At 32.8% G+C, this 143,605-nt stretch overlaps 15 protein-coding genes, 1 non-coding gene and 2 pseudogenes across 21 annotated transcripts; 7 read left to right on the top strand and 11 right to left on the bottom strand.

Moving 5' to 3' along the window:
* Positions 1-34,731: 34,731 nt before the first annotated feature.
* On the top strand, positions 34,732-36,357 carry LOC107432469 (UDP-glycosyltransferase 79B6). Its single transcript, XM_016043618.3, has one exon. The coding sequence runs from the start codon at positions 34,896-34,898 to the stop codon at positions 36,285-36,287; it is 1,392 nt and encodes a 463-aa protein (XP_015899104.2). The 5' UTR covers positions 34,732-34,895; the 3' UTR covers positions 36,288-36,357.
* A 486-nt stretch (positions 36,358-36,843) lies between these two features.
* Positions 36,844-38,820, bottom strand: LOC107432519 (uncharacterized). The gene is made up of 2 exons (XM_016043669.4): positions 37,878-38,820; positions 36,844-37,599 (listed from the first exon to the last, which is right to left on the bottom strand). The coding sequence occupies exons 1-2, from the start codon at positions 38,466-38,468 to the stop codon at positions 37,192-37,194; spliced, it is 999 nt and encodes a 332-aa protein (XP_015899155.2). The 5' UTR covers positions 38,469-38,820; the 3' UTR covers positions 36,844-37,191.
* A 1,837-nt stretch (positions 38,821-40,657) lies between these two features.
* LOC107432546 (uncharacterized) lies at positions 40,658-49,084 on the bottom strand. 2 transcript variants are annotated; one of them, XM_025079674.3, is made up of 7 exons: positions 48,825-49,084; positions 47,185-48,624; positions 46,434-46,574; positions 44,532-46,293; positions 43,832-44,139; positions 42,164-43,023; positions 40,658-42,082 (listed from the first exon to the last, which is right to left on the bottom strand). In XM_025079674.3, the coding sequence occupies exons 2-7, from the start codon at positions 48,601-48,603 to the stop codon at positions 40,912-40,914; spliced, it is 5,661 nt and encodes a 1,886-aa protein (XP_024935442.2). In that variant the 5' UTR covers positions 48,604-48,624; positions 48,825-49,084; the 3' UTR covers positions 40,658-40,911. The 2 variants fall into 2 exon arrangements, with proteins under 2 accessions (XP_024935442.2, XP_015899189.2); XM_016043703.4 differs by having other exon boundaries at positions 47,185-48,614.
* A 1,922-nt stretch (positions 49,085-51,006) lies between these two features.
* On the bottom strand, positions 51,007-54,528 carry LOC107432523 (uncharacterized exonuclease domain-containing protein At3g15140). Its single transcript, XM_016043674.4, has 6 exons — positions 54,137-54,528; positions 53,602-53,804; positions 53,204-53,284; positions 52,225-52,350; positions 51,810-51,933; positions 51,007-51,317 (listed from the first exon to the last, which is right to left on the bottom strand). The coding sequence occupies exons 1-6, from the start codon at positions 54,389-54,391 to the stop codon at positions 51,117-51,119; spliced, it is 990 nt and encodes a 329-aa protein (XP_015899160.2). The 5' UTR covers positions 54,392-54,528; the 3' UTR covers positions 51,007-51,116.
* A 338-nt stretch (positions 54,529-54,866) lies between these two features.
* LOC107432517 (E3 SUMO-protein ligase MMS21) lies at positions 54,867-58,954 on the bottom strand. The gene is made up of 7 exons (XM_016043668.4): positions 58,722-58,954; positions 58,424-58,495; positions 57,624-57,734; positions 57,369-57,479; positions 56,021-56,160; positions 55,346-55,431; positions 54,867-55,261 (listed from the first exon to the last, which is right to left on the bottom strand). The coding sequence occupies exons 1-7, from the start codon at positions 58,815-58,817 to the stop codon at positions 55,113-55,115; spliced, it is 765 nt and encodes a 254-aa protein (XP_015899154.2). The 5' UTR covers positions 58,818-58,954; the 3' UTR covers positions 54,867-55,112.
* Positions 58,955-62,955: 4,001 nt separating this feature from the next.
* On the bottom strand, positions 62,956-63,870 carry LOC107432531 (homeobox-leucine zipper protein ATHB-52). The gene has a single exon (XM_016043681.4). The coding sequence runs from the start codon at positions 63,732-63,734 to the stop codon at positions 63,186-63,188; it is 549 nt and encodes a 182-aa protein (XP_015899167.2). The 5' UTR covers positions 63,735-63,870; the 3' UTR covers positions 62,956-63,185.
* Positions 63,871-72,688: 8,818 nt separating this feature from the next.
* Positions 72,689-73,228, top strand: LOC107409440 (uncharacterized). The gene has a single exon (XM_016016874.3). It carries the CDS (start codon positions 72,689-72,691, stop codon positions 73,226-73,228), a length of 540 nt encoding a protein of 179 aa, XP_015872360.1.
* A 753-nt stretch (positions 73,229-73,981) lies between these two features.
* On the bottom strand, positions 73,982-77,314 carry LOC125419400 (uncharacterized protein At4g28440). Its single transcript, XM_048465206.2, has 2 exons — positions 76,950-77,314; positions 73,982-74,486 (listed from the first exon to the last, which is right to left on the bottom strand). The coding sequence occupies exons 1-2, from the start codon at positions 77,209-77,211 to the stop codon at positions 74,296-74,298; spliced, it is 453 nt and encodes a 150-aa protein (XP_048321163.2). The 5' UTR covers positions 77,212-77,314; the 3' UTR covers positions 73,982-74,295.
* A 4,408-nt stretch (positions 77,315-81,722) lies between these two features.
* LOC125419516 (D-amino-acid transaminase, chloroplastic-like) lies at positions 81,723-82,566 on the bottom strand (annotated as a pseudogene).
* A 217-nt stretch (positions 82,567-82,783) lies between these two features.
* Positions 82,784-86,391, bottom strand: LOC107432468 (D-amino-acid transaminase, chloroplastic-like; annotated as a pseudogene).
* Positions 86,392-86,729: 338 nt separating this feature from the next.
* LOC107432513 (D-amino-acid transaminase, chloroplastic) lies at positions 86,730-89,241 on the bottom strand. The gene is made up of 5 exons (XM_016043663.4): positions 88,913-89,241; positions 88,753-88,814; positions 87,961-88,136; positions 87,157-87,830; positions 86,730-87,057 (listed from the first exon to the last, which is right to left on the bottom strand). Exons 2-5 carry the CDS (start codon positions 88,807-88,809, stop codon positions 86,957-86,959), a joined length of 1,008 nt encoding a protein of 335 aa, XP_015899149.3. The 5' UTR covers positions 88,810-88,814; positions 88,913-89,241; the 3' UTR covers positions 86,730-86,956.
* A 2,168-nt stretch (positions 89,242-91,409) lies between these two features.
* On the bottom strand, positions 91,410-100,177 carry LOC107432580 (probable aminotransferase TAT2). 3 transcript variants are annotated; one of them, XM_016043757.4, is made up of 8 exons: positions 100,018-100,177; positions 96,156-96,582; positions 94,531-94,870; positions 94,191-94,409; positions 93,746-93,805; positions 92,925-93,080; positions 92,738-92,831; positions 91,410-91,721 (listed from the first exon to the last, which is right to left on the bottom strand). In XM_016043757.4, the coding sequence occupies exons 2-8, from the start codon at positions 96,410-96,412 to the stop codon at positions 91,657-91,659; spliced, it is 1,191 nt and encodes a 396-aa protein (XP_015899243.3). In that variant the 5' UTR covers positions 96,413-96,582; positions 100,018-100,177; the 3' UTR covers positions 91,410-91,656. The 3 variants fall into 3 exon arrangements, with proteins under 3 accessions (XP_015899243.3, XP_015899240.3, XP_015899242.3); XM_016043754.4 differs by having other exon boundaries at positions 91,410-91,705; XM_016043756.4 differs by lacking the exon at positions 100,018-100,177 and adding an exon at positions 99,744-99,826 and having other exon boundaries at positions 91,410-91,705.
* A 1,422-nt stretch (positions 100,178-101,599) lies between these two features.
* LOC112489027 (U6atac minor spliceosomal RNA) lies at positions 101,600-101,724 on the top strand. The gene has a single exon (XR_003053353.3). It is a non-coding gene; the product is annotated as a U6atac minor spliceosomal RNA (small nuclear RNA).
* A 5,947-nt stretch (positions 101,725-107,671) lies between these two features.
* Positions 107,672-110,598, top strand: LOC107432467 (protein CUP-SHAPED COTYLEDON 2). Its single transcript, XM_025066466.3, has 3 exons — positions 107,672-108,561; positions 108,686-108,969; positions 109,574-110,598. Exons 1-3 carry the CDS (start codon positions 108,384-108,386, stop codon positions 110,231-110,233), a joined length of 1,122 nt encoding a protein of 373 aa, XP_024922234.3. The 5' UTR covers positions 107,672-108,383; the 3' UTR covers positions 110,234-110,598.
* Positions 110,599-113,399: 2,801 nt separating this feature from the next.
* Positions 113,400-122,956, top strand: LOC107432576 (uncharacterized). Of its 3 annotated transcripts, none has more exons than XM_016043751.4 (17): positions 113,400-113,557; positions 113,703-113,766; positions 114,606-114,714; positions 115,535-115,597; positions 116,471-116,574; positions 117,244-117,310; positions 117,408-117,479; positions 117,580-117,741; positions 118,481-118,554; positions 118,649-118,740; positions 119,397-119,504; positions 120,068-120,165; positions 120,552-120,689; positions 121,025-121,072; positions 121,525-121,639; positions 122,238-122,338; positions 122,618-122,956. In XM_016043751.4, the coding sequence occupies exons 1-17, from the start codon at positions 113,488-113,490 to the stop codon at positions 122,702-122,704; spliced, it is 1,572 nt and encodes a 523-aa protein (XP_015899237.3). In that variant the 5' UTR covers positions 113,400-113,487; the 3' UTR covers positions 122,705-122,956. The 3 variants fall into 3 exon arrangements, with proteins under 3 accessions (XP_015899237.3, XP_015899236.3, XP_048321143.2); XM_016043750.4 differs by having other exon boundaries at positions 118,646-118,740; XM_048465186.2 differs by having other exon boundaries at positions 118,646-118,740; positions 121,525-121,659.
* Positions 122,957-129,517: 6,561 nt separating this feature from the next.
* On the top strand, positions 129,518-132,580 carry LOC107432579 (small ribosomal subunit protein bS20c). The gene is made up of 3 exons (XM_016043753.4): positions 129,518-129,761; positions 129,997-130,160; positions 132,147-132,580. The coding sequence occupies exons 1-3, from the start codon at positions 129,587-129,589 to the stop codon at positions 132,375-132,377; spliced, it is 570 nt and encodes a 189-aa protein (XP_015899239.3). The 5' UTR covers positions 129,518-129,586; the 3' UTR covers positions 132,378-132,580.
* A 552-nt stretch (positions 132,581-133,132) lies between these two features.
* LOC107432578 (putative pentatricopeptide repeat-containing protein At3g15200) lies at positions 133,133-135,071 on the bottom strand. Its single transcript, XM_016043752.4, has one exon. It carries the CDS (start codon positions 134,930-134,932, stop codon positions 133,400-133,402), a length of 1,533 nt encoding a protein of 510 aa, XP_015899238.3. The 5' UTR covers positions 134,933-135,071; the 3' UTR covers positions 133,133-133,399.
* Positions 135,072-138,895: 3,824 nt separating this feature from the next.
* Positions 138,896-140,065, top strand: LOC107432572 (ethylene-responsive transcription factor 4). The gene has a single exon (XM_016043745.4). It carries the CDS (start codon positions 139,024-139,026, stop codon positions 139,669-139,671), a length of 648 nt encoding a protein of 215 aa, XP_015899231.3. The 5' UTR covers positions 138,896-139,023; the 3' UTR covers positions 139,672-140,065.
* Positions 140,066-143,605: the final 3,540 nt, after the last annotated feature.

Genomic DNA, 143,605 nt, shown 5'->3' with positions numbered 1-143,605 from the left:
AAACTTTTATAACAATTACTAAAAGATTAAAACAATATCATAAACAAATAAAGAAAAATTATCAATGAAACTCATATTAAGACAATTCAAGAAATAATTAAATAATTATAATAAATTAATTAATTGAATAATTAAGTAAATGAATAATTAAATCAAATTAAAACACCCACTTAAAATAAATGGTAAGAATAAAATAAAATGAAAAAAAACATAATATATTAGAATGGATTTCAAAATACCAAAACAATTTGAATAATAAATTCGTAAAAATATTTTCATAAAAATTTGTAAACTTTTAAATTTAAATAAATAAATAATAAAACACCGTTAAATAAATTTTATTAAAAATAAAATTTTAAAATATTTTATATTTGAAAACCATGTCGTGAAAACCATTTGGTGCACCCACTATATAGCGGTGACACCAACGGGACCCAATGTCTCAAGCACCACAAGAGAAACGAGCATACGGTCTCGTGGCGTCCCACCGTGCCGCTGCAAACAGGCGTCCTGGCCATGGAAGGGGGTGGCTACGGCCGATATCAACTTGCCGACCCTTGGTCCGATAGCAACCACAAGACAAACCCATAAATCACCTGCGCGCTACTTACACCCACCTGTGCACTAATCATATTCATGTGTATACTAATCATATCCACATATACAGAACACCAGTACGTGTGTGGTACATCTAAAAACTCGTAAATCATAAAATCAATATTTGTATAAAATACCATCGGTTTTATTTTATCCATTTAAACCCATAAATTTTTCACATTCCTTTTTAAAATCATCATCATAAATCCATCGCATAAATTCCATCAATTTCACCATAAATAACTAAGTCCCATAATATTCCACTTGTAAATATTTTCTTCAACAAAATTTTAAAACAATAATTTCATCCTCAAGGTCCAAGATAAATGGAATTCCGATAAATCACATAACCATTCAAATTTTTATAAATTCATATAAATGCACTTTTATTAATCAGAATAAAATTACAATTAAATTCCACAATAAATCAAATAATATTAAATTTACAATTCCTTTAAATATCACATTTCATCATCTCTAGATATCCATAATTTGTCAAAAATCATATATTTCAACTAATTCAAATATTGGCATCAAAATCTAATTCACAATTTATCAAATAATTAACATAAAATATAACATTCAAATATTAAAATATAACGAAATATAATTAATTGGCCACCTGAAATTACTTTTGAAGGTGGATCACTCACCTCGAGCATGCGTATCAATCAAGATCCTCTACAGGATCAGTCTCACGATCCATATGTGTTCCTAAAATATCAACATTACCAACAATTAAATATATTAATATTTTATTCGGGTAATTGATACACAGTACATAGGGAAGCGAACACAAACGATAACTAAAATTCGCAAATAATATACCGAAACGAAATTTAGGGAACAGAGATCACGGATTGGGTCTTATCTCCCGGAGATCGGAGCCAAAGTGGTCGGAATCTCGTCAGAAAGGTCTCAGATTTTGGATCCTCGATTCTCACAAACCGCTGCGAGTTGGAGAAAACCGACCTCAGATCTAGGTTTAGGGGGTCAGAATTAGTGGAAGAAGATGGACGGTGTGACTAGGAACTCACCCAAAATCGTCACTTCCGGTGGCCATTGGCCGTGATTTTTGGAGGAAAGGTAGATCGAAAGACAGGTGAACGGATGGGACCGGTAGTGAGGCAAAATAAAAGCCACCCATGGGTGATACTATTCACTCACGAGATTGGTTGAAAACACGACACATGGCACATAATGTTCACTCAAGTCAAAATATATTAAAATATTACAGTATTCGAAAAACTTTGCAGATTCGTAACTTTCAAGCCATATGTCCAAATCGGGCATGCAGCTAGTTTATGAACTCGTATCGACAAGTACTTCACAACCATGCATGTGTCAAAGCTTAACTTTGCACGAACAAAAAGTCAACTCCGGCACCCCTTGGACAGTTTGGACCTCAACTTGTCTTGCCCGTAACTTTCAAACGGTAGCTCCGTTTTTTAATATGCTACTAGTCTACGAAGTCGGGTCATGTGTACTCCACAATGGTGCCTCAGCCAATGCAAAATTCTATCCGGAAAAAAAATTCAAAATTTTGACCCACTCGGTCAACGGTCAACTTCTTTCAACGTGTAAAAATTCCGATGTACTTTGGGACGAGATGTTACAAAAGCCTTAATATGAGATTAATTTAAAAAATTCTATTAACTTTCCATAAGCTTTTGAAGTCCTCATAAAAGCTCATTATAGAAAAACTTTCTCTGTACATGCTTTTGTTTAATTAACTTAAAATAATTACCTGCCATGCCTTATTATTAAACTATAGATAAAAAACCTAACGGGGAAAAAGTTTAGTTACACATTTTGAGGTATTCTCACAAATTGCATTGGAAAAACTTAAGGATACATTTGGTATCTTGTCTTAAAAACGATAGGATAGGATAGTGTAAGAAGCCTAATTCAATATTTGATTGGGATTAATGCACTTATCGAGGTGCATAAAATGGTGTGGACCTCACCATTTAATATAGATTATTGATGGATTATTCTATTTCATTCTATCAGGCTTGATTCATTTTTTTCCTTCAATGTTTGCATAACTGCATTTTATAATTAAAAAATTCTTTTTTTTTTCCCCCGCATAAATAGTTATTATTATTATTATTGCTGCTGCTACTGTTGCAATGCCTCCACTTTTTTATTTTTATTTTTTTTATTTTTATTTTAATAATACAAAAACTACACCTTTCTTTAACACCAACACTTCTTTCTTTTTCTTAATAGTATTCCATAAGTAATTAATTTAGCAAAAGCTCGTAAAGATAAAAACTTTTATCTTTTTTCTCTCTCTTTCTTTCTTTCTCTCTTTTCGAATGCTTGTACTTTGTTATTTAAAAAAAAACATCATTCTTCCTAGGAAAATTTTTTTTTTTAATTTTTTGGGGTAAATTAGACGGTGTACTTATTTATGTTAACTTTTTTTATGTGTTTTTTTGGGGAAAAAAATGTTATCTTTTTCTTAATTTTTTTTAATTTTATATAACTGGGGCAATACTAATTTTGATATCAATTATGTGATAGTTTATTAATGATTGTTAAATTGATATATTCATAGTGTTGGGTTGAGAAGGTTATTACCAAGAGCAAGCTAGCTTGAAGTGTTAGCAACAAGTAAGCTTTTGGTGATGCTCTTGGAAATGGCTGTGTGTGAGTTGTGTTTTTAGGTTTTGGTTATGGTGTTTTCTGGTTGTTAGGGTTCTTAGAGTGTTCTAAGATGTTGAAGAAGAGATTGGAAGAAGGGGACCACGTTGGTTTTTGAAAATGAGGCTTGAATGTATAACCATCTCATTAATTCAACAATATAAGCATGGAATTACAACTAGCTGACACATGCCAAGCATGTGAGCTTACAAAATGAGTAAAGTATTTGAAATTTAAAAATAAAATAGTCAACACCTAACTTTTCATACACAAAAGAGGTAAAAAAACCAGCTGCAACATGTCTATTCCAAATATAGCAAAAAGTGGCACATGGTTTGAACTAAGTTCCTATTGCTTAACTAGTTTGGGTAAACAACCAAACTACCTTCACCTACTTAGTTCCCCTTTGTATATGCTTATAAAACTTGGTTTGAAGCATCCTTGGTCATCAATAAATATTGCTTCAAGAGCTAGGAAGGTTCTGGAATTGGATCCTGGGCCAAACAGCTCCAAAACTAACCCATACTCTGCATACTGGGCCCATCAAATACAGTAATCTGTTTGGAATAGAAAATGGACTTCCCCATGTCATTTTGATCTGAAATTTTAACCATAGTCATCTTTATATGTTTGTAGACATCCCTCAAAGTTTCAACCCAAAAATCCATTTTCCGCCTGAGATATAAGATAGACAGTGGACCTATATTGCTGGAAATTATGAATCCAACACCATAGGCATTTCAAGCATAATGTTCCTACTCTTTTGTGCATAGTTTTGTCTATGCTTTTGCATACAAAACTTAGGCACAAAACATTATCAAAATATACTTTGCATCAATTAAAAACATACAAATAAATATATAAACTCATAAAAGGAAAGGAGGTGATACCAAGGTGTGCATGCTAGCCCGTGCATGCACCATCAAGTGGCAAAATTGCCACACTTCAACACTCCTCCTTGCCAATTTTGTATGAGACATTGAGAAGTCGTCTCAATATCTCAAATATCTTCTTTTTCGATGGCTTGGTGAAGATATCCACCAAGTTTTCCTCGAAAGTCACATACTCCAACTTCACTTCACCACTTGCTTCAAATTCCCTTAAGGAATTATACTTGACCGGTATGTGCTTGGTCCTCCCATGTTGGACTGGATTTTGTGCAATTGCTATTGCTGAGGTATTGTCACACAATATCACCATGGCTTCCTCTTGCTTCAAGCTCAAGTCCTCCAACAATTTCCTAAGCCAAACACCTTGATTAGCACAACTTGAGCAAGCAATATACTCGACTTCCGCGGTGCTTTATGCAACCGTTTGTTGCTTATTGGAATTCCATAAGAAAGGACCATTTCCAAGAGTATAGATGTAGCCCAATGTGCTCTTGATATCATCCAAAGAACCAGCCCAATCACTATCACTATAACCAAGCAAAGCTTCATTCATGCCATCCTTGTACCACACACCAAAATCATTTGTACCTTTTAAATACCTTAAGATTCTTTTTGCACAAGAAAGATGATTTTGTGATAGATTATGCATAAATCTTGACAAAATAGCCACACTAAACATAATATCCAATCTAGTAGAGCATACATATAAAAGGCTACCAATTAAACTTCTATAAATGGAAGGATTTACCTTTGGAGAAGTATCATCCTTCACCAACTTAATGCCTTCATTCATAGGTTTGGCAATACTATTACAATCCTCCATGTCAAACTTTTTGAGCAACTCCTTCACATAGCTTTCTTGAGATATGAAGATGCCCTTGGATGATTGGACAACTTCAATTCCAAGAAAGTATTTCATCTCTCCAAGGCTAGACATCTCAAAGTTCAATTCTTGCTCACTTTTGAAATTGCTCACTTTTTTCTCTTTATCACCGATCACTAGGAGATCATCAACATAAAGAGACACCAATACTATGCAACCATGAGTCATAATATACAATATAGGCTCATTAGGACTCCTCCTAAATCCATGTTTTGTCAAAAAGCCATCTATCTTGGCATACCATGCCCTAGGAGCTTGTTTAAGGTCATACAACGCCTTGTGTAGCTTGTGTACTTTCTCTTCACTTCTTTTCTTCACAAAACCTTCGGGTTGCATAACATAGTCCTCCTCCTTCAATACACCATTCAAAAAGGCCGACTTCACATCAAGGTGATATACTTTCCAAGACTTTTATGCTAAAATTACAAGGAGAAGTCTTACGGTTTCCATCCTTGCAACTGGTGCAAAAGTCTCTCCATAATCCACACCGGCTTGTTGTGCATATCCTTTGACAACAAGCCTTACCTTGTGCTTGTTTATGGACCCATCTAGATTGTACTTGGTCCTAAAGTTCCACTTCACCCCAATAGCATTCTTTCCCTCCAATTTTGTTACCAATCTCCAAGTGTCATTCTTGTTTATTACATCGATTTCATCTTGCATGGCTTGTCTCCACTCTTTTCTTGCTATAGCCTCTTAGACATTGATTGGATCACTCAATGTCACATTAAACCTTTCATAAATCTCATTAAGAGGTCTTGTGCCTCTCAAACCATCATCAATCTCAAAATCAGCCCCTATGGAGATTTCTATCTCATTCTCATCATATTCATCATCATGGCCAGCACCTTTATCATTTCCTTGTTCCTCATCTTTATCATGAGCTTCAAGCCGATTGTCTTCATCCATACTAGCCAACTCCTCATTACTATAAACCCATTTAGCTTCCTCATCAACTTTCACATATCTACTTATCACAAGTTTCTTGGTTTCCAAGTTGTACACCCTATAATGCATCCAAATACCCTTAGATGGTCAACAGAAGGCTTATATCCAAACCAAAGCTCAAATGTGGTTTTACTCCTCAAAGACTTGGAGTAAAGCCTATTTTGGATGTAGATGGATGTATTAACTCCTTCTGCCCAAAACTTCTTTGGCAAGCCACTTCCAAACAATAAACATCTAGCAATCTCCATGATGGTACGGATCTTCCTTTCACATACACCATTGTGTTGTGGTGTGTATGGTGTAGTGAATTGATGAACTATACCATGATCCTTACAAAATTTTTTGAAATCTTCACTTGTGTATTCCCCACCATTGTCCATCGTTAACACCTTTATAGTGCAACTGGATTTATTTTGCACTAACTTCATAAATTCTACAAACTTCTCCAAAGCTTGTGACTTTCTTTCAAGGAAATACACCCAACACATTCTTGAGTAATCATCAATGAAAGTTATGAAATACTTTTTACCATTTGAGGATGGAACACTCATAGGACCACAAATATCCGAATGTATAAGTCCTAGCTTCTCCTTTGGTCTCCAAGAACAAGATTGAAATGCTAGCCTAGTATGCTTTCCTTTTTGACACACTTCACACACATGTTTTTGCTTCTCCACCAATGGCATGTCTCTAACAAGTTCATGTGTGCCTACGAATGACTTAAAGGTAGCATGGCCTAGTCTTTTATGCCAAATTTGAGAGGTGTTCTCAACTATGGTGTTCAATGCAACCGATGCACCATTTTCATCCATATTCAACCTCAAATTCTTATTCTTCATTCCAACACATATCAATTCATTTCCATGAGGATCAACTATAGTGCATGTCATGTTTGAGAAGTGTAATGCATATTTGTTCTCAAGCATTTGACCTACACTAAGCAAGTTCTCACATAAAGAAGGTACATAGAGAACATCATGGATATTTTTGATACCTTTGGTGGTGTGTATTGCCACATCTCCTTTGCCTTTCACTTCCATCAAGGCTCCATTTCCAATTTTAACTTTGTTGTGGTTGCTCCTATCCAAGTTTGTGAACCACTCATGCTTGTGAGACATATGGTGTGTTGCTCCACTATCAATGATCCATCCTTCATCATTCTTGATGCTACTAAAACAAGTAGCAACAAACAACTCTTCGGATTCACTATCACTTACATTATCCTTAGCAACATTTGCTTGTTGCTTATCTTTCTTGTTAGCCTTGTATACTCTCTCCACATGACCATTTTTTGGTATTTATGGCAAAATGCATCCAGCCTCCACCACCGCCTTCTTGGATAATGACATTTCTTCTTGCAATGGTGACAAAGTTCATAGGACTTCCTCTCGGGTTTGCTAGTTTCACCTTTCTCCTTTATGACCTTAAGCTTGTTCTTCTTTTGATTTTGTGTCTTTTGATGTTGTTTAGACACAAATGCAGCCTCCATTGATTCTTCATGTCTAATCCTCCTCCTTTGCTCCATAGCTTGCAAGGCATTCACCAACTCGGTCAAGAAAATTTCATTTAGGTTCTTTGACTCTTCCAATGAAGATATCTTAGCTTCAAACCTCTCGGGCAAGAAAACCAACACCTTCTCCATAATCCTTTGGTCACTTAATCTTTCACCTAGCACCCCAATTTGATTCACCACATTAAGAAGCCTTGTGGTGAACTCCTTAACCGTTTCTTTGTCTTTCATCTTGATAGTCTCGAACTCCCTCCTTAGGTTAAGGATTTGCATTTGCCTTGTCCTTACACTCCCTTGGAACTCATCCTGAAGTTTGTCCCAAGCTTCTTTGGTACTCCCACATGCCATTATCCTTGTGAAAATGGTATCACCAATACAAGAATGAATGGGGATGAGAGCCTTGAAACCTTTAGCCAATTCCTCCTCATGGTGCTTGATTTGGTTAACCGTTGCTCCTTGTCTCAAAGGCTCGGGTTCTTGCGCATTTATAATGACCTCCCAAAGACCATAAGCCTTCAAGTAGGCTTGCATCTTGATACTCCAAATGTTTTAGTTCTCTCCATTGAAGATAGGAGGAGAAGGAGTTGAAAAACTTGAAGAAGCCATGTGAATGTTGCTTTCGGATATGAAGAAATATGAAAATATATTTGTGCTTTCAAGTATCTCTTCACTTTCAAGGAATGAACCAGCCCAAAAACCTCACAAATCTCACAAAAATATACCTTTTTCTGATACCACTTTGTTGGGGTGAGAAGGTTATGACCAAGAGCAAGCTAGCTTGAAGTGTTAGCAACAAGCAAGCTTTTGGTAATGCTTTTGGGAATGGTTGTGTGTGAATTGTATTTTTAGGTTTTGGTTATAGTGTTTTCTGGTTTTTAGGATTCCTAGAGTGTTCTAAGACGTTGAAGAAGAGATGAGAAGAAGGAGACCATGTTGTTTTTTGAAAATGAGGCTTGGATGTATAGCCATCTCATTAATTCAACAATATAAGCATGAAATTACAATTAGTTGACACATGCCAATCATGTAAACTTACAAAATGAGTAAAGTATTTGAAATTTAAAAATAAAATGGTCAACTCATAACTTTTCATACACAAAAGAGGTAAAAATCAGTTGCAACATGTCTATTCCAAATATAGTAAAAAGTGGCACATTGTTTGAACTAAGTTCCTATTGCTTAACTAGTTTGGGTAAACAACCAAACTAGCTTTACCTACTTAGTTTCCCTTTGTATCTGCTTATAAAACTTGGTTTGAGGCATCCTTGGTCATCAATAAATATTGCTTCAAGAGCTAGGAATATTTTGGAACCGGATCATGGGCCAAACAGCTCCAAAACTAACCCCTACTCTGCATACTGGGCCCATCAGATGCAGCAATCTGTTTGGAAAATAAAATGGACTTCCCCATGTCATTTTGACCTGAAATTTTAACCATAGTCTTGTTTATATGTATGTAGACATCCCTAAATATTTCAGCCCAAAAATCCATTTTTCACCTGAGATATAAGATAGACAGTGGACCTATGTTACTGGAAATTATGAATCTAGCACCATAGGCATTTCAAGCATAACGTTCCTACTCTTTTGTGCATAGTTTTGCCTATATTTTTGCATACATAAATTAGGAACAAAACATTATCAAAATATACCTTGCATCAATTAAAAACATACAAAAAAATATAAACTCATAAAAGGAAAGGAGGTGATACCAAGGTGTGCATGCTAGCCCTGCATGCACCATTAAGTGGCAAAATTGCCACACTTCAACACATAGAAGGAAAAAATGGAAGGGCAATTCATATTTATCTCCATCTAGGTCCTTATCAAATGTCAACAACAACGTAGGATCAACAATATTTCCCTTTGTTTCAATTAAAAAAAAATCTCTCTTTTTGGCAGATTGTATATGAAAATTAATTAATAAATATTGCATTGATCATGCTAATTATAGCTTAATAAATCTCCTAATCTTGTAACATGTGAAAAATAGTTTGCTCAGTATTCAAGGTGCATTTGATTAACCACATGGAACCGATTAGTTACAATGGGTATACATTTAATTCTATTACGTACATACCATCCACTATTGATTAGGTTAGGTTAGGCTTTTTTTTTCTTTTTTTTTTATAAGAGGAAATATATTGCAAATATACTGCCAAAAGGATCAAGAAAACCTCTAAAAGAGGCTTAACACAAGCCTAAACAGGAACTAAACAAATCAAAAAATAAAATAACTGAGAACTCCCTAGGAAGAGACTCACAGCAAGAGCTCTCCAAAACTATATAGATATATATTTATTGTGTAAACTTTCTCAGTCAATTAATTGACTAGTGTTAATTTACTAGATTCCAAAGCTTTATGTTTATATATAGTGAAACCAATAGCGCAACAATATAGCGAAGAAAAAAACCACCACTCCCAAAGTGGGAAAAAAAATGGCGAAATTGCATATTGCAATGTACCCCTGGTATTCTTTCGGCCATATGATTCCTTATGTTCACCTTGCCAACGAGCTCGCAGCGAGAGGACACAAAATCTTCATCTTTGTTTCGAAAAAGGCTCATTCCAAGCTCCAATCTCATAATCCCCATCCCCACCTCAAAACCTTCATCACCATCACTATTCCAAACATCGATGGCCTCCCTGAAGGTACAGAGACAAGCCATGATGTTTCGATGGAGTTGAACCATCTGTTATGCGATGCAATGCTTCTCACGTGTCAATAGGTCGAAGAAATCCTAACGACCGACAAACCCAATTTCATTTTCCACGATTTATCATTTTGGATACCGCAAGTTACAAAGAAACTCAAGATTAAATCCGTTTGTTTCCTTGTCATGTCTGCAACATCCATGGCTTCGGGTATTAAACATTTTTGAGAAGTTACAGACGACAAGCCATTGACAAAGGAAAAGCTTATGACACCACCACCTGGTTATCCATCGGAAACCATCGTGCTTACTCTCGACAAAATTATGTCGTTTCTCGATGCTTTGGATTTCATTAGCACGACCAAATTGCATGAGGGGTTTTTTACCACCTCCATGAGCGACTGTGATGTGCTTGCTATAAGAACCTGTACAGAACTCGAATGTAAATTCTACGACTACATACAAGCACATTACAAAAAACCATTGCTTTTGACAAGGCACGCTCTACCGGAAGAATCCGAATCAAAATTAGAACAAAGGACCAATATGTACTGAATTGCGCATTTGGAAGCCAATATGTACTGGAAAAGGACCAATTTCAGGAACTCGTGTTGGGATTCGACCTGATCGGGTTGTCGTTTTTCATTGCCTTAAAACCTCCGATTGGTTGCACAAATGTCGAGGAGGCATTGCCAAAGGGGTTCGAAGAGAGAGTGAAAGCGACAAGGGTGGTTCATGGTGGTTGGGTTTGTAACGTTTGCAACATTTTTTTTATTTTGAATGATTTTCCATAATGGTCTTTAATGGGCCTTTATGAGCATTAGGTGTGGCCTTTTAACTTTCCTAACATAGGTTTTGACATTTGGATGGATTTTTAGAAAAAACAAGTTTTGAAAACATAATTCCCTACCGTGAGCATCAATTGGAAAAAGGAAAAAGAAAAAATTATAGTTTTTTTTCTTTTGGCATATTTTGCATTGTGAGTGTGGTCAAGTTCAGGTGCACTGAAAGTTTGAAGAGAAAGTTTCGGAGGTACTGTGTCCAAGAGTTTTCGAATTCATTGTATCTTGAGAGACAACCGTTGGGAAACCATCTGCACCGGTGGGATGGAAATTGTCTTAAGGACATTGTGGTACTACATAGGCCTCATACCATTTTTCAACAAGCAGATCAAAGCTAAAGACACACAGGTTCTCAATTTATTTTCTTATTTATCTGTATTATTATTTGTAATTTTATTCCACATATATTCATATATTATTCCCATAATATTTTCAACAAACTTAAGACAAAACCCGTTTAATATATGTTTAAATATGTGGAAATGTGATGAGATGTATTTTTTTTTGTATGGATTGATCTGTTTCATTTGAAAATATATATATATATATATATTAATTGGTGTAAGTTGTTATGTTTTTAGTGTTTCGGGTGGAAAGAAAAAAAAATTTTAATTTCTTGTTCACGTATGTGTACTATTTAGCAATGGGCTTTAGTTTATTTTGTGTGTCATTTTGTATATAAAAAATATATATATAGATATATTTATATTTATATTTCATAAATTTTACATGCCCAGGTTTGGATCTAAATTTTTTTTTGTATCGAGTTTGGATAAAATTTGTTTCCCATGGGTTTGAAAATTTTTGGGCAATTCTTGAATATTGTTTAAAATTAAAATTTTTTTTTCAAAATTGAATTACCCCATGAATTTTTAAGCTTTTTGGTGATTTTCCAACAATTTTTCGGTGTCGGAATAGTGTACAAATGAAGAAAAATGGTGAACTGGGTCGAAAAAACCCGAATGGAGCTTGAAGACGAGTCAGAAAACGGGTTAACGGGTTGGAAAAATAGTTTGGATAGGTTTCTGGATCAGTGGGCCTGGATTTTAAATTCTGATGGACCTGGCCCAGTTCCAAAGTTCAGCCTGTGGTTAAAACAGGTTACTGTTCAGCCCAAGCCTAAGCCTAGTCCAGACCCAGGCCCAATGAAATTCAGCCCGGTTGGACATGCCACGTGTCACTGCAAGAGAGTGCCACATGGCAACACAAAACGACGACACATGGCGCATAGTGGCGAGGCCACATGTCGTACAGTAGTGAAGCCACATGTCGGTCATCTGCATCTCCACGTGTCAGACTTTGCTAGTGCCACATGTCGACCTGTTATAGGTGACACGTGTCACGTCAAGCAAGCCACATGTCGACCTATAGCAGGTGACACGTGGCTGTCGAAGAGGGTGACACATGTCAGTCCCAGGTGACATATGGCAGTCTCACAGGTGACACATGGCACATGAACAGTATGTGTGAATAGTAATTTATGGGTGTATACAGTAATTTTTTAGGTGTATACAGAAATCCTAAAAATCACATTTTTGTGTATTTTCCTTTTGGAAATTGGTTTGAATTAGTTTGTTGTGATAGAAAATAACAACTAATTGATTTCTATTTTTTGTGATTATACAGAAATGGCTAGTGGAGATGTGCCTGCTGCACAAGTGCCTTCACAAACTCCTATTTTTCAAGTGCCTCCACCTGCAAGTCATGCAAAGAGACCGGAGAAGTTCGATGGGGTTAATTTTAAGAGGTGGCAGCAGAAAATGCTGTTCTACTTGACTACTCTAGGCCTTGCGAGATTCCTAACTGAGGATGCACCACCAAGTGATGATAAAAGTAATAAGGAGACTCTAATGATGGTGGATGCGTGGAAGAATTCCGATTACTTATGTCAGAATTATGTCTTGAATGGCCTATCCGATGCCTTGTACGGAGTGTACTGTGGCACGAATTCAGCAAAAAAGCTTTGGAAAACTTTGGACTGAAAGTACAAGACTGAAAATGCTAGGTCCGGAAAGTTTGTTGTAGGCCGTTTCTTGGACTACATGATGGTAGATACCAAGCCCTTGATGACTCAAGTACATGAGCTATAAGTGCTCATTTAAGAACTTCTTGCTGAAAGGATGGACATTAATGAAGCCTTTCAAGTTGCTGCAATGATTAAGAAGCTGCCTCCTAGTTGGGGAGACTTCAGAAATTATCTTAAGCACAAGAGAAAGGAAATGGACATGGAGGCTTTTATTGGAAAGCTTCGTATTGAAGATGACAATAGGAGGTCTGATAAAAGATCCATGAAGACCGGAATGAAGGCAAATGTTGTGGAGCATGGAAATATCTCCAAGAACAAGAAGAAACCTGGAAAGAGTTCTAAGGTGGGGCCTAAAGGAGGCATCTCCAAGAAGGCCAAGTTCCAAGGAAAATGTTTCAATTGTGACAAGATGGGTCACAGAGCAGCGGATTGTAGACTGCCAAAGAGAAAGAGAAACATAAAGACAATAATGATGGAGCACATCACAAGAGAAGTTGGTGAGATTGACCTAAGTGCTGTTGTCTCTTAGGTGAAACAAATGGGTTCTAACCCAAGAGAGTGGTGGATAGATACAGGTGCAACCCACCACATGTGTGCAAATAGAAGCATGTTCACCTCCTTTGAACCAAAGGCAAATGGGGAGAAGTTGTTCATGGGAAACTCTGCATATTTAGAAATCCAAGGGGATGGTAAGATTGTCTTGAAGATAACCTCTAGGAAGGATCTAACTCTGAATAATATATTGTATGTTCCATATATTCGTAAGAATTTGGTGTCTGGATCGTTTCTAAGCAAACATGGTTTTTGCTTAATGTTTGCGTCATACAACATTATCTTGTCCAAATATGGGATGTTTGTGTGAAAGGACTATGTAGTCAATGGTATGTTCAAATTCAATGTAATGACTGTAATGCCAAAGAATATTAATAATAAAGCTAGTACTTCTTCCGTTTACTTGCTTGAGTCTTCCATTTTGTGGCATGGTAGACTGGGTCATGTTAATTATAAATCTCTACGGAGGTTAATTAACTTGAATCATATTCCCACGCTTGATATTGATACCAGACATAAGTGTAAAACTTGTGTAGAGGCAAAATTAACGAGATTATCATATCAAACAATTGAAAGAAATAATGAACCTTTGGATTTAATACATAGTGATGTATGTGATTTAAAGTTTGCACCGACTAGAGGTGGTAATAAGTACTTTCTCACCTTTATTGATGATAGCATGAAATATTACTATGTGTACTTACTTAAGAGTAAGGATGAGGCTATAGAAAAATTTATTCTCTATAAAACAAAAGTTGAAAATCAACTCACCCAAAAAATTAAAATGATCAGAAGTGATTATGGTGGGGAATATGTGACTCATTTGGAGAGTATTGTTCAGAACATGGCATGATATATGAAGTAACTCTACCATATTCACCACAATCAAATGGTGTGGCTGAACGAAAAAATAGAACTTTGAAAGAACTGATGAATGCAATGCTGATAAGTTCTGGAGACCTCAGAACTTATGGGGGGAAGCCATTTTGTTGGCAAATAACCTTTTAAATAAGGTGCGCCAAAAGGACCAAGTAAAGACACCCTATGAACTATGGAAAGGAAGACAACCTTCCTATAATTACTTATGAGTGTGGGGGTGTCTAGCCAAAGTTATGGTACCAACTCCAAAGAGAGTAAAGATAGGTTCTAAAACTGTTGATTACATCTTCATAGGATATGCATAAAATAGTAGTGCATATCGATTTCTCGTGTATAGGTCAGAAATTCCTGAGATACACAAGAATACAGTAATGGAATCGAGAAATACAACATTTTTTGAACATATTTTTCCATATAAAGTGGAAGAAAGACTGAGTTCATCTAAACGAATTTATGATACTATCAATGAAGATAATCATGATAGTGATCAAGAACAAGAAAATGATGCTAAGACCGAGATTGAGCTTAGACGCAGCAAGAGAGTAAGAACAAAAAAATCCTACGGTCTGGATTTTCTTACGTATATGTTAGAAAGTGAACCTCAAAGCTTCCAAAAGGCTATAAATTATCCTGAAGGGAATTTATGGAAAGAAGCAGTAACAAGTGAGATAGACTCTATCTTGCAAAATCACACTTGGGAGTTAGTAGATTTTTCTCCAGGTTGTAAACCTTTAGGTTACAAATGGATTTTTAAAAGGAAGATGAAAACAGATGGAACCATTGATAAATACAAGGCAAGACTTGTAATTAAAGGATACAAGCAAAAAGAAGGTCTTGATTATTTTGACACTTATTCTCCGGTGACAAGAATAAATTCCATAAGGATTGTACTGGCAATCGCTGCATTGCGGGATCTTGAGGTACATTAAATGGACGTGAAAATAGCATTTCTTAATGAAGATCTAGATGACGAGATCTACATGGAGCAACCCGAGGATTTCTCCGCTTCAAGACAAGAAAAGAAAGTCTGTAGATTGGTAAAGTCCTTATATGGACTAAAACAAGCTCCAAAGCAATGGCATCAAAAATTTGATAGTGCCATGCTTAGTGATGGATTTAAAATAAATGAGTATGACAGATGTATCTACGTAAAAGATATAGAGAATGGATATGTCATTCTTTGTTTGTATGTAGATGACGTACTCATAGTAGATAGTGATGATAATATGATCCGAACTATGAAAGCAATGTTGAAATCCAGATTTGAAATGAAGGATATGGGGCTTGCTGATGTGCTTTTAGGCATAAAAATCACAAGGACTTTGAATGGAATCATTCTTAGTCAAACGCATTATGTAGATAAAATATTGGCTAATTTTAGTAAAGATGATATTAATATAGCAGAACACCCATAGATGTGAGTTTACACTTATCCAAGAATAAAAGAGAGAGTGTATCTCAAGTAGAATACGTAAGGGTGATTGGAAGTATGATGTACCTAATGAATTGTACAAGACCAAGCTTAGCTTATGCTATAAGTAGACTAAGTAGATACACGAGTAATCTAAATTATGATCATTGGAAAGGAATCGTTAGAGTATTAAGATACTTACGATATACTCGTGAATACGGACAGCATTATATGAGATATCCAGCTGTATTAGAAGGATACAATGATGCTAACTAGATATCGGATATCAAGGATTCAAAATCCACTAGTGGCTATGTTTTTACATTAGCGAGTGCAGCTGTGATGTGGAAGTCCTCAAAACAAATAGTAACAACTTGATCCATGATGGAATCTGAGTTCATCGCATTAGATAAATGTGGTGAAGAGGCCGAATGGCTACTCTAATTTTTGGAGGACATTCTGAAGTGGCCTAAGCCTGTGCCAGCAGTAAGTATACATTGCAATAATCAATCTGCGATTGGCAGGGCACAAAATGTGATGTATAATGGAAAGTCTAGACATGTTCATCGTAGACAGAATTCTATTAGACAACTAATCTCAACTGGAGTTATCTCGATAGACTATGTAAAGTCGAAAGATAACATTGTAGATCTGCTAACCAAAGGGTTAAATAGAGAATTAGTTGAGAAATCATCGAGGGGAATGGGATTAAAGCCCGTGAGTAAAGTCGATATAATGGAAACCCAACCTAGTTGACTGGAGATCCCAAGATCTAGGTTTAATGGGACAACGCAATTGTAAAGACCGGTATGGTTCACTGTGGGGATTAATCCTCTGCCCATTCCTATGATGAAACAGTGATAAAAAGAGATTAAGCATAAAATGTGCTTTTAATGATTCCTACAAGTATGAGTATAGTAATCTTTGCATAGTGATGCTGATTATATTGGAAAAAGGAATCACCTATGTGAGAGAGAAAAGTGGCCGCTTCAAAGGAGAATTGTTAAAGGCGCAATTCTCTAGAAACTCTCGTAGAACCAGGCAGTTGTTCAAGGCCAAAATGAACACAATAGTGAGAACTGAAGTGTACCAAGAAGGAATCTGTGTGAACTATGTTATCATTTACATAAACGATGAAATGGTTCAAAGATATCGCATCTATCATTAGTCACTAAAGAAGACATAGTTTGACAAGAAAATGTTCAAAGAGTAAAATCTACCTATCCTATGCAGGTTTCAACTACAGAGCTTTACCACCAGAGTCTTACATAGTCCCTAGTAGTCAAATCATTCATGTGGGGGATTGTAACATTTGCAACATTTTTTTTATTTTGAATGATTTTCCATAATGGTCTTTAATGGGCCTTTATGAGCATTAGGTGTGGCATTTTAACATTTCTAACGTGGGTTTTAACATTCAGATGGATTTTTAGAAAAAATAAGTTTTGAAAACATAATTCCCTACCATGAGTATCAATTGGAAAAAGGAAAAAGAAAAAATATAGTTTTTTTTTTGCATATTTTGCATTGTGAGTGTGGTAAAGTTCAGGTGCACCGAAAGTTCGAAGGGAAAGTTTCGGAGGTGTTGTGTCCGAGAGTTTTCAAATCCGTTGTATCCTGGGAGACAACCATCGGAAAACCATCTGCACCGGTGGGATGGAAATTATCTTAAGGACGCTGTGGTACCACACAGGCCTTGGACCATTTTTCAACAAGCATATCAAAGCTAAAGACATACAGGTTCTCAATTTATTTTGTTATTTATCTGTATTATTATTTGTAATTTTATTGCACATATATTCATATATTATTCCCATAATATTTTCAACAGGGTTCAGCAGACACTATTTTTGAGCCACCCATCGGTCGGGTGCTTTGTGAGCCATTGTGGGTTTGGATCCATGTGGGAGTCCTTGTTGAGTGACAAGCATATTGTGCTGGTTCTGCACTTGGGTGATCAGATCTTGAACACCAGGTTGCTTTCTACAGATCTGAAAGTTGCAGTGGAAGTGAAAAGGGAAAAAAATTGGTGGTTCTCTAAGGAGAGATTGAACGAAGCCAGAAAATCTGTGATGGATAAAGATAGTGAGGTTGCCATCACTACTAGAATCGAGCTGCTACACGACGCAAGTACTGCATCACACTAAATAAACAGCGACGCATTCGATGGAGTCGCCAAATATACTGTCGCTAAATACCTAAGACAACGAGCGACATATCATAATAGTCGCTTATTCACACTTTTTAGCGACGCAAAGTTTAATTTTTAGCGACACATATAACAATGAACTTATAGCGATGCATAACATAGCGACACTTTAATAAATTGTCACTAAAAATGTTTTAGCGACTTGTTCATAAAAAGTCGCTAAATATTTATGTCGCTAAACATTAATTTAGAATAGCGACTCATGTATTTTTAGCGACGCATGATATTTTAGCGACCCATATTTGTAGCGACTCTTTTTTAGTGTCTCCCAATTAGCGACGCATCCATGGTTTTGCGACAAATTATAAGAGTTGCATATTTATGTGGTTTTAGCGACACATTTTCTCATTTAGCGACTCATTCAACAATTAACTTAAAGCGACTCATTCATTTAGCAACACTTTATGAAAAAGTCGTTAAGATTTATTAGCGATGTTTTCGTTAAGTGTCGTTAGATATTTATGGCGCTAAAATGGGAAAAAAATTCTTTTAGCGACATTTTATGTAGAGTCGCGAAATTTATGAGGCACTAAAAATATCTTATTATATGTCGTTATATATTTTAGGCGACTTTTTAGTATTTTAATGCGGCGCCATTTCTATTCTTTTTTTTTTTAATTTAGTTTTTTTTTAATTTTTAAAAATTTATTAAAATATCTAAAATATAAAAGTAATTAAAATACAAAAAAACCCAAACTAGCTTCGTTCAAAATAATTAGAATACAAAAATTTAAAATAAATACTTATTCATAACAAAACAATTATCAATATAATTAAATATTATCTCATTAACATATTTTTACATAAGCATACTCATTGAGATGGAAGTTGGCGTCCTTATATTAACGATATTACATACTGCATATGGAAAAATAAAAAAATTTATTAACACATGCAAAATAAATTAATAAAAACTTAATCATTAATAAATTTGTAATTTGGTAAATGAAAATTTAATAAATATTACCTTCTTAAGATTTGGTGTGGCACATTTCTCCTAATTAAAAGTGGAAAACACATAAGAAAAAAATAATTAATGAATAAATAAATATAACTTAAAATATAAGTTAATAAATATACGTACAAATTTATTTAGAAGATATTGTTTATCCATATCCCCTCACAGTCATTACGAACATAGCCACTCTCACATTCATCCTCATGATCATTTTCATCAACACTTGGCAATTGTATGGAAAATGGATTATGAGCCATCGTAGTATCACCAAGAACATCTTTTTCAACCAATTCTTCTTCAACAAAAGTACAATGTCGTGATGGAATTAAAACAACAGACCATTTCAAATCAAGTTGCTCTTCAACATAAAATATTTGTTGAACTTGTGAAGCCATGATGAATGGGTCAGATTTATATCCAATTTTACTAAAGTTAACACATGTAAAACCTATCTCATCAACTTTCACACCACCGCTGTCAACCCAATCACACTTGAACACTGGAATTTGAAACATAGTGTAATCGACGACCCAATCTCTCTTATGATCCCATAGTATGCTATCTCAGTTAAAATTGGGTTATTATCCTTCGCAGTAGCAAAATGCTCACTTTTGGCAATAACTTTGACACCACTATTCTGGGTGACCTTCTTATTATCCATATTTATAGTGTTGAATCTAACCCCTCTAATGACATATCCTTCATGTTTCGTTACCACCCATTGCAGACCATGGGATGACCATCTTAATGTTTCAAAAAACTGTGTGATTAGGTTGACTTCGCTCCTATGCAATCTAGTCAATTGAAAAAAAATGAAAAATTGAAGCTAAAACAATGATATTATATATTGAATATTTAACTTTCCCATACCTTATCATGTAACCAGTACATAAATGTACGTTTGTGTTAGTCTTGAAACCATTTTGTTTTTTTTCCTCGATTTTTTTTTTTTGCTTGACTTCAAGACTTCAAAATGAATACTAAAACAAATAAAAGTTGTTGTAATTAATAAAAATATCCAACATATCAACTTATTGATGCATATTAATATATTCAAAATATCAACTAATTTATACATTAACATGTATATACGCACCTGACATATGGTTCCACTTCTGGTGTATTCGAAAGTATGCATCTATGGACTTGCTCCTAAAGTTGTTAATCAATTGATTGATTTTTTCACCTTTAATGGGGGCACCAACATCATCCTTATCATTTAACTTTTGATATCTACCAATTGGGTTTCCAACTGCATCTAATCCTCTCTGAAATTCACTACAAAACTCAATCACTTCTTCACATATGTAACCCTCGGCAATACAACCTTCTGGCCGATTTTTATTTCGAACATAACTTTTCAATACTTTTATGTACCTCTCAAATGGGTACATCCATATGAAATGTATTGGTCCACGCAATCTTACCTCTTGAACCAAATGTACAGTTAGATGAACCATTATATCAAAACATGATGGTGGAAAGAATTTCTCTAGAAGGCATAAAGTTTTAACAAGATCATTTTGAATTTTGTCCAATTCAACAACAATGATAGACTTCTTGCAAATTGCATTGAAGAAAAAATAAAGTCTTGCAATTGTATGTCTCACATGTTTAGGAAGGATTGCATGAATTGCAAGAGGCAAGAGTTGTTGCATTAATGTATGACAATCATGAGATTTCAATCCTACCATCTTTAAGTCCTCCATTGAAACAAGATTCCTAAAGTTTGAAGAATAACCATCTGGAACCTTTAAGTCCACTAAACACTTACAAAACAATTTCTTCTCATGCTTTGATAATGTATAGCATGCCGGTGGTAGGAAAGTTCAATTTTCTTGCGGCTTAGGGGCCAAGTCTTTCCGCAAACCTATTTCTTATAAATCTAACCGAGCATTAACTTCGTCCTTCGTCTTACCAGGAATACTGAGCAATGTACCATATATGCTCTCACAAACATTTTTCTTAATATGCATGACATCTAAAGTATATCGCACATGGAGAAATTTCCAATATTCCAATTCAAAAAAAATGGACTTCCTCTTCCAACATTCTTCAAAATCAACAGTCCTTTTTCCTTTTGTTTGAGTTTCAAAACTCGTTGCATTAAGCTTATCTAAGATTTCTTCTCCAGTCAATGGTTTTTGAAGCATTCCAAATTCTTGAAATCCATTGAAAGCCTTCTTTTGCCTTCTATAGTGATGATTTGGAGGAAGAAATCTTCTATGCCCAGTAAAACTTTTTTTTTTCCTATGCTTTAGCCTTGTAGCAAAAGTATTTTCACTACAAATTGGACAAGCATAATATCCTTTCACCGCATGACCAGACAAGTTACCATAAGCTGGAAAATTATTTATTGTCCATACCAACATTCCCTTCAAAGTGAATTTCTCTTGACGGTAAGCATCAAAGACCGTAACACCCTCATTCCACAACCGCTGCAGGTCTTCAACTAACGGCTCTATGTATACATCAATTTGATTTCCGGGTTGCTTTGGTCCAAAAATTAGAAGACTTAACATCATAAATTTCTGCTTCATACACAACCAAGGAGGAAGATTATACACAATCGTCATCACAGGCCAACAACTATACCTACTACTCAACATATTTTGTGGATTAACTCCGTCGACCGTGGTCCCAAGTCTCAAATTCCTATATTCGGATGCAAAGTTTGGCGATAAACGATCAACCAACTTCCAAGATGGAGAATCCGCAAGATGTTACATTTCGCCTGTCTTAACCTTTCTCCCATTGGCATGCCATGTCAAATTCTTAGCCGTTTCAACACTACGAAACATTCATTTAAAACGAGGAATAATAGGAATGTACCATAAAACTTTATTTGGAATATTGCTAACAACTCCATTCTTATCAATTTTCCATCTAGCAGATCCACATTTAGGGCATTCATTAAGGTCCACATATTCCTTCCTAAACAAAATACAACTTTTAGGACATGCATGAATCTTGATGTACTCCATTCCCAAAGCACTCAAAGTCTTATTAGCATTGTACATGGATGTTGGCAACACATTATCATTTGGCAACATCTCAGATAACAATTACAACAGTACATCAAAGCTCCTAGTAGAATATCCATATCTTACCTTTAAGTTGTACAATTTAACCAAGGCCGACAACTTGGTAAATTTGGTACAACCTACGTATAAAGGTTTCTCCGCATCCTCTAATAAGGTAGCAAGTTCATTAAGATCATTATCAAAAGTTTCTAATGCAGCACGGGTCATTTCTAAGCTATTGAAAGCCATGTCTTCCTTACTACCACTATCATTTTCATTATATTCTACATTAATATTCCCAAAATGAGAAGATGGTCCAATACCATTAGCACATGACTCACCATGCCAAATCCATCGCCGATAGTTGACATCAAATCCATTCCAGTATATATGGCCTTTAATATCCTTAATAGTATGGATTTTCATATTCCCACATTGCATGCAAGGACACCGTATGGTATTACAATCATTGGCATTTTCGATGCAAAATTTCAAAAATTCATTCACCCCCTCAGCAAAATCGCTTAAGGTTCTATCCTTTGTTATCCAATATTTATCCATTCCCTACCAATCTAAGCAGAACAATGTCAAACAATATCACAAAAAAACCCAGCAAACCTCGACAAAAGCAAGATTAAGAAAACCTAACAAACCTAACCTTCGGTTATAATGAAAAAATAAATAAATAAAAATAACCCAATCCACCAAATGTCACCGTCAATCATAAAGACAAAAGAAACTCACCGAAACCATGGAGACAAAGAAAGAAAAAGCCAAGCTAACCACGAGGGCAACACAGAGAAAACCAACTTCCAGATAGCAACGTAGGCAAATGGAAACTTAAACATGAAATATCCCACTCTTCAAGTCTCTTTTAGATTGCTTCCAATTCTAACACCTATTATGAAGTGTACTAACACATATTTTGTGAAAAGAAATGGTATTCAAAATCCTGCGTAAAATTTTAAAACACGCCAAAATTTTAAGAAAATGACAAACAGGCGACGTATTGAAATAAACTGTGTCGCTAAAGGATAAACAGTTTCATAGACGCCCTTTTTTTATTTCTTTTAAAAAAAAAAGTTTCTCCAAGTACTGTTTATTTCCTTCTTAAACTTTTAGCAATAACTCTAAAATTGTAATTTTTTGTTTAAAAAACTAGATGAACTAGCGACTCATTGAAATAAACAGGCAACGTAGTTACATATAAAAGGGTCGCCTTATCTAATAGTATTTAAAATTTATTTTTTAATTTTAGTTATTTTTTTTTAAATTACATCTACAAATATTTTCACGTAGCATTCCAATGAACATCAATTCAATTTATCTAAAAATAGAAAACAATTTTATCAATGCTCTTTTCAATTATTCACATATATGTGTTTACACAAACATAGAAACACATCTCACGACATAATTTGAGATAGGATATAATAATTGTAAATTGATCTAAAGCAAGGACCCATAGTCCAATTGCTTGACGTAAGTATGTTCAACGAGTTGAACTTTCATGTTTTTGGCTATCAATGATAGTTTATTTGAACTCAAATAAAATAATAGATTACATTTGTTTCTTCTTTTGAAATAACAAACGATGCATTAAATGATACATGGGTTGCCAGATAATTTAAGGTGACCCTTTCGAAAGGACAAGAGGCGATGTATAATAATATTTCCACGTCGCCTGTTAGCAAATATTTTTTTTTCAGTTTTTTTTTTCAATCAATCTGATTTTCTTTCAACATCAAATATCCAGTGAAAATATTTAAGCAACTTATTAATTGAATATTTTTTTTTTAAATCATGGTAATAGGCGACGCATAATCATAGTTATGCGTCGCTTGTTAGCAAATCTTTCTTTTTTTGCTGTGTGCTCTTTCTGTTTAATCAATCTGATTTTCTTTCAGCATCAAATCACCAGTAAAAATATTTAAACAACATAAATGAGTGTTTTTTTTTAAAAAAAATTATCGGTAATAGGTGACGTATAATAATGTTTCCGCGTCGCCTGTTAGCAAATATATATATATATATATATATATATTTTTTTTTCAATCAATCTGATTTTCTTTACAACATCAAATATCCTATGAAAATATTTAAGCAACTTATTTACTAAACATTTTTTTTTTTTTTACAAAAGCATGGTAACAAACGACGCATAACCATAGTTATGCGTCGCTTGTTAGCAATTTATTTTGTTTTTTCCTTGGTGCTCTTTTTAATTAATCAATCTGATTTTCTTTCAGAATCAAATCACCAATGAAAATATTTAAACAACAAAAAGTATTTTTTTTTTTGACATATTTTTAATAGGTGACACATAATCATATTTCAGCGTCGCTTGTTGGCAATTTTCTTTTTTTTTTGTTTTTTTTTTTTCAATCAATCTAATTTTCTTTTAACATCAAATATCTAGTGAAAATATTTAAGTAACTTATTAACTGAATATTTTTGGTGCTCTTTTTGTTTAATCAATCTGATTTTCTTTCAGCATCAAATCACCAGTGGAAATATTTAAACAACATAAATGAGTGTTTTTTTTTTTTCATAAAGTTATTGGTAATAGGCGACGCATAATAATATTTCCGCGTCGTCTGTTAGAAAATATATTTTTTTTGTTTTTTTTTAAATCAATTTGATTTTATTTTCAACATCAAATATCCAATGAAAATATTTAAGCAATATTAACTTAACTTTTTTTTCTTTTTTTTTTGTACAAAAGCATGGTTACAGGCGACGCATAACCATAGTTATACGTCGCTTGATAGCATTTTTTTTTTTTTGCATGCTCTTTTTGATTAATCAATCTAATTTTCTTTCAACACCAAATCACTAGTGAAAATATTTAAACAATAAAAATTATTTTTTTTGTTTTTACATATTTTAATAGGCAACGCATAATCATATTTCCGCGTCACCTATTAGCAAATTTTTATTTTTGTTTTTTTTTTTTCCAATCAATCTAATTTCTTTCAGCATCAAATCACCAGTAAAAATATTTAAATAACATAAATGAGTTTTTTATTTTTTATTTTTTTAATCAATCTGATTTTCTTTCAAGTATACTTTATTTTCTATTTAAACTTTCAAAACACTTAAAATTTATATGCTTTTTTATTTTTGATAGGCGATGTAGTTTCTTCTTTATGAGTCGCCCGTTTTAATTTCTTTTTTTTTCTTTTGTATTTCGATTTTTTCTTTTGTTTGTGTCTTTAAATATTTTTATTTGCCCCTAAAATGTTCTTAATAACCATTTTTTATTCCCCAATATTTAGGAAATATTAAAAATAAAATGGCAAGCTTTTCGATGGGCTTTCTTTTCAACAATTAACTCCAAGTACAGATACTTGAGTGTTGGAAGCAATCTAGGAAGTATGAGAAGATTTTGAAGGATCACTCTCTCATTAGGCATTCGTGTTTCTTTTAAGGGTTTGAAGGATTTTGTGGGTTTCTTTCCTAAATTTCAAAGTTCCTTCTTCCTCTACTTCTTCTTCTTACCGGTGGTTGGGTTGGAAGCACTTCACCCTTTTGCCGTGGCCATCGCCATCGTCGGGTTGGGTGGGTCGTGTACTTCGCCGTCGCGGGGTTGGGTGGCTAGGATTTTTGCCGTCTCGTCGCCGGGATTGGGTTGCTGGGTTTCTGCCGTGCCATCGCCGTCGCCTGCTGTGGTGGCTTGAAGTTCCTCTTGATTGCTAGATTGTAAAGGTGTGCTGTTTTTCATCCGTTTTGGGGTTCGGTGGTATATGTGTTGCTTAAAAAAAATATTTTGTTTGCTGTTTTTTTTTTTATTTTTTTTCATTACTGTTATTTTGGTGGGGCTTTATGTTGTCAAAATCATGTCTTGTCGTCGACAATGGGTTAGCTAAATTTTTTTTGAAAAATAGCTATATTTATTGAGTGGGGTTCGATTGTATGTAAAGCAAAATGATATGCTAATATGTGTATTATGTGTTTATATGTTTAAATTCAAGATATAGCCGTTATAAATTGCATGGGAAATATCAATGGTATCACAGATAGTTCTCTGTTGTGGGTCTTAAAACGACGTCGTTTGTACGGCTCAAAATCCATTAGTGATTTGGTTGCCTTTTGTGTTTGAAAATGTGAATGACTGTTAAAGGGGATAGATGTTAAGAGAAGATACTATTACTGCATCATTTGGTAAATAAATTACATGAATTTATTGTTTATTATTGTTATTAATGGTTTATTAATTATACTACACCCTATATTCATATTGTTAGTAATATTAATTTGTGTTTATGTTTTTTGTATGTAGAATTATGGATCCTTTTAATGAACATGTCCTCTTGGATGGGGATGGCGCTGCATCACCATCCAGTGATATGGAAAGACCGAATACGTCATCCCTAAGGTGTAGAAAACAAGAGACTACAACAATGAAAGGCCTTAGGAAGTATTTTGCAGGAAACAAAAGCTTGGAACCTCAATATAATGAGGTTGGAGTTGCTATTAACTCTGAGGCCGTTCGACTGAACAATTTGGGGGGCTCGTTGGCTAAGAGCACAATACCAATTAATATATCTAATTGAAGAGATGTGTCAGATAGGTTAAAAGATAACCTATGGGCATCAATAAAGGTACGGAGTGCATTATTGTTAAATATTGTTTATTATGAATCATATTTAATTGATGAAGATTTTGTAATTCCTTTTTTGCATTTGTAGCTTCTATGCATTTTACTTGCATTTCTAACTTATCGCATTTACTTGTCAATTAATGTTACTAAATATATATATTTTAATTTTGCAGCAATATACGGGTAAAGATGATAGTTTTAGGAAAGTAACTTTAAAAGATTGTTGTGACAAATGGAGAAAATTTAAGAATTACTTATATAGATATTTTGTTCGACCATATATTGACACACCCGAAAATTTGAAGCATCGACCCTCAATGTATGAATTCATAAGCCAAGAGGTGTGGGATGATTTTGTACAACAAAGGTTGTTGGATAAATTCCAGGTATAGTTTTATTTAATGCACGTTAATGTTGTATTAAATTGCGCTCTCATTATTTATATAAAAATTAAAATTTGTTATGGTTACTTAAATTATTTAGGTTTTCTAATATGTATGTTTATAACTTTTGTAGGCATCAAGTCCAAAATATTCGAAAAAATGGCAATTAAACAAGTATCGGCATAGGATGGGTGCAATGGGCTACGCGAGATTAGAAAGAGCCATTGTATGCAATTTATTTTTATTTACATTTAACCATATTAATTTTTTAATTGTTACTCACTTGCATTATTAAAATTAAGTTATTTGTAACTTTTGAAGCAACTTGAAAGAGGCATTGAAGATTATGTAGATCAAGATGACCTATGGATACGGGCATGTATGGGGAAGGATGGCAAATATGCAAATGAAGAAACTAAACATGTAGCGAAAAAAATTATGAGTATTGTATTTTTTATGACTATTTGTTGCATATATTATTATTTAGTTTATTATTATATAAACTGATATATTTAATCATTTAAAAAATATATTGTAGAATGACTTAAAGAAGAAGGCAACAAAAGGAGAAATTCAACCTTCACCTCCGGTGGATATCCTCACACAAGCTTTGGGAAAAGAGGAGTATGGATGTAGGCTTAGGGGTTGAGGCAAAGGATACATGGTAACTAACTTTTTCCATACTCCTAAGCCGAGTTCACAAAAAAAGACTAAGTCAGAGGGAAGTGGAAACAATGCAGTCTATGAGATGCTGCTCAAAGGTCTGGTGGCGATAGTCAAAAATTCAAGCAGCAGAAGCGCTGCCCAAGTTGATGCGCTCATATCGGCATGTGGTATTGACATTCCGTCACTCACTCATCCAGCCGATGATGTTGCTACTCCTGGAACCCAAGTCGATGATGTTGCTGCTCAAGTGACCCCCCCAGCCGATGATGTTGATGCTCCTAGGACCCAAGTCGATGATGTTGCTGCTCATGGGACCCATTCTACATCTAGGGTTGATGCTCATCCTATCTATCCTGAGGTAATTATTTCATTGTATATATATATATATATGTTTAAGTGGATTATTATTATCTATATAGCTCCCATGGTTGAAGAGCCCTACCTACCGCCATGAGGTCATGGGATCGAGTCTTTAAGTTGAAGGAATATTGTCATGTGAACATATATTAATTTTTTTATTTTTTTTTTACTTTGCAGGGTGTAAAATGCAATCTTGCACAAGGCAATGTTGGCCATATAGTAGCATGTGGCACTTTGGTACCTTCGCTGCCAACGAATATGTGCCATGGTGTGAAGCTAGGTGCAGCAAATTATAAGGTCACTATTGATGACGTTATTGATGGATTTGCACCTTTTCCTATTCCGTCATTTGACATCATATGTGTTGGTGATGCTGAAGGTGCATTTGTTGTATGGCCAAGAGATCTTGTTATCTTGCCATCTAAGGAGGTATTGTTCGATGCAGCTATATATAATAATGAAGTTTAAAATAATTTCGTTTTTGTATATAATAATGAAGTTTAAAATAATTTCATTTTTGTTCTACTTTAAATGTTGTTTGTTGATATTTGTAGGGAAGCTCGAACAGGTCAAATGTTAAGAATGATCAAGATGATAATGTTGATCCTTTAGTCGTTACCCCAACGATCCGAGAGTTGCTACGTCGGATTAAGGACATCGATAGCGATCATTTATGGTTTTTTAATATGAAAAAAGAAATCTTTAGGGAAGAACAACAGTTGGGCATAGCGAGGAGTGATATAAACGATTTTTGTTACATGCAAGAATTATCTTCCGAATGCATCTTGTTCTACATAATGTAACCTAAATTTGGATGTGTCCATAACTAATTCTTCAATTTAATTAATTATAAACACTATAATTACTTGTAATCGGATTATGTAGGCATTTATGTGAGGGTTTGACGAGGTCCTTCAAAGGAAATTATTGTTTTGTTCATCTAGATATTATTGCTTCGGTTGGTCATCCAAACCCTCATGAACGGATGATAAATAAATTGAGTAGATGGCAAGATGCAAGAAATAATCAACTATGGTCCTTTCCCTACTGTGCAAGGTAATATTGTGTTAGTTTTAATTGAATTATGCTGTGAAAATATTAATTTCAAAAAATATCATATTAACTAAAATATTTATTAATGTTTTTAGGAATCATTGGATACTTTGTGTTGTTGATTTATACAAAGCAGTAGCATGGTTTTTTGATTCTTTGAAGACTCATAAGAATATAATTGATAAGGATCTAAAAACTTTGATCGACGAGTAAGTTAATAACTCTAATTTTTTTAATTAATTGTTCTTATATTGGATTTGTACTTTTGAAGCTACAATATAATCTTATACAATATTTATATTTCTATATAGTTCCTTCGTTGCATGGAACCAAGGAAAGACATCTGAAAAGAAACTTTGGTGGCAAAATACTAAGGTAATTATTATATATATAAACTTAGCATTATTAGTTGTTAGTTAATTTAAATACTTGTATATATTCGTATCTAATATTACACATAATTTACTGTTTGCAAGTTTAGACACCTATGCAACCCGGGAGTAGGGAATGCGGTTATTATATTATGATGATAATGCGAGATATCATTAGGAGCAAAGTTCCTCCCTGTGACTTAAGAGGAATGGTAAATTATTATTAATTTAATGATTTCATCATATTTCTATTATGTAATAATTAATATTTATGATTATTTGTATATGTATTAACATAAGTTTCTCATGTTCAGTATGAAGGTGTCACTTGGTTACAAGCTGAAAATGTCAACGAATTTAGAGATGAATGGGCAACAGCGATGATCACAAGTATCTCAAACCAATGAATATCTATGCATGATAGTGAAATAGCTAGCTTTTGTTAATAGCTTTTATTCGTACATATAAAATATCATAGACCAATTTGTAAAAATCGCTCATAAGGTAATATTTGTTTTGCATGAACTTTGGTCTTAAACATACCAATTTTACAAAAATTCAAACAATATTAAAAATAATTAAAAGAGTTGAAACACAAAATGGACAAGATGCTTGTGCGTCGCCTGATATTGCAAAACAAATTGAAAAAAAAAAACAAAACAAAACAAAAACGAGCACAGTTACGCTGCTTAAAAATTTTAAATGGTTATTTGAAGTAGAAAGTAAAATTGATTGATTAATATTTTTAGAAAACAAAAAAAATTAAAAATAAAATAAAAGGTGAACAGTCGACGCACAATATACTTGAGCGTTGCCTGATACAAATAATGCAAAAAAAACAAAGAAAAAAAAAACCATCACAGTTATGTGCTTAAATATTTTAACTGGTTATTTGAAGTTGAAAGTAAAACAAATTGATTAATATTTTCAGAAAACCAAAAAATAAAAAAATAAAAGGGTAACAGGTGACGCACAATACACTTATGCACCGCCTGATACAAATAATGCAAAGAAAACAAAAACCAGAATAGTTATGCTTCTTAAATATTTTAACTGATTATGTGAAGTTGAAAGTAAAACAGATTGATTAATATTTTTAGAAAACCAAATAAATTAATTAAATTAAATTAAATTGTAACAAGCGACGCACAATATGCCTTATACAAATAATGCAAATAAAACCCAAAAAAAAAAAAAAACAACACAGTTATTCTTCTTAAACATTTTTACTGGTTATTTTAAATTGAAAGTAAAACAGATTGATTAATATTTTAAAAAAACCAAAAAAAAAATACAATAAAATAAAAAGGTAACAGGCAACGCACAACGTGATTGTATGTCGCCTGATACAAATATTTTGTACCCAAAAAAAAAAAATCAAGCTCTCTGATGCTGCTTAAATATTTTCACTTGTTATTTAAAGTTGAAAAAAAATCAGATTGATTAATATTTTATGAAAAAGAAAAATAAATAAATTTATAGTGAACAGGTGACACACAATACGCATATACATCGCCTGATACAAATATTTTTTAAAAAAAAAACAAAAAGAACCTTTGTGAAGCTGCTTAAATATTTTCTCTTTTTATTTAAAGTTGAAAGAAAATCAATTGATTAATATTTACAAAATATGTATATATATATATATATATATATATATATATATATATATATATATATGTTAACAGGCGACGCATAGAGTTGTTTATGCGTCGCCTGATATCAATAATATGGGGACCAAAAATATAACAATCCAGCTCTATTATTTTTCTTAAATATTTTCACTAGTTTTTAAAGTTGAAAGAAAATCAGATTGATTATTATTTTATGAAAAAGGAAAATAAATAAATATAAGGGCATCAGGCAATGCACAATATAACTATGCGTCGCCTGATACAAATATTTTTTGGAAAAAAAAAAAAACTCTATGATGCTACTTAAATATTTTCACTTATTATTTAAAGTTTAAAAAAAAATCAACTGATTAATATTTACAAAAAAACCAAAAAAAAAATTAATAAGTTAACAGGCGACGCATAATGTTGATTATGCGTCACCTAATATCAATAATGTGTGTTCTAAAAAAATAAAAATCCAACACTGTTATTTTTCTTAAATATTTTCACTGATTTTTTAAGTTGAAAGAAAATCATATTGATTAATATTATATGAAAAAAGAAATAAATAAATATAAGGGCATTAGGCGACGCACAATATGCCTATGCGTCGCCTGATACTAATATTTTTGAAATAAAAAACTAAAACAAGCTCTGTGATGCTGATTAAATATTTTCACTTGTTATTTAAAGTTGAAAGAAAATCAACTAATTAATATTTACAAAAAACCAAAAAAAAAAAATTAATAAGTTAACACGTGATGCATAGTGTTGATTATGCGTCGCCGGATATCAATAATATGGGGACCAAAAAAATAAAAATCCAGCTCTGTTGTTTTTCTTAAATATTTTCACTAGTTTTTAAAGTTGAAAGAAAATCAGATTGATTAATATTTTATGAAAAATAAAATAAATAAATATAAGGGCATCAAGCAACCTACAATATTTCTGTGTCGCCTGATACTAATATTTTTGAAAAAAAAAAAAAGCTCTATGATGCTGCTTAAATATTTTCACTTGTTATTTAAATTTAAAAGAAAATCAACTTATTAATATTTATAAAAAAATAAAAAATAAAAAATTAATAAGTTAACAGGCGACACATAGAGTTTGTTATGTGTTGCCTGATATCAATAATGTGGTTCCAAAAAAATAAAAATCCAGCTCTATTATTTTTCTTAAATATTTTCATTGGTTTTTAAAGTTGAAAGAAAATCAGATTGATTAATATTTTATGAAAAAGAAAAATAAATAAATATAAGGGCATCAGGTGACACATAATATGCCTATGCGTCGCCTGATGAATATATTTTTGAAAAAAAAAAAAAACTCTGTGATGCTGCTTAAATATTTTCACTTGTTATTTAAAGTTGAAAGAAAATCAACTGATTAATATTTACAAAAAACCAAAAAAAAATTAATAAGTTAACAAGCGACGCATAGAGTTTGTTAAGCATCACCGGATATCAATAATGTGGGAACAAAAAAAAATAAAAATTCAGCTCTGTTATTTTTCTTAAATAATTTCATTGGTTTTTAAAGTTGAAAGAAAATCAGATTGATTAATAGTTTTCATTAGTGTAGCATTTAAACAATATAATTCATATAAAATATACGCACTCTATTAAAGGCGATTCTGTTTAGCTGAATATTCAGCAACTCTTAACGGATGCGTCATGTGTTGTTGTTTCTAGCGACTTATTGACATCGATATTTTTTGGATGCGTTGTCTATTTATTGCATTTTTACTGATGCATTAATCTTAGAGTCGAGGTTTTATTTTCTTAGACACATTTATTTCATAACGTCGCTAAGTGGGTATCACTAGATTTTAATTTTCACGTAGTGCATTTTGTTGAAGAAAAATCATTTAGAGCTTAGGGAAAAATTGATTAAATTGGGTTTCTCAAGTGGGTATGTTGATAGATTTGTCCAGAGTTTGGAAGAGCTTGCGAACTAAAAAGTAGAAGAAGATAAATCAAAGGGCATGAATAGGCTTTAAGCAATTAATTGGTTGACTTTGCTGTTTATGTTTTTCAATTTCTTTGCACATTGTAGTTGTTCTATTTCAATAAGAATAATGGAATAATTGCTTTAAAGCAATTAAAATTTCGGAATCACTTGGGTAACATATACATAATATATTATAATATGCAATTTAAAATTGCTTGCAGTTCTCCCGAATCAATACTGCAGAGAAACGCTAATTGATTAATTTTTTGCTTCAATTATCTTGCTCAATGTGGGAAGACATAGAAATTATCGTTTGGCCTGTTAAGAGCAATGTATAAATGATATTTTGATATTATTAATATGATCATTTTTAAAATTTGGTCTTTTTTTCCATTCAAACATGCTAGCAAAAGTTCAAAACCCGTGCCTCTGTTTCTAATATACCGTATGTATATGAAATAAGATAAATATGAAAATATGAAGATTCATACTATTCATTAACAAACCACGAGAGAACATGGATCTAATGTACTTTCGTTATCAGCATGTTTTTTAAACCCAAAAAATTTATTCTCAAAGAGTTGGAGCTGGAATTAGTTAAATTTATTCGTGTATAAAATTTTCTAAGTAGAAGAAAACAACTCTCGGAATTGATATAGAGGACAAGAATGAAAATGCTAGGCTACTATGAAAATTGTTAAAATCTCATAGATTATGAAACAATGTTTAAAAATAATTGTTGAAAAGCAACATTATTTATATAGCTACCCGGTCTACAATATTAATTAAAAGATATGCATTGATTATAATAAAAACACTTATAAATCACTAATGAAGTGACACAAGAAGGTAAGTAGGAATTCCTTCACGGTAAAGCAAGTATTGTCCTTTACTAAATAAATTATGTAACAAATAGTGAGACATGTTATCATAGAATAGTACTACAAGAGCCAAGTATTTCACTTTATTTAATGATCAAATAATATATAACATTAATTATCACTGCATTTTAATGGATAAATAAACTTTAAAATAATTTCTTAAAAAAATCTAAAAAATCATTGGAAATCAAAATAATAATTATTATTATTATTGATAATGGGTTTGCAAATTTTAAACTTTGGATATTTGCGAGCGGAAATACTGGTTTTTGGCATAAGTCTGTTCTCAAAGAAAAACAATTAATGATTATTGTTTTTATTTTTTAAAAATAGGAAAAAAAAAAACACCGGAGACATTTATCTGTCATTCTTTATTGTAAAAAAAAAAAAAAGAAAAAGCACATCATATATATTAATATTGCATACCATGATACATTATTTCCTTATTACTAGTAACAAATTAATAATATCTTTAACTGTACGACATTTATAGTAATATATGGACGCCGAGGTTACCTATCCCAGCTTTATTTCTATTCCTGCAATCCTTTTTCACCACATTATATATAGACAGAAGTAAGCAAATTAAGGGAAAAAGTACATAAATGAAAATAATTATTTATTTTTATAAAGATATTACATGTGGATGCAGATTATCCATCCCATGTTTATATGGATCCTTATCTGTACCCTTTAATCCCTATTTCCTATATATATCACATAAATGAGAAGAACAAAATGATTGAAGAATAAAAAGTATATAAATAAAAACAATAATCTGTCTCAAAGATATTTACATATTTGCAGGCTCAACGTTATTTATCTATATATAGCAAACTCTATATAGAATCTATATCCTACGCTGCATTCAGATTCTAAAATTCCAGACATGCACAGTTGAGAAAGCCACTATATGTATGCGACAACGAAATAGAATACTAGACAAAACTGATCAGTGACAAGTAGCTGGAAAAGCAATGGCAAAATTTGAAGTAGCCATGGTGCCATGGTTGGCCATAGGCCACATTACCCCATTCATCCATATTGCTAATGAGCTCGCAGGCAGAGGCCATAGAATTTCTATCCTGTTGCCCAACAACACCGCTCTTCGTCTCCAACATCTTATTCTCCACCCAAACCTCATAAACATTCACACCATCATCCTTGCCGATATCGAAGGCCTCCCTATCGGGGCGGAGACGGCCTCCGATATGCCCGAAGATCCAATGGGCCATCCATTGGCCGTGGCTATCGATCTCACTCGAGCCCAAGTAGAAGAACATTTGTCCAAAACCAAGCCCCATTTCGTTTTCCATGATTTGGTTCATTGGATTCCGGATATCACAAAGCAACTCGGATTGATATCCGTTTGCTTCCATGTGATTTCGGCAGCATCTTTGACAATGCCACTTGTTCTCCAACGAATTGTACCCGAAATTACAACACTAACACAGGAAGATCTTTCCAAGCTTCCCAATGACTTCCCTGCTTCATTTATCAACAAACTTCGCGGTTATGATAGATATGAATTTGTTCACTCGCTTTTACATATCAGTCGGTCACCGGGAGTTGGGATCGCTTCCTTTTACGATCGAATATTTATCTCCATGAAGAATTGCGATGTTCTATCTATAAGAACGTGTAGAGAACTCGAAGATGGATTCTGCGACTTCATCGGAAATCATTACGGTAAGCCTTTGCTGCTAACCGGTTCGGTTTTGCCGGAGTTGGTTATCACACCTTTGGAAGATCGGTGGGCTAATTGGCTCGGCGGGTTCGAGGTTGATACGGTTGTGTTTTGTGCATTTGGAAGCCAGCTTGTTCTCGAGAAAGACCAATTCCAAGAACTGGTATTAGGGTTCGAGCTTACTGGGTTGCCATTTTTTATAGCTTTGAAACCTCCAATTGGCTGCCAGACTATAGAAGAGGCATTGCCTGAAGGGTTCGAAGAGAGGGTGAGAGGGAGAGGTGTGGTTCATGGTGGTTGGGTTCAGCAGCCGCAGATACTGAGTCATCCATCGGTTGGGTGTTTTGTGAACCATTGTGGGTTTGGATCCATGTGGGAGTCTTTGATGAGTGACAAACAGGTTGTTTTGGTGCCACATTTGGGTGACCAGGTGATTAATACTAACCTGTTGGTTGAAGAGCTGAAAGTTGCGGTGAAAGTGGAGAGGGAAGATAAAGGATGGTTTACAAAAGAGAGTTTGAGCAAGGCTATAAAATCTGTGATGAATAGAGATAGTGAGGTGGGTATTTTGGTGAAGAAGAACCACGTAAGGTTGAAGGAAGTATTAGGGAAACCTGGTTTCACGAGTGGGTATATTGATAAGTTTGTACTTGGTCTGCATGAGATTGTCAACCAAAAGTAATTGTTGGTAAAATTAAGTTTGTACTTGGAAGTACTGCTGTAACCTAGCCATTTGTCCATTCACATCAATGGAGCATACATGCATCACTTTAATTTCAATAAGACAAAATATAAATTAATCAATAAATACCATAGACCCTACAAAATTAATGAATAAGAGTCTATAGGTACATATGTATATATATTGATTACTGAAAACCATTTTGAATACTTTATTTGAAAGTTTTAAGTGTCAATTTTCTAACGAATTAGATAAAAATGAGTAAGAAAGAAGAATAGGGAGAAATTATAAAGATTAGGGGCTAATTTGGGAGAAATTAGAAGCACATACTTTAAGATTATAAATACATATATTTGGTCATGGAAAGAATCTTAAATACTTATATTTGAAAATTTAAAGTCCTAGTTTTCTTAAAAATTAATTAAAAATGACTTAGAAGAAGAATAGGGAGATACTAAAAAGATTAGGAGAAATTTAAAAGACATTTAATCAAGTTAATCTCAAGAATCTAAACACATATATTTGGTTAAAAAAACCATTTCAAAACTCGGAACAACAAACTTTGTCAAAATATCCAAAATTTTAAGATAATAAAGACAGAAAAAGAAAAAAAGAATATACTTTACATTTGAAAAAACAAAATTTAGTATCAAAAAAGATCAATACATCAAATGGGGGACTTCAAATGTCAACAAGATTTTATTTCCTTCCATCGACACCATTTTGCAATTGTTGCAATTTTCACTAGACTTAAAGGCAAATGCATTTCATGAAAAGAAAATGCTATCAAGAATATCCCCAAGAAAAAAAAAAAAATCCAAATTACATATGGAAACTGTATATCGTTATGAATGTGTCAGTAGTTTCAATTCAGTTTGTTATTGTACTTTGTAGTCCTAGCAAGCTAGCGGACATTGGATGCAACAGCTCTGGCCCAAAACTTGATTTGGGCTTTCATGTCTTCAGAAGACTTCGTCGCATCCCAGTTTGGGAACCTTGAGGCACAGCTTTGGACCATCCATGCCTCTGAAAGGTATGGTCTCCTAACCTTTTCCTGGTTCAAATCCTCTTTCTTCTTTTCTTGTAGACCAGGAATTATGTTCACCACACAAGTGCTCAAGTCTTTGTTGTCAAATGTGAATCCCAAGTCCTTAAATCCTTGTACTTCTTCAAATTCAAGATCACTCAGGCTCTTTCTCATTGTTGATTTTCCTTCGTTTAGGAATCTGCGTCTCATTTCCTTGCACCCATCTGAGTTCATAACGCTTTCCACTTTCTCTGTGTTTCTTGGAGGCCGATATCTTGGAAGACCCTGTGCAAATAAATAACCAAATATGAAGTCACATAATTCTATCTTATTTGTCATCAACTAGGATTATAATTTGATATTAAACGTCCAACAAGAACTATGTATTTTCTTGCATTGTCAACGATTTATATAAGTGTCCGTAAAAATACCCATACAGGGAAAAACAGAGTATATGCCATCGCAATCATGTTTTGAATAAAACCATCTTTTCCTAATATGAATTTTGTGAAATCCATAGAATATATACAATGCAATTATTATTATTATTATTACTGTTATACCTTATGAAATGCTTGGCGAGAAGATTTGCTTGTGAAAGGGTCAATTTCTTCCTCTTGAGACATTTCTAAGCTCCCAATATACGGCGGAAGTGAAGGTATTCTCTGCAAATTACGATGCAATAATGGCTGCCTATTTGTTTTGCTCCTGCTGCTATCACTCCCTCTTTCTTTCTTTCCTTCTTTCTTGTCTACACAAGGTGGTTCCTTGGTTGTTTGAAGAATGAATTTATGAGAAGTTTGCCGAGTCAATTTGCTCCTCCTGCTGTCTTTATGTTTCTCTTTGACTCCTTCTCTCCCAATATTTGGTGGCAAAGATGGAGTGCGCAGTAAATTGGAACGGAACGAACCGTTCGTATTTCTTTCCTGGAATTCACTTGCGGACAAAGAATTCTCTTTCCTTTCAATATTATCCTTCTCCAAAACTTGTTGAACGATGTTTGAAGGACAAGGATCAGAGAAACACCTGACCATTCTTGGTTTTCTGTCTAGCAAGTTGTGGAAAAACCAACACTCCTCAAGAAGATCCACAGCTTCCACAGCAATTTCCTCTTTATAAGACGATGATCCAGATGGGTCTTCAATAGGTTCCATGGCTGCGCAGTTTCTTAGCTCCTCTCTAACAAATCAAAACATGGGCTTTCTTGCGTTTCTCTGTTTCTCTTATATATTTCCTTGTTTTATGGGTTAATTTAAAAGCGGCAGAGGAACAAGAACTAAATAAATAAAGAAGCAAACTGGCCTGACTCATGTGTGGGAGAAAACCAATCAAGACCATGTGATTTTGAGGCTCTGAACTCTTAAAAAACTGAATTTTATTTTATGTGGGAATGAGAATTTGCCAAGGTGTTTGATGAAGTGCAGAGAGAGAGGTCAGGTATGAGAAATTGGATTCGAAGTGTAACAACTAAGAAATATGGGAAAGGGGTCTAATTGAATATGGTCGTGACAGGGTCATGACAGCACATTACCCATGTGATGTAACATTTGTATATGGAGCTACGGTCCATAAAAATTGTTTTTTTTTTTTTCCCCATTATTTGACAGCTAAGACTGAGGGTGTAATTTGTCAAAAATGGCCAAAATTTTCCCTTTTTTTTTCTTTATTTTTTATGTTCTTTGATATGGGTAGGTTATTTTATTTTATTAAGAAATATTATTTGTTACTACTAATTAAAAACTACTAGTGAAATTCATATTGATATATCAATCATTAATTGGTTAGACATAAATTCTTAAAATGTCAAAAATGATTTAAATGGAGTAAGATTACTAACTACTAATTAACAAATCGGGATGGATTCCATTACTAAGCTATCTTATTAGAAGCACTATTTGTTTGTCTTTTTTTTTTTTTTTTTTTTTTCCTGTTTTTCCCTCTAAGTCGGCGGACATGAATTTGTCTTGTTCGGACAAAAAAACAAAAGGAAAACGACAGGGAGAGCAATGTCAGCACTCAACAGTGAATAGAGCTAAGAGTTCATGTAAAGGCATCTTTTGCTTCATCAGTCATCCCATCCGGCACCGATTGCGCCGTTGGTTTGGTTAAAGCATAATACATGTATTTTTAATTTTTGGTAAATGAAAAAGCATACTACATGTAAATTGTTAAAATAAATACCATATGATTTATGATGGTATGGACATCAATAATACATGATAAATTATTGCGTACACTTAATCATGAATATTATATTTTAATTATTAAGATATTGGTTCTAAATTTTATTTGATTTTGATTTAGACCCGTATCATATAATTGGTACTTTGGCAGTTGTTGAAAATAAAGACCATATGATATAGATGGTATAGACATCAATAATACAAGATAAATTATTGCTTGCACTTCTCATATATTAATATTTTAATTATAAGATATTGGTTTTAGAATTTTATTCAATTTTGATTTGAACCCATATGATATTATTGGCATTTTGGCAGTTGTCGAAATTGATAGGGGATTATTTGTATGATAAGCATGGAAATTTTTGGATTGTTATTACATGATAAGCATGGAAAATGTAGATTGCCACGTGCCATGCCACGTCCTGATTAAGATGATGATCCGAAAGAGTCTGTAAACTACCAAAAATATGTGCATATATTTTTTCTCCCTTGTCTGTTTTTTGAGGGCTCAAATAAGATTTGGATGATATTTCCATTATTGTTGGATTTGCTGTTCACAGAGCATCTGACCAGCTTAGATGGAACCGGATTGTAGATAATCAAATCCAATATATAGTTGTGTTATATTGGAAAAATTATAATGAGATGATTTTGAATTTTTGAAAATACAAATGTATCCCTAAGAATAATACAAAATACAATGGCGCTGTTTAGATTTTTCCTTTTATTTGATTTTTCTTTGCAAATAGATGTGATAACATTCTCTAAATGTCAAATATGACTTTTTATTTTTAATATCATTTATTTATTTTGTTTTGAGAATTGATGACGCCAAAGGAGTTTATCTCAAAATGAAATAAAATTTTTTCATAAAATCAAATACCCTTTTCTGTACAAGTGTGGAAGCTTTTTTTCTGGCTTATAATCAAACAGACAAATAACATCTTATAACTACCCAAAAATAAATCAAGCGGCCATGTAAAGGCACCCATATAAGAAATTCATGATCCGAATCACCATAAACCCATGTACAAGATCTTTTATACATATGAAACAAGAAAATTTGTTCTGGAAAAAAAAAAAAATTAACAAATGATACTTACATGGTATAGATTAGCTTCTCCTCGGTGACAGTCAAAAAACTTTTTAAGAGGTAGTTTGCAGAACAAAAAAAAAAAAAAAAAAAAAAAAAAAAAAAAAAAAAAAAAAAAAAAACGGCAACAAAAAGTCCCTGAATTTTGCTCATCAAAGAACATAAAAGGAATGGTATAAGACTGACACTAACGTTGACAAAATTTTGATTTCATTTTTCATCTCTCTCTCTCTCTCTCTTAAGAAAGCTCAACATCTAAATTCCGAACAGCATCAAACGGAACCATGGATAAGCAATCCAAGCCGTGAAATCATCACGTCAATCAAAAGGCTTCTTGGTCATTACTATCAACTCTATAAGAGAACAGAGGCACAATGTCTCGAATTTACAGTGAAAAGAAACATCTCTGTCAGGATCTATATGAACCAGTACACCGTCTCGGAAAAAAAATTTCAAATCAAACCTGAGTTCAGTACTTGGAGAAGTATTTGCTTCTGTAGTTAAACTATGGCACAGAGAGTGACAGCTACATTCCACTGGCACAAAAGTATCATTTCCTAAATTTTTGCAAAGACATGTTTTCAGCTCTGGACATTCATACAGCTTTTCTTCATTGCCATGCCTAAGGTTTTCGTTAACTGGATTGCTGAAATTTCCAGTGACATAAGCTCTTCTAATAGCTGAAATAAGATCCATGGATAATGATGCAACAATATCATGAACATCCTCAACCGTCCAATTTCTCCTGTTCAATCCCCATTCATGAATAAGAATTTTCTGAGTCAAATGATGAAGTGTACCTAGGCACTCAGAGCAACAACGATATAGACATAGAATGCTAGGCTTGGCAGTTTTGCTTGAAGGGATATTGGCATCAACAATATTCTCGTCGACATCAGGACTACCAGCATCAGCAGTCTCGGGCAAGCAGTGGATTTGATTGGAGATGGTCCTTGTGTTAGAGTACTTCACCCCAGTCAATTCACCAGAATTAATACCAGAATCAGATATGACAGCACAATCTGTAGATGCAAATCCATTTGAATTTCTCAGTAATCCAGATTCTCCATTTACCATTGCATCATTTCTGCCATTTTCAGGCTCACAAGGTCCAGAGGCAGTCCCATTCTGTTTTTTCAAAATATTAATAACTAGTTGGTTATCACATTCCAAATTTTGAAGCGATTTTTCCAAGGTAGAATGATTTGCCAGGACAGTCTTCGGTGGAGACCTATCCGAAACAGCAACTCCACCCTGAGAATTAGGATAACTCAAGTCACCATCTTCTTTATTCAAGTCAATACATTGAATTTTTTCAGCAGCAAATCCATGTGGTCTTTCTTCCAGCACTTCTGGTTCACTGGATTTGCTAGAAACATCTGGCTTGCATTCCTCACATTGAACTTGACTATCCTCATGATGATTATCTGGCATCCTCACAACATTTAATTTAGAGTTTGCTACTATCACTGAAGCATCTGGCTCTAAACTGAAACGGAAGGGAATCTTAATTAGAAAATAACCCACAAAATGGAAATTGAATTCATAAACTTACAGTAGACATTATTACCTCTGCAATGTGTATGCCCAGCTGTTAACCATATCCTCTAGATAAGCCACTTGCGATAAGAGACGAAGATACTGATATCTATCCTTCCCAGCTTGCACTTTTGAATTGATCTGTGCGACTAGAAGCTCGAGAACCTTCCGTACCTCAAAGGAAACTTCTCTAAGTGATGTGTACACACCTCTATATGCTGACAAACCAACAGCAATCAGACCCCTGACTAAACCAGATTTTTCCTTGCTTTTAACATTGCCAGAGCTGCAACCCACAGCTACCTTCTCTGACAAGTTATTAGGACGAATAATACAAGAATTGAATGGCCAGCCTTTCCATGGCCCGCTTACATCTGCAGCAGGACCTTCTTTTAATTTTGACGTGACCCAGCATAGTTCAGAGAAATGAGGGTATCGCAAAATTTGATAACCAAATGAAGATATTGCCAGCAGCAAGCTTGATCTTCCCTTGACAGTTCTGTTATTAGGTGGCGGGGGAACTTTAACAACAGATTCATCATGAAATTGTGTTCTATTGTCACCTAACCCATCCGATCCATGACGCACAACATGATTTACCATCACAGTGTCACCTTCACTCAAATCACACGTTTTATGCTTCTCGTATGGTGATGTATGAATATGAGATCCTCGGTGCATTAACTGAACAAGCTGTTGAACCACATCCCATGACAACTCAGCTGCAGACCGATTGATCACCGAATCATGGTTGAAATCCGCATCAATCTTCACAGAGAATCGTGGAACTGTGTTCTCCATAGGAGTTGATTGACAGCCATTTGATATCTCCCTCTTAAAGAACTGCCTTACTTTAACTGGAAGTACTGACAACGGGACTTCTGAAGTAGCCTATTGATAAATCAAAAGCACCAAAATTTATATTGATATGCATTCTTTTTTTTTTTTTTTTTTTTTTTTGGGGGGGGGGGGGGGGGGGGGGGGGGGTTAATAGATATGTATTCTATTCTATATAAGAAAAAATTGACAATAACATAATTTATCTATACCAGTATGGATGACCAAATAATGTAATGGACTGAGCAAAATAGAAAAAGCAAAAGAAACTTAAACCTTATCAATTAAAAATTTTCCACTTGGTCTAGAATGTGCAGTAATTAATTTTCATTCCAAGATAGTTCTGACAGCAGTTTGCATTTCAAATTTACTGATCCCATCATTGTCCCAAAAAAAAAAAAAATTACTGATCCCATCAACTCCTTACACCCCCTCCTATTTTCATTCCCACAAATTCTCATCAAACAAACTACCTAGAAAATTATAACATCCCGACCAAAAAAAAAAACACCTAGAACTAAAAAAAATCAACTACTCATGTAGAATGACTTTATGGAAAAACATTTAGACAACATGGAGCAATCTTTTAAGATGTTATATAATCATAAGCCTTTAATGTCTCCATCCCCAAATAGAAAATAAAATTAAAATTTTCTCAAAAACAAAAGAAAATGTTCTTAGGAAGTGAGATTTCTACTCGTTTAAGACACAGAAGGAACAATAATGATTCAGATATTAACACTAATATGACCTTCACCAACATAAGAGCTGGAAGAATCAAATAGTCCAGCAGCAACTATATACCAGGATGCGTTTATGACTGACCTTGAAAATATAATAAAAAGAAAGCAGAATAAAGTACCAAAATCATCAAAGATGTAGAAACACATATAGATTCCACTTGCTCAATAAAAAAGCTCCAGGCATGTGAAGCACTTTGGACGAAATCATGGTCCCCTGCCATCTCTGCTGATTTGCATTTCTGTTGACCAGATGCATTTTCATCTTCAACAGCTTGACCATGTGAAACAGAGGAGTTGTTATCCTCAGGATATTGATGGCTTGTTGAACAGGACTCACTCTCCTCTATAACTTGATGAGATGTCTCCACAGCCCATAAATCAATTCTTGGCATGAACACCATGCATGATCCAACAGCAGCACATTTCACTGCAACAGAAATAGGGAGTTAGCTGAAATATTTAATTTAGCTTAATTTAATTAAGCTAACTACGCTTGTAAAGGACAAGCTTATGCAAAGAACATCTGGACTAAATGTTAGATCTAAAATGGTCAAATATTAGAATCTCTCTCATAGCCTCCAACATATTAAAGACGATAACTAAGACAAAAACCAAGAGAAGTACTGCATTACCGAATAGTAATCTAATACAATTAGGATGGAGCCATTATAGAAATATGGGAAAAGAAAAAAGAAATAGAAAAGGACAGAAATTGCAGATTTTAATGGAGTATAAAATTAAAAAAAGATAAAGTACCATTCAGAAAAAACAATAAAAAATAAAAAGGATAAAGTACCAATTAAAGAGAGGGAAACATACTTAATATTTGTGTTATTCCTTGCACCACATCTCCGTGTCCTTCTTGTGAAATTGTTGCTAAATCAACCTTTTGAATTTCGACATTTCCAACAAAGCAGTGAATAAGGCAAGAAGCAAGATGCCTCTGGCCAGATCTGGGACTTCCAGCAATCACTACCCGGAACCCTGATTTATTTCTTGACGGAGATGACATGTACTGCAACAGATTCGCATGGCTTCCACCATGAAGCTTTTGGGAAGGTTCAAACTTCACAATGTTAACATCAGTGTCATCATCAAAATTTTGAGAGCCAGCCAAATTAGCATCTCCAAGAAAAATGCCGAAGAACAGGAGATTCCTCTCTATTTCCTTTGCTACATCTGCTTCTTGAATGAAATCATCAACATAGGTCCACCAATGATTAGTAGGCATTTTCTTCTTTTCTAAAGCAGAAACAATCACACTTTTAATCATACTTCCAGATCTAGAAAGAGTCGTTGGCAACCAGACACGCTCATCAAGATGAAGGGAGACAAGCAAAGTTGATAATGGTTGCAGCAAACACGGAATAAGGTGGGTAGGAAGCGGAGAAGATACTATATCATTAGCAGCTATTCCTGCTTCTCTCCGAGAGCAGGGGGGTGAAGAACATGATAAAGCCTCCAACCAGTCCCTCTCCTCCACTGTAAAATTAGGAAGAGGAATTCGTTTACCACAAGAAGCTCTCTCTCCAGCAGTCAGCAAAATTTCTTGCAAAGGGAAATTCCTCTTCAAAGCAGTAATGGCTGCTTGGGTACAAAGTGCTTGCAGATCTGCACCAGCATAGCCCGTGGTTTTACTTGCAATCCACTTGAGCAAGGATCCACTAACTGGTTTTGGCCACCTCTCAGTGTGAAGTGAAAGAATGGCAGCTCTGTCCTTAACTGATGGTAGTGGAAAATAGATCTCCCGGTCAAATCTCCCAGGCCTCCTTAATGCTGGATCAACAGCATCAGGACGATTTGTTGCACCTATGACTACAACTGAGCCTCGAGATTTTAAACCATCCAATAGAGCAAGCAATGTTGAGACAACTGAACTATGAGTCTGATCTTGCTGCCTTGTACGGCAAGGTGCTAGCCCATCAATTTCATCAAAAAATATTATAGAAGGTTGACATTTCTCAGCAACCTGAAACAAGAGTCTTAGCTGGCGCTCAGCATCACCGACGTACTTTCCTAAGCAATCTGCACCTTTTCGAGCAAAATATGCAATCCTTTTATCACCACGAGCACATGCACCTATTAAAGCACGCACAACTAGAGTTTTACCAGTTCCAGGATACCCATGAAGAAGAACACCTCTAGGTGGTGTAAGACCAAGATTATCAAAGAACTCCGGATATAATAGAGGCAATATGACAACTTCTTTCAAACACCTGATGACATCTTGAAGGCCTGCAACAGACTCCCAACCCTGGAATGATTTTCCACTCTCAGAGTCAGAGCCTCCAATGTACACAGGTGCAATTCTCACCAAATCACGATGGAGTCTCTTGCTCTCACGTTTTAAAAATTCTTCATCCTCACCACAGTTCTCCAACCATTTCTCTTCTGCCTCTATATCCTTTCGACAAGCATCATTTGAAAGTTTTCTCAATTCCAACTTCACTTTCCTAGCCTTCATTTTCTTTATCATGGCAAAATACTGATTTCCATAAGGTTGGAATAGATGTCGATGATCTGTGCAGGCTATAAGAAATTTGCGATGATCAAAGATGCAACTATTAGCTCGTGCACAAGGCTGCCAAATAAAATACATTAAATTAGAATCAGTTAGTAATTGAGAATATTATATAAGTCAAGCATATACATGTATATAACAGATAAAATCTCATGAACATTTGAAAGGTTTCCCTCAACTGGATAGAACAAGCAACTAACCAAGTGGTAAGTTTTTGGACACCGATCAACACGACATCCAATAGTAGCTCCTGGCCTTCCACAGCGGGTGCATTTTAATGCTCTTCCTCTGCAAAGGGCAGCCCTTACATTTTTCAAGCAACCTAAACCGGCAAAATAAACCTGCAAACACAAATGACGGTGAATGGAGATTTTCTTTTAACAATATAGCTGACTGAACTTCTTAGGAACAACACAAATAGTTAATGATGCAGACCATAGACTTTAGAATCCCCTTAAATAATTAGTACGATAACCAGAACCTCCACAAATATTTGAAAGCTAAGATGTGTCACATATCAATCAGGGTTTGATTTCAAAACAATAAGCTCCCTTGAAAATCTAAAATGGAAAAACAGGAGTTTATTATATCATTTGTTTTATTTCCCCCATCCAGCTCAATTTGATTTTAGCATTTAATTTAGTGGGAGCAAAAATTATGTAACTAATGCACTGAAATATTTACAACAGTATGCTCGTAGAGACCTTTACCATTAATTTCCTAGATGATATCGAGCTTGGTGGTGAGATTTCTTGCACTACATACATGCCATGTGCAAAACAATTATTATATATCTCATGCCTGGAGCTCATCAACAACCCAACAAAGATGAAATATTAATAAGAAGCAGCAATGCAGCATCACCATATTCATAATTCTAAACATATTAAAAGCTCAAATTTGTACAGCAACTGAAGCACAAAAATATAAATTTTGTTCAAGATTGCACACCTCTGGACTCCAAACAGCACAGTGTTGATGAACCCATATTCCAGCAATACCATATCGATCATTTATAGGACCCAAAAGGCGTCCAAGCCAGCCAGGTTCATCACCAAAACCATCCCATATGTCATAATTAGGTTCCTCTGAAGCAGAAGACCCACTGTAATCCTCATTATCACTTTCACCTGTATCAAGAGCTAGTTTCTTTGGAGGTTTACCATCAGTCCCTCCACCACACAAACCACATCGTCTACCCTCCTTAACATGTGATTTGTGCAGTCTATCACTTGAAGCACATATAGACTTGTCCATCTTCAAATTATTCTCATTCATCTGAGGTTTTTCATCAAGCTCAGCCAACTTGGCATCCTTCCCATCATAACACTCTATATGTTCTTCTACTTCTTTTGCCGAATTTGAGACAATGTCGACAACATCAGTTTGATTGTCTCCTTCAACTATGGAATCTATTTGTTCCACTTGTTCATCAACATGCTCCATACCTTCCAGATTTTCGATGGCTTCATTGCAATCACACCTATCCTCTAACTGCAAACACTCCTCTGTGTTGACTATCTCTGGGGCATTACCATCAGCTGTTTTCTTCTCAATGTCAACACCCATTTCGCAATCCAATTCCAGCACAGCCTCCTTACCCTTGTCACCAATTACCTCTGATTCTTCCCCCCTGACTTCATCAGTATCCGCATACAATTCGTTATCCTCCTTACTCTTGTTACCAATGACATCTGATTCATCTTCCCTCATGATTTCATCATTATTCACATGCAACTCATTATCTTTCTCTTCACTCTTCGAATCATTTGTTGCTTTTATCCTCCCAGGTCTTTTCGACTTCACAACCATAGATTTCCCAACTTCCAATTCACTCTTTACATCAACCAATTCTCTTCTCAGAGCCTTCTCTTCCTTTCTACCACCACCAATTTCTTCAACACTCTTCCTTTTCTCATTTGGAAAAACCGTCTCCTCATTTTTACAATCCCTCTCCTCCTTCACCTCAAAACCCACATTTCTACCCCTTGATCTCAACCTTGACCTCCAACTCCCAGTCGTCCCCGGATCCTCTACATTCCTACTCACCGCTGAAGAACTCTTCACATTCCTGTCAGCACTCAAAGTCACCTTCTTCTTCTCAATCCTGCGCCGTTTCCTAGGAGGAGAGGGAGATACATCAAGCAAAACCGGAGGCCGGCGAACCCGCGAGCTTCTCCGCAGCTCCAAATCAGTACTGGCGGGCCCTGCCCCACTACCCGCACTCAAATCACCATGGTTCCGGGTATACTCCTCTTCACAAATGGCGTCGAGCCTCTTGTGCTTCTTCCGAAGCCGAGGGCCCGACAAATTCGAAGCTCTACTCTCCTTCTTCGACGATGACGTGGCCGATGCCGGTGATAATCGCATGACAAGAATCTCTGAAAGATTCTATATAAATATTGTCTTAACTATATATCCAAATGTTCCTAATAATCTATATAAATATATACATATACATAATCTATGTTTCTATTGCAGAAATTTGAGGTTCGATCGCTTCCTTAATCCTTCTGATTAGGCGTTTTGGAATTAGTCTGAGATTGACAATAGAAACATTGAATGAAGCAGTGTGCCAATTTTAGACTCACCTAGTGAATAGCTTAGTCGGATCGGTCCGAGACGATAAACGAATTGGAATGGAGAGAAAAATCAAGAGAGAAATGAAAACCCTAAGAAACAGATTTTTTTGTTGAAAGCTTTTCGCTTTTTTAAACCCTTTCGACGACTTTTTTTTCGGCTGTGTTCCTTGAAGATTGGGGCTTGGCTTTTGAAGGCTATCTGCAGCTCCTCTCTCTCTCTTTCTCTCTGAAATTTCTCATTTGCTGTTTTCAACTTAATAAACAACACTAGGGCGTGAGCGTATACAAAAGAGTTCAAGACCTGATTTTTTCCTGGGTTCATTACCACGTGCGCGTCAAGCGCGTGAGTTTATATTCTTAATCATGTTTCTGGTGAAGGGCTAATAAGAAAGAACTGATTGTTTTTGGGACCCAGAGGCCAGTTGTTTAGGACAATTTAAGCGTTGGGAAATTGAGATTTGATTGGGATTTGAGAAAGTTAACCGCACGCGCTTGGGAAGAGAGTGGAAGTGTTTATCCGATGAGAGGGATTGCGATTTTATTTTATTTTTCACTTGAATTTTTATTTTTGCACCAATTTGTTGCCGCCAAATAATAAGTTGGTTTTCAAGTGCGCAAAGGGGATGGAAATTGGAATTAGCACAAATATTTAAAAAAAAAAAAAAAAAAAAAAAAAAAAAAAAAAAGATGGTGTTTGGCATTGTATAGGGTTTCCAAGGACCAACGGCTATTTTTAGTGCCAAAATCTATTTGATAAGATGCTTTTTTCCCCCTTTTTTTAAAAACTTGTGTGGGGCTACAATCCACAAGGTAGAAAATATATATTCTCATCCTTTTATATATTTATATATATATATATATATATATATATTTTGGAGAGAGAAAATAAAATTTGTAATTCTTTTTCTTCAAAGATTTTGTTTCTTTTCAATGTGGGGCTTCTTTGAGCAATATTTTTGCAGATAAAGTAGAAAATAGATTTTCCCACCGATTAAACATTGTTTTGGAAAAGAAAATATTGGGCTTACTAGTTACTTTCTCACACAAACCAAAGTTGTAATCCTCTTACATACCATAGATGCATCCTAAAATGGAAATAAAGATTCCATTCTGAGATCCAGCTCCACTAATGTAAAGAATCAATCATTATGCACACAAACTTTGAAAATATAGGATCAATAAAATATAATGTGTATTGATAATTAGTAGCTTCCTGAACTATTTCATTCTATCATATATTATATTATAATGGTTGTAATATAGTTCTTAGTTTCTAATTTTTCACTTTATGATGAGCATCTATTAAAAAGATAATTATTTAAGATTATTATTTATCCAATTAGGATTTTAATTTTAAATTATTAATTAATATAGTACTTTCACATTTTAACACCTCACCATATTTCCATTCTCAAAATATATATATATATATATATATATATATATATATATTCTATTTACTCATTATTGGTGCAAAAGAAATAAGGTAAAATTGGGGTATTTCTACAAGTTACTTAAAAAATAATTATTTACAATATAATATTATGAACTTTTTTTATGGATCAATTTGTTGTCTTTAACTAATATAGCAATTGACTTGGCATTGTCATCGCATCGTTAAATAAAAATAATTAATAATTTCAACATTATCTGAAGGTAAGAGGTTAACAAAATAAATAAATTATACATATTACATATTGCTAATTCTTTTTCTTTCTTATTTTTTGCTTCCTACATACTGCTAGCATATTTTATGTATGTATGCATAAGAACTTTACAAAGAACTTTGTTCTTTTCTAAGACCTTTAAAAAGAACTATAATTGTGAAAAGCAGCGGCGGTGGATGAGGTGGTTCAGTCGTTAACCCAATATCACTACAGCTAGCAATTTCCTAGGTTGGTTAAACTTCAAAGAAATTCCTTTTTGACACCTAAAATATTTGTTTTCATATCTAGTCCTTTCTAAAATGCAACTTCCCAACACAAACGGCAAAAAAGTAACCAAACCAACGCAACTTTAGATACTACAATAATTGAGAAAGAAAGCAACGTTACAATCCCATGTCCCTCCAACGTTCCCTCAGCTAGGCGTGAACAAAACTTCACTCGGTATGTGTGTGTGTGTGTGTGTGTGTGTGTGTGTGTGTGAGAGAGAGAGAGAGAGAGAGAGAGAGAGAGAGAGAGAGAGAGAGTTTGTGTCACTTTTTTATTTATTTATTTATTTTGGTTCTTTTCCCGTTTTGCAGAAAAGTTATATAACAAAGAAGTAACAGTTTGAAAAGAAAGACGTAGCCAGAGATAGCTACCTTATTCTATCCTTCAAAAGAAAGTCAGTCTTTTCAGGATGATTAGGATTCTTCCTTGCAGTAATATTCAAAACTGCACCATCAGTAAGCATATGCTGCAATACTCTTGATATGTTCTTTGCATCATCAAATCCAAGATGGTGACTTCCCGATAATGGTATCCGAAGTTCCTTCATCATCGTCATCATTCCCGTGGCCTGTCATCCATAACCAACCAAACACACAAACATACTAAAAAAATAAAAAAGATTAAAATAAAAAAATAAACCTTGTGAACTAAAAGGTCAACTTTTGTTCCAGCCTGAAGAAGAACCTGATGTATTTCCATACCATGATCACCTCAGTTCTTTGATGACACTTTTAGTTTTTAGTTAACAAGGAGCCTATCTGCTCTATGGATGTGTTAATTTATATTAGATTAAGCTTGACAATTGATGATTAAACACTGTCAGTCAGAAAAAGTTTGGTCTTAGAGATTCATTTCATATTTGTATGATATAATTATGACAAGAAAAAAAAAAAAATGGTCTTTTTCAAGTTCTATAATGATATATCACAAGAAAAACACACGTAACATTTTTTAAACTTCAAATTATAAATATTGATTGAACTCTTTCAGACAATCAAAAGTTTCATGACATAGAAAAGTTCTGTTGTCAGGAAATGAATAGAAGTCTGTATGAACTTACCCTCCTCTTGTAGAAATTAAGATATACGTCTTTGAGATTGATCCATTCCATAAAATATGAAGGAAGCTTTATCTTTGACACTTTACATTGCTCAGGAACCTTTGTCTTCAGATCCCAGTTTCCACTACATGAGTAAAACAAAGAAATGTTAGCAATCTCTAGTAGTTGTTAATCCCAAATCTAATACGGTTAAAGAGAATTTACAAAAGAAATGTGGCAGGAATGATTGGAACATCAACTGAATTTTAGGACATGTTTGAAAATATATATTAGATAGCGATATTTTGCAAAACAACTAGGTGCCATGTGAAGTAATAGAAAAATTGAGAAACAATGCAAAGGCAGAATTGAGAAGCTTGCAATGAGAAACTTACTGGTAAGGAAAATTAAATATTCATAACAAGAATAGACTCACCAAGTTACAAATGCTGCTCTGTTAAGGAAGCCACCTAAGTCTTCTCCCCACAGCTGATGCTGAGTCAACCAAGCTTCAAATTCTGGTACAACATCCTTAAATGGTATAGCTGTATCATGCCAGACACTGCAGCTTCAAGTATCTTGATCAATTTTCCAGTTAAAGCATACATGCAGAAAGCAAGACCACATTTCCATGAATCATCACATACCTAAGGTACGTTTTTTAAGATAAAATATAACTTATGACTTTAGAATTCACAATACATTAAAAGCCATTCATAGAACCATACCATATGCTAAATCAAATTTATATGATTTAATCAACTTCTCCAAGGATTCTACTAAATTTCATATTAGCTGTAATGGTGTGTTAATAGTTCTGTGGTTGATTTGGTGGTGTCAAGATTGGTAAATATTGAGAGTGTTGGTCAAAACTGGTGAGTTAGAAACCATAGATCATGGGTTGATTAATGATCAAGAGCAAATACAAAGAAGCAAGGATGATGCTGATACAAGTTTTAGCACCTTATCTTATGCTCGTAAAACTGATACAGAGTAACAGGGTTTGTATCCAGGGGGAACAAAGGTGTGGCAACAGACTAACTTTTAGCCATCTAAATATTAAATTGTCATTTAATTAATCATTAATAATATAACATGCTATCACTACAGCACAAGCCATTAATTTATTTTGTGAGAGGAACCAATGCTTGGATGCTTCAATAAGTCACTTAACAGGACCCTATTCTCCTTTGAAAAGGTTTTGAAGCAAACCAATCTTCCCACTGCAACTAAGAAAAACATTATGACAAAGACATAGGGAACAATGCAGTCTCAATCAGAAACCTGGAATATCAATATTCCTTTGCTCTTTGCCAAATAATTTTTATTTTGAAAATGACTGATTAGGTTATTGTTGATTCAAAGGCCGAGTTCTTTGTATAAAAAGAAATTAAGAATTGGAAGGTGGGATTTACCGATCAACACCAAATTTGCCATATTTTCCTTCAATATATTCATTTATACGCTGGTCGCTCATTCCTGAGGGCCTCACAAACCTATAAATGAAAATAAACAACAGTTAAAAGTTGTAGAAGAAAATGAAAATCAGTCTCAGTTTAGAACATGTTCTTACTGATGTTACAAAGGAGGAATATAAATATGCATATGCTAATGAATAATAAAAACACTGACTGAATTCACTCCAAAATCAAATAAATAAAATCACTGAGTTAGAAAAACTTATAGAAAACATTTCTGTCTCTGGCCTTCCAGCAGCCAAAGGAAGAAAGATATATATATATATATATATATATAATGTTAATTAATTGCAATTCTCAGAACAAGAAATGATGAAGGGAGCAGAGTGGAAAACCTGTGGAAAAAATCAATGACGTTCATGTTTTTTGCATCAATCATCACTACTGGAAATTCAAGAATTTCAATTTTGCCTTCCAAATCAAGCACCAGAAAATAGTCTAATTCCTGAGAGTGCATGCTGTTTAAGTTGGCAACATCAACTTGAAGATCCCTGGAGCAATCATGGTTGAACTTCTCTAGGTGAATAGGATCATCCATCTACCAAAACCAGCATTTTCTTTGTCTTTAGTACAACTCACAACCCTTCTTATATTCAGAACTTTCTACTAGGACAACACTTAACGATGAATTTTCATTGTTTCAGAAATTTTATCAAACAACTTATGTGCAAGACAAAAAAGAATCTTCCATAATCGTAAAGCACAAAGAAAATCATAGAAAAACAGAAAAACAATTTAAAAAATCAGAGAAAAAAATCCACAATTTAAAAAAAAAATCAGAGAAAAAAATAATCCACAAGAAACAAACAGAGGAACTATAGCTAAATGCGGACTTAAGAATGATTAGGTTGGTGGAATAAAAGCTTTAACCTTAGTGCATTTTCCTTGTGTATAGTACAGACACATGGGTTTCCAACGATTTTCGCTGTTCTTCATAGGCAAGGACCGGTGAGGAGTCGATGGGTGTTGAGACTGGACAGCTGAGACGGAAGTAGTGTGACAGAAGGAATGAATAGGAAGAGGGAGTGAGCGAGTAGGAGAAGAGAGAGAAACGGGAACGAAGGGATGGAGATAGCTTGAGAAGAGCGAAGAAAATCTACCCAAACAAACTCTGTTAAACCCCATTTTCTCAGACACTTTGAACGTCAAATGGTTCAAGGTTCTGAAGAAAGCATACGGAGGCTCTCTGTTTGGGATTCTATACAACAAAGTACAGCCTTTTGGCGGGTAAAGAATGTGAGGTTTTTTTTTTTTTTCTCAATGAATAAATAAATAATATATATATATATATATATATATATATATATATATATATATATATATATAAAGGTCAAGTTTTACATTCACTTTGTTGGGGTTCTACACTATGCATGTGAATATAAATCCAATTTGTATCGTAAATAAATTCTTCATAAAATGTAAATCCGAAAATGCTACAGATCTTAATTTTTTTAAATTTTTATTTTATAAAAATTTTCTCTAAATGAATCATTAATTGTTACTTTAGTACATGATTGAAAACTAATTGACAATCCATAACACTACAATGTCATTTGAGGGGAAAAAAAAATAATTTGGAAACTTTTAGCATATTGCAATGTAAAAAGAACACGCCGCAAATTCTATTTGCCAAGGAAATAACCAAAAGTTAGCAAAAAGAGTGTCACAGTTTCTTTTAGTCCATAAACTTTTGGGATATGAATTTGCAACCAATCTCATTAGAATAATTACAAAGACATAATCCCAGACTATATCAAAAGATTAGCAAAACCCCGTCTTTCTCTGCAAACTGTGCACTTCTTACAGGAAAAATGCTCGCTTGGATAATTTTTTACGATTACTTTCATCATTCACTATCTTCTTCATCAACCTCGGTGAAATCTTCGATTACGTCGGTTCTAGCAGTTTGCCTAGTCATTGTGCGCATTTCCGCTATATCAATGGGCAACAATGTATCGCACACCACATTTTCTTCCTGCAATATCTTAGGGCAACCTGACAGTAAAAGATTTCAAAGATAAGACTCCAGAAATTATAAGGATGAAGAAATTTGCAAATACTTAGCAAATAGAAAATTACCAGCAACAGGGCACTGGCCACGTGAGTTCTTTGATCTTATGTACTGTAAAATTGCCTTTCTGTCATAAACATGCTTGCATCCCACACTGCATCAGCCCAAGAATATATAAGGTGAAGAAAGATGAAATATTGAAGGTTTACTGTCTCTACAGCATATGCGATAACAATATGATTTGAATTCCAGTGAGATAGGCAGGCCTGATAATAATTTAGATTTTTTGAACGAAAATGTTGTGACATATACATCAGAATGATTGATGAGTTTAGTTATTAAGAAATGAGTCCATTATGTATATCAAACCATCACAACACAGAAAATAAATTATTTAAGGACTAAAACGTGATCTATGATTCACTATTCCCTAGAATGTTGCACTCAGTACTGCAATAACCTTCTAAACTGATTTTATTTCTTTTTCTTTTGATATCAGCATGTCTTGGTACTTGTTAATTGATGAACTTGGGAGTTGGCTAATGAACTACAAGAAGAGATTGTTACAGCGTCTCTCGCCCTCTGTCGTTTAGATCCAGTCAACAAACAATTTCCATCTTTCCCCATATAAGGGTATGAAACGCTGGTTCCCCTTTTCAATCTCAGCTGGCTTCAATGGGCAGGTGTTAAAGAAATATACTGGCAAATGCAGCAAAACAGTGTAAAAGTGACAATTACAATACCTTCGAACAGGATCTGCCAGTTCAGTAACAGGCTTTCCGGTTAACGGGCAGGTGATATTAAGAAGATTACACTGGGTACTGGTCATCACAATATCCTCCTGCTCGTCACCTGGCATAAGTTGTCCTGTGTGATGAACATTCTGCAGGAACATTTTGAAACACTGATTTTTTAGACAGCAGTAAGTAATGCAGCTGATAAATGTGAATTGAATACTTAAATATGGAAACAAAAAAGTTATATTATAACTCATGCTGGTTTGCAAATAATGCAAGTTCTATCAAGTCCAGTTTGACTTATCTTATGGTAAACCATGGCATAACTTAACATTCATGATTTTTAGAGGGTTCCCAATTGTTAATGGAGCCTTAAAATACTTGGTGACATAGATTTTACTACTAGATTACATCATATTGCAGAAGCAAGAAAGAGGCTTCAATACCAATCCTTTTTCGAGAATAATCTTTTTAATATTTCAATAATAGGCGAATCACCCCAATAATATTATTAAGGATGGATATTACACAATGTGCACCAAAGTTTTACCAAAAAAACAAGTACAGTTCCACTACCATGCTACATCTCCATGATCTGATTACTTCTAGTGCAATGAGAGGGTCCATTTCAGCATGATGGATACCATCATAGCAGGATGACAAAATCCAATGAATTATACTCATTGTAGTTTATGTTTGAAAGAAAACAAAATAATTACATTATCTCAGATAATTTATTTGACACATTAAAAGTTTAATAAGTTGCAAATTATGGTTTTTGACCTGCATTGTATGAGGCCTATTCATGTCGGTTCCTTTTGTTTCTATCTTATCCTCCTCAACCTTACCTTTTCCTTTTTAACTGAACACTTTCAAGCCACCTCTTTCCAATATGTCAAACCGGGCCAACTGACAGAAGTTATCATGAAGAGAACTTGATAAGTGAAAAATCTTACTCTTGCAATATGATGACGGTGCAGACCAGTTAACCATTTTCACACTAACCTTGAGAATGTTTTCAAGTACTTAATATCACTGGAACTGTTAAGTCTACTTTTTATCTTCAATTTAAAGACAATAAATCAGGTAATGAAATGGGATTAAAGCACTTTTATCACGTTTTTGGTTTCCACACTCTTTAGTACCATGTAATGGACAGTGAAATACTGGAAGAATACACAGAATAGATACAGGAAACGAATATGTATTATAAGGAACAGAAAGAGCAAAAATACTTGAAAACAAAACATCGACTTATACCATATAGAAAATCTGACAGAATTATAGTTCCTTGGTTTAATTTAGTCAAATTTCAATCCCTGACTGCATTAAATTTGAAATTAAAAGGCCATACCCAGACAGCTTCTTTGAATTGGCGTATCAGAGGATTGTTTTGTGGAACTGAGGGTGAATTAGCCTTAAGCTTTGTAATCTCATCCTCAATCAACTTCTTAAAATCAGTCAGCTGAATTTCAAACATCAAGCCAACAAGCAAGTTAGAATGGAAGAGCAAAAAAAGAGAAGGAAAATATTAAATGTCAGTGAACGAATCAAACTATCAAAGTAGCCATTCAATGATAAACAGTGCACTAAAAGAGAACTCAAGCACCTCCTGCTCAGGCTGGTATTTCTCACCAACAGATTGAATTGCTGATGAGAAATGCATACAGTTGTTATAAGTATCCAACAATTCAACAACGGCATTCTCTAGCTCCTTTACCTGTTTAAAGGAAAACGATTCTCTCATCACTGAGTAAACATAAAAACAATATATATATATATATATATTTTTCAATCATGTGTCACTAATATTACTATGTTTAGCAAAGCACATAGTATTCACCTAGAGTAACTCTAGGCCAAACCAAGTCAAGACTTCGTATTTTGTATTCACAGGCTGCAAACTGACAATGTGTGACTTGTCCATGTGTGCATGAGTCCAAAGATAGGCTTTGTACCATGTCTCACTTACATTGCTACAGTTATCAAAACACATGATGTTCACAAAGTAACTCTAGGCGAAACCAAGAAAAGGCTTCACATTCACAGGCTTCAAGCTGACACACTGTCAGCTCTGCAAGCGTGTGAGTCCAAAGATATGTTAACATTATGTTAACATTATCCTTTATCCAAATTTTGACATGTTTATTTTCTCCTACATTGTGATAAAGAGTAAGAGTAAGGCATTGATTTATGTTCTCTCATTAGTTAGAAAGTAAATCATTACACAAAAAAGAAAAAAAAAAAAAAAAAAAAAAACTGAGGCATGTTGAAGAGTTAAAGCAAATTGTCAATATTACATGTTCAATTGCTTTGGGGGTTTTCAGTTTTCACCAATTCAATGAAAATCCAAATAGAGAACAAAAATGTGAATATTTTTTTTTTTAAGAAATTAAAAAAAAAAATTACCATCTCAGATTGATTGTCCCTCTCCAAATCAACAGCAACTTCCTTCATCATACTACAAGCCTTCCGAATATCCTGAAACAAAAATATTAATAATAAAATAGACAGGCCAATAAAAAATGCTCAGAAAAGAAGTCCCATTGCTTTCTTAATTTTCTGGAATCAAAAAGGAAGAGCTGAATTGAAATACTTATCTCTCTGTGCTAGTTCGAAAACCAACCCAAAACAATCTATATATACACAAATATAAGTTTGAATGCGAACTAGCAAAAACAGAAAGTGAAAAAGGGGAAAATCTTACGGCGATCAGAGACTGGCTGTCGGAGTACAAAGTCGAAGCCGAATTTCGGATACGCCCAGTGATACCGTCGCGACGAGAAGCGGAGCTCGACGCCATTGGGTTGGTTTTGGCGGGGTTTCTGTTGAATTTTTTTTTTTTTTTTTAAAGAAAAAAACTCAAAATTCGTGTGTGGCTGTGTTCGGAGGAAGATGAGTTTTTTTGTTTTTTTTTCCCTCTTTTTTGGTTCCTTTTTTGCGGGGTAGACGCTTAATTAAAACGACAGTAGTTTAGTAAGGATTTTTTATTTTTTATTTTAATTCAGTTTTTTGGCCTATCTCATTTAGATTTAATAAAATTTCACACGACATAACTATACGATATGAATCTACACAATAATTTACAAATTTAAATTGATAATATTATATTAAATCTGTATCAATATCATTTAATAAGATTTAATAAATTAATGATTTTAATGGATGAAACACGATAAACTCATTAAACCCATTAAAAACGAATATTTTGATAATTATATAAGTTTTATAATATTAAAATTATTTAATTTATTATTAAACATGTATTAATTTTTTTTTTTTAGTTTAATTTCTAAATAAATTTAAAAACAAATAAGAATTTTTGTAATCTATTTTTGAACATATTAGTTTATTATTTCAAAGTTAAGTAAAATTTGAATTTTCAATTTTATATTTATCATTAATGGGTTAACAGATTGAGTTACAGATTACAAGATAATTTATTAAATGAGTTCGAATTTAACTATTTTAACATGAAAACTTATTTATTTTAACATGAAAACTTAACAAATCGTATTTGGATTATCTTAATTCTATACGAACACGACACAAATAAGATTTAACACGATACATTGTCAAGCATAATCTCACCAAAGGAAAAGGAATAAAAAAAAAAAATACTCTTAAGAAAAAGTAAGATAAAATAAAAAAATATAATCATAGAACGAGTTTAATCATATCAACATGTTTAACTTTTTTTCTCCAATAATAGTGTTTGATTTTGTTGTCAAGGTAGATTTAATATATATTTTACATTTACATCAATAAAATTGTGGGTTTCAGAGATGTCCTTTTCTTTTTAAATTAAAAATTGTTATAAAATAAAATATAAAAAAATATATTTATATATATATATTTAATTTCGTTTTCATATATCTAATTTTTGTATATAATTAATTATCATTTTGATCTCTCTTTGTAGGTGTATATATATATTATAATGGACATTTATCTTCTATTATCAAATAACATATGATTTCATGTTTAACTCCTGCTAAATGTTTAAGAAATATAAACATATCATAGAAATCTATATATATAGAATTGTGATACGTTAAAAAGCATGTTTATATTTATATCGGAAATAATACAATATGGCAAATGAAAAGAGTCATCATTTATTTTAGATTTTAATTTAAATTATTAATGGAAGTGATGTATCTATTAATTAAAAATGAAACTTAATAACTTTTTTTTTATCATTTATGATAATTTATCCCCTACTCTACTCTTGGCGGCGTCTAGAATCGTAACAGAGATCATTTTGACAAAACTCCAACAACTTTCACAGGTCTTTTATCACAAAATGATACAGGAAATAAATTCTTCCATTATTATTACACGTACAGCCAATCCAAATTGTTTAAAATTTATTTCTTTAGTTTGTCTATTTCTTTGTCTTTGTTCATATATAAAAACTATATATAGAAGATTTTCTAAGTCAAAAGTCATAGATATCGAGTTCAACCAAAAAGGGGTAGAGGCCAAGTTGGTGCCATCAATCTCTGTTGAAAACAGAGTAAGGTCTTACATCCAACATGTGAGAGAGTGGGCATTGGTAGGATTGGCGAAACAGACATCTGTATGTTCTTTGTCTGCGTCAAACACACCGAAAATAAATAAATATTTCCAAAAATACTTTCAAAGCTTTCGTGGTAGAAAACACCTATTTTACCAAATAATCTATTATTAACATGTAAACCAATGTTATTTCAGCCAAAAAAAAAAAAATGTAACCAATGTTATAGAATTTTGTGTTCTTTGCACGTTAGCTGAACATTCTATATTTCGAACACACTTTCAGATTGAACGTAATGGATGAAAAGAAAGTGAAAAAAAAAATTATATATATATATATATATATATATATATATATTAGTTTCTTTTCTTTCTTTCTTTTTTTTTTTAATATCCGTGATCAATAAATTACTTTGGTAACTAGATATCAATTTATATTTTATATTCATTGATTCCCTTTGTTATTTAAATTATAATTAAAGGATTTTACCTAGCAACAAGCCTAAGAAAATGTAATTTGACTATAAGGTCGGACATCAGGATGGGAAAAAAAAAATTGTAAATGATAAAAATAAAATATAATTTATTTTTCTTTTTAAAAAAAAAGGGAAAGTTGAACATAGGAAATAATAATTTTAGGATTCAACCCACCCCTTGCTCTAATTTTTATTTCTGAATTTTTTTAAAAAAAAAAAATCTACTGATGGTTTTTCCATTTTTTTTTTGGTGGAAAAAGTACTAAAATGGTTGGACAAAGCTTCGTTAACATTATTAAACTTTTAACAAAATTCATATGGTACCTTAAGGGACAGTGCGCCAGAATAAGTACGTTTCCAAACATTTAATTATGAATTTGCCTTTAAGAGTAACCATATTGATTAACCCTTTAAATTTGCTTTTAAAAGATCGATCCAACAGAGCTTCAAATCTTCTATCCACATCTTATTATTTTAAGTGATATAATGCTACGTCGTTTAAAAATATTAGTTAAAAAAATAAAATAAACTATGTAAAAAAAATATTTTTTAAAATAATATAAATTTTATTACTAATTGAATAGAGAAATAGAAATAGAAGATTTTCATTCAATCCAATCTAATTCAACAAATATAAAATAGTGATAGAAGTTTAAAAGCATTAAATTAATTGACTTATAAAAGCTTGGTAATGCATGGAGAATCAATAATGCTTTATCTCTCACCTTATTGGAAGAGAGATGCTAATATAGCAAATTAATATTATTCATGACACCTCATTAAATATTTTAAAATTAAATACATCTCTCAATATAATTAGAAAATAGTTTCTAAAAAATCAAATCTTATATATAATTTTTCTATGATTGGCATCTTTATTTATACAAATTGACATCACCCATCATAACAAGACTATTTATGTATATCTCACACACACAAAATCAAACATCCGCAACAAATATAAGCATCAAACAGTAGTTATATATATTCAGGCTTTGTTTAAGATAACATTTATTAGTACTATAAATTAGAAAATAGTTTCTAATAAAATCAAATCTGATATATAATTTTCTTATAATTGGCATCTTTATCTATACAAATTGACATCACCCATCATAACATGACTATATATATATATATATATCTCACATACTCAAAATCAAATATCCACAACAACTATGAGTCATGAAACAGTAGTTGTATATATTTAGGCTTTGTTTAAGATAACTTTTATTAATATTTTTTTAAAACTTAATTTTTTTAGAAAATCGTTCTGAAAAGCTATTATATTTAATTAGAAGTTTTTTTTAGAAAACTGTTTACTTCCAAAAACAATTTAATTTTAAGCCTTGAAAACCGAAAATAGCATTTCAAAAATGATGCTTGATTGAACCACTTGCACTATTATTCAAAACAAATACCCCACATATATAACACCCATCTATCGTGATTCATCAAAAACACCATATATGGTAACAAGTTATTTAAAGTCAATGTTTCTAAGCTGACTATATCATCAAATAAATCCAAATCAAAAGTCAAATTAATATATATATATATATATATATATATATATATATATATATATATCCTTTCTCTATAGCTTCTTCTGAAGAAAACCGACCATATCTAATTTATTAAAAATAAAAAATCATATCATTTTTCCATTCTTCTTCTTGGACCTCATCGACTATACAAAAGATCCACACATAATCAAAGTAGTGTGTAATTGAATTAATCAGTACGTAGCTCTGCAATTGACATTAATGTTATTTCAGGTGCAAATTCAATATGAGCATGGAAGCATATAGGCAAGCATGCACTAATATTCAAAACCCATATATTTATATATATATATGTATGTATGTATGTATGTATGTATGTATAAAAATTTAATTATTGACATTAATATTATTTCAGCTGCAAACTCAATATGACCATGGAAGCATAAGGCATTTTAATTATTAAAGAGAAAATAAACATTCATAGGCAAAATGGAATAAGACGAACATTTTTCCTGGACTAAAAACATATATGTGTATATATATATATATATATATTTCCTGATCAGAATGAAATTATATGAATTATGTCTAGTTTGCCATACACTAGTTAACCATATTTATATAGAGAGATAGATAACTATGTCAATCCCAGCTAATTAATCCATCACTATGTCAATCCCAGCTAATTAATCCATCACTACCAATCAAACAAGCATAGAGCTCCTCAAGTTCCACATCCAGATCATGAACAATGGTAGATCTTGCAGAGCTCATTCCCTCTTGATCAGAGCAAGAAAGGGAAGGACAAATTACAGGCCGAGCACAAGAAGACGCTGTTGTGGTCGTCGTCGTTGTTGTCTGGACGTTCAAGGCAAACAGCATTTCTTGAGCCTTCGCTAGCTCACCATTAAGCCTCTCGACCTCTCTCTTCAGCTGCTGTTTCTCAGCCAGTGCATTCTCTAGACTCAACTGGAGCGCACTATAGTCGAGCTCAAGGCTTTGGGTTCGGGACCTGGCTCGCTTGTTTTGGTACCAAATCGCCACTTGTCTCGGTGGGATTCCAAGTTGAAGCGAGAGCTGGTGCTTCCTCTCTGGCTGGAGCTTGTTGTTGGAGGTGAAGCTTCTCTCTAGGAGCTTCACTTGCTCATATGTTAGCCTCTTTTTGTAGTTTTTTGATGGCTTTTTTTGGTTCTGGCTCTTCTGGGTATTGAACATATCCATTTTTCTTGGATAAAAAGGGGGAAAAAAAAAAAAAAAGGAAAAAGCTTTGAGAAATGAAGGAAATGTGGTGAGATTATGGTATATATGAAGGAATTGTAGTGATTGTGGTAATAAGAGATATATTATCAGATATAATGGGCTTTCAGATGATGAAAGAGAGATTATATAAGTGAGATACAATTAGGTGGCTTAATTAATACTTTATTGTATGAGTGTTTTGTATGGATTTTGCATTGTATATGGTCTTCACGTGGGTCTGGCCCTACACAAAGAACGTTGAAAAGATTATCTTTTTGGAATGATCAAGTAGTTATGGTACTTAATAATTAAGTCAGTTTTGCATTGCGGTTGGTTAGCTAGCCAGTTTAAATGCTTGTGCTTTCACATTTTTTTCCCCGATTTAACTAAAATTTAATTCTAAATATGATATTCGAACTGATTAATGAGAAATTAATTAATTAATTGCTCTAATTATTATTAAGTTAATCATGATCTCTAATTAACTAGAACAACTTTTGCACACGTGCACACACATGGATGTGTCATCATGTTTAAATTATTTTATATTTCTTTTTTTCTTTTTTTCTTTCTTTTTTTTTTTTTGCTTGAATTCTTTTTATTTAAATATTACTTTTTATCTTTATCCTTTTTCTATCCTGACATTAAGTTTCTTTTGCGTATACGTATATTACAAAGAAAATTAACAAAAGGGTAGTACAGAATAATATCTGATTCATCTAAATATTATCATAATAACACACTCGAGACTCAAAATGCTGTATGTTTGGGTACATACAATTTTCCTTTTTTAATTGCAATGTAAATTAAATTCATATTGTTCTTTTTGACCAAAAACCTTTTTATTTTTATTTTTTTTGGTTGAAGGACGAGGTAAGAATTACTAGAAAATAGAGAAAATGTCTTATACCACTGACCCTACTTAAATAATATAGTATATAAATATAATATATATATATATAATAAAAAATTTAGAGTAGAGACTTTTTTTCCCCCTCTTTGATATGTGAAATGAATATTTGAAGAAGAATTAGAAGTTTGAGAGGAAGAATAACATATTAATAAATTGTTTGGATTTTAGTAGTTGCACAATTTGACCGATTTTAACTTTGATTTAATGAATGATGTCAGTGTCTATGCAAATTTATATAGAAAAAATATATATAACTATAAGTTGTCAAAGAAGCTTATATTAAGACGATTTTGATGGTTGAGAATTTCATTTATTAATTATTGATTTGCTTTGATGGTTAGATTTAAAATATATTTATAATTTACTGATCTTTATAAATTTCACTTTTTATAAAATAAATTTTTATTATGCTATTAAAATCAGAATTACACCATTAATTAATTTATATTGTAACTTTTGAAATGATATAGGGTTAATAAAACAAAATTTAATGTTAAAATTACGTTGATCTTATATAAGTCTGACTCTATAGGCTATGTGAAAATTTATAAAGATGATATATACATACATATAGGTTATATATATATATATATATATACACATACACATATATACATTCCTCTTCTAGCAATATTCAACAAAAATAAAATGTCTATCTTCTAGCAATTATACCAAATTATGGAAAAAAAGGTCTCTTCTAGCAATTAAACCTCTTTAATCCTACCAGAAACTAAACCCAAAGTTGACAATTAACAAATTATTACTCCTTTGTATGATTTTTTGAGTTCTTATTTCTTCATTTGTCACTTGTAGGACTGATTCAGATATAATTCAACAAAAAAAAAATAAAAAATCGTGAGTATAAATATATATATATGTATATATATATATATATATATTGTGGGAGAGACTATTCATTAATCGGATGTGAATAGCTGGTCAATCATTGAAGGTAGAGGTTTAATTTAGTTGAAAAGAACAAGATTATAATAATTAAGTAAGAAAAATGAATAATTAATTGGAGAAAGAAAGAAAGAAAAATGAGATGGAAGATGTTGTTTAGGAAGGTAACACAAACATCCCCACGCTTTGGCCTCAATATGATGGTTATGGTGGTCGGCAGGGGTTTGTACATGCACCGTTTGAATTGTGATGTTAGACTGGGCCTTTTCTTCATGTCCCAATTGAGACCAACCTGTTTAAACAAAGATTTTAATGCATTTCATTAGTTTAATATTATAATTTATATTTTATATTATCAAAGTTTTGACGCCTTCTTAATCTAAATGCGTGAACTTTAACTCGTCAATGTTCGTCCTTATCTATCAACTGTATATTGACATATAATTTGATCCATATATATAATATACCTTTTTTTTTATTTCTTTATTAATTTTTTCTTTTTTTTGATATCAGATGCCGTTCATATATATCTAGGGACATGATTAGATCAGTCAGTTTTTTCTCGAGGTTTTTATTTCTTATTTAATTAATTAATTATTTATTTCTTTTGATTTTATATTTTTTTTAATTTGCATGGGTTGTGGTTGTCTACCGTTAGAGCTGCCACCACTAGTACCGGAGACCGGATATATATATTCAAATTTAAATTGTTGTTTACAATTGGATTTTTTTCAAGTTAAAAAATCTTCATAGTAGCACAGTACGTCAGATGCCATTTGTTCTATTTCTTTATTTTTATTTTTATTTTTTTTTATATTACCATAATATCATATTTCCGGTGGTTTTGAAAATAGTAATTATAAAAAATGGCAAATATATAAAAGCAAGCGTCCAATATACAAAGACATTTAATAAATATATTTTAACAAATCACCTTAGCTCTTGATTTGGAAAGTTATGAATGGTTGTGTCCATGATTTATACACTATTAGATCTATCTATTTAATGTATAAGGTAATATTTATCAAATATTTTAGTTCTTAGAACTGGTTTATATATATATATATATATATATATATATATATATATATATATATATGATGTTTATTGAATTAAACAAAGATATTAATTTTAAAATTTTTATTTTCAGATATATTAATTTATTGTATAAGTGCCTTCCATATACTCCATATATATATCTATATATTTATTAACAAGCATTTTAGAAAAGGACTGCATAAGGTCATAAGGACATATGTTACAGTGACACCATGTGAATTGCGAAGAATGTTCCGTCCCCTAACTCCTAACTATTAGCTCCTACTGACTAACCGAGAGTTTCAATTTTTGGTCATTTTAATCAAATATTAAAAATCTCAGATCTTTTCCGGATATCCCATCAGATCAGATTTAAAATTAATTTGATATATTTTCATTTTATTTGCTCCAACCAAAAAAACTTCAATACACGGCTGTACATACCGTATACTGAAGTTTCTTTCCACGCCGACCCTCTGTCACTGTTTTTTCCTTAACTACATGTCATTTAACCTTGAATTAAAAAAAAATAAAATTTATATTTTGATTTTTCTAATTAAAAAATACCGTAATAACAAATTAATACATAAATAAATAAAATGGAATTTTTTTTCAAAGGAAAATTAATTGTAAATTAACGGGAAAAAAAAAAACACATTCTAAAAAACAATCTTAATAGTAAAATAAATATAAGACAAACTTGATTGGATGGGGATTTCTGTCAAATTTTTTTCTATCCGCTAGTGGTAAAATCTCTCCTCTTCTAGCAAAATCAGTTACTCTTCATACGCTTATTTTTATATTTCCTATTTTTTGGTCAAATTTTTTTATTTTCTATTTGCTATAATTTTATAAATAAAATGGCCTTATCTCACTAGCTAAATACCATATGTGGCAAAGCAAACTCAACAATGAAAGCTCACTTCTTTGTAATCTGAAATAAAATAATTTGTTCTTTTTTTTTCTTTTTTAAAAAAATAATACCTGAAAGCTCATGAACTACATGCAAAATATAAACAACTAACACCTGTAATAACCTGTCAAAATCCTCTTGAATTTATTCCTACCAAATAAAGCAAAATTTAGTCGAAATAATAAACGGCCTAAGTAGTACTTTAATATTAGAGTGAAAATAATAAATAACAATAACAATAATTGTAATTCCATGAAATTAGGCTCAGATTCAGAGTTTGTTCTATGTCAATTAAGAGTAAGAAGAAAAAAAAAAAAAAAAAACATTGGAGAGACATATAATATATTAATTAATAATGAAAGAGTGTTATTGTTGTTGTAGCCTAAAATTAAAACGTTGTAGGCTGTTTTGTGTTTTGATATCGCTTCCTTTTTTTCTTTTTTTTCTTTTTTTCCTGCTTTTTTCTTTTATATTTTCTCTTCTGGGAGTTCTTACTTGGCTTATTAGGTGGGTACATTTTTATTTTTTTTCTAGTGTTCCATTTTTCGGTTTTTTCTTTTTTTTATTTTCCCTTGAATGGAAACCTTCCTCATTTTATTCCAAAGGAACTTTTCACAGTCGAATTTATTTTGGTTCATATTCCATCTTGAAAAATGACTGTTGAAGTTAAAAGGTTATGATGCCAATTATAAAACCATTGCACATATGTGTGTTGTGTATAAGTGCTCCAAATTAGCCTTGCTTTAATTCTTTTAGGGGTCCTTTTGCACCAATATCTTTAAGCTTTAAACCTTTTTTTTTTTTTTTCGGTTTCGTCACTTTAGTCTCTATTTTTTCTTTTTCTGGGAGGGGGCGGCATATGGTGCCAAAATTATAATAATAATTGTAATTCATGAAATAAAGTGTAAAAATAAGAAAAGTTCAAGAGGCTCCGTTGTTAAAAAAAAATAAAAAAAAAATTGTTCTTTTTTGTCTGTTTATTTTTATTTAAGAATTAATCATGGCTCTATAAAATTGTATAAAATATTGATGATCCCATATATTGCATTCTCACAACCTTTTTTTTTTTTTTTTGAGTTTCTTTTTCTCTTGTGGTGTATATTTCACTGATCTTTAGAGAGAGAGAGAGAGAGAGAGAGAGAGTCAAGAAGACAATAGGTAGAAGAGAAAAACAAAAAAGTGCGAAACAATCTTTAAAATAAAAAATAAAAAATCGGAGAATTTTAATCCCAACAAAATCGAAATGTAATCATATCTTCCTTTTTTTTTTTTTTCGATATTATGGATGAAGAATTTAATTTGAATCATAATAATTGACAGTGACTTTTAAACCACTAAACTATTCCCACATACTGTACCTTTTGCAGGCTTTGTCTTTTAGTTATAAAACTCCCTCTTTCATATAAAATAAAATAAAATAATAATAATAACAATAATAATTAAAAAAACCATACATCGATCAACCGCACAAGTCACGTTGTCCACAATTACTCAAAGATGGTGAGCGTGTGATTCTCGTTTTTCCACTGTCATTGCCTTCAATTTTACATATATATATATATATATATATATATAAATTCTACGACGCGTACGTTCCATTTTTTTTTTCCCTATTGATGCTCTTAAAGGACGATTATTTTTTTTTTAAAAATGATATTTTTATTATAATATTAATAATAGTTTCGTGTAAAAAATCATCGTCTATTTTATTGTCGGTATAATAAAAAAATATGGATATCTATATAATAAAATGATTCAAAATATGTTTATCAATATTATAAATCTTCATTAAAGGTTGGATGACATTTATGAATTTTTTTCGGTTTTTATGGCTTTTTATTAAGCCAATGGTGTTACTATTTTTTATTTATTCTTCAATTAATTGTATTGATTTTACAAATTTACTTTCTAAATTTATGGTTTTAAATAGATAGATATATTTTTTAAGGTAATTTTTTTTACTTGCTACCCAATTAATAATATTATTTTTAAATATTTATCCTTCATATTTATGGTTATAAAATAAATATAATATGATTTTTAGATCTTTTTATTTAATCTTATCTCCTATATACATGATGCTTATATTAGGATTGGTATTTATCAACAAACAATTATTATTATTTTTTTTTTAAATAAGGAAGAGGGATTTCATCACAAAATCTTGAATTCAAGATTTAATCAGTGGTTATTATCAACAGGATTCTTCCAAAAAGATCTCTATTGCAAAAGTTTAATATGTTAAAAAATAGATTTGATTTATTGTAAATGCAAAAAAAATATTAAAAAAATAATTAATATTCATATCACTCCATTTAGCTTATGTAAAATCGATGGGGTTGATTTATATATTTGGGTGCCATGAATTGGATGACACTGTCATTTTTTTTTTCAATTATTGATCTTTTGATGACATAAAGTCCCAACACATTACCAGAAATGGACCCAAAACGTGCCAATTAAATTCGTGTGAAAAAATGTGAATCATTTCTAGACCAGAATACAAAGACATATATACATCAAAAAATTAGCAACACCTTCTCCTAAATAGTATTAGAACTTAAAAAGTACTACTTAATTGTTAATTTATAATGAACACCACTTATCATCCAAGTTGCCGGAGAATTTGGTGGAAAATCATTTGTATGAAAGTATGTAAGTAATTTGTTTTTCCTTTTTGACACATAATAAAGAAAAGCGATTTAGGATAAATACACAAAAGCTATAAAAAGTTTAAAACTAACGCATAGTATAATAGACATAACAAGTCCATGAAGGATAGCTTAGTGCTAACGTCCATGTTTCTCTGAATGTGGGTTTAGGATTCAAGCAACCCAATAAAATTTAGAGTTACATATGAGTAAAAAGGGAATTTTATTCCGTTTGTTGAAGATTATAGTAGTAATTTTAATAATAAAATTTAAATGCTAGAATAAAAATTTGAGAAGCTACTATTATCATTTCAGTTTTTGCAGTGGGATGACAATTGAAGAGTTTAAATTTTATAGGTTTATCAAATACTTCATTTTATGAAAAATTCTTTCATAATTCAATATAGGATGTCAACATATATCTTTAATGGTGAATATGAATTATTTTATATATAGTATAGAAATTGACATTATCTAAATCTAGGTGATAAAAGAGTATTTCTAATGCTTCTGTTTATTATTAAATTTTTTTGCCTCTCAAAAAAACTAGGCAATCATTTAAAAAAAAAAAAAAAAAAATCTCTCCAATAGATACGATGTCAAGATAACTAAATACTTCTTAAGGATCTGCTTGGAAATTTTTTTAAAAGCAAAATTTCCCTAAAAAGTTAATTATTTCAAAAAATAAATAAATAAATAAATAAATAATTAATTAATAATCATAAATAACTTTTATGCATATTACCATTAAAAAATAATTTAAAATTAATTGTATATTGATATCATAGATATTTAGATAATGCCAATTTTTATTTCATAAACCAACTATCTGCATTCAACAATGCAATACTCTAGTCAACTATAAATTGTTTCTCACCATGTGTATAGAAGCAATTTATTACTATTAATTAATTAAATTATTTGTTTATTTTACTTTTTGAATAAATTAACTTTTTAAGAAAAATTTTGTATTTTTGAAAATTTCAAAATTTCTAGTAGATGGTTTAAAAGTAAAGGGTCACCTATACGGTATTTTTTTTTTCCCATATTAATTTGACAGATTATTTAGATAAATTCATTAAAGAGATTTTTTTTAAATAATTCACTTATTTTTTGATATGATTAAAAAAAAAACCAATAAACATTGGATTTGGAGATGTTCTAACAGGTATCCCAAATGCAATCTTAACTTAATGTCAATTTCTATGCTATATAGTCATTGAATTTCAATTTAAGTGTGTCAAATTTTGACATATCAATAAAACTAGATTTAATAATCAAAATTGTAAACATTTTTATTAATCATTAATTAGTGTTATTTATTTTTATGGTTGAGAATTAAAAATAAAATGTCACTATCCAAAATTATATTGCTAATTGTCACTTTTAAAGGTAAAAAAAAAAAAAAAGGTAAATATTAAAAAAAAAATACTTGTTACGTACGCACATTAAGTTTTACAAAATTTTTCTCGTTTAATAAAAAACATATATATGTATATATATATTTATCTTTTACAATAATTTTTTTCCCTCCCTTGTTTATCAAATATACAACTTTTTAATAATAAAAATGAATAATTTAGTAATTGAATCAATATCATTTAACAACATATATCTATATATAAAAGTATACAAAAATTATTTGATATAATTTATAAATATTGAAAAAGTTGTCTTACTCTTAATAGTGGATTGGCTGTGCATATTTTGCCTTTATACCATTATTACTTTTCTTGTCATCCTTTTCGCCTCCTTTTCTCATTTAATTTTTAATATTATTAAACATAACTATTAGGGAAATATATTACATACATGGAGAGAGAGAGAGAGAAAATATTTTCAAGTAAGTCTACATTTATAAAAGCAAAGTCAATCTTTGATGAATATTGAATTCCATTAATAAATCGAATATTATCTTTTAAATGAAAATTCATCAATTATTAAAACTAAACCTTATTTGAGCCATACTATATAAAATATATATAATTTTGATTATATATTATATTTTATTTTCTTCATAGTATCAACTTGAAATTCTATGTTGAAGCCTTATTTTATTAATTTTATTTTTAATTCTAAATTATAACATAAAATTACATTAATTAATAAATATTTTCTATTTAATAATGGTGACATGGCATAAATATAACCATTAAATATAATATATATATAATTTTGTGGAGATGTCACAATTTGGCTAATACAAACTATATGAAATAGAGAAAATCCTCATGCGCCATATAAGGAGCAATCAATATGCAGTATTGTATTGGACATGCTCTAATTCCATCAGATTGACTTTGCCGTACATAGAGATGTGAAAGTATATGTGATTTGGAGAAAATATTAAAAAACTTTGCATTCTTGAATTTTCTTTATTCCGAATTAGACATTTATATGTAGCCTTAACAATTCCATATATAGACACACACACACACACACACACACACACACAAGAAAATCTTGTGTTCTTCACAATACAACAGGCGAAACTACCTTAGTCTCTCACACAGGTAACATGGTCTCCTTTAGTGTAGTCACCCTTACCCTCTTGATCACCTTCCTTCTGCAGCCTTTCCTTCTCATAAAATCCGATGAAGATCTCATCAGAAAGCTATGCAGCAAAACAGAAGAACCAGTCATTTGTAGAGACTGTCTCAACTCTGATCCCAATAGCAAGCCTGCTGATTCCCATGCACTTGCACTCATAGCCATTAACTGTGCACAAACGGATACTTCCAAGATGTTCCATGATGTCTTCAAACTTTACAATGAGACTCCAGACAAAACCCAGTTGAAGGAATTCCTCAACGAATGTTCGTGGAGAACGACAGATGCAGCCGGAAACTTTGATGCTGTTCTTCGTTATGCTGCAGCTTTGGATCATGATTCAGCCAAGACTGTTGTCAATGAAAACATTCTTCCACAGGTGAATTACTGCATAAAACAGTTTGATGATCAAGCTCCGACATTGCCGGTGCCAGAGGAAGTCTTAGCTGGAACTATAGCGGTGAACCAAGACTGCAAGATTGTGCTGGGGATTCTGAACAGTATTTGATGATTGTAGACACGTTAGAAATGTTTATGAATGTTTTAGCCATAGATATCTGATTCTGTAGTTGATGCAGAGAGGTCCTTATTGTGTGATACATGCTAACATATGTTTGTCTATGAAATAAAATTTCTGAAAGTGAAATAAATTTGGAATAAATTAACGCTTTCAGTTTTGAAAAATGAATATCAATTTCTATCATTTTAACGGAGGCATTAAACATGCATCCTTTAACGACTCCAAACAAACAAATAAATTGATGGCCAAACAGAAAAAGAAAAAGATAGATAAACTGCCTGACAAAATCAGTGTCGAACAATTTTAGCATACTATGCTATTCCTTGTACGGTGATCCAGACAATAGCTAAATTTCATTTACTTCAATGTTTCATAATGCTTTATTTTTTACAATCTTATCTAATTGATGAACTGCAAAGTAAAATACAGGTTTTATCCCAAATTTGCAAGGAGATTATTAGTTAGTGGCATCTAATTTTTGCTTGTGTTTCAGATAATGCCTCTAATCTAATAAAGCAAACGTGAGGTTTTCAGCAAAGATTGATACAAGTTAACACTTCGGCTGCTCTACCTAGGAGTCTTTTCTCATCCCAACATCCATCGTACAGATGTTAACCTATATCCTAATAATGTCAAAATTCGTCCGCGTTTCGTTGGTTTTCAGCAATTATTCTTATATGATAAAAGATTACATTTACATGCATGAAATAAAAGGATGTCAAAATGCAAAATTTATACGAATTAAAACCAAAAAAGACCTTTCACCATTAAAACTTGTTTACATTTTTCCACCGTAAGGAAGGAGCCAAGCTGTTCATGTCAAATTACTAATAAAAACCCTACTTCAAGATGGTGATCATATATATATGGAATGATCACTTGTTCTCAGTTTAGGCATCTATGCACCCCAAACAGCATATTGCACCAGTAAGATAAATATATAACCAAAGCAGCAGCATCATATAACCAAGAAATTTGAGCATAACCAACCATTACATCTTTTTTAAAGTTGAAGCTACTCCCCAAATATATTTGGTGCCATGGTAATAGCCTTATCATTCATCCACGACGTTCACCAGTTCATATTCAACTAGAGAGAGATTGTTATCCTCCTTCACTTCAAAATTGGCAGGCTCGGTGACCTCAACACGTCCCCATTTGTCAACAGCCAGCCTCATAGATCCCTTAAACATGTCAATTTTTGCATTTCGGAGAATTACAGTGGTACCAGGTTTCATCAAGCCAACTGCAGAGACAACATTGGAGGAAAGGGAAAACATTATTCAGTTATACTAAGCAACTAATGCAAAGCTCTCAATAACACTCAACTATTGCAAGAAATTGGAACCATGAAAACACAAACATTATCATGGTGCAATTTTGGAATTGCTACTATGGTGCAATTTCACCAAAGATGACTAAATACTTAATTATGCAGCATTAACATCTCATAGAAGTTAAAATACAACTAAAGAAAAAGGGATCATTTTTGCTATGAAACTTAAAATAGTAGGGTGAAACAATTAAATCCTATAAAAACATAAGCATGGTCAACAATAGATTATATGATGGGCTCATAAGAATGATTAATGAAATGTTATTTCAATACTGAATCTAGATAAAGCTGGCATATGGTACATATTATCAATATCCATCTTCAACATGAATTGTATGACAGATTATAGCTCTGAATATTTATGAGGACATCAAAACTAGGACCTCCCATATGTCATCAACTTTTCTTCAACAAAACACTTTCTCATGTTTCTCCCTGATCTTTTGAGATTAAGAAAAATTTTCTTAAAAACCAGTCAAAATGTGAAGGTTACACCCAAAAAAAAAAAAAAAAAAAAGTACAATTAGTCACTAGAGTGAATAGCAGGGCCAGAGGATAAAATTATAAATAGTAAACTGAAATCCTATGAATCTTTGAAATAGCAAGAGAAGACTAGCCTTAGGCAAAAGTGATTTAAATAGTTTGTAACAAAAAATTAATGTCCAGACATTAACATAGCTGTCGGGTTATCACTATGATAGTAGCATTATTTTGGCAAGGAGAAACATTTAGTGAAATTCAGAAAGAAAATGAACTTGAGCAGACAGTTTGTACACAAAAACGCACACTATTAATTCTTGAATAAGAGTGTCAAATGGCATATATTCACCAAATGAAGCCCTGGTTGAGATGCTAAGAAATAACCTAAAGATAAAACACTTTATAACATGAAGTAATACTGATTCCCTAAGAAAAACATATTAAGAGCAAAATATGAATTTATGCGGCAACACGATTTCAAAAATCTGGATGAGCACACAGCTATACACCAATAAATCGATGATAGTAACTAGCCCTAGCAGAGGCAACACAAAAAATTCAATCATAATAGTTTAGTCTTTTCACTCATTCAAAAGACATACAAATATCTGAAGTAGAAGACAACAGGCTCCCTGTAAGACAAAAACGAGGTTCAAAGAGAAAAACACAATCCATTCAATCAGCTCAAATCAAGAATTGACACAGTAGTAATTTAAAACATCCATAAAACAGAAAAATAAACATTTTAAAAGAAAAAAAAAGGAAGCCAACAATTTTTAGATGTAAAACAACTGTAATGCCAACTTAAAAGTTACTAGATTGCTTCTTAATCACAAATTGAAAATGAAAAGTAAATGCAGAAAGATGCAAACTCTTAAGTAATAGCATGATATGATTGAGGCAAAACAAACAAAAATATCACCTCAGTTTTCATTATGAATTTGAAAATATTCCAAAGGTTTCATCCTCATTTAACCATGATTATGGGACTGAGACAGACAGAACGAACAAAAGTTTCTTAAATTTTCCACTTAAAGCCATAATCAACCATAAATCATCTGCAAAGCATCTTTTGACAATGGGGTTAAACTAGAAAAGAAGATGGGATGAACAGAATGGAAATGGAAAAATTAGTGCGGCTCAAGTCATTGGTGTATCTACTACTAAAGTACTAGCAAAACAAGAATAAAAACAACTATGACAGTTGATCAGAGAAGATCTACTAAATGCGTAACAAAACCTAAGTACACAAATCTTTAACTACATTTCTTCTTTTAAGGCGTCAAATATAAAGCAGGGTTCAATTCAAACCAACAGCATAATCCCCCATCAACTTTTTTTTTATGTTATTTGAGAGAGAGAGAGAGAGAGAGAGAGAACAGTTTCTATTCAGCTCTAAAAGACCTCCAATCTTGCCAAAGACTTGCAATTGTCCACCAAGCATTTCCCAAAAACCAATATGAGTTACTACTACTTTATTTAGCATTCTACAAATCCCTAAATTGTACTCCCAAAATCCCATATTTAATATTAACTGTGAATATCCAAAGGTACAAAAATTCTACATTGGAAAGAGCTGCAACTAATCTGATCCTCAACCACTCAAGACACGGTAACTCAAAACCGATTATCATTTTCCTTCCATCATATACCTTTCATTTTCTCGTCAATCAATCAAGGAATATAAATGAATCAACCTCCAAAAATAACATAAAGAAGAAAAAAAAGTAAAATTAATTAAACAAAAAGAAAATTCCAAATAAAACACTTTAATACTTTCATTTTCCCTTTCTCAGCTTTCTGGGCAACCAAACAATAATTAAACAAAAGCAAAAAAAAAAAAAATCCAAAAAAGAAACAGAGAATACGAGACAAAAGAGCGCATAACAATACCTTGATCGTTGCGGGCAGTGAAGATGATGGTTCCTGTCTCGTCCCCAACGAGGCACTCGGCGATTCGAGTCTGACGGAGGTGCTGAGACACCGAGCGACCTTTCTGCAAGACAGTATTGGAGCTGAGGACTTTGACGATGAGAGTGTGGCCACTGGTACCGGGCTTGAGTTGGTCAACCTTCGTGAAGACCGGCTTTCTCAGCTCCGGTTTCACATTGCTCTGCTGCGACTGTGCCGCTGGCGTTGTCGTCGTCGTCGCCATGCGGTGGTTCAAAATAGTACAATTTCGAAAACCCTAACCCTAAAAATTACAAGCTCACAGCAACGACCAAAATTTACAAGTCGTTCTCACATGCCAAGCTAGCGTGATGCCGAGGATGCTATTTATTTACCTTTGTTAGCCGGTCAACTTTCTCTTCGTTTCCTTTTGCTTTTTTTATTTTTTTTTTAATAATTTATTTGGATGAAAAGTTTTTAATATATAATATATAGACTTAAATAAATTATATAGTTTGTTTGACAAAAAGATAAATTATATACCTAAATAAACATTCCGTTTGTTAGAAATTGTGTCTTCATTTTTATTTGTACTATATATATATATATATTACTAGCTTGTATCAAAAGAAATGTTTTTTAATTTAAAAAAAAAAAGATAATTATTTTCGTCCAGTCTTTTCAAAAAAAAGAAAAAAAAGGAAGAAAAAAAACTATGGTCAGAATAAAGTTACATTCAACTTTAATCAAAAATAAAAGTTTTTAATAAAATTAAAAAAGTTAGAGTATTTTTTGAAAAAGTATATTTGGTAAATACAAAAATTAGATTGAAAATAAAAAGCTCATAAAAAATATATAAAATAAATAAATAAATTATGTTTCCTAAATTTTAATTAAAAAATTATTAATTTTGTTATGAAAAGAGTTTTTAAAAATTAATATTCACATGCAAGGGGGACAAAAAAAGGTTTCACATTCAAAAAGATAATAATAATAATAATAATTTGCAATTTAAAAAAAAAAAAAAAAAAGGAAGACAAAGAGATATGTTTCAACCGGCTGGCATGGGTTGCCGGTAGTGGCTTTTCCGTACTTAATGAGATGTCTCCAATTGTCAAGTTGGTACTGGTAGAATTTTCCACCAAAAAAGTAGAATTTTTTCTTTTTCTTTCTTTTTTTCTTTTTTTCTTTTTCCCCCTTTTTTTTTTTTTTTTTTTTTGTGCTGCTGAAAAAAGTAGAATTTTTTTAGGTCAATGTCTCTCGGCGTCTTTTCAATTTCCATCCCTGTTTTTTTTGGTGTTTTAAATTCTGACCCTTCGAATATTAAAACAATTATTACTATTTTATTTCCTCACTTTCTTTCCTCGTTTTGCCTTTCTTGCAGGTTTTCCAAAATCAATTAATGAATTTTAAAAAAAAATTGTAAATAAATAATAGCCAATTCTTTACTAAAATCGTATCATTTGAAACTTAAAAATAGAAAATAACCATATAAAACTTAGAATCAAATATTTTTTAGAATTCAGTATGTGTACACATATATAATATATTTTGAGTTATTTGTTATTTTTATTTTGGAACGAAATTTTTAGTTGATTGTCATTATTACATTTTTCCTATTAAATTGCGTTTATGTAAAACAGCCAACTTCCATAATTGGATCCTAAAATGTACTAAAACATTTAATTCCTTGGCACCAGAAATTATTTTATATAATTCTGTGGGGCCTAGGCAACAAGTTTTTTAAAATTTTTTTTTATGCCTAAAGTATACATACATATATATATATAAAAAAAAAGAATTTCTAATCCCTTCTTTTGAAAGCAACTGAAGTTCTAATAAAGTACATGGGCTTGTTTTGTTTTTAATTTTATTTGTTATTTTACTTAACCAAGAAGTAGTTGGTTATTTTTTATTTTTATTTTTTGGCTAATTGTTGGTTGGTTGGTTGCTTGCTTTTATTCTTGATATCTATCTATGCATGATGAAGCAAAAATATCGCTTTTCTATTTATGTCCAGGTTAATTGTCTAAGGAATATGCTGTATAAACTCAATTGAAGGGGCTAGGGTCAGAAAAATAGTGATGATAAAGAGAGATTCTCAAAGAAAAAAGAAAAAAAGAAAAAAGGGGGGCTTCGATTGCTTGGTTTTAAAGCTAGGTAGCTTACATATGTTTTTTGATACTCTTGCAGTCCCAATCACTGACGTCTTTGGCTACTCCTATCATTTTCAATATTTATTTTAGATTTGCTTTCATATATATATATATATATTTATTTTTTTTTCATGTAAATCCTTGATCCAAAGTTTCCTTATTGATGCTTTCAATGAAAGGGTATGCTTATCGAAACAAGGGCAAAAACATACTTTGATTTGAGAAAAGCCAAGGATCAAAACATGCAGACTATGTATCAATACAACATATATCTTACCTAGATATTGATAAATTGAAAGTGTATCTACCTATGTATCTACCTATCTTGAGCAAGCAAATATGTAGCAAAGTTGTTTATTCATTTTCTCACCAACCTTCCATAACTCTTCAGCCCAAAATCTTATGAGATTTTCTAGATTTGGCAAAATCTTATACGACACGATAATACGATACGAACTTATATAATAATTTACAGATTTAGGTTGACGATATCGTGTCGAATCTGTATTAGTATCATTCAAAAAGACCCAATAAATTAACGAGTTTTAATAGATAAAACACGATAAACACATTAGATCCATTAAAAATAAATATTTTGATAATTACATAAGTTTTATAATATTAAAATTATTTAATTTATTGTTAAACATATATTAATTTGTTCTTTTTTAGTTTAATTTTAAAAAAATCTAAAAATAAACAAAAAAATTATTATTTTATTATTTTAAAAATAAATGAAATTTAAATTTTCAAATTTGTATTTATCATTAATGGATTAATAGAGTAAGTGATGGATTACATGATAATTTATCAAATGGATTTGAGTTTATTTATTTTCATACAAAAGTTTAATAAATCTTGTTTAAGTTAACTTAATACTACACAAATACGACACAACACAATTTAACACAACATGTTGCCAAGTCTAAAATTTTCCCTTTTCACATAGAAGCAGGGAAACAAATATTCTTTCAAATTTGTTTTTCTTTACTTTGCATATATATATATATATATATATATATATATATATATATTTTATATATATATATATATTTTTTTTTTTTTCTTCGCTTAGAGTTCTATAAAGCTACCATATAACATGCCCTATTTGTAGGTAAAAACATGATATCCAAAGTTCACCTGCAAATGCCATCATAAATAAATATGTTGGTAATATTCTCAACCTTAATTTTCTTGGTGATCCTCCATTCTTTTTATTAATTTCTTTCGGAAATGTGTAATATATATCTAAGCCAACCAACTAAGGTGCCTTTTTGGAAGTTGTTTTATATTGTAGCCACCCACTGTGCATTTCAAGCGGCTACCTTTTGTATTTGGAAAATGTTAATTATTATAGCATGAGACAAAGCCCCTTGATGACAGGATTTGTCAGAAAAGTCATTAGCTGATGGCAGGAAAAACCAGGCATAGCCATGTGAATTTTCCTCACCAAAAGACATATCACATCCAGAATACTATGCTGATTTTTAAGCCTTTTGAATGGCTTGAGACTCGTTTGGTTTTAGTATCAAATTTTACCTTCCAATTCTTGCGAAGAGCTTCTCCTCCTCAAGCTCACCTAACCATATCCTGCAAAAGAACACCAAAGCCAATCACCATCTGGGACTGTGTTGAGTGCGGAAGAGATATATATGGTAGAGCTGCTACACAGTGATGGTTTCAGCTTTTGGATTGGGAGGCTTTGGGAAAAATGTTTCGCTTCCTCAAAGATGCAGAAAAGAGCTGGGAGTCGTTCTGCAACAACCGAACTCCATTGTTATGCAGCATCTATGAGAGCTATATAAGAAATACATATTTGATTGGTGAAAATGGAATATCTGAGGTATGATTTAGCCTACTTTTAGAGATGAGATCTCAACATTCTTCTAAGTACATACATATGGTAAAAAAAAAAAGCACACAAATTTGCTGCAAATGTTATTTTTGGTGGAATTCATGAAATATTGGCTGCAATATTGTGTTCAATTTTCTATATCTAACTGCTTGCCCTAACACTATCACATTAAGTATCCAAATTTGTCATCATTTCTTCATTGTCTCTGCTTCTCAGTCTCAGTAAAATCAAGAAGCCTTAGATTGAAAACTGAAAATGGGGTTAGTACTTTTAATCAGGATGATTGAAAATTCGTTAATGTTAGGTGTTTCTTCCTGAAAATTCTAACAAAGAAAATGATAATACATACACAACTTGGAAACAAAATGAATTAGATTGCCAAGGCAAATAAGATCTGAGGCTAACAAACAAATCAGTTGATCATGGTGAACTTCAGTGAACAACATAGACCACAGTTCAGCGGATGAAGTAGTTAACACTTGATAAATTAATTTTGTTATGAGAAACCAAGAAGAAAACCATTCCTTCAGGCATCTTAATTTGAAAGCCTATGTCTCATTCTTGGTAAGAACGGGAATCCTTTATGTTTCAGGACCTGCCACTATATCTTCCTAGATCAAATCTGCATGTGACATTGTCAATTTTCCAATCCTTTCTACAAAAACAAATATAAATCCGCAACAACATTACTCATTAAATTTGGTTCATTACTCATATTATATTGGTTCGTGAAGAAGAGAAGGTAGAGAATTTCAATCAAAGTCCTTATTCATTTACCAGGTGTTTTAAGGTACAGTTACCATCTTCAATGGGTTGCTCATCCCACATGGTGATTGGCATCAGAGAAAGAGCGCTTGCTAGGAACATCATTTCAGCTGCACCTTCGGCTTCTTTCGCAGGAAGGTTTGTAATTCTAATGCCTTTCAGAACCCCTTGCTCAACCGGCTTTAGGTGCTACTTCAAGAAGCCTTGTCGCTGTGCAGCCAGTGAGGGTCATATCAAACGGGGTTCTTTATTATGTGTTATAAATGCAACATTTGATATTGGACCTTCTGCAACATAACATTCCTTGTCAACCCAAATTGAAGCAAATGCTTCTTTCTCTTCAGCAACCATTTTCAGGAGGATGTTCTAGGAGGTAGTTTACATTTTTCATTGTTGCACACATTGGTGACTTCATTGGTATGGTGGATGTAACGACTTTAACTCCTTTTTTTGGGACTGGAAAATGTCGCCAATGCAGATGTTGGGCAGTCTGCAGCTGAAAGCTAGAAGTTTCCAGGACATGAACTCAACCAAAATCTTAGTGCTTCTTTCTTACAATGTGATACTGCTGTCTGTTGCAATACTTCGTAGAGTTGACAGAAGGAAGGGAGATGAGGATCTTTGCTTTTGACGCTGCCACGAGGAAGTGATCTGGATTATAGAGGTAACTGCCAGGATCACATATTGAACAAACAGTTATAAAATCTAAGGAACATATGATTTCATGAAAAAGAAACTTTGTTTTGCTTGAAGAAAGCCATATGTAGATAAGTTGAAAGTTAAGAACACAAAGAAAATTAGAAGAAGAAGAAGAAGAGAAAGAGATAAAAGAAACGCAGATATTTTACGTGGTTCAATTGTCGACAATCTACATGAACAGGCAAATAAGGAATAAAACATTCATTGATAGCAGAAGAATTACAAGCATGCATGGGAAAGTTCAGAAACAATGTTATGTGTGTCAACTCTCAATGGAGAACTGAGCTTCTCTTTTCTTTGGCTCCAAAAAAATATCAGCTCATTCTTTCTCTTCTTACTCTCGCACATGTCCATATCAGCTCTTGTTTTTTTTTTTTTTTTTTTTTTTTTTTTTTTTTAAATCTTTGTCAACTAGTATATACACATTAAGCATATGTTGTAATGAAGTGACACTGGTTCTTAACTCCAGTGACACCCAAAAATGTGGTACCATATGAGAAAATGGGAAGTGGCTGCTCCGTATTTATTTGTTAGGTTGAGCTTATGTAGATTTAAACTATGTATAAAAGACTGATCATTAGGTATGATATTAGGATTAGTTCTGCTTCACCAGCATCATTGTAAATCTGTTTATGCAGAGCAGTTCATTGATATTCCATTTAAAGCAATTGATACAGTTCAAAATTTAAGTGCATAGATTTATTTATTTATTTTTTGCTACATTCATAAACATAGAAAGCCAAAAAGAAGCCTACAAGGCCTTTGCTTGACTTCTGCTTCAGAAAGAGCACCAAGAAGAATACTGAGCAACAAGGCAGCTCTGGAATCTTCCTTTCAACACCGTATGTTTATATTTTGTGGGGAACAGCTATTCTATGTGTTCCTGGACCAGCCACCATATCATTCCAAAGAAAATTCAAGAGTGCCATTGTTAATTCTCCCACTTTTCCTATCACCACTTCACCAGAATCATTGTAAATCTGTTTATGCAGAGCAGTTCATTGATATTCCATTCAAAGCAATTGATACGGTTCAAAATTTAAGTGCATAGATTTTTATTTATTTATTTATTTATTTTTTGGCTACATTCATAAACATAGAAAGCCAAAAAGAAGCCTATAAGGCCTTTGCTTGACTTTTGCTGCAGAAAGAGCGCCAAGAAGAATACTGAGCAACAAGGCAGCTCTGGAATCTTCATTTCAACACCTTATGTTTATATTTTGTGGGGAACAGCTATTCTATGTGTTCCTGGACCAGCTACCATATCATTCCAAAGAAAATCCAAGAGTACCATTGTTAATTCTCCCACTTTTCCTATCACCAAAAAACAAATATACCAATCCAGTAAAACATTATTCATTTATTCTAGTTAAACTCAACTTGGAATATAGAGTATATAGAGTATACTCTTTATATACTCTAAAATTTGGCATATAAAGTATGAAGTGCAAAACAAAAAGGACAAGGACCATGCTGTTCTTCCAAAATCATGTTCTTTTCTTTCAAAACAGAAAGGTGAGAATCCAGAGCTTTAGAAAAACGCCTCAATTCAATTGCTAAATATTAGATTTAGAGCATCTCCAGTTGTCACAATCTCCAATGGGTTTCTCGTGCGACACGATGATTGGCAACAAAGGCAGAGAGCTTCCAACATGCATCATCTCAGCTGCACCTTTGGCTTCTTCCACATTGAGGTATCCAATTCTCATGCCTTTCAGAACCCCTTGCTTAACCAACTTAGGTGCAAGTTCAATAAGCCTTTTTGCAGTGCAGCTGGTGAGGATTATATCGAAACAAGGAATGACTGGGTCTTTATCATGTGTTATAGATGCGACAGTTGAACTTGGACCTTCTGCTATATAACCTCCCTTGTCGATCCAAATAGAAAGAGTGTGCTCGTGTAAGTACATTCAGGATATATTTTACACTCCTTATTGTCGCAAATAGTGGTGATTTCATTTTTATGGTGGATGTAACGACTTCGACACTGGTTTTGGACAGGGAAATGTCTTTATCAACGACTGATGCAAAGAATACAAATGTTGGGCACTCTGCAGGTGAGAGCTGGAGGTTTCCAGGACCTGAACTTAACCAACATCTTATCATTCCTTTCTTACATTTTGATACTGCTGTCAACTGCATATAATACTTTGTAGAGTTGATCAAGGGAAGGGAGGTAAGATCTTTGCTTTTGAAGCTGATTATAGGAGTCGATCCAGATGGGCTTCCAGATCATAGAGGTTACTAGCAGAATCATATTGAACAAACAGTTACAACACCCGAAGGACTGAATAATCTTATGAAGTCTTAATTTGCTTGAAGAAAGCCAGATATTTATTGATAATTTTGAAAGATTAGAGCACTATATAAGGCGTTACCTGTTGAACACAATCTATTTATCAAACACGTCGTGCCCTCAGTGGACCATGTGATCATCTATTGGAATCACCATCATTGCTGGATCAAGAACAATTCCACCAAAAATGTTGGAGTACATTGCTTTATACTGTTGCTTTTTCACTGAGCTCAACTGTTCATGCAGCTATTCAAGCGAGTGATTAAAAGATATTAATGGAAGAACGTTGAACAACAGGAAAAAACGAGATGGTTATAGTAATGACTAGTGCAAATTTGGCGCTAAAGGTGTAAGCAATTATATTTTAGTAATAAGACTAATAAATCTTCTGGTGAAGTCATGAAGGTTAATGCTAATTTTATGCAACCAACAGACAAAAGATCTCCCCCAGCTGGAAATCACCCAGTGATGAAATGTAATGTTTAATATGGGAAACTCTTCCAGGCATGCAAGTCTCTTGCATAGGGCCATTAGACAGAAAATTTATGCCAACAGAACATTCTTTTCATCCCCACTTTCCTCTCCCTTCACTCTGCTTTTTCTGTTCTTTTTCCCACATTCCTGTGCTATATCATATATGTTCCTTTTTTAGCATTTCTGACAGCGTGCTACAAGACATTTGTCTGTTGAACAACTATTTGTATGGCTGAATTCTCTAGAATACCGGTGCAATGTTTGAAATCCTAAATGCTTGTTTTAGAAATTCTGAGTGCTAAAAAAGAGCTCTCACTAAATCTATACCTTCCGGATTTGAAATGTTGTAGTAAATTAAGAAGGTCCAAAATCATCCCACAAGAATCCCAAATAAAGAAATGGTAATTTTGAGTTTCTCACCCCATGTGATGATGTAAATATATGAGCTTTAAAATCACTGCATTTCCAACCTCCATTGCATCTTCAAAGTAACAAAAGATTAGGGAACCAGTTAACTTCTCAGAAATCATCACAATTGTAAATGCAACTTTCCAGACAAAAAAGCACAATGAAAAAGGTACTTATTTTTAATTTGAAGAAGATCTGCAGCTTCCCATAGATGGAAGTGTTGAAAATAAAACTAAGACATTACCAATAAAACAAATGCAGGTACAAAAGAAAGGAAGTAGCTGGTGAAATTACATACAATTTTCCTTTACTGCCATACATTATTAAACTTACGAATTACAAGAAACATGTCCTGATCACAATGTTTTTCCAATTAGTAGGAGTTTGTCTAGTAGGGTTCTGGATATTAGTGCTACAATCATTTCTGTCCTTCCTTCGTTTTCCTTATCAGTGTGGAGATATTAAACCTAGGAATGTTAAATTTGTATCACAGAGTAGATAATCCTTTCCTTACAACAATTATGAGAAGCTATTTCATTTCTCACTTGGATTTGCTATAATTTTCCATCCACAATAAAGATGAAACAAGAGTTTAGTGAATTGAGAGTTATAACAAGAACTAAATTTGCTTTAGATTTGAGGGTTTTTTTTTTTTTTTTTTTTTTTTTTAAAGCTTTACTACCCCCTACAATTTAAACTGTCAGGTTTAAAGAAGCATGGCTTATGATTGTCCTCTTCTTACTTGTCGCTGTCTTGTATCAGAGCCCTTATCCAGTTATCAGCAATTGACATGCATATTTTGGTCTGATAGTGATATGTCAACTGGTGTAGAAGAAAAAGGGTGGCACATTGTGGTCCTTTATTGCCCAATTGCAGGTGTTTTGTTGGTTACTGGTCCAGAAATACCTAGTTTTTTTGAATATCAAATTTTCTCCAACATTTTAAATAAATCAGGTTTAGTTAGAGGATCAATGCAACAAAGTTCTGACACTGACCGCAGTTCGTAACTAAGAAAACAGACTTTCATAAGCTTTTCTTTTTCCTTGTCAAAGCATACTGATGAGCTTATCTCCTACAAGTTTCAGCTTCTAAGAATCTAGGATTCTTTCAAGTGTTGTGTGTAAATTCAATGAATCAAAGTAGTTCACTGATTCTCCATTCAAGATAATACAGCTCACAATTTAAACGCATTAATTTTTTTTATTTTTTTTTCACTTATTGATAAACATAGAGAGCAAATACGAAGCATACAAGGCCTTTGCTTCAAATCAAGCACAAAGAAGAATAACGCACAATAAGGCAGCTAAATCAAGAAGAAAGTTCCTTCAGACATGTTTATTTTGAACAACTTTATGTCTCATCCCTGGTAGGGAACTGGAGTTCTGATTGTTTCCGGGCCTGCCACCATATCATCCCAAAGCAAATCTGAGAGTGCCATTGTCAATTCTCCCACCTTTCCTGTTACCCAAGAAAAAAAAAAAAAAATTATAATAACCAACACCATTAGATAATTTCACCAGTGAGATAGGCATATTAGTTATGAAGCATAGTAGTTACCATCTCCAATGGGTTTCCCATCCCACTTGATGATTGGAAGCAGAGGCAGAGTGCTTCCTACATACATCATTTCTGCAGAACCTTTGGCTTCTTCGACAGTAAGGTTTGCAAGTCTCACGCCTTTCAAAGACCCTTCCTCGACCAACTTCGGTGCCAGTTGAAGAAGCCTCTTTGCAGTGCACCCGCTTAGGATAATTTCAAAGTAGGGAAGAACAAGCTCTTTATCATGTGTTATGAAAGCAACATTCACATTTGGACCTTCTGCAACATAACCTGCATCATCAACCCATATAGAAGCAAATGCTCCCTTCTCTTCAGCTTCCATTATTGAAAGTACATTTGGGAGGTAGTTTACATTCTTCATTGTTGCAAAAAGTGGTGATTTCATGGGTATTGTTGATGTAATAACTTCAACACCGTGTTTGCGCTGGTGAACATCTTCATCAATGACTACTGCATAGAATGCAGATGTTGGACAATTTGCTGGTGAGAGCAGGAAATTCCCAGGACCTGAAGTCAACCAATATCTTAAAGTTCCTGTCTTAAGCTGTGATGCTGCTGCCAGCTGTAAAAGAATGCTTCTAAGAGTTGATCGCGAGAATGGAGATGAGATCTTTGCTTTTGATGCAGACGAAAGGAAGCGATCCAGATGGGCATCCAGTTCATAGAGGTATCTGCCAGGATTATATTGAACCACAGTCATATAGTAGACACACACACACACACACACACACACACATATGTATGAGATTGATATAAAAATGTGAAAGATGTTTGAAGGAAGGAGAGTACAGAAGGACTCACCCGTTTAACAAAACTGCTGTATCGAACACGCCATGACCGCGATGAACCATGTGATCATCTATGGGAATCACCATCAAAGCGGGGTCGAGAATAATTCCACCAAAAAAGCTGGAATACATTGCTGGGTATGGTTTCCTTTCCACTGATCTCCACTTCTCATTCAGCTTTTCTAGCAGCTGAATAATACAATATTACTTGAAGAGCAACAAATCCCAGCTTGCATGCATAGCGATAAGCATATCACTAACATGGCATATATATTCTTTGATCCTTGCAGGAACTTTTGGTTATGTCATGATAATGGTTAATATTTCAAAGCACCAGAAAATACAAAATTCGAGTCCTAATTAACCAGAAATCATCTTGTAATGGTAATTGGGATATTCGGAAACTTGCCTCTACACAAACATATATATATCTCTCCTAAAGCCAGGTATGGGTTACCAACTTTACCACTAGGTGAATTGACAATTAACTTTTTACTTTATCATCCTGTAACTTTGTTGTTAATATATATGTTAGATATTTGACAAGAAATATTAGTTTGGTCACACTGAAATTGCTAAAAAAATTTATAAAAAAAAAAATTTCTTAATTTTCCATCTGGAGCTGCCTTGGCAAGCTACCATCCGGTTCTTATCATATCCATCTCTATGATTTTTCTTATCTCTGTCCAAAAGCTCCCACCGTAAACTCAGATTCCAGAAAATTTTTTGTTGCTTGTCATGGAAATTAAAGTTGCAAAATCAAAATCCAAGTAATTTATTGAAGAAAGTTCTTGAGTTTCCTCACCTCAGATGATGATGTAAATATATGAACTTTGAAATCATTGCTGGCTTCAACCTCCATTGAATCTTCAAAAAGCAAAAGGAAACCAAAAAAGATTAGGTTCAATTAGAAAATCACAATCATAAAACCCTCCACACACATTAATGGAAAGGTAATTAGTTACCTGATTTCTGATCAGAAAGTTTGCAGCTTTCCAATTTGGAGAAGATTTAGTTAGCAACAAAGTTATGCAAATTGTAAATGAAAATATTCAGGAAGAGAGGAAAGATATATATATATATATATATATAACTTTCTATATATTAAAAACAGTAAAATGATTTGGATTCGACTTTTTTTGTCTCAACTATTGGCAGAAATTTGCCTTCAAGTAGTTTGGAGAGTAGCGTTTGGCCAGTGATGGTTTGTTCTTTCTGCTTTGCAGATGGAATCTGCTACAAACAATTACGACAATTTCCTTAAAAACAATTAATGTTTTTCATATTGAAAAAGAATAAGTTGTTGTTTGAAAAAAAAAATGGTGGGATAATTTTTAATAAGGATAAAAATAAAATGTAGTTTTAATAATATATATATATATATATATTTATAGATGTGTATATTTGGCCAAACCAGGCTTGGAGTTTAGCGAAATGAGAAACATGGCTTTATTCTTTTGTGTTTACATTTCCATTGTTTTAATCTGTTGTGTGTAGGAATGTTGCTGAGTGTTCGTTGGCACTTGACACTAAAATTTATAATTTAATAATAAAACAATAATATCAACAATGATTACTTGAAAAAGATTTTGCTTTGTTTTTAATTTCTTGGTTAGAGATGAGAAATAGGATAAATCCAATCACCATCAACGCATTAAACAAATTATTAATTTCAATAACCAAAACTTTGTTTTGAAAAAATTTGGGTCCAATTTTCCGAGGGATTATCAAACATATTTGGGAGCATTTCCTATTCCTAACGTTTTGATTAAAAATAATACTTCACAAAATAGAAGTTAGTATCTTCAAAAAACAGGAGACCAAAAAAACTCATATTTTGACAGCAATAATCCAACGGATGTGCAAATTGTTTATCAACTTGCTTCTGAAGTGAATATGGCAAAAAATGGTGGCACATTTTTGTTGATTTATATTTAATTCCACTCATCACTTATATTTTTCTCTAGTTTTCTCAGTCCTTGTTACCATTTTAAGAGTTAATTTACAGAATGCGGTAATGATTATTATTAATTAGATTGTCATCTTTGACATATTTGTTAGTGGCCACCATTTTTTAGAGTTTTTAGTCTGTTTCACTTTTTCTTTACTGCTTCGTATACTTCATCATCATGAGAAATCATTTGGAAAAATGGGGCAAGACTTGGAAAGCGGCCTACAATGAAATTGTTTTCATGTTTTATATTTTCATTGCCAAAAAGATTAATTGGTTGAAAGAAAAAAGTATCAAAATTTTAAATTTGCAAGGAAATATTGAATGGCATTCGCTAAGAGTTGAATGTAATATGGATAGATTTGTAATATATTGTATTAAATTGTATTTTTGTTGTATTCTATTAAGTTTTTATGTTGAAATAAAAAACTCAAATACGTTCATTAAGAAATAATATAATCTATTTTCGAATTCATTAACTCATTAAAAATTTATATAGATTTAAAGAAAAATAAAAGGAGGAAGCTTTCAAATTACAATATGATTTTTTTATCTTGCAAATAAATCGGTTTGTTTATATTTTAAAAAAATAAATTGAAAAACAAACTAAATATTTTTAAAATTATAACACTTGTTTACATAATTATAAAAATATTCTTTTTAATGGATTTAAAGATTTATCTTATGTTATCATACTTTCTTCTATTAAAACCTTTTAAATTTATTATTTAATTTTTAGTGGATTTCAATCCTATAAACATAATACGATATACAATATCTTCAATACAAATGTGCTAATTATAGGTCTCATAGAAAGCCATCAAGATGGTCACAACCTAAGAATTTTTATATATGCATACAACACATATTTATCCTAAGAAACATTGATGATATGGATAATACCAATGGAATCCATATGCTTTTATAGTAATTTAATTGGTTACCTTTATAAGTTCACTTTTCCATATTAGTTTTTAATTTCAAAAAATCAACCAAAAAAATAAAAAAAAATCAAATGATTGGTATATGAAACCAAATGGGCCATCAAGGATAAATAGAATTGAAATCGTTGGATGACTTTCAAATGAAATCTTTGGGTGACTTGGGCATTCATGTCTTTAGGATAAACTAAGAGATATCTCCGAGGAGCTCAATTCTTTTTGTATACACCTATAGTAATTCTCACATCAGAACCATCTTCATTGAAACTATTAGACTTACTTTATCTGCCCTTAAATATCTTTCAAGATTAAGATTCAAAAATACCTTTGGGATGTATATGTATTTAGACAAGATTCATTTTATCTTCTAGATTTTAATAGTTTACTACATTTTGTATAAATTCCAAATACATTTTTAATTTCAACCTTTAAAACAAGTCAAAAACTAATAGTGAATATTTAGATATAATATCCATCAGTATGTCCTGAGAAGAGATTAATGGTGTGTGTGTTGAGTGGAAGATTAATTTTTAAGCACGTAAATCTAAATTCGATAAGGACCAGAAGATAAATACAGTGAATCTGTAGTTTTCCTGAGGTTTTTCTGAATAGATATTTTCCACATAAAATTACAAACTTATATATATAGATGTTGAAGAAGATTATTTTTATCTTTCATCAAGATTCCAAGACAGTTTTAGACCAGCTGATCAGATTGTTTGTGTATATTTATATATTATCTATAACGGTTTTGGATTTGGCATGCCTTTGATAGAAAGATTGCACCCTTTTCAATGCTTCTTCCAGAGATGATGGATCAACAGCAAAAGTAATGCGAAGCCAATTCTTTAGCCCCACTGCTGTCCCTGCAAAAGAAAATCCCTTCCCATATTTACAATCAATTACAGAGCTTCTTGAAAACCTTCACGGTATTCATAATCAGTGAGATCAAAATAAACTTCAAGTTCACTTGGAATATGAGACTTTTACTAATTTAGTCATATTTGGATTCTTTCTGGTTGATGTATCTAGATCACAAACAGATATTGATCCAAGTGCAGAAAATTAATGAAATTTGGCAAAATATAAATGAATTTTTTTCGTTGACATATAGATTCACATGCCTGCATGTGAAATCAAATTAAACAGAAACTATATGATAAGTAAAGAGTTGAAAAATTCAGCACTCCAGCTCTCTTTGAAGTTAGAATCATCAAATTTTGATAAAGAGGAAACTTTTTAGAAGCCTTTTCTACCAAAAGGAAAAGGACATTAATTGAGTTTTGTATTGAGAAGAATCTAACAACTTTATATTGTGTTGGTAGTGGATCAGGATATCTAGAAACGAGATAAAAGTGCCAAACTCCCATACCTTGAGATTAGCAACATCGATAGTCTGTAAGTGTTTCTGGTGAAAATCTATGATATGCAAGAGTAGAGAGATCTTAAATTTACAAAAAATGTATGGAAATTTTAGAAAAAGATGGTTTTCAAGTTTTCTTGAAGGAGAAGACTCCAAAAGTCGACAAAATAGTTTCTGCAGCAAAGCAAACTACGAAATAACATCATAATTATGGGTTGCCACTAAAAAAAGTAATAATATTTTCTCCAAACTTCTCTGGTCAGGAAATCCCTGACTTTATTAAATCAGGGATTTTTCCATGGCAAGTAATAAAGGTTGCCACATCCCATTTTAGGTTTTTAGATTTTAATTCAAATAACAATTGAATATGCAACCAACTAATAAGCATTTGCTACATAAGCATCCTAGATTTAACAAATCAAGGACTCCCTCATTAAAGACTTACTCATATTTTCTCTACTTAGAAGGACATGTAAGCGAGATTACCAGAAGCATAAAGTGCTGAAATTTATAATTTCAGTTGACTATATTATACCTGGAAGAATGATCACGGATTCCTCTTTGGCCAGCTTGAAACAAAAATCAATGTCATCACTAATATCTTCCAGTAATGAGAGATTAAGCTTCACCTGCATTCATAAAAAGATTCATATGCAAAATTCACATTAACAAAACCATGAATGTCAAAGCACAGAGAAGTGCAAATTTTGCTATTTCCTTACCATTACAGCCATAGATCCCTCCGGCCTGTGTGGACAGGTAATGCAAGGGATCTCTTTTATTATAGCACAACAAAGTTCCGATGTCTGCCTCAGCAAATAATTAGTTTTTTTGAAGAAAACTTCTTCTGTCTGCTCAAGGATTTGAGGAACCGCTGCCTAATATGAATGAGATTAGAAATGAGTAAATGGATTCTTTATCCTAAGTACAAATTTCCGAAATGTGTTTCGGTACAAAATTGAAAATCAGTTTTTTTGAGGAAAAGTTCAGTTTGGTCATGGCTTTCAGGACCTTGCTGTGCTGCCTAATGTACCAAAGATCCAAATGAAAGAGAGGAGAATTGAGTTGATGAACTATTTATGTGCAACAGAGTAAGATTTACATGCAAAATTTGCATTTTTCAGCTTAAAACAGAAGTTTCCACATTTTAAAGGAATTAGAAATACATAAAAGAAATACTAAAAAAAAAAAAAAAAAAAAAAAACTCTATGACATGTGGAAATGAAAGATACAGTTTGTATTTCAAGCTAACTCTATAATAAATACTATCATGTTTACATCTATTACTTTTAAAGGGGTGTCAGTGATGATAGCAATTTCTTATGTCCCTTGGTTTTTCTCCGATTTGGAGGAATTATGAACAAATGTTGAACTTTGTTCCTATCATTTGCAACATATCAATCCTGTAGCAATAGAATATTTGTGTAATTGGTAGCTTTCGAACACAGAAGCTGCAAATTGCAACCTGAATGCAAGTACTTTACCAATTAAGAAAACTGATATGTCTACACTAAATCAGAAGAAAATATATCAAGGTACAAACCTGAATGAAGGTTGCTGGACCCCCCAAAATATCAAAATATTTCTTGAAACGCTCAATTATCTGAGTAGAAGAGAAGTAGAACGATGAGTTAGCATCATATAATTGGATTACATAAGTCTGGAGATATGAAAGCATGATATTACAATGAGGAACATAAATTTTTAGCAAGGTTATTAACAAAGCACATATTTATTCAATAAAGTTTCCACCAGCTATGGCTAGAGGAACTTGGGCATATAAAAACTATTAAAGCTCATGTATATCACCACAAACAATTGTAGATTCAACCTTCTCTGTTGATCATTTAGAATTGCTACGTGATATTTAAAGCAATGCTCAAAAGTCCAAATTAGTAAAGATATGCTACCATGAAAAGCAGTAATTGAATTGAATGCATTAATTGTTAGATTACAGATAAATTAAAGTACATCTTGAGAGAGAGAACCTTGGGTTTTCTGAACATGCCACTTGGATCACTTGTCACAAACCAACCAAGTCGCCAACCCGGCACAATCCATCTCTTTGATAGAGAACCAAGAGTAAGAATAGGAACAATGGATCCAAAAACTCCCATAGGCACAAATGGATTACCCCCAAAAGCAAGATGCCCATAAACTTCATCAGCAATTACAAGAATTCTAAGCTTCTTTGCAGTTTCCGCAATCTGATTGCAATGCACAGACAACAAAATAGAACCATTTGTTTAGATAATGCTTATTAGAGAAAGACAGCCTCTAAAAGTACAGAGTCTTCAGGAACTTTAGGGCATACCCCAGACCACTAACCTTCTCCAAATGCTGATAACTGTAAACGTTTCCACAGGGATTACCAGGGTTTATAATTACCATTGCAACTGTATTTTGATCAGTAAGAGCATCAATGGCATCAAGATCAACCTCCCAGCCTTTCTCAGGGAGGAGATCAAAATGCCGAACTTCAATATGTCTAAAAGCAGCACAAAGTTCATAAATGGGAAAGCCTGGCCTTGGAAGCAAAATGTTTGCACCAGGACGAGCGAGCATTGTCAATGCAACATCAATAGCTTGTGTGCAACCAGATGTGATAAAAACATCATCAGAAGTTAAATTGTATGGAAGATCACGAGACAAATACTCAGCAATTGCTCTGTTGAAAGTGAAGATAGAGTAAAAGTCAATGAAGGTCCAGCTACATTTTATGATTGATAAGATTCGGCATGCCAAGTTATACAGAAAGTAATGTCAGATTATCTTATATTTGGTTACCTTCTAGCAAATACCCTGTTTGTTTAATTGAAGAGACAAATGAATGTAAACCAACTCCATTTAATTTGGTTGACCACATTCATTTTCAAACATAGCTGTCTTGCCTGTTTTGTTATCAAATATCAGATTTTGATTGAGGAGAGTAGCTCAATTAGTCAATTAATTAATCTCTTAAAGAACTACTGCTGAGAAAATCTACCAATTCTAGAGTATAAATTTGTCACAATTCATCAAGGACAGGAATTCGCATTATTCTATCACAGTTTTCCCATTAGTACTGTGGTTTGAGGAATTGGGTTGGACCAAATATCACTTCATTACCAAGAGTATGATGATATATAGTTACTGAAAAGGCTTGCTTGAGCAAGCCTTACAACAACATATGGAAAGTTTCCCAAAGACTTGGACCAAAACAATGAAGAGACCAACAGAACACCAAGCAGAGGTGATGTTGAGACACCGTAAAAACAGCTTCCAGAAATAGAAGTGGTTGTCAAAATACCAAAATATTGTTTTGGAACTGTTAAGCCATTGTTTATGGTTTTGTTTGACGGGATCCATGTTGTTACATCTGCGCTACTTTGAACTTGAAAAACCAAATTACAAGTGTAAGAGATGAGTAGCTAGAGCCAGAAATGAACCAAAAACAAGAAAGACAATGAAATGGGGTTACATATTAGCCACGTAAACTTCAACTCCTAAATCAGAGGGAGAGAGTGGACCATTTAACCAGGAGACACAACTTCGAGATTATTTTTCACATCTGAATATGAAAGTATTAACAACAACAGCAATAAAATAACTACAATATTTACCATTAACAAACCCACAAAACATTGGTAATATTAATTTATAAAAATTAAATTTAAAAAATTAAATTTAATTTAATTTAAAAAAAAAAAAAAAAAAAAAAAGAGAAAGCATAAAAATGTTAAATTGAAAATGGAAACTGAGACTATAAAGTTATTCCAGTTCCATTATTCTTTTTCCCAATTATGTGGCTGAAATTTCAAAATTCAATTCCATTCTCAGGGGGAAAAAAAAAAAAAAAAGAAAAAAAAATCCTAAATTGAAGAGACAACCCAGAAAACCCAATTGGGCAGGAACAGAATTACTAGAGAGAGAAGAGGACTTAATGATATCAGTAAATAATTTTTTTTTTTTACCTCCTTGTTTGAGGAAGACCAACCGTAGGAGCATAACCGTTGAACTTTTCAGATTGAAGAGAATCAACAGCAGCACATTCAGCAACTTTGGGTGTGTGAAAACATGAATAAGCAGTGGGGTCACCAATACCCAGTGAAATCAGCTTTCTCGTATCACTTTCATCGATGGTTTCCATCAACAACCCAAGAATACCTTTAATGGAGATGGTTGTTGAAGCCGCATCTGGAACTCCATGGTTCAAACTTCCATTTTCCATGACTTTTTCTTTTTCTTTTTTTCTCCTTCTGGTTGTGTCTTGGGAACTGGGACTTTCAGCTTTTTAGTAAAAGAAGAGACTCAAAATAAATGGACTGGTGGCGAAATGGTTGCCAGAGACTAATGAACGAAGTACATGCCCGACTGCCACACGTTCAAGTTACGCTGTCTCTGCATGGAAACAAAAACGAGTTTGGCATTATCCGGGATGGGTACACAGTTCAATCCAAGCATCCCACAAATGCCATTTTCCCCAAATTTCAGGTTTTGGTATACTTCTGATGAATAAACTATTTTTGTCTACATTTTACCACTTTTGAAACATCCAATAAACTTGATAGTACCTTATGGTTGTCTGAATTTTCAATTTTTTTTTTTTTTTTAATATGTATTACATACCCCAAAATTATTACATATTATATTAAAAGTAGTTTTAAAGATTAAAATACAATAAAAACTGATGTAAAATAAATAAATAAATAAATAAAAATTTAAGACTTAAAGTGCAACTATAAAGTATGTTTATAGTTGCCAATGCTAATACTCAAAAAAAAAAATATATATATATATACATATATTTGAAAAAATTAATAAATAAGGGAAAGCATATAAGATATATATATATATATATAGCAGCTAATGTTATATCGAAACCAAGTTATGGATTAAAAAGAAAAAGGAATTAAATAAATAAGGGAAAGCATATAATATATATATATATATATAGCAGCTAATGTTATATCGAAACCAAGTTATGGATTAAAAAGAAAAAGGAATTATATGTAGAGATTCCAACTTTGAAGTTATCGACCATGAATAGTGTTGAGCCGTACCCAAATGGACATTTATTAGTTTAATTACTAAATTGATATCCAATAAGTTTCAACTTTTATTAACCCAAAAAAAAAAAAGGAAGTATCAACTTTTTTTTTTTTTTGTTAATAATGTCTTTAACACTTTTAAGTAAAAAGCCAATGGAATGAATTGTAATGAGTTTAATGGTGCCCAATAAAAGAAAATATTATAGAATTCTAACCAACAAAAATAGTGATTTGAGTTCAGATTCCCATATTTTATCATCAAACTGTGTATAATAATCAACCCTAATATTGGGTTACCATTTGATTGGAGAATTTAAATCTCTCAAAAAAAAGTTTTGGTGTTCGTATGTAGGCATGTTCTAATTTTGTTCTAATTGACAAAAACAAAATTTTACAGTTTTTGACAAATCACCAAAGTTATCATGCTAAATAAAGATGTTATATATATATATATATATATATATATATATATATATATATTTCATTTTCAAAGAGTCTGACACGTGAAAACTTAAGTTTGAGCCTAATAATGTTGGCACACAAGTGGATACAAAGAGTTAGAAGTGGTAGCCAATTTGGAAACAACTTATTTACACCACGTCTCATCGATAACCTATTTAACCATCATTTGTATTTTAAAGTATTTCGTTCTTGTTTCTTTCTTGCATTTTCATTAAAAAATAATAATAAGAATAATAATAACTGCAGAAATTCAATGAGAGAAGGCAGATTGAATTCTTGAATGTGGGATTTGTTGTATCTCTATCAACAATTCCTTCTTCTTGCCGGACTCTATTCTTTCCCTCCTACTTTCCAACCCTTTTTTTGGGCTTTTTTATTATTATTATTTTTTATTTTTTTGATAAATTAGGAATGTGGATTTTAACCCTACTTCCAACTTTGAATGTACCCTACCAACGTGAAACGACCGATTTAAATCGAACTCAGCCTTAATTTGGGCATTCCTCTACGCATTGGGCTGGCCTATCTCAGGCCCAATTAGAGTCTTGATTGATTTCTACCTTCTGATAAAAGATAATACCACAAACGGAATCTTGTTTAATGTCTAAATGACAATGACCTGTTTGACTATTGATGATAACATTCACATTCAGGATTTAGTGCGATTTGATACTCAAATTATCTTTTCCAGTTTAGAAAATTAAAGTCTAAATGACCATTATCATAGTCATTTACAACGGGTAAAAAAAAATTATCCATCAAAACAAAACCCTATTTTATGAACTGTTAGAAATAATTTTCAATTTATTATTATTATTATTTTTTTTTTTCAAAACAACTTAAGTGTACGTTGCCAAATAATAAAGAATAAAATTAGATTTTGGTTTTTATTTATATTTTTTAAAAACCTATATAGAATGACACATAGTAATAATAAAAACCCAATATCTGTTTGAAATAGGACACTTGACAATACCATTAGATATCTCTTTGAAATAGGACACCTGACAAAACCACTACTGGTAATCTCATGTCCAGAATTCAAAATATCTTTTGCGCAAATCTTCCTCTCCAATTTCTTAACAAAAGTACAAATTTTAAAAAGAGTAATAAAATATGGACTTTTTAAATCTTTTTTTGAACATTACAAATAACTTATACATTTTTATCTTTATGATTCAAATTTATGTTTTGATAAATATAAATAGAAATACTCAATTCCATCCAAACTATCCACTTAACAAGAAAATTTTATTTATTTATTTATTTATATCATGGCCATTATGAAAAAGAAGATTTGCACCATGAAATTTCTATTTTCTTCTTTCAAGCAAAAAAAAAAAAAAAAATCTATTTTCTTCTAATTAAATAAAAAAGCAAGTAACACGTGGCAGATATCTAATTGAACAAGCCATGATTGGGCTTTTGAGGGGAAGAGGTACATTGATATTGAATGGACGGAGGATACCATTTCAAAAGGTAGTTGTAGAGAACGTCACGCGTCTTCATGAATAATAGTGTTTGCTTGTAGGTAGGGCTTATCATTTTTTGTCAACGTCATCGGACGGTGACAAACTTCAAAAAAATTGCAGGCATACCGTTTGATCATTTACAAAAGTCTGTGCAAGTCCGTTACATACCTGACACTAAACACCCCCTACTCACTATCATCATTACCCCCTCCCTTCTCTAATTTAATTACTTCTTCCACCTTCCATTGCTCACTCCGACTCTTTATTTTATTATCTCTCCACTTTAACATAACAAAATTAATACGTATTATTTTCTCTTTTATGTTGTTTCTTTTTTTGAGAGGAATTTAGCAATCTTTGTTTTTTTTGTTTTTTTTTTTTTTCTATGTATTGTGTTTTAATTTAGGAACAACTAAGGATTCAAGACTAAAATAACAACAAAAAAAGATCAAGAAGGAAACACAAAAACTTTCTAGTGGATATATTATAACTTGGACTTAAAAAAAAAAAAAAAGGCTTACTTTTAAAGAAAAATGGGAAAATTAGAAATTCTTAGTGCATATGAAAAAGAACAAACCTGACAAAAAGAGCTCTCTTTATGGCAAAATGCTCCACCTATAGTCGGCTTGAATTCATTTCTCAAGCTCTATAGGAGTGTGTGGTATACTTATTTTATAGAAGATGTAAGCCGGTGAATATAATATAATTAAGAGTTAAAAAAAAATCCTATTCAATCTTAACGTCGTGTTAAACAATTAAAAAGAAAAAAAAAAGAAAAAAAAAAGCTTAATTTTAAAGAAAAATGGAATAGATATAAAAATTAGCAGTGCATGTATAAAAAAAGAACAAACCTCGCAAAAAGAGCTCTCTTATGGCAGAATGCTCCACCTAGACTGGGCTTGAATACATTTCTCAAGCTCTATAGAAGTTTGTGGTAGTGTTTTATAGAAGATGTAAAACTTTCATTAAAATATATATATATTTTTAAGATAAAGTTCTATGGTCCATATCATGTGCCTTTGTTATATTCACATATAGAGGACTATTTTAGGACGTTTATCCAACAATATTTCATTGAAAAAGACATCCCATGATAAGTTCAAAAGCCTCGTAGGAGCTGACTTCACTTATCTTCTTATTAATCACCGTGATCGATATTTATATTTCAAATTAACTAATTAATTTCGGTTTGATGAATTTTAGTTGTCTTTCTACCAATTGAATTATACCTTCTAAATTAAATCTTGTATTATTATTATTTTTTTAATAAATATAACAAAGTACTTGTCCCCTTCGGTTTTTCGGGAAAGTTAATTTTAAATTGCAGCTAAGGACGGTGTCATGTAATTATATATAATATTAAACTTTTTTTTTTTAATCTAATTCCAAATCAATGTATGGTTCCCTTCTTATCCTTATCAAGCAGTGCACACGTGGCATGGTAATGTTCATGTCACCTAAATTCTTCTATTTATTATTAATAATTATTTTATATTATCTTATTATTATTATTATTATTATTATTTCATATCTTGAAAGCTGTACTCCAAATTATTTTTAATTCTTCATAGACAATATATTTGGAAGGCCATTATAACCACATTATATGGTTTATCAAAAGTGTGATTGCAAACTCTGCGTACATAGAATAATAATGACGAGGGTAAGTTCTTTATCAAAACAGATGGTAGAATAATAATGACGAGGGTAAGTTCTTTATCAAAACAGATGGATTATTAAAATTTGGTACTATTTGTTGATAGAATCGCATCAATTCAATTTAAGATGGCAATTGTAATAGATAGCATTTGAGCTTCTTTCTTTTTTCTTTCAAATAGAAAACAATCGAGATTCTGTTCCCAAAATTGATCAATTCAAATTTCTACATCTCAAAATTAAAATATATATATATATATATAATAATAATAATAATAAACCTAAACACGTAAAGTTTTTCTTTTCTCTAAAATGGCATCGATGATGTTTTTCTGAAGTCCCACCAAGCAAATCGACAAAAAGGTGCTTAACTGACTGGACTTCATGGCATTGACCAAAAGCAAAAGAATTGATTGATTTGATTTGATTTTCCATTATATCTTTACTTGCTTTCCATGGATCACATTCAATTGGTTGATATATAATTTTCATGAACTTTCATACTTTTTAGAGTATCGGGAAAAAAAACAAAAAAAATCCTCGTTTGGATAACGTTTTGCTTAAACCTTTGAAAATCCTAGCAATAATGTCCCTCCCAGAGTTCCAGATTACAAAAATAAGTTGGTAATGAATCAAAGGAGAAGTGAATCAACATTGGGGAAAAGGCTACGCAAGTATGCTAATAACAAATAATAACTTGCTCACTATAAATTATCCCACATTGAAGAAATGGATTTTTCTTAAGCTCGTTATAAAAAGAATTACATGCCTAAGCTTGTGTTCACAGGAGGGAGAAACGGCTGCCATCCTGACAGGGATGGGAATAGCTAGCGGGCTTTCCTGTTAACCATATACGGTTGAGGCTGCCCGCCTCCTTGGTGGATCTATAACCCAAGTTTTTGGCCCACCATATTCCTTTTTTCAATATAAATATTATTATTATTTTGACATCAATGTTGAAAATTAGGCGGGGAAAAAAAAAAAAATATATGTCCTTGGCAAGTGGCAATATAGAACTAAAGGCAAGAGTAGGGCATTTTTCTCATTTCTTAAGTGATGTGATATGAGATTTTCTCAACTTTCCATATATTCCACATCTCTCGTATACGTATAAAAAGTCAAAACAAAACAATAATTTGTTTTAGAATATATTATAAGTTGCACAATCTATAGTTTTTTTGCTTTGTTAAATATTAAAAATGGGTAGAATTAAGGAACAATAAGCAAAGAACCCTTCATCTAACCGAATCGGTTGGTCATAGAAGATAAAAACAACACCTCTTGCTAAACCACGTGGACAAATATTTTGTTATGATTGGTGATCACAACTCCGAATGGAATCGGCTGCCCGTATAATCATCATTAATTGATTGCGTTTATTTATTTTTATTTTATATTTTTAAAACTAAAAATCGATAAGTTAAGAACATCTTCAACAATATATTTTTTTTAAATTTTAATTTCTCTATTATAAAGAGCTGCAATTATTTTTTATAACTTTAACAAGATTTTTAAAGCGAAATTTTAAAATATATGGTAAGATTTGATTCTCTAAATATAAAAAACCAAACTCTTTTTCTTTTTTTTTTTCTTTTTTTGGGGTAAAAACCAAGCTCATTTTTTATATAAGGTCTTTAATATATTTATTTATTACATTTATAATTTTCAATATATAATCAATAATTTTCTTCCATTTCATATTTCTTAATATATATATATATATATATATAAAATATTTTGTTGTACTTAGGTATTATAATATAAAAAAATAATTATTTATTCAGATATAAAAAATAAGAAATAATGATAAAAAAATAGTATTGGAATTGAAAAAAATTTCATTCTTTATATTGATAGATTATTTTTAAATACTCAATATATATATAATGTTTTGTTGTACTTAGGTATTATAATATAAAAAATAATTCTTTATTCAGAAATAAAAAATAAGGAATAATGATAAAAAAAATAATATTGGAATTGAAAAAAAAATTCATTCTTTATATTGATAGATTATTTTTAAATACTCTCTATTTTAAAAGTTAGAATTTTTAAAATAAAAATTACAAAGATGCTCTATAATCATCATGGATTTTGAGTGACAAAATGCATTTTTCAAACTTTTTGGGAACCAAGTTTTATCAATTTATGTTATCAAAAAAAAAAAAAAAAAAAAAAAAAGCTAGATCAATCTGCGATATTAAAGAACCGAATCAAACAGAAAAATAACCACCAAAACACTACACAAAGCAAGGGAGGCACATCAACTTCCTCAAGTTTTCCCGGAATCTTTTTATTTTATTTTATTTTTTTCCTCTGATGAATCCCATCATGTTATCAACACTAGAAAGACATCATATACAGATTATTAACATCAGAAAATCTTGGTATTATTACTAGCTTATTCCATGCAACACCATGAAGAGGATAATGTATTTAATCGTCCAAGACGGATTAAAAAGTTAATCTCAGCAATAAAACACGTGGATCAAGGAGTACTTGTGTGTTATGGAGCCCACGGGAGATGTAGACGTGTCAAGATCAGGGACGTACTAATTATGTGGTGGCATTATTGGACTGTCTTCACAGGAACACGATTATTGTAATCAGGGCTAAGATACGGAGCGTTGGGTTGGGGGGGTGAGGTGGTGCGTACTGCGCACCATATTATAGGGGAGGTGGACCCCACACAGAGCCAAAAAATAAAAAATAAATAAAAATTAAGGGACTGACTCGCACTACAAAGCGCCGTAGGTGGAGGGCGGCGGAGTGATTTCACGTTGTCGTCACGCGCGATCCGCAGGGCGATCGGTCTCGATCCACACGCTTTTCTTTTTTTTTTCCATTTCATAAAAATCCACACGCTTTGAGTTCCTCTGTTTTTTTTTTTTTAAAAAAAACTTTAATTACAGAAAAAGGGCAATATGGTAAAATAACTTGAAGCTCAGAAATGGGAGAGGTGATTTTTGGGTTTTGTTTGTTTCTTAAAAAGTCAACTCTTCTTGTTCCGAAAGCAGAAGCAAAAGTCTAGTTAAATCCCAACTGCATCGTTCGATTCCAGTGGATTTGATCAACATGGTCATTCGATCGATTAAAAAAACTTGATCCCTTTATTATTATTATTTTAAATGCCCCCCCCAAAAAACCAAAAAAAAATAAAAATATTTACTATCATACTTCTAAATACCATATTCTACACGTTATACTATTGAGATTATATGACATTTGAACTAAAATTGTTGCCGTAAGGCATTAGCCTTTTGAAGCAGGGCATTCGTAAACCTATATAACAGTTTTACAAATAATTTTTGAACAACTCTTTCTTTATTGATATGCATGTGATTTATAAAGTCGCCAACTAACTTAAAAAATGAAAACTACCACATATATGAATAAGTAGTTATGTCCATGACCAATTAAAACATTATAAATCGATAGACAAAAATTAAATGTGTCGTTTTGATATAGTGTTTTATGAAACAACCACCCAATATATGTTTGTGGGAAAAGTTTAAATTCGTTGGTTTTATATATATATATATATAATAATGTTTGAATCGGCCTTAACAATAATCCAATATCAAAACAATAATATATATATATATATATATACATCCCATCATTTACTAATAATCTTGACAAATTTCGATCATATGTATGGAATAATGTACTACGTGCCAACCAATATGTTATCGGAAGGAAAAGATTATTCCTGGAATCGATGTCACAACTCGACATATATCCTATGTGAATTTTTGAATTATATAATTTAAGAATATATATATATTATATGTATATATTTATATAAAAAAATTTACAATATATAAAATAATTTCCATCATATGCATGGAATAATGTACTACATGCCAACCTAAATATTATGGGAAGGAAAAGATTATTCCAAGAATCGATATCACAACTCGACATGTATCCTATGTGAACTTTTGAATTACATAATTTAAGAATATATATTATAAGTGTATATATATATATATATATAATATGATTTTTGTAATGATACAAACAGCAAGAATAAAGGGCATGTGTAGCAGGCACCTTATTTCGATCAAAACGACAAGCAAGGGTTTTCAGAATTTTTTTAAGTTGCTGATCAAACGTGAAAACGATGTGATAAAAAAGAAAAATGGGCATATTGATAGTGGATACGAGACCCGACCCGGCCGGTTAAGAAACCATATATACAGAGAGAGAGAGAGAGCAGACAAGCAGTGAAAACCAAGTAGAAAAGATTAATAAAAAATAAAAATAAAAAGTTAGAAAGATGGCCAAAATAGGAGAAGATTGTGGGGGGATTTTTTGGCTTTTCCAGGTAACTACTGTTAGGAATGGCCTTGACAACATTAAAAAAAAAAATTGAAAACATTGGCCAAATAAGCAAATCAAAGAGGTGCTTTTGTGGTGTACGTGCGTCTCGTATGAGCGAGAGAGATATATATAGAGAGAGAGAGAGAGAGAGAGAGAGAGAGAGAGAGACCTTAGCATGCAGATTGAAGAGGATGATGATTTGATGTAAAGCCTGTTTGGTGGGGCCACAGTCTCAAAATCCGAGCATGATGTGTCAAAATCTTATTGCATCAATCTCTCCATCTTCTTTCCCTTTGATAGTGATGGATGGATGGATGTGATTTCTGAATAGATACATGCATGCTTAATTAATCATTTCCTCTGTTGAAAATATTTTCAAACCCCTCCAAACAAACACCTACCCCATAAACAGACACTTATATATGAAAAAACAAACACAAAATCAACCCCAAAAAAACAAAAAAAATAAAAAAAATGGAAAGTCTGAAAATACCCATTGGATGGTTCATTTTGTTTGACCCTTTGGGTGTTCAAAAATCAACAAGTTTCAACTCCAACATTGTCCATGTATAAAAGTTTTATTTGTCTTTCTTTGTCATTTGCTTAGTTCTAGTCTCATTTTTTTTTAATTTTTTTATTTTTGTGGTTGTACTTTTTTCAGTTCTAGCTAGTCGCTTAAAACATTTATTTTATTCGCTTTAATTGTTGAGGGTAATTAGAATTTAATGATTTTGAGTATAAGTTAAATCAAATAATTCAGCCTCAACGACCATATAGTCAGCCTTTTTTTATGCTTCTTTTTGTTACTTTATTCCAAAACTTTCCGGTAGAATATGTACAATTTCAGAAAGCTTTGTTTTGCTACACTGGGAAGCACTCAGCGTAAATATGGTATAAAAAGTTTTTTTGAGTTCTACGGGACATCTGGGAAGACTGGGAATTCACGTACTACATAATCCTTTTACTTACTGGAAGGGTATGAGATTCTCAATATTACAAAGTTAATTAGAATAATAATATTTGTGATATAGAATCTTCTCAGCAATAAAATATGCATATACATTTATGTTTGTGTGATAGAATCTGCTTTGGTCCGTACAAATCGAAATTTTTTGTGTTATTTTTCAGCCGTGAGGATTGAAAAATAAATTGCCATGGTATTTTTTGTAGTTAAAAAATGTATATATAAAATACTTTCTTAGTTTTCTGTATGATTTTGTATGTGTATTTCATCATCATTTTTTGAATCTATAAAATAAAAAGTATTTGGGCATTCTTTGAGAGCTTACAGTATAGAATTAAACATATCAGAATTATACAAAGCTTTCAGCACAAAAAATTCTGAGTTTAAGAAATGGCATGGTTTTCTGGTTTTTTGTTTTATTATTTTATAGCAAGATAGAATGTAAAAGTTTACTGTTTCTTCAGTGCCCTTTGTTGTTTGAACCCTAGTCTGAAGTGCTTTCATTCTTTGTATCGGAGCTGAATAATGATTAGAATGCGACAAACAGTTTGGCTTATTTGTTTTTGGTCTCTATTTGTCCTTTGAAAAAAAAAAAACAAAAAAGAAAAGAAAATTTACAAGACAAAATCATTCATACATATTTACCTGATTGACTAATTGTACGAGACAGCCCCAAATATTATAATACTAAATCTTGATTAGATATCCAAACTCATATATATTACATCGATTGAAAAGGGCTTTTTAAAATGTCACATTATAACTCAGTTTTTGTATGCTTTTTTTTTTTTTTAACTATTATAATTTGTGGAGCCATTAAATAATGTTGAGTATATAACTCCAAAACAAGAATTTTGGCATGATATGAAAATAAGGTGATGTTTGAAATATATGAATAAAACAAATAAAAAAATAATGAAGACAATTTAAAAAAAAAAAAGAAAGAAAAGAAACCCTTTTGTCTAATGGATCAAAATCTGCATGGGACTTTCCCAAAAAATTATGTTAAAAGCAGCAAAAATTGTGACACTCCAAACAGTGATAAAAAGGTAAAACCAAAATTATCTGTTGCAGAAAAGCCAGCAAACCTCTCTTTTTACATGGCTTTTAAAGACACCCAAATGAGAACAAATGAACTGAGCCCCAAAAAGAGAGATTATGATCATCAGTGAATCCCAGAAAACCGAAAAAATTTAAAAATTTTTAAAAAGAGAGTCTTTACAAAAAGTGAGAATTTTTTTTTTTTTTGCAGAGACACAAGTATATCAGCAGAAAATTAAAAAAAAGAAAAAAGAAAAAATGAAAGTTTTAGATAGAAAAAAGAGGGTAGTATATTTTATTACTTTACCATGGCTCTGTCTATTTGATTATTTAATATTTGTACTGTGCTGACAGATGAGATATGAAACAGCTTTATCGAATGGTGAAAATCTTTTTTTTTTTGTTTTGATTTTTATTTTAAAAAAAAAAATACATTTCTCTTTCTCTCACAAAAGGACCTCTCTCATAAAACTACTTTCTGTTCCCTCCCTTTCATTTTCTTCACTGACAGAGGAATACCTGCACACTTTCTCACGCACGCACGCATACTCAAAGCAGAACGCCAGAGCCCACTCCTTAAGACACATACATCATCTTCTCTCTCTCCCTCTCTCTCTCTCTCTCTCTCTCTGTGGCTATGGATATGATAAGGGCCTTAGCAGAGAGAAAGAAAGAAAGAGAGAGAGAGAGATAGAGAGAGCAGAAGACGACAGAGTCACAGAGCAGAGAAAAACAGAGATTTTTCCAGCCATATCATACCTTATTATATCGGCCTTTCTTCTCTGCCACTCAGATTCATCAAATCCCCATGAACAAAAAAAAAATCCATATAACACACATTTCCTTTTCTCTCAAAAACCCAAAAATCCCAAAACCCCCAGGCCAAACCCCTTACCAAACTAGTTACGAAAACGAAGTTCTATTTACCTCGCTTTATTTAACATACATCCTTTCAAAAATCTTGTCCAAGAGAATTGTTAATGAACCTCCGTCTAATATTTATACTTTTGGTTTCTCTAGGCGTTGTGCAATGTGGATCGTCATGGATATTCTGAAGCCCTAGAAATTGAAAAGAGTATTCAACTGGGTTTTCTCATTCTTGGGTTGCAGAAGTGTCCTATAGTTTAATTTCTCTCCTGATTCACTTTTTGCTTTTCTTTTCTTATTTTACTAGGGCATATAGTTCTTTGTAGCTTTTGTTTGTTTGTTTTCTTTCCAAGCTGCAAAAGCATGAACTTCAATCACTTTGACAATGGTGATGCTCATTTACCTCCTGGCTTTCGTTTCCACCCTACTGATGAGGAACTCATAACCTATTACCTACTGAAGAAGGTGCTCGACAGCAGTTTCACTGGTAGAGCTATTGCTGAAGTGGACCTCAACAAATGCGAGCCATGGGAGCTCCCTGGTAATTAGCTAAATTTAATTAAGTTAAACCTTGTTTTTTGAATTGACCATCCTTCTCACTCTCACTAGAGGTTTTTGAAATTAGTTTGATAAATTTTGTGACGTTCTGAGAAAATGTTTTGCAGAGAAGGCAAAGATGGGAGAAAAAGAGTGGTACTTCTTTAGCCTTCGTGACCGGAAATATCCGACGGGTCTTCGAACTAACAGAGCCACTGAAGCTGGGTATTGGAAAGCTACTGGGAAAGACAGGGAGATTTACAGCTCCAAGACTTGCTCGCTTGTGGGAATGAAGAAGACCCTGGTGTTTTACAGAGGTAGAGCTCCTAAAGGAGAGAAGAGCAATTGGGTTATGCATGAATACCGTCTTGAAGGCAAATTTGCTTACCATTATCTCTCTCGGAGCTCCAAGGTTCTTTCTCTTTTTCACACACTCTCTCTCTCCATCCTTTTTTGTTTCCTTATTAATTTCCTTTGCAAAGTCTCTATCTTGGTTCTCGATTAAATAAATAACTTTATGTTATACCATAAGCTAACAGCATGTTAAACTCTAGTACACAATATTACTGAGTATAGGTTAGTTGCTTTGGCGATTAACGAGGATATTGGTACACTATAGATCACCCTCTTAATCCTACACAAAGGTAAAGCCTGACAAGGAACTCTTAAATTAGGAATTGCTTTAACTTTTTTTTTTTTTTTTTTTGGTTTTGTTCTTTTCGAGAGCAGAAACCCATTAGTTAGCGCTTTGCTCATGCTTCTATTTTGATGGGGAAAACAGGTTATTGCCAGTTGCTTTTATTCCAAGTAACATAATTCTTCCAATTTCCATATGTTTGTAACTATTAGAATCGATCCCAAATGCCGATTTCTCCATCAATAATAATGTGCAACGTTATGAGCAACGACATTTTATAATATAATGCATGCAAAGTCACTGTTTGTTTGTTTTATGAGCGTCTATGTTTTTGTTTTTGCGTTGCATTAAAATGTTTGTCTTTTTTAACTTCGAACAGGACGAGTGGGTGATATCCCGTGTGTTCCAGAAAAGCGGCTCGGGTAACGGCTCTACAACGAACAATGGCGGCGGCGGCGGTGGCGGATCGAAAAAGACAAGGTTGATGAGCTCTTCCGGTTCCGTTAGTTTATTTCCAGAACCGAGTTCACCATCTTCGCTCTCGCTCCCGCCACTACTGGATTCCTCCCCATACCAAACCAATTCCACCACCACCACAAACAACAACAACAACAACAACAACAACAATGCCTCGGCTACTCTCACCGACCGTGATAACTGCTCGTACGACAGTCCCAAACCGAATGAGCACGTGTCCTGTTTCTCCACCATTGCCACCAACGGCAATTTCAACTTGAACTTCGACATTCCTCCTCCTCCTCCTCAGCCTCAGCCGCCGATGTTCGATCCCTCGTCCTCCTTGTCGTCTCGGTTCTCCCGAAACGTGAATGGAGTATCGGCTTTCCCGAGCCTGAGGTCTCTGCAAGAGAATCTTTACCTGCCTTTTTTTCCTTCTGATATCCACATTCCCGCCGGAATCGGAGGTGGGATTGAAATCGTCGACTGCGACTCCACCGTCAATTGGCCGCCGCCGCAGCCGCCGGAGGAATCGTCCAGGCATTTGGGATCTTCCGAGTTTGAATGCATGTGGTCTTACTGATTTTTCGGGTTTCCGTTTATGGGCTTGGGGACTTTTGAAAATGACGGATATGTTACTGTGGAGTATTAATTATTATTATCATTATTAGTAGCAGCAGTAGTGGTGGTAAGGTTGTTTTGGTATTATCCATGTTTTTTTTTTTTTTAAAAAAAAGATTGAAACTGGTATTATCTACGTTTCTTATGTATTGTTATTAGTTGAGGTTATCATCTGGCCTTAAATATTTTTACTCTGCTTGGAAAGTGACTGGACTACTATTTAGCTTTCAATATGTTATGTTGGGGGAAGTAATTGAGTACTGTTTTCTCAGTCCCCTCTTTTTGGTACTGTATTTGGTCTTGCTTAATATTAATCAGGCAGACGTTTAATTATAATTCAGCCTTTTTTTTTTTTTTTTGGTATGAAATTGGTGCATATATTGCTTTAAATAGAAAATGCACGGATGGTTCTGATCATCTCTCCATGCTAAATTAAAACAACATACGGCTAATCGATCGGGACCATTTTATATCTCTTTTCTTTTTGGATCATGTGAATAGCTTGGTCATTAATTTTGCTGCAAAAAATGTGATTTCGTCTGTTCTGCAGGTGTATTTGTTCAATGCGATAGAGTGGTTTTTAGTTACAATATGTTAACCAAAATAATTATCGTACATGAAATAAGTGGAGCTTTAAACGAAATTAATAATTTTGTTCAATTGTTATTATGTTATATCGGTTATAGTCCAGGCTCCGGAGGTCTAACCCGATTGTTCAAGTCGAAGAAAAGAACAATTTGTCCATGAGTTTTTCCCTGAACTTGGATTGTCAAATGTATTGTAACGTAGTAGCAAGGCTTTAGTACGTTGGTTGCCGTTGAGAAATTTTATGTTGTTTTACTTTTTGTACTTAAGTGAGATGAGATGTTATGCATATATATATATAAATATTATTTACCAAGCCCCAACCTTCCTGGTGGGTGAGTATCCATTTGGATTTGGTCATCTAGTTTTATTTCTGTTTTAATGCATTTTTTTCAATTATAGAGTGGAGATTCAAACTCAGATCAGTCTTAATAGAAAAAATGGACTTTATCACTGATCAAGGAACTACTTAATGCATTTGGATTGGTTATATATATATATATATATATATATATATATATTGGTAAATTCGGTTGGTTACATATGTTTGCCCAAATGTTAACTAATTGGTTGTTATTTGCATTATTTTGAGATGGTTAAAAATAATAAGTCACTAAGATAAAGATGCAATATTTAATAAGAGAAAAACCAATGTTGGACAGGTTTTCCCCCTGGTATTTTATTCTATAAAAGGCAAGGATAAGTAAGTGCCATGAAAAATGTTTCAATTGAAGTTGAAAAATCATGTTCTTGTTTCATTTATTGGTGGTATGATGTTTTTCCGAATAATGATCAGAAATCATTTAATAGGTAGTTGGAAATTGGTTACACATAGAGTGAGTCTGTTCCACAGTTTTTCTTTTGTTTTTTTTTTTTTTTTTTTCTTTGTGATGATCAGGCAATAAATACAGAGACTTTGAGAGAAGAAAAAACCTTATAGCTCTATGTTCCCTCCCTAGTTCCCTACTTGGGAAGGGACAAATTTAATGACCCTAGGAAGGTTTTCATCTTTTCTGTGTCAGCTTCACACACAGAGAGCAGGTAGGTCTGGGACCAACTAACCAGCAATATATATATATATATATATATATACCAATATGCAGTATGTACCTCCCTCTACAAGCTACCATATTAAATTTTCTCACTGTTTGGACGCTTCCATTATATATATATATATATATCCATCTTTGCACTTTTGCTTTCTCTTCACTTTTATATTTCAATTTTCAATTATTATTATATATATATATAAATGGTTAATTCCATATATACTCTACATTATTAAGCATGGGAAAGTTTACATCTACACTTTTATAGTTCTATTATAATTATACTTAATTTTCATTTTTTTTAAAATCATTATTATTTATTTATTATTTTTTTTTTTTGTTTATCATTTTTTTTTTTTACTATGTGGTTGCACAAGCTTTTGACATGTGCGATGGAAAAAGTTGGTTTTTCAGTCTTGGGACTATTGTAAGACATTTGATTTGTCAATTGTGTGTACAACGTTTTCATAGTTGACATTTCCTTTTCCTCACGAAGATGTCACATACTTGATTATTATTATTATTATTATTTTTAGGCATGCATCAATGGTAGGTCCATAATGATGGTGAGGAGGAATTGGGAGGTCAGCAAGTTTGCTACATTAAGGTTGAAAAACAGAAAGCATGATCTCTGTGTAAATGTATGGCAAAACGATGAAGTATTGGTATTGTTGTATTACACATTTGGGTATATGTTGTCCTGTATATATGCTTGTGGACCTCAATTTTATGCATGGAAATAGGCATAGCACGCGATGATGCACCCTATTGGTGCTAAGCTTTTGGACTTTCTTGTGCTTCAAGAAGTTGATTCCGTTTATGGTAATTTTACAAACAGGCGTGGAAAAATAATGTAATTTTAAAACAAGCCAAAAGACATACATCCAAACACCAAACGTTGCACCTTGGAATTTATTAAATGAGAAAGTCAGTTTGAACATACTTACATTATGTCTGCCTCTCTACCATGTTGTGTATAAGGCCTCTTATTCATTACCATCTCAAATAAGTATTTATTTTAAAACGAACAAAAATGTTATGAGCCATAGCTGATGATGGAATTATAAATAATGTAATTGTCTATGTAGTAGTGAACTCTGCACAAAAAAGACAAAAAATTTAAGATTCAACACCACTGTTAAATTTCACGTTTCAAATAACATAGCAACATCTAAAAAAAACAAAAAAAAAAAAAACCAAAAAAGGTAGGATTGAAATGAAATATTCAAAAACTTGTCAAATTTTATTGGATTAAATATAATTGGACTGGATTGTTTTTAATCCAATCCAATCTGGAACGAGCATTTCAAATCAGACCATATTGTCAAAAACAAAATTAAAATTAAAACTAGGCCATATATAGTCCAATTAAAGGTGGCCGGTCCAAGTGCATGATATGAAGCCCATCGAGTACCCACCGACACGAACTCAGGTTTAATTTTGGGTCGGTCTCGAGTTTATCCTCACAATTGCGACACGTGCCAATGCATAGCCACGTGCCATCTCCCTTCTTTCCTCTTCTTGCCTACTCCTTTCCTTCTCTCACAGCACAAACTACTGAAAGAGAACAGTGACGTGAACAATGGAGGAATTCTCAGTGGATGATCCGACTCAGTTGCTCCAAGCAGCTTCGGATTTCGCATACTATTCTGGTTAATACTTCTCACGCTTATCCAAAATTAATTCATACAAATATTTCCCTTTTCTTTTTTTAAAATATATATTTATATCATTCAAGCTCTTTTTCGATTACATTATTTTTTTTTCTTCGATTAAAAATTATGTCGTAAATTACAGGCTTTCAAAACGATGCTTCTACGAAGGAGTTTCTTGATCGATTCCCTCTTCCTGTCATTATCAAGTAATATTTCTTACTTCAATGTTCATTTGCCAATTTTTTAACATTAATTTTTTTTTTTTTCGTTTCTTCTTCAAATTTTTTTGTTCTTAATTTTTTTTTTCAAGTCAATTGTCCTATTAATGTACTTGAATAACTTGCTGTTACTTGGATTGTTCATAATGGTAATTTTTTTGTGTATGATCGTTTTCATGAATGCGTTTTTTTACTTCTGTTTTTGGCTTGCCCTAACTCTTGGAATGTACGGAATTATGCGCGGGTGATTTTTTTTTTTTTTTAATTTTTTTTTAACCGTTTATGAGTTTGCACTTTGCTGCGTGTTTGTGTTGGAAGTAGAAATTTCTTACACTCTCGTGGAACCACCATGAAAACCTGAGCACGTCATGTGAAGCATGTTGAACCTAAAATGTGCTGTTTCTATTTTCCTCATAAGAAATTTCATGTTAAGTTTAATATTTCAACATATATGAACGAAGAAAGGAGTTGTCATTAATTATGCAACGAATTTTTTTTCATTTTTTTTTGGGGTAAAATTTGTTAGACTCATCATGCGTGGAGCTATTTGTTTTGCAAGTAACATATGGACCAGTGGCTTAACATATTTTGAATGAAATTTTTTGTTGAGTTTTTAGTTGCGTCGTAATATTTTATGCCTGGCTAGGTTTATAGGAAAGTTGGAAGTATTATTTTTTGGTTGTGAAAGTGGAGGGCTAGAAATCTAAAAGTTATATCATTGTAATTCTTAACTATTGTAGCGAGAAATTCTCGGGCGATGTTTCAGAAATTTAAGTCATTCTTTTCTTAATAGAAGTTTGTCTTGATTTTATGTTTATCACTTGCAGTGCTTTACAAACCAAATCAGACATGCCAGGTCTGGAAAGTACCTTGGCTGTTTGTTTGGAAAGGTTGTTCAAGACTAAGTATGGTGCCTCTCTCATCCCACACTACATGGTATGTTTGCATTTTTTAATTTATTTTATTTTTTTTAAGTTAACTGGTTGCAGGTCTACTACATAAAAGTAATTACGTCGAGTTCGGAAATGACACTCAAACCTAGAGGTTGGGTGTGATTGAGTATTAAAAATTTGATGGATGGCCCAGACTCCAGACCTTGGCCTTTTTTCCAACTTAGATACTTCCTTTTTCCAATTCCTCTAATTGTAAGACTAAATGTTGAGTATCCAAACAACTTTGACAGCTTATTGCGAGCTAATGGAGGTGTTTCATTAAGGAAGAGGCACCAATACCCTGTTAAGTGTCACATCACTGTCAGTCTAAAAACATTAGGGGACTAGCAGTATAACTTAAGAATTAATAAATTAAAAGATGTAACTTATAGAATTTGACACTCATTATATAAAGCTCTTGGATGCTTGGGCATCAGTTTTTATTATTTATTTATTTATTATTATTATTTTTTTGCTTTAGATTTTTGGATTTGTTAAGAGTCTCTTCCTTTAGCTTCTTCTCTATGGTTGATGTGTTGTTAATCACAATCTAGACAAAATTATTTAAACCATTTGTCATATTTACATTATTACATGTTGATATTTATACTTAAGAGGTGGATTTAACATCTGCATAAAGTGAAATGGTTTATGCATGCGGGCTATTTTGTTGGTTAGATTGTAACATATCTCTGTAGAACAGATTTATGTAAACATGGATGTTATATTAAGTTAGATTGTTCAATGTCTCTTTGTTTTTAATTGAACACATATCTTTTTGTTACTTCAGGCTTTCATTTGATTTTCATTTGTTATTTTACCAGCCTTTCATACAAGTTGGTCTTAAGGCAGACTCTCCAATAGTCAGATGTCTAGCTTGTAAAACGGTATGTATATTTATTAATTTATGCATATGACTTTATGCCTGCTGGTGTTAGAATCAGCACTGTTGGATACTTCAGCCATGCAATCTTCTTTTACATTTTTGGGAATGCAAGTCCTCCCACACCCCCCAAGAGAAAAACTTTGTTGTTACCATTTTACCAAGCGACCTTTTAATTTCATATATGTATGGTTATACGTTCAGCAGTTCTGTTTAGAGAGTATGTCTTACTGATTAATCCGAGTTATACAACATTTATTAGGATTTAGGGTGGACTAGGAGATTGATAGAAATCATGGAAGCACGGAGGATCTAATCAAGCCACCTGGTGTTTGTAGTCTTCTCATCAATTTTCTTAGGTTGTGCAAAGACAAGCAGCAGTTTTTTCAAATGTAATCTTAATATAGTTTGTTTGTGTTAAATTTTTAAATAAGTTAATTGTTATGAATCTAAGCATTTGGAACCAAATCAATAAGAGAGTGGATGAGCAAAGTTGCTTTGTGTAATTTTTTTTCCTTCTTTGCCAATGTTGTTACTTTCTGTCCACCTTTGCTACATCACAAGGTCGATGGGTTTGCACCTCCTTTTTTTTTTTTTTTTTTCCTTTTTTCTAAAAATATTTTTTTTTCCCATTCTGAATTTCATGTTTCCCCATGTGAGATTGCTTAATTTGTTGTTGTTGTTTTTTTTTTTTTTTTTGCCCTTTTTTAAAAGTTTTTTACTTTGCTGTTTGCTTTGCCACAGGGTATACTTACTTGACATTTTTTCCTTGTAATTTTGAAATTTATTAAAGAATCTATGCTATTTTAAATACATAAATATAAGTTAATAACTGTTTACAAGTAGATTAACCTGACATCACATCAATTCTCTGCAGGTTACTTGTCTTCTGGAAAATTTCAATGGCAATAATGTTTCTGCTGCACAGCTCATAGTTGACTATGGTGTATATCCGCTGTTACTCGATTGCCTCGTAAATGGGTAAGGGCCCTCTTAATCAACTTGAAATTGATGGCTCTCTCTTTACAACACTCTTTCCATGAACGCTTGTAAAAGTGGTAAATGATTTCTTCTGGATTGATTATCCATGAGGATAACCTGGTGGTTTAGTCAAATTTCTTCCATGCTCCCTTATGACACTGAGTGTTGGGCCACATGGCTTTGACAAAGATGAAAATGTAGTTTTGTTGAGGAGTCAAAATTGTTGTTGGATCCAATCATTTTACCTAGATCATCAATATTGCGTTATGAACTTGTTTTGCTTAATATGGTCAATATCTATAATGAATCAGAGCAACCATAGGCAACTTTTAAGACATTGAGCTCATAAGTTAGGAGTCATGTATGGAATCACCATAAACATATGACTGACAGTTATTACGCCTGTCAATTTAAAAAGTTGAAATTCCAGGTTCTCTCAATTAGGGTGGACACCTAGGTAAACCTAGAAGCTCAACTTGGGGTTACTATTAGAGGGTATGGTTTTGGTTTTCTCCTTAAGGGATCCTTCTATTTCATCTGAATCTTATATGTTTTACTTATTTGTGTGATTACAATTGAAATATGCTTTAACTAATAGTTTCATTTACCTTTTCAAAGTTGTTGTATTGTGTTCAAATCGTATAAAGACACTTTTTTTTATGATTATAGCAATGAACAAGTGGCGACTGCATCTATGGATGCAATTAAGAGGTTAGCTGGTCTTCCACAGGGCATGGTAGGGGAATGGCATATACCAGTCTACTATGAATATTACCTTGAATCATGTGTTGAATGAGTAATTTTCCTAAATCTTGATTGTTTGTTGCATTCAGGGAATTATCGTTCCAACTAATACCAAGGATCCCACACATCTCAGGGAGTTAGCAACTCGATGTTCATCATTGGTATGGTGCTTTATACACAGACAAGAGTAATTGCCCTTGTCATCTTTGGGTTTATGCACAACTTAACCATTTATACCTTCTTTCCTCATATACTTCTTAGGGACGTGTTCGAATATTGGCTTTGATAGTTAAGCTATTCTCCGTCTCCAGCTCCGTGGCATCAGTGGTTCACAAGTCAAATCTGCTTGGATGTTTTGAGGAGGAAGTCAACAAGACAGATGATACCCTTGTAATGTTGAGTGTATTGGAGCTCTTGTACGAGGTTGGCCATTGCTTACATAAATTTTATATTTTCTCTCCATCTTTATATCCTTCTCTCCTCACATGCACCCTTTCTAGGATGCTGTGGCTGTAGTAATTTAATTAATAGCATATTGCTTTAAAACTTAGGACATGCCAGTTTTTTAACTGGTTGCCCCAATTAATTTTTTATAACTGCGAGAAACTGATGCACCAAAATGTTTGAACCTACACTATTTTCTTTTAGAGAAAACAACTAAAAAGAAATGCTGACTTTAACTAGGGTGCACTTATGTAGTTAGGTTCATAGATTAGGAGTTATGAATGGAAATGGAATCACATAACCATATGGCTGAGAGATAGAATGTGTGTGGACATGATAAGAGAAATAAAACATAAAAAAAGAAAAAAGAAAGACATTGTTCTGACACTGTATTTTTACTTGAACTACCTGTCAACTTGTCCTTTCCTTATGCAGAACTCCTAGTTATAAATTTGGAGAACTTTTTTGTGGACAGCTTTAACCTTTGATAATCATGATAATTGAGGTTTGAATAGGTGGAACTTATTAGCTTAGATATGTTACTACAAGAATAATATTGTCCTACACCTACCCTTTAGGTGATTGTTTTAACTTGAATGAGCCAATCTAAAGTGCTTGTAACTTTTCACTACTTTGTTCATATGTCTTGTATTTCTTCCTTGAATTAGTAGCTTATATATGTCTTGGTTTTTCTTCTTTACATGCTCAACCAATGAAGTTGTCAGAGATTCAACATGGTAGAGAGTTCTTGTCAGTAAGCACCCTTCTGCAACTACTTAGCTCTATAATCAGGTATGACTTTGAAGGAACACTTCTATTAGTTTGCTTTTTGACACCTACACTGACAGTATCTTTTATTTTATTTTATTTTTTAATTTTATAGCAGCACGTCAATGGAGTCAGTTTTGAGATCAAGAGCAATGATGATTAGTGGAAGGCTTTTGTACAAGGAGAATTACATGTTTGCTGATGAACGAAGTAGGGAATTCAATCAATAATAGTTACAATGCTTTGTAATAATAATTAAAAATAATTATGACTTATATTCTTATTGCTTGGATCCTAACATCTCTAGACATTAGAAAAAGGCATGATGGTAGTGTGAACAAATTTCTTTACTTTAAATCTTAGTTTAAAATGCATTGCGGCCACGGTTTTAGACTACTTATATTATCTGTTACATGTGCGTTGTGAACTTCTGGTGCTTGTATGTGTGTAATTGGGTACAAAAATCAAATTTATCAATCACTTGCCTTCTCAAAGCATTTTTCTAATCCAGTCCAGCAAGAAGGGAAACTGAATAGAAGCCAATGCCATTATTTGTCTGTTTATTTGTTATATTCTCACTTTTTGAGCCACCATGATGATCTGATGCAACTTGAATCACTTGGGCAGTTGTAACATTTTAGATTAATACTGTGTCCTGTAAAGCTTTGCTGCACTGCTGATTCTGCTTATGCATATTCTTCCCTTTGGAAAATGTGAGATCTTTCATGTTTTGGGAAACTGATGGGTCCAGATGACTAATTTTAAAGGCCTATTTTTGAGCAGCATCTTGAAAAAACTTTACTGCCATTCTTGTAGTGGGAAGACTTTGTGATTCCACAACTCTGTGTTTTTTTTCATTTGTGCAGGCATTAGAACTGTAATTTCAGCCATAGATGGATCGCTTGGTTCATCAGCAACTCAAGATACGGATGAATATGAATCTGCTCTTGAAGCACTAGGCCAGATAGGGTCTTGTAAGTATAACACTTGCATATTTGTTTCCTTATATCTAATTCATATGCCTTTTAATTACTGCTTACGTTGAATTTCTTTTTATTTTGACTATACTGACTGAATTGATGATATCAATTTCATTATGCTAGTGATGTGGGTTCCTAGAAAAAACTGGCAGCACCTTCTTGTTCCAAGTTGAGAAAGTGGTATTCATATTGCATGCTTAAATGACAAATTTTGATGGAATATTGGCTGATTTGTCTGTGTCAACACATACATTCACAGAAAATAAAAAATAAAAATAGGAGCACCAAGGTATTATGTTGAAGGCCCATTGTAACACCAACAAACCACTTTGTTAACTACAATATCTGTATAAAATATGGATTGCTGCTTTGAGCTGAAAATGATAAGGCTTGCATTTTATTTAGTAAAGAGCCTGACTCAAAATCAAGTAGCTTGTACGTTTCCAAAACTAGTAATGACACCTTAGAATCTTAGATTAAGACATTTCATCCTCTGGTGTATCCGATGTAATCTTGTTGAAAAGAGATTTATAGTTGCTGTTTCTGGACACCTTTAGCTATCCAAGGAGCAGAGTTGCTGCTTTCAAGTTCACCACCTGCTGTAAGACATGTTGTTGATACTGCCTTTAATCGGCAAGGACGCGGTAAACAGCTTGTGAGTTAATGAAAACTTTGCACAAAAAGATGTTGCACTTTTTTATATGATATGTGTTGCGATTACCTTGAATTTTATGGAATCATATTCAGGAAAAGAGAATTCTCATTGTATATTTTACTATTGATACTTGCTATATGTATGCTTCTTTTCCTCTACTTTATAGCGGGATTTCACCCATCAGAGTGTTGGATTATTCAAATTTCAAATGATATCTCAACGGTTTGGATTTGTTTGAGCACAAAAATGGAATATAAGCACTAAACTTGTTATGTTGCAATTTCTTTTGTAATTGCAAGTTGCAAATAATAAGCACAAAAAGGCTATTGTTTGTTGAATTTCACATCTGTTGCATATTACTTAATTGCCTTTATTGGGAAATATAGGCTGCTCTGCATGCACTTGGAAACATTTCTGGAGAAACTCGTTCTGAGAATAGCATGATACTGAACAGCAATTCAGAAGAGACTCTGCGACAATTAATTTATGAAACAGCATCCAAGACTTCCAAGTTGACACCATCAGTAAGCAACTTTTCAAAAATTTGTATTTTTTCTAATAAACAATGTTGCAGTTTCATGGTAAATGCGATGCGCCTTTGAATTTGTTTTCCTTTCATACATATTGTTGTTTTCATCCTTTTTCAAGAAAGTAAAAAATGTATAAAGTGAAGTATTGGTTGTAAGTGGTGGTCTTTAGATTTTAATCCTTTTGATTCTTTTTTCTTCCTAATTACTTTTGGTTCACCCTTAATGTGGTTTGAGATTCACATGCATTGTTCCATTTCTTTTCATTCTATACTTTCTCAAACTGTTCAAAACATCCAGGAGTTTTACTATTTTCCTGGTTCAACTGGCAGGGTCTTATTTTGTCGGTTCTTCAACAGGATTCAGAAACTCGTTTGGCGGTAAGAACTTTAAATGATTACCTTGTGGAAGTTTACTTGTTGGATGCATATATATATATATATATACACGAAATTTTGCCAGCAAATGTCGGCAACAATGTTTTCGAAGTGGTCTGTCAAGTTACTCAAGTTGTACCACAGTTTTATTCTTAGAGCTTTATTACTTCATTAATCTTGATGTGGTTACATTTTCTTTGTTTATTTGCTTTATTATTATTATTATTATTATTTTACAGTGTGGCTTCTAGATACTTATGTGAATGATCCCTCATTTTTCTCTAGTAAAATTAGTTAAACATTCAATATCTTTCTGTTCTTTGTTGTCGTCTCTCTTTCTGAACAACCTGCTTTCTTTTTGTTGAATGAAATTATAGATGAACTTCATAATTTAAATCTCAGCATAAAATAATCCATCAATCCTGATAATTTGGCTATAACACAAATATTTTCAGGGTTACAGAGTGATAACTGGACTGGTGGCTCGTCCATGGTTCCTGATGGAGGTTTGCGCAAAAAAAGATATCATAGATATGGTGACTGATGCAAATACTGAAACCACCAAAATTGGTCTATTCTCTTATCCCTATGTATATTTTTTTTTTGCTTTGAATCCCTATGTATATTTATGAGATTCATTTTGATGTGCTTTATAAACTTTTATCTGCATATTCAATAGTTGATATTTGTTGAAGGCATCCAGAAATTTAAAGTTGTTAAATGAAAGAGACTCCTGGATATAAGTGCCTTTGGTTGAAAGTTTTCCTTATATGATGCATGATCTAATTATTTTGTGACTTAGTGATGAACTAACCTCGTTACTTGTGACTGCTGCAGCACCTTTAGATTGTACTTTGTAATATAAAAGACTGCCGTTTTTGCAGTTTGGTTTCCATTCTCCACATTATCTCCTCCTATGTTTGTAATACTTGTTCCAAAAAATTTGAAAAGCATGTCATTAAACTTACTTCTTTTCTTTTTTTTATTTTTTTTATGAAACATTAAACTTCGTCTTCTTTCTCCATTCATATTGTATCATAAATTTATATACGTGAGAAATATTGAGAAGAATGTATTTGAAAATCAGTTTTGTATTTTGAATTACAGTCTTATTCTACTGCGTTCATTTTCCAAATTTTTAGTTTTGAGTTACGGTAGAAATTTTCAGGTATGGAGGCAAGATATAATTGTTGCAAGGCAATCCAGAAGGCTCTTATGTCGTCAAGCAAAGTTGCCAGCGACCCTTCTCTTGCTGGGATAGTTGCAAAGGTAAATCCTATTGAGCATATCATAAAACATTTTTTAATGGAGAGCAAAGGGGTCCCAACTATATTGCAGGTCATGCAACTAGACTACAGGGCTTAAAACGTTTCCATGAAATCCTTCAATTATTTCATATGCATTTACTATGACTCAAGTTGCATTTACATTTACAGCTTCATCCTTGATTATACATTCCAAAACATCTTTAAGTTTTGTATTGCCGCCTAATTTCGTTAGCTCTGTTCTACGTTTGACGCTTGGATTTCTTGCTTCTTCTCTGTGCAGGTGTATGATGCTGTTAGAATGGGTCCATATCTTGCTAGAAAGCAGCTTGAAGCTCGACCTGCTGTGATGACAGCTGACAGATTCTAGCATTATAACAGGAAATGTGTCAATTTTCTTTCAAGCATAATCGTTTTCGTAAATTTCTGAGAAAGTTGGTAGGACTTAATTGTGCGTTTGGAAGAAGCTAACAGTTAAATACTGAGCCTTGTAAATGGAATGGTGAATTTTGATATATACACAAAAATGTGTAAAACTTTGGTTTCCTTTTCTCCAATTTGGAATTTACAGTTCAAGTAGTAAAGAGACGTTTTTCTGCTTTACGGGCAAGAGGCAGTTGTAGACGTTGATTCATTACTTCTAACAACCCAAATGTGAGATTTTAATATCACTCAATTCCTATGTATTGTTGTGGAAGATGGATAATTTTTAGAAGCAACTAATTCATATATATGTATATATATATATATATATAATATTTTAAAAAAATAAATTTGGAAGCCTTTATTTTTATTTTTACTTTTATTTCCAATTTTCAATATTAGAAGCATTACCGAGGTCATTTACAAACCATCCATAGGGTCGAGATCTATTGGAAATAGATTATTGTTCAAATGAAGCAACGGAAATAACATCATCACTGTAAAAGTTGTGTTTGGATAGAAGGAAAATAAAAGAAAATGTCGAAGGAAAGGAGAGAAAGTGAAAACACTATTAATACAGGTGGTATAACTAACAACTGCTGACCTGTACTAACAACTTGACAATTTGCCAAAACAAACAACTGTTTTATTAACCAACATTGCCACGTCACTAACTCTAACTAATATACTTCAACATTCCCCCTCAAACTCGTATTTTGTTAAACCAGATGAAACAAAATGGGAGTTTGAAAAATAGTAAATCAGCAGAAGTTGCAGCACATAAGAAGTGAACCACGTTGCAGAAAAACTCCCTTTTTGCTGAGTGTTAAGTAAGTCAGAGAATGAATTGAAACTCCAAAATACTCGAATTAAGTAGTCTGAACAACTCCAAGCTTATTCTTTAGATAGAGAAACCTGGAAGTTCCTAAACTCTTTGTAAACACATCAGCAACCTGATCTCGAGTAGGCACATATCGAATTTGGAGAGATTTTTCCAAGACTTTATCCCTGACAAAATGCATATGTATCTCAATATGTTTGGTCCTTTGATGTAGAACTGGATTTTCTGCTAAAGCTGCTGCACTAAGACTGTCAGTCCAAACTATAGGAATTGGTAACTGAAGTTCCAGCTCCTTGATCAAGTTTTGTAACCAACATAGTTCTGAGGTGATGTGAGCCAGGGCTCTATACTCTGCCTCAGTGCTTGAACGAGCTACAACTTGCTGCTTCTTGGACCTCCATGAAATAAGATTTGAACCTAGAAAAATTCCATAACCACTTGTTGATCTTCTGTCTGTTCGATCACTTGCCCAATCTGAGTCTGAAAATCCATGAACAACAAGTTTTATTGTTGACTTGATGAACAAGCCATGTGTTGCAGTGCCTTTTAAGTATCTTAACAATCGTTTACAAGCATCCCAATGTAAAGATGTTGGAGCTTGCACAAATTGACTGAGTTTATTCACTGTAAAACTAATATCAGGTCTGGTCAATGTAAGATATTGAAGAGCACCAATGGTACTTCGATACAACTCAGGATTTGACAAAATATCTCCCTCTTCTAGAGATAAAGGCTTATTAGAAACCATAGGTGATGGTGAGGGCCTAGCTCCATCCATTTTAGTCTTTTTAAGCAAATCAAGTATATATTTTGTCTGGGTTAACAGCATACCCTTACTGTTTCTTGTAGCTTCAATACCAAGAAAGTAACTCAAGTGTCCCAAGTCTTTAAGAGAAAATTGAGAATTCAAATCTGAGATAAGTTGCTTAATTGCTACTCCATTAGAACCAGTGACAATAATGTCATCTACATATACCAAAACTAAAGTATATGCAATTTTGGTCTTCAAAACAAACAAAGAGGAGTCAGAAACTGTATTAACAAAACCCTTGCTTAGGAGAGCACCCTTCAATTTTTCAAACCAAGCACGTGGTGCTTGTTTAAGGCCATATAAAGCCTTATGAAGCTGACACACATGTGTTGGAAATTGTTTATCCTCATATCCTTGTGGTTGAGTGAGATAAACTGTTTTTTGAAGATCACCATTAAGAAATGCATTATTAAAGTCTAGTTGTCTTACCTCCCAGTTGTGTGAAATAGCAAGACTAAGCACTAATCTTATAGTGGTAGGCTTTATCACTGGACTAAAAGTTTCATTGAAGTCAAAGCCAGGTTGTTGATGAAACCCTTTTGCAACAAGCCTTGCCTTGTACCTCTGAACAGTTCCATCAGCATTTCTTTTTACTCGAAAAATCCATTTGTGACCAATGAGATTCATTCCAGAATGATAGGGAACCAAAGACCAAGTGTTGTTTTTGACAAGTGCTCCATATTCCTGATCCATTGCTGCTTTCCACCTTGGATTTGTTAAAGCATCAGTAACACTAACTGGTTCAACATCAACTGGATCTGCAGCATGTTGAGTAAGAGCAAACACTTTGGGTTTGAAAACTCCACTCTTAGATCGTGTTTGCATAGGATGAGTTGAAATAGTTTTCTGAGATGGATTTTGATTCACATTTGACAGTGTTGTTGAAGTCTCTAAAGGGTCCATAGGCAACTCAGATTCCAAACGTATGTCAGACTGATTATGAGTTCCTGAAGTCAGAGTTGGAGAGTTATTTAAGCTGACTGAACTGGAACTTCTAGTTGATAAATTTGAGTCTGAAGCACAATGTTGTGGCAATGATTTGATGAGGACTAGAGGAGCTGTTGAAACCTGAGTTTTGTGAAGCTTAGACTTATCTGCTGAACTAGTTTGTAAGAAACCAGTAGAAAAAGGAAATTCCTTTTCATTAAAATTTACACTTCGAGCAATGTAAATTTTGCCAGAAGAAGACATGCATTTGTAACCTTTATGATCATCACTGTAACCAATGAACACACATTTCTCAGTATGAAATTGAAACTTGTGATTCTGAAAAGGTCTGAGGAAAGGAAAACAAGCACTTCCAAAAACCTTTAGAAAATCATAGTCAGGTACTTTCTTAAACAGCAATTCAAAAGGACTGTGAAAATCAAGAATGGCAATTGGAAGCCTGTTAATTACATAAACTGCTGAAGTAAAAGCTTCCCACCAGTATAGAAGTGGCATGTGTGCTTGAGCAAGAAAAGACAGACCAACCTCAACAATGTGTCTGTGTTTTCTCTCAGCTCTACCATTTTGCTGATGCATGTAAGGGCATGAATGCCTGAACTTTATACCAACCTGTTGTAAGTAAGGAAGAAAACATCTGTATTCACCACCCCAATCTGACTGAACCACCTTAAGTTTTGTATCAAACAATCTTTCCACCATGACATGAAAATGCTTAAAAATAGATAAAGCTTCTGATTTTACTGTCATGGGATAAATCCAAGTAAACCTGGAGTAGTCATCAATGACAGAGATGATTTTTTCCAAGCTGACAAGCTTCACAAAAAGCTAAACTTTTATTTATACGCAAATCTGGTTTATACAAAGACAACACTTTGTTTATGACAGCCTCTGAAGCATGTCCTAACCTTTGGTGCAGTACATCAAAATCAATACAACTAGTATTCAAACACAACTGACCAGTTTGTGAGGAATCGGATACATTTGACTCCTTAGTAGAATCAGAAAGAGGTAAACTCACACCAGCAGGTCTATATGTAGTACAATTTGTATGAATTTCTAAAGAATGACAATCTTTTGATACAAGACACTCTTTTTGTATAGATGAGACAGCACCAGATAGTACACACATTGCCTTATTCATTACTAAGCAGCTACCAGTTTCCTTAAAGGCAGTAGACTTTGATCCAATGAGAATCCCAACATCTTGACTTGTGTCCCTGTAAGGTATTTGTAATTTGTAAAGTCCATCTTCAAGTAATCCGTGAAGCACCACCTTCCCCATCTGTTTGTCCTTAATGAAGCAATTATGTTTATCAAATTCAACTATTATATTGTTGTCACATACCAATTTTGATATACTCAACAAATTTTTTGCTATTGTTGGAACAACGAGAACATTTTGCAGCAACAAAACATAATTGGGACAAGTGAGAGAGGGAATCAGTGTATTACCTACACTAGCAATGTCAAGACTTTGACCATTGCCAACTAAAAGCTTGTTGTTGCCACTGTAATCAACCTCGTGCATAAGATTACCACCATCTGCAACAACATAATTTGTTGCACCACTATCCAAATACCAATTTGGATTTCCAACCAAAACTGGTGTGGTGACAACATTAGCAGAAGCTTGTCCTGAATATTCACTTCCAACAGACTTAATATCTGAATTGTGAAAATTCTGATGAGGAATAATCTGTCCATTCCCACTCTGAAATTCTCTAGTGACCATTTGTGGATAAGAAACAAGAGAATTATACCCAGCTGCACTTATAGGTAAGCCACCATTGTGTGTTGGAACAATAGGTCGAGTTATTAAACCAGAACCATTAAAGACAGAAGAACTTAGCATTGCTGGATTATTCAACTGTGAGAACTGAGCATTATAGCCAACAGAATTAGGTGCATAGTTATGTCCATGAATTCCTTGAAAAACAGAATTTCCAGAATTTGAATCTCTGTAGTAACACACACTAGCCAGATGACCAACAATCCCACAGATTTGACACTGTGGTCTCCAATTCCTATGGTTTCGACCTCTACCTCTACCTCTTCCATAGTAACCTCTACCACGAAAATCTTCAAAACTCTCTCTTTCATAAAAACCAGACTTTCCAGTACTATAATCTTTATGAATGGATGAGTTAGCATGATTAGAAGTATTCAAGGTAGTAGATGATGATGGTAGAGTATTACTAGAGCCTAAATTCAACTGATTATTGAAAGCAGACACCAGATTTGCAGAATGAAACATAGCCACAGTATTATTCTGTTCAATAGTTGTTTCATAATGAGAGAGAAAATGCTTTACCTCTTGAAGACTAGGTAAAGGAGGTCTACTAGTGTAGTTTACACGAACTGTTTCAAATTCAGGCCCTAAGCCATTCAAGATGCACATAACTAATTCCTTCTCAGAGACCAGAAAACCACCAGAACACATCTTGTCAGCAATTTTCTTCATCTTTTTGCAATAATCTAGAATTTTCATTGAGCCTTTCTTGGTTGTCTGTAACTCATTTCGAAGTTGCAACATAAAAACCTCAGAATGACAAGAGTAAGTTTCCTCAATTGTGATCCACAAACGTCTTGAGGTTTTCAATCCTACTAGATCTGCAAGCTCTTCAACTTCAATTGCAGTAGTCAACCAGCCTAGCAGTAGCTGATCTTGCAAAATCCAAACTTGCTGTTCAACAGAAAACTTAGACAAACTGTGATCATTAACCTCTGCATCACTAAACACAAATACTTGCATGAACTCTGGCTCATCAGTCAGTACAAACTTATCAAGCTTGTGACCTCGTAATATAGGAAGAATTTGTGACTTCCACACCAAGAAATTTTCACTGTTAAGCTTCAGAATGCTACTAGAAAATGGAGATACTGTAACCAAAGAATTTTCATTCTTATCAGAAATCAGACTTGCAAACGAGTTCATGACGTTCGAAACTCCTGGATTTTCCTTTTTTTTTTTTTTTACTGGATCGTCAATCTCGCTCTGATACCATGTAAAAGTTGTGTTTGGATAGAAGGAAAATAAAAGAAAATGTCGAAGGAAAGAAGAGAGAAAGATAGAAAGAAAGAAAAACAGAATTGTAAAACTGTAATTGATTTTCACTATCTGAAAAATACACGTGAAAACACTATTAATACAGGTGGTATAACTAACAACTGCTGACCTGTGCTAACAACTTGACAACTTGCCAAAACAAACAACTGTTTTATTAACCAACATTGCCACGTCACTAACTCTAACTAATATACTTCAACAATCACCGAGCACGAAAAATCTCTAATTCTTTTGCGATATGTTGTTTATTTATTTATTGGCTATAATCTTAATTAAAAGTGATTTACCTATAATAAATTGTATAAATCTGTAACTTTAGTTAATACCATACTTAATATATAATCATTACTATGAGCTAGGATTTCATTTCAGTATTTATTTTGAAACTAGTATAATTGGAATCAGAAGGGACTGGATAATACCTGTATCCAAACAATTTCTAGAGCACCTCCAACGCTGTACCATTTTTGGTGCAAATACAGAATTTTTGTGTAATTGGCGCTCCAATCATGCACTAATTTTTTTAGTATTTTGGTGTGATGAATAGTATTGCATCAAATTTTGTGCATTATGGTACATTTTTTAATTTACTATTTATGTTCTTATTTTTTATATTTAAATTTTTAAAATTTATAAAACAATCTTCAATACTATAATTATTATAATTTTACCCAAATGCATATTTTCAACAATCAATTGCTTTTTATACCAAAAAATAAAAATCTTACATTTCTTCCATATTTTTAATTTTATATGAAGTAAAATTAATATGTAAGTAATACAAAATGTTAATTATAATACAAAAATGGTAATATTAAAATTGTTAGTGACAGTAATTAAAATCACATAGTATTCAATTTAAATTTGGAGACTAACATAAATGAAATAGATTAAAAGTTGGGAATTAAAAAAAAAAAAAATATATATATATATATATAAATTGTAAAAAGATATATAAAATTATTTTTTTAATGTTAAAATTGATATAATAAATTAAAAAATCACTGTTTGGATTGGATCTGCTCTTACCATATAGGCAGGGACAGGATAGGGATTGTCTATAATTCCCACCCTCTCTCTCTCTTAGTGGATAAAATAAGCGCAAGAAAGAAACACCCAGCAAAGAGCTAAGGGGGGGAGAGAGAGAGAGAGAGAGAGAGAAATGGCAGCTGGTGTTCAGTGTGTATCTTCATGCTTGGCTCTTACTTCCAAACTCAGCAGCCTCTCAATCAATGGGTCTTCTACTTCCTCTTCTTCTGTTGCTGTCCATTCAAATTCTACCCATTTCAGGTCTCTGAGCTTCTCCGCGAGCCTTTCCCACAATTTCTTTTCCAGAGGTTAATCAAATCTCCCTCTTTTTCTCTCTCTAACATTCACTTTCTTTGCTCATTCATTGCATTTCCTTACACCTATTGCATTTTCCTTTGGTTTCCTAGAAAGCTTTGTATTGGAGAAGAAAAAAAATGAAAGAACTTTTTAAAAAAAAAATAAAAAAATTATTTCTCACCAAAATTTCAAAAACCAGTTGGAGTAGAGTAAAATTTTGAATTCTGGGTTCTGTTTTGTTTTCAGGGTTGTCAATGAACAATGTTCAAAGGCGAATTCGTCATTCTATAGTCTGTGAGGCTGCACCACAGAAAAAGGCCGATTCTGCTCAAAAGAGAGATCGACAGGCCGAGAAAAGGAGAATTTACAACAAAGCCCGGAAATCTGAAGTCAAAACCAGGATGAAGAAGGTATTCCCTTTCTGCAAATAATTATGTTTTATTTGATGGGATTTGCTTATTCTGGCTTCCCATTAAGTATGTTCGTTTTATATTTTGTGAGATTCTATGGCCTTCTGGGTGTAATTTTTTTGGGGAGACTGCTTTTATAATGCTGTTTTGTTTATTTATGCTTTTGGACAGTTTCTGTGTGGTTTTCTATATATTGAATACCTTACTGACCTTTATAGGCCGAGGATGTTTGCAAACCCTATTCCAACTTTTACCTGTACCGAAATAGCAACTCTATATGTTTTCAATTATTTAAAATGAAAAATATTCCTAGTTCATTATAGTGGACCATGTATATTCAGTTGTTAATTGGCGTCAACTTCTTGTCATACAATTCAGTTAAGAAGTTACACATTTAGAATCAATGCAAAAACTGATAGATTAGTATTCCTGCAGTTCTTTTGTATGTTTAATAAGCTCCTGATACTTTTAGGTATTCTTTTCAACATCTATGGCTTTATTTTGGAGACTGAAAGAAAATTTCAGATACAATAGTTGTTCGAAAGAGCAATTTTAACACCTAGGTTAGCTTCCCTGTATCAGTTGACAAGTGGGAATCAGTTGTGTACTTTTCCTTAAACCATGCTCTTTCCTCATGCTTGAACAAAATTTGTATTTGCTTGTTTGCTTTAAGAATATATTTTTTTTTGCATAAGCATGTATCTCCATTTAAGATGTTTAGTAATAGAGTTGTACCATGTTTGGCCTCTTGCATGATTTCATTCTCTTCTACCCCATTTCCATGGCTTGATTGTCTCTTGCACAATTGATGCAATCATGTTCTAACCATATACATGAAGGGAAAATGGGAAAGTTCAATGAATTGGTTTGAAGTTGAAACCTTGAAGCTGTTTATCTAAGTTTTGATAAGAATATGGATAACTAGTTCATTTTTTATTCTGTGATGTGAAGTGTTTATGGATTTAGAATGGTTACTGGCCTTGATTTCACAAATTCAAGTAATGTAATTTAGTAATCCATGAATGCTTTTGATCGTAACTTACTCTTTGATTTCATTCTCTACTTTTCTTAATGGACATTATGGACTGATATTTGTTCAATAATACAGTGTCAAAATGAACAATTCCAAAGAAAATGTGTCAGATTGGAACTTCAGCTGACCTTTAAAAGACAAAGAATAAGAGACTTTCCTTTCGTTGACAACCACAAATCTCCCTCTTCCCCTCTGTCCCTCCTTTATAAAATTGTAATGTTAATCATATATGGACTTGAAACGATTGAACAACCCATCTGAGTACAAGTATTTTGTTATGAAGACATGGCCAACTTTTTTATGCTAAGTGGTGAAATTTTTGTACCTAATTGTGCTAGGATTGATGACTTGGATCATTATATAATTTGGATAGTTGATTTTCTTTTCAATGTCTAGTTCTACTTAAATGAATCAGAATTTTGGCCTTGAATTAGGATGCAAGAAAATGTTTTCTATTCCCAACCAATATAAAAGGAAGAAGCAGGCTGCCCTTGCCTTTTCCTATAGAATTGTTAATTTTCATTTTTAGCAGTAAGAATTGCTATACTGATTTCTTGCTAGTGTAAAACGTTAATGACCTACTAACTATCCCTTATTGCGAGTAAATAATTACTGTGAAACTGCATTTGTATGATCTTGCCAATTTGGTATTTATTGATATTATAGTTATATTCTGATATCTTTGTTTAGTCAACATTTATATGTTTCGATGCAACAACAAGATGTTATTTGTAACAAGTAGTTTTGCTGGTTGGTTAATCGGTCACATTTTATTCATGAAATGGGTTGGACTGGTATTAGTCTGGATTTCATAATTTGTGTAATCCTCATTAGTGTAACAACAATGGCACTAGTTACAAGGTTGGGCAGAAAAAGAGCGTTATGCTTACAAAAATCTAGTAAGAGCTGGTTTAGCCTGATGGCTTCTCTGATCTCTTGACTATCTTTTCCAGGTTTTGGATGCCTTGGAAGTGCTCAGGAAGAAACCAGAAGCTCAGGCAGAAGAAGTTCTTCCAATTGAGAAGCTCATCGCTGAGGCATACTCAGTCATAGACAAAGCAGTGAAGGTAGGGACATTGCACAGGAACACTGGCGCTCGCAGAAAGTCGCGGCTGGCCAGAAGAAAGAAGGCTGTAGAGATTCACCATGGCTGGTATGCCCCTGCTCCTGCAGCAAATGCCTGATAAAAACCCCATTTCTGGTCACATTGTAGAGTAGAGGAGCGTGTTAAAAGTGAGATGATAACTGTTTTGTTATATATTTTATTTATCATTTTGTGCACATAATTCACACCCTTATCTCCTCTCTCCTTAAATTCATTCATAGAATTTGGTTGTCATTTTTAATTACGGGTTATATTATTTGCGGACTTTACAATTGTTTTTAATATAGGCCTCTCTTACATAAAATGGTTCATTCAGGTCTGTAAAATACAAATAGGTTTCAGTTGTAACAATCAATAACAGAGAATATTAGAGTCGATTAAATTATGTGATCGCACTTAATTATCATTATTTTATATCTTTTTTAAATAATTAAATTAAAGCAAGTGAATCTAAAATTAGAGAGCATTAAAATATGTTCTGCCAATAAATAAATTTATTTGTGATTGAAGATCAAATAAATAAATAAAATATTTGAGTGTGTGACAATTAGGTTGTTGGCGGTTTCTGCTCTTAAGATGACATTTGGAATATTTTACCAGATTAAGAAAATTGATATATATAAATAAAATCGATTTTCTTTTGGCAAGTAAAAAGCTTAGGAAAATAGTTCAATTTGTTGAGAAAATGATTCAATTTGTAATGGTTTTAAGTTATATAATGATTGATGATAGAAGAAAATTTCCTTTCCCATCGTCATTCCTAAGCATGCATTTTAAAGAAATTGATGATTTTGATTAAAGTTCAAAGAGAAACGTTCACCAAGTCTAGACTGGTCAACAAGTTTTAATGTACAAATTTCATTAGAATGATGCCTCAAAATGAATTATCCAACCCAAACATCTTGTACGGTTTGAGATTTTGAAAACAACTAGCTGGTCTCATGGTTACAAGGCATCCAAGACCTCATTTTGCTCCTTTACATAAATTTCACAGGGAAACTTTTTCCACTTGGAATAAAAATGAATTAAATGTCAATAATATTGTATCAAATCTGGGTGACAAATTTTCCTATTGTTCACCTTCTCTCTTCAAATTAACGTTCAAGAAGAGTTCACCAATATCTCAGTCCTAGGCTCCGGTAGCATTCCCTTCGATGTCATCTCCCTAAAAAAACGCAAAGCATTGTCCTTCCTTCCCTTGTCATACAACCCATGAATCATAATGGTATAAGATCGCTGGTCTGGTCCTAACCCATTTCTCTCCATCTCATCCCAAGTGTATCTAACTTTTTCTCGACAATCCCATTCCATATACAACTTCAACACCAGATTGTACATGTCACCAGTCATCCTGCATCCATTTCTCTCCATCCTCTCCAAGAGACTTGGAACTTCCTCTGGTTTCTTCAACGACTTGAGCAAGAAACTATAAGTCACAGCATTAGGCAAACAACTCCCTTTCTTCTGCTCCATTTCATCTAAAAGCTCATAGACCTTTTCCATCCGCCGGATTTTACACAGGTGCTTGATCAGCGAGTTGTATGTCATAACATTTGGCAGACAACCCTTCTCATTCATTTCCTTTAAAACTTCCAGGGCTTCAGGAATCCTCTTCTTGAAACAAAGTGCATCGATGACACAATTGCAGATTGTTACATCTGGGTTGCAGCCCTTATCCCACATGGCTCGAAACAACTTCATTGCTGAACCCAATTTTCCTTTCTTGGTCAGTGAATTAATGAAAGTCCCATATGTAAACAGATCAGGCTGGCATTTAGATTTGATTATATCATTCCAAAACCGTTTTGCCTCACGTACATTTGCACGTACACACCAACCATTAAGAATGATATTCATTGTCTTTATATCAGGCCGAAACTCATTCAACTCAGAGTAAAACAAGGTTTCTGCAACTTCTACGTGCTTATACCGGCATAACCACATCAAAAGAGTTTGAAATGCAACTAAGTCAAGCTCAAGACCCAACTCTTTCCTCCTGCGGAAAAAATCAATTGCTTTCTCCACCTCATGTGCAGCCGCATATCTTCTAAGCAAAATCCCATATGTCATTTCACTGACTAATCCCCTTCTGTTAGACATTTTCTCGAGCACTTGGGTCAGTTCCTCGAAACGCCGCATTCTTCCAAGAATGTCAAGGATCTCATTGTAAGCATCGGATCCTGGTGAATACCCATTCCCTCCGCCTCCTTTACGAACCCAGTTGAAGAATAAATAAGCTGGTTTCCAATCAGAGCTATGCCTCCGAAGCACATTTAAGACCAAATTCTCTGTCAAAAGAAGCCCGCAACGATCAAGAGCTCCCTCAATCTCCTCCGTCGATTTGTCCCTTCGAAATCTGATGATGTTTTGGACGAAAATGGCCGTTTGATCATCTGGGTCTTTTCCAGAATCCATGTTATTTGCAGCATTGTGAACAAACTCCGACTCCTTCAAGTTTTTTTCAGGCTTCTGGTTCTTAGGGGAAAGAAAATCTTGAACTCTGGCGAAGCAGGAAAAGTAGTGCAAAATGGGTCGGTGAGAATGAAAGCTTCTGGATTGGAATTCAAATTTGAAATTCAGTCGGATGTAATTTTCCCGGGAAAGGATTCTTATCCCTTGGAATCTGGAAAACATGACGGATTTTGAATGGAAGAAAATCTTTTTCGCATATTATATAAGAGAGAGAGAGAGAGAGAGAGACTGAAGAGGCTTTTTCACTTGGAAGTTTCAGATTGTAAGAAAATGGGCCACATGCCTTATTTGTAAAGAGTGTTGCTATTTACAGGTAGATTTCTACATACACCAACACTGGTTTTTATATTAAATTTACCAAAGACCCCTTTTAACTTTTTTTCTTTTTTCATTATCCATTTTTTTTGTGTTTTAATTCTTTTCCTTTAAGAAATCTGGTGGCCTGCTTCAAGGATTGTTGGAAACTTGGAAAAGTGGGAAATTTGCTTCTTCCCAATATTCAGTTCACTTGATTGTTATCATCACTTACATTGAAAGGCCATAATTTTAAAAATTCTTTTATTAAATGAAAAAGCCATAAAAATTGTTCATTGCACATTGACAAAATCAGAGAATTTGAGTTTCTGATGTATTAACATTTTTTGATCTTCTTGTTGGGCCCAAATTGGTTGATTTCTGCTTTATATTGCGAGGAAGAATCTCAGAACTTAGTTGTTTACCATAACTCTGCAATTACGTGGTTGTCTTCCAGACGGCAATGCTGCTGATAGTGGAAGTTTGACCCTTACATAGGTTGCTTAACTTTTTTCTTTTTTGGGGGTTCACAATTAGGTTGCTCAAGTGTTGAGGTTTTATTTGATAATAAAGAATTTAGAATTCAATTGAAGTTTAAACAAAATAAATAAGCATTAAAGTATTGCTTAAAAATTGGTTTTTTTTTTTTAAATAATAATAATAAAACAAAACTGAACAAAACAAATAAGCATTATAGTATTCATCTATTATACTCATTTGTAAATACTATTGAAGGATTTTTTTTTATTATTTATTATTATTTCATAAATAGTCGCACTATCTAATAAATGGAATTTTTTGGACGTACACTTCTGAATTTTTTATGATTTTGTATTTTAGTAATAATATATACACTTTTTAAATTTTTAAAGAAAACAAAAGGTTATGATCCATCTTTCAAGTAACTTTTTCACAAACTTCAAAACAAGTGTGACAGATAAGTACAAATTGAAAGCATTTTGAAGTTTTTACAATATATATATATATATATATATATATTAATAAAATTTTTAAAAAAAATACAATAGTTTAAAGGAATAAAATGTAATTAAACAAACAAAAAATTATACTCCATAATATTTGAAGTAGGAATTAACATTTTTTCATTATTTGGCAACGCATATTGCTTAAGTGGGTCCTCTCGTACACTATCTTATATTAATTTTTATCTTAACGTATAGGATGGGTTACATTTATCACCCCTTCCTAAGTTTTATGACCTGGACTGGATCTACACCATTTAATTTGCACTAATTTTTTAATTGTCAAGCTAAAAGAAAACAAAAAGGAAATAAATATACTCTATCACTATAAAAGAATAAATAATAATAATACTTGCTTTTGATTGGACCACTTGTTAGTATGGTAAAAGCCCTTTAAAATTGAATAAACTAAAGTAATATGATTTATGGATTGAGTAACATTATATATAAAACGCGAATAACGTTATTCATATAATAAATAATATTTCAAAAGGATAACATTGCATATTCTTTCATATAAGTCGGCAGCATTGTTATATATTTTATAAATTGGGTTAACATTTTTAATGTTTCCCAATTTTAGGGTTAACTGTAGCTTTTAAAATAAAAAATAACCTTAATTATTCTTTCCGATCAATGATCATGGACATGATATATCTTACACAATGTGGGTCCAAATTTGAGACTCCAGAAAGAAATGCCACGTGGGTGATAATTAATATATATATATATATATCCTGGTTACTTGAAAATAATACTCTTTCCTAAGAAGGCGGCTTTTAGAGCCTTTCCTCTGAAGACCGCGTGTCCGGAATCACAACTGGTTGAATATATATAATCAGGACCGTTGGATTACGGTCTGCAGAACACGTGACTGAAAGGCAACTGATTGAATAATCGAGACCGTTGGATTAAGATGGTGACCGATTCAAAGGCCAAAAAAGGCCATGTATTTTCCAAGACGATACTCTCTCTCTCTCTCTCTCTCTCTCTCTCTCCAACAGTCACACACATATGGATGTATACACACAGTGATCCGACCCACGCGGCAAGGAGGCGGTCCATGCCCACAAATTTCCTAGCAAAACGTTTTAAATCACTTAAATTAAACCCAAAAAAAAAATTTAATAAATATAATAAAAAATAACGGAAACTGCCGTCAGAAGCTTTTTTCTTTTATGGTTTAGGAACAAAGTAGCGACGGGAAGGAAAACAACAAACGGCAGCACGCAAAGCGATGACAGTGCCGTCTTAACCGCCGTTAGATACGCCGCCCCTCGTCTTACCTCTCGCCGCGTGTCAAACCTAACCGCGTGCAACGTGATGGCCCCTTCGCAATTATATCTCTGGGTCCCACCAATCGAAGCAGGGCGGCGGGCTTTTTTCTGTGTCATCGTAAACAACAGTGTTGGTGTAATGTACTGTGTATCCCCAACCCCCCAGTCAAAGCCCCTCTTTGACTGGCCCGAATATTTCTTTCGCTTTTACCCACTCACTGCTGCTATTCATTCATTCATTATACACACACACACACACACACACATATATATATATATGTAAAATAAAATAAAATTTCTTAAAATTGGTGGCGGCAAAGATACGTGTGGCGCGTGATGAGACGCTCCACGTGGGCTCTCTTAGGCTGAGGTGCAAGTGCAAGGTTTTTGCTGTTTTTGCACCCGCGCCTATGCGTTGGTTCATTGTTTGTTTACCATTTGTTCACAGCTGGTTAACTTTGGCCTTTTTTGTTATTTCATTGTTTGTGATGGGGACTACATTGCAAAAATGTTAAAAACCACCACACATATTTTATGTTCGCCTTCATTTTTCTACAGTTTCAGTTTGAATTGGAATAAATATTTTTTCTTCTTATTTTTATTATCATTCATTTTAATGTATACTCAGCTCTATAAAGCAGTTCCAATCAATGAGAAACATTACCTGTCGAACAAAGCCATTGCATTCAGATTGAATGAAAATTGTGGTCCCTGGTTAAATTTGTAAAGTCGTTTTATGTTTTTCAAAATCAAGTCAACCAAATAATAGCTTTATTTCAATATCAATTATTCAAATTCATAAACAGCCTTATTCTATTTCATATAGAGTAATATGACATCCACTAATCGGTTTAATAATTGATACGTGGCAAATAATGGCCACAAGCTTTTCTCGAAGATTGGTCTCAAAATTTTCCAATGGGAAAAGAGAATATCGACAGTGGCATCTTTTTTTATTTTTTATTTTTGGGTTGGGGCAAAATCATCCAAAACAAATTTCTATTGATGAGTCAAGTAAGTTAAATTCAATAGCTATTGAAGATTTATGTCTTAAAAGGTTGTAGGTTAAAAATATCATAAAGAAAATGAAAAATTATTAATAGGAGTAGAAAAAAAGTGGACAGAGAAATAAAAACGTCTTCAAATAATAATTCAAGCACACAGTAACATATTTAAAAGGGAAACACGCCTAACAGAATCAAAGGACAGCAGTAACAGAGATAAGCTCCTATTTGATTCCTTCCAGGAATAAACATATTCGTATATGGAAATTAGTTTAACTTATAAAAAGTCTATATATTAAAAAAAGTCATAAAAAAACCAAACAAAAATATTGAAAGCCTGGAGGAGGGGCGGTTAATTTTTTTTTCTCTCGTTTTACCAAATTGAAAATTGAGAAAAGGAAGAAGCGGACACGTGGTGTAAGTTGAATGGGAAAAGAGAAATGACTGAGGTGGTTCGTGCAATAGAAGCCACAGCAGGCTTATTGTGTACACAACACACCAACACAAGCGCCCAAAAAGGAGCGTAGCTTTAACACTCTCTCTCTCCTCTTCTATATAACCCCCCACCTTCCACTACGTCTCTCCCCAAACACCAAACCTTTGTCTCCCTGTCTCAAAACGCTCTCTCACTCTCCCCCATTCTCTCTCTCTCTATACGATAACGGAGATACCACTCAAACTGAATCCTCTAGGATATGGCTCCGAGAGACAGATCTACCGCCGTTAACCCGGATCCGAATTGCAAGGAGATCCGCTACAGAGGCGTCAGGAAGAGACCATGGGGTCGCTACGCAGCCGAGATCAGGGACCCCGGCAAGAAGACCCGTGTCTGGCTCGGAACCTTCGACACCGCCGAGGAGGCGGCGCGTGCCTACGACACGGCTGCGCGTGAGTTCCGTGGTGCCAAGGCTAAGACCAATTTCCCCACCCCTGCCGAGCTCCACAGCTTCAATAACACCCACAGCAACAACACTCCAACCCGGAGCCCTAGCCAGAGCAGCACCGTGGAGTCATCATCTCCGCCGCCACCGATCTCTACTTCTCCACCACCGCCACTAGACCTGTCACTGACCCCACATTTTACCGGCGGTTATTTTGCGGCGGCACCCGGTGGCTTCCATGCACTTCCTGTGGCTCGCCCGGTGTTCTTCTTCGACGCTTTTGCTCGGGCTGAGACCATGGCCGGTCATCGCCGGGAAATGTGCAGGTTCGACCGTACGGTCGCCGGTGGTGCGGTGCACAGCGACTCGAATTCGTCGTCGGTGGTGGATTTCGAGAATGGTCTGACTAACAGACCTCTCGATCTTGACCTCAACCTACCTCCTCCACCGGAAGTCGCGTGACTCGGCTGGATTTCATTATCCACTGGAAAATAGCAGTTTTTTTTTTTTTTTTCCTGGTCTTTTTTCCTGCCGCGTTTTAGATCCGAATTAATTACTTTTTTTTTCCGAATTAAATTAATTCCGATTCCCTTAGAAGGGAAAGCGAAGGTTCTGGAGAAGAGAAAGCAAAAGCCTGACATGTAGCTTTTTATGTGAATTTAACTCTTAAGCATATGTATATAGAGATATAACCCCACAAAAAAAGAAAAAAAGAAAAAAAAGAAAGGCACTATCGTTTTTTTGCAACTGCGAGATCATAGTTATCTCGTAGTTGTTTTTTGTATTAATTAGTTGTAGTATGTTGTGTTATTGTGTTATAATCCTCAAGTAAAATCAAAGATTTCTTGTTCATTAATTTCCCGCTTTTTTTTTTTTTTTTTGTTTTTTGGTGGCGTTTTTGTGGTTTGTTTATTTATTTATTCATTCATCTCCCTATTTGGATTCTGAGAAAAAACTGAAGGAAATAAAGTTTAAAACATTAACTGTTGTACTTGATCAAATCTGTATGTTGTTAATTTAAACCAAATAAGTGAAAACAAGTTGCTGTTTCCCAGGTTCCGAACAACCAAGTAAACTGAACATTCTGAGGTAAAAAAATAAAAAATATAAAAATTGGAGGAATTAAAAGTTAACGCTCTCAATATGTGTGCATATATATATTTTCCCCGTTATTGTTTTAATTTTGACGAAATATCCGTTTTACGTGATTCAATCAAAAACATTCAACAGACATATCAACGGCAATAGTTGTCCTTTAGATGAAGCATGTCTCGTGTGGTTTAGACGGTTTCTAAAATGCTCAGCGTCTGTTAAAGGCACACGTTAGAGAATCGTTGTGTATGACGTCATGAAGCGACTCGGTGGGGTTCAGTACGGACGCGGCACCGCTTCCAATTAATTTAATTTTAAATTTATTATTAATTATTTTATTTTATTTTTTTATGATGATGATGATGATGTTAAAGAGGAGCTGTGAAACACGGAGCGGCTTCATGATGATGGGGGGCATGGGACGCTCTCTCCGTGTTGTGTCTTTGACCGTCTGATTTAAAAGCTAGCGGGGGATGCCTCGTAATTCGTGTAAAAATTGCATGTCTCTATTCGCACGAATCTCGAGGACTTCGTCAATCTAACGGCTATTGCGGCGGAAAATTTAGGTGGGACCGCGAAGACTCGTTCTAACTTCAGCCTTCCCTTTGGTATTTCTCGTTTTCCATTTTTTAATTTTATTTTTATATATATATAAATGAAAATATTTCTTGTGCGTTGCTTTTTATCAGAGGCGGCACCGACGGCGAAACCGGTGGTTATTTATGAGAGCGAATCAGAATCGAACGTGTCTAACAGGTGGGACCCTTTTGGAAGTAATTCCGTGTTGACGAGGTAGATGTCGGGATTCGGGTTGTCGTCACGTGCACCCGCACCGTCCAATAATTATTACGTCTTTTTTTTTTTCTTTTTTTTTCCTCCCCTTTTTGAACTGTTTTTCCGATTTGCCAAAATATTTGCACTTGGACGTATATTTTATGTGTACTTTTTTTCTTTTCTTTTTTTCGAACTTTTACCTGCTCTTTATATATTTGGGTAACAACTTAATAACTGAAATATGTATATGTAAATTCTCTAGTAAGAATAAAGTTAATCATCAAAATATTATTGTAACCACCTTTTTTTTTTTGAGATAAAGTTGTAACTGCCTCTTAATTTTTTTTTTACTAGAACTGCCTCTTAATTTAGTTGCATTGTTATTTTATTTTATTATTATTATTTTTTTGTTGTATTTGTTAACTGCAAATTAGATATAAGATATATGGTTTTGATTTCATTTAGGTTTTTTAAGCCTAATGACAGCTCTTAATATGTCTATGTGGTAAATGGTGAAACAATTGGATATGATAATAATGATGCCATTAATTATTATTAGGATCACGATAATGAAAACAAAAAATTATTATTAGCATCAGGTTCATGATTATAATAACTTTGATAATAAAAAATATTTAAATTTTCAAGTCTCAATGGAAATTTTATTTTCGTCGATAATTGTTATTTATTTAATTTTTTTTTTGAATAAATTATTTCATTTGCAAACTATTTAAAATTTTCTCTCATCTATTATGAGTTTAAGTGCTCTAATAGACACAGATAGTGATGTTAAACTACTGAGCTATCCGTCTCATTTTATTTAATATTGTTCAAATAAGTCTTATTTGTTCTTCTAAATTGATTCAACACGTAACATTTCTCCAAACTAATGCCATAGAACTCCATTTTATGACTTATTCAAACAAATTTTTTCAACAAATGTCTAACAACGAATTTATAACAACATCTTATACGCAAATGTTATATATATATATATTCTCATATTGGATTCATATGCATTACTACCATTTTAACTAGTCCATGAAAATTGATAATTTATATTCATGTAACATGGTTATATTCTACGTTACATGAAGATTAATCTGTAATGATAGGGGATTCAAATTATATCATTTTCTATTTTTTATTTTGTATTCGGTAATAAATATCTAATTAATGTATATTCGCATATTGGATTCACACAAATTTTGTATTGGATTTGGTTCATGAGAATTGGAGATTCATATTCATGTAAAATGTATTCTTCCTCACATGAACATTAATCCAAAATAATAGGAGATTCGTATCACCTCATTTTTCCCTTTTCTATTTTGTGGTTTTTTTTGGCTAAAATTTTCTATTTTGTGATTAGTGAGGGATGTTGTCCATTTAATGTATATACACATATTGGATTCATATATATTTTTTGTATATGTTATTGGTCGTCCATCAAAGTCAAAAATTCATATTCGTGTAATATAAATATTTAATTTCTTTGTATGTGAAAATTTATATTTAATACGGGAGATTTATATTACACAGTTTTTATATTCTATCATGCAAATGTGATTGCTAAAAGATGTCCATTTAATGAATATCCATATACTGTTAAGCAAGATTATATTAGTTGGTAAGCTATTTACAATTGTGATTGAAAAATTATAGGTTCAAAACATCAAAATAATTTTTAATAGTTGATAAAAAACAAATATTTGTTTACCAGACTCATATATATATATATATATATATATATATATATATATATATATATGTGTAGTTTTAATCAGTGAATTGGATTTGGAGATTCAAATTCAAGTGAGATATTTGTATCGTGGTAGATTTCATGTATACCTCTTCAGTTTTATCATAATTGTATATAGATTTTACATTTTTAGAAAATCATTCTTAACATTTTTTATATATATTTATCAACAAATCATTGTTAACATTTTTAAATTTTTTATATTTATCAACATAAACTTATTTTTTAGTTTTTTCTAATTAATTTTTAGAAATAAAGACTCGATCAAAATGTTAATAATTAATATTTTATTGAATAAGTAATACTAAAAATTGAAGATGAGGTTTAAATTATGATTTTTCAAAAATATAATCGTATTTTATTTAATATAAAATTGAAAGAGTCTAATATTATCGGTTGCATAAAATTAATCCATAATAAAAGGATAGTCATATTTTTAATATAAAGATAGACATATTCTATCTTTTCCAGTGTAAATTTTGTGATTGCTAAGATGTGCACTAAAAAATTAACTTTGTAATAATAGGAACCGTCAAGGGTGGTAGGTTAGCACAAGGCTTAACCATCATCATTTGGAAGGCCAAAAGTTGTGGTTTGAGTCCTAATTGTGGTTTAAGTCCTAGCAAGCTCTACTATTACCTAGGCGTATTTCATGCTACAATGTTGCATAATGCAAGATCAGGACCATTGGCTTAATTCTTATAATATTACCAGGAAGCATATATTTTATTTTTAAAAAAACAACTTTGTAATAATAGGAAATTCACA

This window comes from Ziziphus jujuba, chromosome 11 (assembly GCF_031755915.1).
Source record: "Ziziphus jujuba cultivar Dongzao chromosome 11, ASM3175591v1".
Classification (NCBI taxonomy): Eukaryota; Viridiplantae; Streptophyta; class Magnoliopsida; order Rosales; family Rhamnaceae; genus Ziziphus; species Ziziphus jujuba.
Note: the sequence above shows the minus strand (reverse complement) of the source record. Positions and strands in the feature narration are given on the sequence as shown.

Bases quoted from the DNA above. Each gene is read 5' to 3' on its own strand.
- LOC107432469 (XM_016043618.3), top strand. From the start codon at position 34,896: ATGGCAAAATTTGAAGTAGCCATGGTGCCATGGTTGGCCATAGGCCAC.
- LOC107432519 (XM_016043669.4), bottom strand. From the start codon at position 38,468: ATGGAACCTATTGAAGACCCATCTGGATCATCGTCTTATAAAGAGGAA. The intron at 37,600-37,877 runs GTATAACAGTAA...TTATTTGCACAG, and splicing joins CTCGCCAAGCATTTCATAAG to GGTCTTCCAAGATATCGGCC.
- LOC107432546 (XM_025079674.3), bottom strand. From the start codon at position 48,603: ATGCGATTATCACCGGCATCGGCCACGTCATCGTCGAAGAAGGAGAGT. The intron at 46,575-47,184 runs GTGTGCAATCTT...TTGTGTTTGCAG, and splicing joins GTGCTGTTTGGAGTCCAGAG to GTTTATTTTGCCGGTTTAGG. The intron at 44,140-44,531 runs GTATGTTTCCCT...TTTCTGTTGCAG, and splicing joins AGGAATAACACAAATATTAA to TGAAATGTGCTGCTGTTGGA.
- LOC107432523 (XM_016043674.4), bottom strand. From the start codon at position 54,391: ATGGGGTTTAACAGAGTTTGTTTGGGTAGATTTTCTTCGCTCTTCTCA. The intron at 53,285-53,601 runs GTTTTCCACTCT...TTTCATTTATAG, and splicing joins GTCATTGATTTTTTCCACAG to GTTTGTGAGGCCCTCAGGAA. The intron at 51,318-51,809 runs GTAAGTTCATAC...TATGGATGACAG, and splicing joins TTAATTTCTACAAGAGGAGG to GCCACGGGAATGATGACGAT.
- LOC107432517 (XM_016043668.4), bottom strand. From the start codon at position 58,817: ATGGCGTCGAGCTCCGCTTCTCGTCGCGACGGTATCACTGGGCGTATC. The intron at 57,735-58,423 runs GTAATTTTTTTT...TCCTTTAAACAG, and splicing joins GGGACAATCAATCTGAGATG to GTAAAGGAGCTAGAGAATGC. The intron at 56,161-57,368 runs GTATGGCCTTTT...ATGTTCCTGCAG, and splicing joins AATTCAAAGAAGCTGTCTGG to AATGTTCATCACACAGGACA.
- LOC107432531 (XM_016043681.4), bottom strand. From the start codon at position 63,734: ATGGATATGTTCAATACCCAGAAGAGCCAGAACCAAAAAAAGCCATCA.
- LOC107409440 (XM_016016874.3), top strand. From the start codon at position 72,689: ATGGTCTCCTTTAGTGTAGTCACCCTTACCCTCTTGATCACCTTCCTT.
- LOC125419400 (XM_048465206.2), bottom strand. From the start codon at position 77,211: ATGGCGACGACGACGACAACGCCAGCGGCACAGTCGCAGCAGAGCAAT. The intron at 74,487-76,949 runs GTATTGTTATGC...TTGTCTCTGCAG, and splicing joins CACTGCCCGCAACGATCAAG to TTGGCTTGATGAAACCTGGT.
- LOC107432513 (XM_016043663.4), bottom strand. From the start codon at position 88,809: ATGGAGGTTGAAGCCAGCAATGATTTCAAAGTTCATATATTTACATCA. The intron at 88,137-88,752 runs GTGAGGAAACTC...TGTATTATTCAG, and splicing joins TATTTACATCATCATCTGAG to CTGCTAGAAAAGCTGAATGA. The intron at 87,831-87,960 runs GTGAGTCCTTCT...TAATCCTGGCAG, and splicing joins ACAGCAGTTTTGTTAAACGG to ATACCTCTATGAACTGGATG.
- LOC107432580 (XM_016043754.4), bottom strand. From the start codon at position 96,412: ATGGAAAATGGAAGTTTGAACCATGGAGTTCCAGATGCGGCTTCAACA. The intron at 94,410-94,530 runs GTTAGTGGTCTG...CATTGCAATCAG, and splicing joins GTTATCAGCATTTGGAGAAG to ATTGCGGAAACTGCAAAGAA. The intron at 91,706-92,737 runs GTATAATATAGT...TTTCTTTTGCAG, and splicing joins ATCCGTGATCATTCTTCCAG to GGACAGCAGTGGGGCTAAAG.
- LOC107432467 (XM_025066466.3), top strand. From the start codon at position 108,384: ATGAACTTCAATCACTTTGACAATGGTGATGCTCATTTACCTCCTGGC. The intron at 108,562-108,685 runs GTAATTAGCTAA...AATGTTTTGCAG, and splicing joins CGAGCCATGGGAGCTCCCTG to AGAAGGCAAAGATGGGAGAA. The intron at 108,970-109,573 runs GTTCTTTCTCTT...AACTTCGAACAG, and splicing joins ATCTCTCTCGGAGCTCCAAG to GACGAGTGGGTGATATCCCG.
- LOC107432576 (XM_016043750.4), top strand. From the start codon at position 113,488: ATGGAGGAATTCTCAGTGGATGATCCGACTCAGTTGCTCCAAGCAGCT. The intron at 114,715-115,534 runs GTATGTTTGCAT...TTATTTTACCAG, and splicing joins CTCTCATCCCACACTACATG to CCTTTCATACAAGTTGGTCT. The intron at 122,339-122,617 runs GTAAATCCTATT...TTCTCTGTGCAG, and splicing joins TTGCTGGGATAGTTGCAAAG to GTGTATGATGCTGTTAGAAT.
- LOC107432579 (XM_016043753.4), top strand. From the start codon at position 129,587: ATGGCAGCTGGTGTTCAGTGTGTATCTTCATGCTTGGCTCTTACTTCC. The intron at 129,762-129,996 runs GTTAATCAAATC...TTTTGTTTTCAG, and splicing joins CCACAATTTCTTTTCCAGAG to GGTTGTCAATGAACAATGTT. The intron at 130,161-132,146 runs GTATTCCCTTTC...TATCTTTTCCAG, and splicing joins TCAAAACCAGGATGAAGAAG to GTTTTGGATGCCTTGGAAGT.
- LOC107432578 (XM_016043752.4), bottom strand. From the start codon at position 134,932: ATGTTTTCCAGATTCCAAGGGATAAGAATCCTTTCCCGGGAAAATTAC.
- LOC107432572 (XM_016043745.4), top strand. From the start codon at position 139,024: ATGGCTCCGAGAGACAGATCTACCGCCGTTAACCCGGATCCGAATTGC.